The 144,179-nt window shown below is 38.4% G+C and overlaps 8 protein-coding genes across 11 annotated transcripts; 5 read left to right on the top strand and 3 right to left on the bottom strand.

Moving 5' to 3' along the window:
• The first annotated feature begins 18,249 nt into the window (after positions 1 to 18,249).
• On the top strand, positions 18,250 to 22,115 carry LOC122016854. 2 transcript variants are annotated; one of them, XR_006121207.1, is made up of 6 exons: positions 18,250 to 18,562; positions 18,698 to 20,005; positions 20,450 to 20,560; positions 20,712 to 20,785; positions 20,985 to 21,127; positions 21,215 to 22,115. XR_006121207.1 is itself a non-coding variant. In XM_042574279.1 (2 exons), the coding sequence occupies exons 1-2, from the start codon at positions 18,263 to 18,265 to the stop codon at positions 19,955 to 19,957; spliced, it is 1,560 nt and encodes a 519-aa protein (XP_042430213.1). In that variant the 5' UTR covers positions 18,250 to 18,262; the 3' UTR covers positions 19,958 to 20,309. The 2 variants fall into 2 exon arrangements, 1 of the variants encoding a protein (XP_042430213.1); XM_042574279.1 differs by lacking the exons at positions 20,450 to 20,560; positions 20,712 to 20,785; positions 20,985 to 21,127; positions 21,215 to 22,115 and having other exon boundaries at positions 18,698 to 20,309.
• LOC122014189 (poly [ADP-ribose] polymerase 2-like) lies at positions 20,435 to 21,442 on the top strand. Its single transcript, XM_042570367.1, has 6 exons — positions 20,435 to 20,591; positions 20,712 to 20,785; positions 20,880 to 20,883; positions 20,985 to 21,127; positions 21,215 to 21,288; positions 21,373 to 21,442. Exons 1-6 carry the CDS (start codon positions 20,435 to 20,437, stop codon positions 21,440 to 21,442), a joined length of 522 nt encoding a protein of 173 aa, XP_042426301.1.
• A 1,778-nt stretch (positions 22,116 to 23,893) lies between the features above and the next one.
• LOC122016213 (late embryogenesis abundant protein Lea5-like) lies at positions 23,894 to 24,510 on the bottom strand. The gene is made up of 2 exons (XM_042573445.1): positions 24,341 to 24,510; positions 23,894 to 24,245 (listed from the first exon to the last, which is right to left on the bottom strand). The coding sequence occupies exons 1-2, from the start codon at positions 24,391 to 24,393 to the stop codon at positions 24,035 to 24,037; spliced, it is 264 nt and encodes an 87-aa protein (XP_042429379.1). The 5' UTR covers positions 24,394 to 24,510; the 3' UTR covers positions 23,894 to 24,034.
• Positions 24,511 to 58,668: 34,158 nt separating this feature from the next.
• LOC122016575 (late embryogenesis abundant protein Lea5-D-like) lies at positions 58,669 to 59,283 on the bottom strand. Its single transcript, XM_042573926.1, has 2 exons — positions 59,113 to 59,283; positions 58,669 to 59,020 (listed from the first exon to the last, which is right to left on the bottom strand). The coding sequence occupies exons 1-2, from the start codon at positions 59,163 to 59,165 to the stop codon at positions 58,810 to 58,812; spliced, it is 264 nt and encodes an 87-aa protein (XP_042429860.1). The 5' UTR covers positions 59,166 to 59,283; the 3' UTR covers positions 58,669 to 58,809.
• Positions 59,284 to 80,431: 21,148 nt separating this feature from the next.
• On the bottom strand, positions 80,432 to 81,010 carry LOC122016732 (late embryogenesis abundant protein Lea5-D-like). The gene is made up of 2 exons (XM_042574119.1): positions 80,874 to 81,010; positions 80,432 to 80,778 (listed from the first exon to the last, which is right to left on the bottom strand). Exons 1-2 carry the CDS (start codon positions 80,924 to 80,926, stop codon positions 80,568 to 80,570), a joined length of 264 nt encoding a protein of 87 aa, XP_042430053.1. The 5' UTR covers positions 80,927 to 81,010; the 3' UTR covers positions 80,432 to 80,567.
• Positions 81,011 to 103,924: 22,914 nt separating this feature from the next.
• On the top strand, positions 103,925 to 119,117 carry LOC122014188 (glycine-rich domain-containing protein 2-like). Its single transcript, XM_042570366.1, has 4 exons — positions 103,925 to 104,273; positions 115,864 to 115,987; positions 116,066 to 116,392; positions 119,025 to 119,117. The coding sequence occupies exons 1-4, from the start codon at positions 104,044 to 104,046 to the stop codon at positions 119,115 to 119,117; spliced, it is 774 nt and encodes a 257-aa protein (XP_042426300.1). The 5' UTR covers positions 103,925 to 104,043.
• Positions 105,433 to 114,773, top strand: LOC122016847. Of its 3 annotated transcripts, XM_042574270.1 has the most exons (4): positions 105,433 to 105,902; positions 107,410 to 107,824; positions 107,943 to 109,005; positions 114,516 to 114,773. In XM_042574270.1, exons 2-4 carry the CDS (start codon positions 107,780 to 107,782, stop codon positions 114,560 to 114,562), a joined length of 1,155 nt encoding a protein of 384 aa, XP_042430204.1. In that variant the 5' UTR covers positions 105,433 to 105,902; positions 107,410 to 107,779; the 3' UTR covers positions 114,563 to 114,773. The 3 variants fall into 3 exon arrangements, with proteins under 3 accessions (XP_042430204.1, XP_042430205.1, XP_042430206.1); XM_042574271.1 differs by lacking the exon at positions 107,410 to 107,824 and having other exon boundaries at positions 105,434 to 105,838; XM_042574272.1 differs by lacking the exon at positions 105,433 to 105,902 and having other exon boundaries at positions 107,129 to 107,828.
• A 3,911-nt stretch (positions 119,118 to 123,028) lies between the features above and the next one.
• LOC122016846 (glycine-rich domain-containing protein 2-like) lies at positions 123,029 to 127,775 on the top strand. Its single transcript, XM_042574269.1, has 8 exons — positions 123,029 to 123,352; positions 123,441 to 123,564; positions 123,642 to 124,040; positions 124,131 to 124,394; positions 124,800 to 125,317; positions 125,398 to 125,522; positions 125,791 to 125,936; positions 127,168 to 127,775. The coding sequence occupies exons 1-8, from the start codon at positions 123,123 to 123,125 to the stop codon at positions 127,654 to 127,656; spliced, it is 2,295 nt and encodes a 764-aa protein (XP_042430203.1). The 5' UTR covers positions 123,029 to 123,122; the 3' UTR covers positions 127,657 to 127,775.
• Positions 127,776 to 144,179: the final 16,404 nt, after the last annotated feature.

Genomic DNA, 144,179 nt, shown 5'->3' with positions numbered 1-144,179 from the left:
CTTGAGGAGCTCATAAGGATTGTCATGTAAACCCTACAGGTGGACTTAGTCCGACATGACAATAAGGTTGAGTGGTACTACTCTTGGAGCTAGATATTAATTAAGTGAGTTGCCAGTAACTCATTTAATTAGTGGACATTCGATATCTTAAACACAGGGAGATTAACACACTCATGATAAGAAGGAGCCCATATTGTAATATGGGATTGGTACAGTAGTGCAATAATAACTCTTTAGTGGTATGAGTGATTATTGATGAACTTGAGTTGAGTGTTCGGGGTGAATATGGGAAGCTTAAGCTCATCGGGAGACCAAAATCAATTCCTCCTCTCAATCCCTGTTGTAGCCTCTTATTTATAAAGCCCAGCTTCTTACCCATCTTGATGTGGCCGACCAAGCCAAGCTTGGAGCCCAAACTAGGGCCAGCCAAGCCAAAGATTGGAGCCAAGTTGTGCCCGACCAAGCTTTGAGCCCAAGCTAGGTGACCGGCCACATAAAAATTAAAAGGGTATTTTAAATTTTAAAATATTTCCTTTTGTGGACGCCATGGTTTTAAAAGAGAGTTTTTAAATTTTAAAATATTTCCTTTTATAACTTTCTACAAAGGATTAAGAGAGAGGTTTGGTATCTTTCCTTATTTGTAGTTAAAAGAAATATTTTAATTTTTGATAAAACTTTCCTTTTGTAACCATCCATATGTTTTAAAAGATAGATTAATTTATAAAATTTTTCTTTTATAGCCAACAAGGGATTTAAAAGAGAAATTTTTTATTAAAAATTTCTTACCGGAAACAAATAAGGAAATTTTAATTTTATGTTTAAAACTTTCCTTATTTGGAGCACATGTGTAGGGTTGGCCATGACAAGTATTAAAAGGAAGTTTTAATTTTTTATTTTAAAACTTTCCTTTTTAGTCATTGGCAAGGAAAATAAGGAAGTTTTAATTATGTTTAAAACTTTCCTTTTTTGCCAAGACCAAGGATTATAAAAGAGATGGAGGGGTGCCTTATGAGATAACACATCTTCTATTCTTCTCTTCCAATCCATTGGTGGCCGACCCTCTTCTTTTTCTCTTCTCCTTTTGTTTTCTTCCTTGGAGGTCGATGACATCAAGTTTGGTGATTTCTTGGTGGTCGGTTGCTTGAAGGAGGAGAAGAAGAAAAGGAAGTTCTCTTGTCTAGCATCCCTTGGAGGTTTGTTGGTGGCCGAAACTTGGAAGCAAAGGAAAAAAGCTTGGGTGGATTTCATCTTGGAAGATCGTCGCCCACATGACGTCCAAGAGAAGGAAAAGAATATAGCAGAAGATCAAAAGGTCTATAAGCTACAAAAGGTATAACTAGTTATTAGTTTTCGCATCATAACTAGTTCATCTTTTGTATAGATCTTGTAAAACCAAACACAAAGAGGTTATCGTTTTGTTATCGATTTTATTTTTCTATTTCATGTTTCGATATTGTGCTTCTATTGAGATCTCTGTAGTTAAACCTAGTTTACTGTAAGAAGCTAAATATCCGATTTCTTTGAAAGACTTTGTCTAGGAAGTGGTGGATGATCCTATACCCAAGAAGGCCTAGTGTCTCACAATGTTTAACTTGGAAGTCGATCTTTGAAATAGATGTTTGATTAACTTTTGTAATATAGTTTAACTTAGAAAGTTCACATCGGTCAAACTTGGAGTAAAAATATTACGTATCATTTCCAATCCAAGTTTAACTTCTGAAGGACAATTTGGATTAATAATGTGAAGCATCGTTTGCAATCCGAATTTAACTTCAGTAGGGCATATGGGTAGCTAGGATAGTTCTATTCTTGTACAAAATTTTTGTACAGGGGAACTAGAACGGTATTCCGAGTAGCAACCAACACCAAACTTTTGCACACTCAGACATAAAGATCAAATGTAATAGAACCTAACTAAATTTGATTGACTATATCAAAATTATTTGGAGTACTTACAATGTGTATAATATTACAGGTTGATATTTAATAAAATAATTTGTATCTTAAACGAAAAAATAATTATGATTTGCAAGAAATACCCTGGTTGATAATTGATTTACAATGATTAATTAATACACAAACATTATGAGAGAGTGAAGGGTAACTATCTCAGTGCATTAAACGAATGGTAATATATATATATATATATATATAGAGTTTTGTTAAAATACGGACCTTGGCATGCGGATTCGTCCGCAACCACAGAATTTGAGTTTTTTTTTAATATTTTGTTTATTTTTTAAATACAACTTCTTCTCTGTTTTTTCTCTTCGTTCTCGCCGAAACAAATGTGCTCACCGCGCCTCCTCGCGCGCCCGCCACCCACCCTGCCCACTGGCCATCTGCCCACCGCCGGCGGCCTCCGGCCGCCTGGACCCACCCACACTATAGGCCAACGGGTGAACCCGTCGGGGATCGCGGCCGGACTCCGGGCGCTTTCGCGACTGGACGCGATCGTGCCAGATTCCGGCGAGATCACAGACGGAATCCGGCGCGGCCGCAATCGCGACCGGAATCCGGCTGCGATCGCGTCGGAATCCGGCTGCGATCGCGCGCCGGATTTCGGTCGCGACCGTCTCCGAAATCTGGCGTGATCGCGGCCGGATTCCGGACTCGTCACGACCAAACGCGAGGCTGTCGGGCCAGCAGCGGGGGCGATCGGTCGGCGACGGGGCGCGAGGCCAGCTGCGGGGCTGCTGGTCGGCGGCGGGGCGAGAGGAGGCGCGAGGATGGAGCCGCGGTGAGCTTCGGTTGCAAGAACGAAGGAAAGAAAAAGTTTCATTAAAAAAAAATGAAAAATAAAAAACGGTATTAAAAAAAATGACGTGGAGCTTAGTCCGTAGCAATCCGTAAAATAAGGTCCGTAGCATAACAATATTGTATATATATATATATATATATATATATATATATATATATATTGTTGAATAAGTGAATGGAGAATAAATGGAAGAGAAAAAAGGTTTCATTGTGAATGAGACTTTAGTCTCATATTGAAAGTTTCAAGATATTTTTGTTGGTTTATATAGATTCACATATATTGAGGATCTGAACAAATACATGGGGAGATGCTCTCTCTCACGCGTGGGTACGCAGGGGGTGCAAATCCAGGACCCGGATTGCACTGAACCAAGTTGACTCGTGTGCGAGTGCGACCTGCGCACACGAACGTCGGATTGCTCAAGGCAAAATTTGCCACGTAGATTTTTTGCTGCCGTGAAACGGATGCATTAAATTCGAGATTAATACATAATAAAACCAGTCGAGTGATAACGAGTGAAACGGTGGTCGTTTTAATGATCATTAAGATCATTAACTCTGACAATTGATTCGAGCTCTTATATAAGAAGGCTCCGATCATAGGCAGAGAGGAGACAGCGAGTAAAGCAAAGACTCTCCATTTTTCTTCCTCCTCCTCTGTCATGCATCTCCTGCTCAGCGAAGTGCCCGTGATAGCATTCGTGTACCACTCAACTCGCGCGTGACCACCAATGCTTGGTCGGATTCACGGTCGGTCGTTGTATCCTGAGAAATAGACGACCCTTGTAAGCCTCGAAGCACAGTCAGAGGTAGGTGAATTTGTTTCAAGGAAACTGCGACTCGCAGGCCTCAGTCAACTCGCCCAGTCGGTCTCTTTGTCAGACCGACAGACTTCTCTGCCCGCTCGAGATCTTCGCCTGGCCTGTCAGCTCGCCCGGTCGGCCAGTCTTTGACAGCCCGACCTGTTTGCTCTACCCGGCCGACCTCTCTGACAACCCGACCTGTCTGCTTCGACCGGTCTGTCTACTCGACCCGGTCGACATCTCTGACAGCCCGACCTGTCTACTTCGACCGGTCTGTCTGCTCAACCCAGCCGACCACTCTGATAGCTCGACCTGTCTGCCGCCCGGTTTGTTTGCTCGACCCGACCGGCTTCTCTTGCTAGACATGTCTGCCTCATCCGACCGACCTCTCCTGTTAGGCCTATCTGCCTCGTTCGACCGACCTCTTTGCTCGGACACTCTGCTCACTCTGAGGTTGACACTTGGATAAAAATCAACCCCTGCTGGCAGCCTGAGATCATCTGTTCAGGTCATCTCAACTGTAAGTTGAATTTAAATTCTGTGTAATTTTTAAATTCTACTAAGTCTCCTAAAATCTCCGACAATAAATTGTTTGTATTCCAATATATATATATATATTTGAGGGAGAAATCAGAAATAAAATAACAATAAGTTTCATTTTTATATTATCTCAAAATTAAACGGTTTAAATAGTTAGATATCTATATTAATTATGAATTTTGATTGACAAATATGTATAATTTTATTATTGATAAAGTTTTAATTCTTAGATAATTAAATTTATGAATCAAATGGTCAATCGTTTTTTAAATCAAATTAGATAAGTAGAACTATTAATTGGAAAAGATAAAGTAGTTTAATAGCATATTTTTAATTTAAAAGAAAAAATAAGTTAAATAATTTCATATTAAGAAATCCTTAGAATTTATTATGACAATATTTTTTATTTCAAATGATAAAAAATGATTTATATGTTTTAATTCAATAATATTTAATACTCAATACTTTATTAATTAAATAATAACAGAGTTACAATATTTTTTTTTAAGTTATTGTTTGATGGAGAAGGGGATAATGCAAGGCAAGGTGTTCAAAGTCAGGGACGTTGGCCCAAACACCTGTATTATACATATTTTTTAATCATCGGAATCGCTTCAAATATCTGTTTACTTAATCTATTTTTTTTTTTGAAAAAAAATATTAATACTAATAAAATATGATAAATTAGAGAAAATTAAATATTAATTTTTAATATATTATTAAGTCTGTTGGGACCGAAAAGTAGCTAGAGGGGGGGGGGGGGGGGAATAGCTCGTCGCGTGCTCGTGTGCTTCGTTGCTTGTTTCTTCATAGATGTGCAGCGAAAATACAAAGAAACAAATGCATACAATGCTAACAAATGAATTTTATTTGGTATCCACCTCACAAGAGGTGACTAGTCCAAGGATCCATGCACACACACACACCTCCACTAATAAACACTCATTTTCGGTAATTACCGAAGGCGGAGAAACCCTACAAGTTCACACTACAAGAAGAAAGGGAAAGGATACACAAATACAAGCAAAAGCTTACAATGAGTATAGAAAACCCTAACCCTAGCTTTCTTCTTCAGCTGTAGATCCGCCTCTTGACTTGGAAGACCTCCAAGAACCTTCAAGAGCTGGCGGTGAGAACCCTGTGGAGAAGAGCTGAAAGCGCAGAAAAGGATCGAAGATGAATCGTGTAGTCTCTACCGAAGGAATCGAACGCCTGCGGCTTTTATCGAAGCTAACGGTCGGATCCCGATCGATTGGATTGCTCCCAATCGATTGGGGAGGCTGTGGATCGATCGACTGATCGATAGTCGATCGATCCAGAGCGCCTCTGTGCTCACGGTAAATTGCCTAGATCGATCGGCTGATCGATCCAGGGCTTATCGTGCGAAATCGCAGCTCCCAATCGATCCACTGATCGATTGGGGTATCTGGATCGATCGACCGATTGATCCAGCGCTGTTCTGTGCGATCGCGCACTTGTCCTAATCGATCCACTGATCGATTGGGAGGAGGTTGTCGCGAAGACTCGCCCAATCGATCGACCGATCGATTGGGCATGAGCCAATCGATCGGCTGACCGATCCAGCTCATAATTTCTCCCTAAAATCAAGTCTAAAACCTCCTAACCCAATATCTGGTCAACCATGACTTGTTGGTTCATCGTGCCTAGCATCCGGTCACCCTTAACCTGCTAGAACTCGCTCACCAAGTGTCCGGTCAATCCCTTTGACCCACTTGGACTTTTCTCCTCTTGCCAAGTATTCGGTCAATCCCTTTGACCTACTTGGACTTTTCTCCTCGTGCCAAGTATCCGGTCAATCCCTTGACCTACTTGGACTTTCACCATATGTCTGGTCAACCTTGACCCATCTAGATTTTCCCCGTACCTGGCTTCACTTACTAGGACTTCTCATCTGCCTGGCTTCACTCACTAGGACTTCCACCTGGCTTCACTCACCAGGATTTCCTTCTGTCTAGCTTCACTCACTAGGTCTTTCACCTGGCTTCACTCACCAGGACTTCCACCTGCCTAGCTTCACTCACTAGGTCTTTCACCTATCTTCACTCACCAGGATTTCCATCTGCCTAGCTTCACTCACTAGGTCTTTCACCTGGCTTCACTCACCAGGATTTCCTTCTGCCTGGTTTCACTCACCAGGACTTTACAGTCAAGTATCCGGTCAATCCTGACCTACTTGGCTCTCCTTCACATCTCAACTGGTCAACCTTGACCAAACGAGAATTGTATCAACACTCTCCCCAAGTGAACAACTGCACCTGTATTGTCCATATCATCTAACCCCAATATATTGTCAAACATCGAAACCCAAACCAAAACTCAAGCTTGGTCAACCAGGTCAACCTTAACCTTAGGGATATTACACCAACAATCTCCCCCTTTTTGATGTTTTACAATACCTCATTTAAGTTAGGCTAATTTTCATAGCCTCAACTTCCTTCATGCCACTAGGTAATGAAGGCTTGAGTTACAACCTACATTCTCCCTCTAAGAAGGCAGACTCCCTCTTAGATAATGAAAGCCTAACTTAAATCCTACATTCTCCCCCTATTGGCACATATCAAACAAATTCACTTGTTGATGCCACTTCTTGTTGAAAACTCTCCCCTTTGAGACTCTCCCCTTGAAGAGTTGCTCATCATTGTTCACCACTTCACTCGTTGTGATCAACACGATAATGAAGGTCTTATACCCTTCATTTATCCTTAACCCTACATTCTCCCCCAATGTAGACAAATGGTCAACCTTGAGCATTTATAACTTAAACAATGAAGATATCCACTCTCCATCGTAATCCAATGCTCAACCTTGAGCATTTTTACTAAAGAAGGTTAACCACCTTCCAAGGTGTATGAAAAATAATTTTCATGTCCTTAAAGAATACCTCCCCCTAAAGACATGGTCGTACCTTCTGTCATTGCACCAACAATGACTTGGAATCCCTAATCCTTTAGGAAACCCTAAATTTAGAAGTTCAGAGGTTCAAATATTCAAAATTTGAAGCAAACCTCACTTAGACTTCTATTTAGTATTCCTTAACCAATCCATCCTTGTTTTCAACATGAAAACACCCTTTTTATGTACACAAATGTATTTTGAGGGGTTAGGAATGGTTACCTAGAGTAAAATAGATTCGAAATGCTGAAAATAAGCTTTCCCAGCCAAAATCAGCATCTTCAATCGATTGGAGTTGGGTTCCAATCGATTGAACCATCTTGAATCGATCCATTGATCGATTCAGAAGGGCTGGATCAATCGGTGGATCGATCCAGAAGGCTTCTGTTCGCGAGAAGCCTGCTCTCAATCGATCGCTCGATTGATTGAGACTCTTCAATCGATCGGGTGATCGATTGAGGTTTGATAGTTGCTGAAATTTCATTTCAGTCAACTTCAGAAACCCCTAGAAAATTCTACAAAATTCTAAAAAACATAAAAATTCGTGTAGACATTATTTAGGGTATACTTTATCATGGAAAAATAGTTTTCTATGAAAATACATCATATTTTCAAAGATCGACACAAACTTGAAAACTTACAAAAACTTTAGTGTTTTCTTCAAGTTTGTGTCTTACTATTCAATGGTGATTACTATCAAAAGATAGCCTTCACCAAGGTTTTCCAAAATCATTTTAAAAACATTTTCAAAACCAATATCCCACAATGTTCCTTGGGCTTAATGCACATGATTTGTACATTAGCTTTCCCAATGATGGGAAAACACATAACTATGTGTTTTGATGAACTTAATACTCAAAAGAATGCACTAAATCAACATCTTGAGTTTTTGTTCATCATCCTAACATCTCACTTGTATCTAATGTGCACTAAAACACATACAAGTCACCTTATGGGTTTTTGTGAGATGTAAAATTTGGTTTTGCCCTAATCTAGGAATCATGCATATCTATCTAGGTATTTTGTGGATATTGAACATCCACCTAGGATGTCATTTGTTGATACTTGTTGATAAATGTCATTTGTCCTTAATTTTAAGGAAATAAACATAATGCATGATAATGTTATGGCATACATCAAAATGAAATAGTTTTCAAAAGAAAGATTCCTATAACTACATGATGTATGTATGACATGACATGGTATTTTTGTATTTTTCATAGTAAGTCATGAATACAAAATACAAATAAATAAATATGATGTCATGGCATATCATGAGCAAACAATCATGGCAAGGTTTAGCATAAGTAAAATACCTATATTACCTACTTAAGTATCCTTAACCCTTAGCTAAGTTAAAAATTAAACCTAGATTGCCCTCTAAACGTTCCAAGAAAATGCCAAAACCTAAATTGGCATTTCTAGTTCTCTTGATTGACTTATGCCAATTGAAATTAAGTTTATTCCTCAAGTGTTGGCATATTTCGTTTTTCCACAAGAGTAACACTAAGAAAATACCAAAATCCCAACTTGGTATTTCCTTATGTTTTCCCAATAGGTGTCATTTTAAAATAAAATCAATACTTCTCTGGAATTAGGCACACTTTACTCTTTCAAAAAGTAAATCATAAATCCATTTCATTTATAAAGGTTAATAATAACCTTGAAAATGCTCCTCGAGTGTCAATTTCTTCAAAGTTGGGTTAACTACCCTCCTTCTTAGAGTTGACACTCTCTAACCCATCTATAGGGTAGAGAAGATGCTCCTAGGAACCCAAAACCTATTGGTGCTCCTTGGATGCTCTAGGTATTCACTAGGGATAACTTCCCTAGATACCTTCCTAGTGACCTTGTTTAGCTTCTTTGAATCCTTGGTCACATTTTCTAGGTCAACTCTAGGGATTGCTTCCCTTGTGACCTTCTTTGTAACTTTCTTAGACTTCTTAGAAGTCTTAGTCACATTTGTTGTAAAAATACTCTTAGGGATAACCTCCCTAGTATTTTTGACTTGCCCACTAGACCTAGGGTTTGTTCCATAACTATATGGAACTCTATGGTAAGAAATTATATCCTTCTTGCTTTTAGGTTTGTATCCCAAACCCTTATGACCATTGGATGACTTTGATACTTCTAGACCTAGGTTTTGACTCTTGGACCCTTGTGTCATATTTGTGATTTTTCTAAGAGCCCTCTCTAATTTATCAAGTCTTGACCTCAAGACTTGATTTTATTTCCATAATTCTTCAACCTTAGGTTTTTCACTAAAACCTTGATTTTTCTTTTTCTTAGGCAAATACCTAGAATCCTTAGAGTTCTTGCCTAAATTTCTATCTACCTTTCTAAACCTAGGTTGAGAGGTTTTAGCATGATAAGCTACATGATTTTTCTTAACTTTATCATGCCTCCTATTTTCATGGTAAATAACATTAAAGTGATATAAGTTAGAACTAGCATGCTTTTTACCATAATTTAAAGGGGTAGGCTCAATAAAAGTTACCTTTATTTTTACCTTGGAGGCTCCTCCTTGAATTGAGCTTCCTCCTTGAGCCTTGACCACCTTCTTCCCCTTAGGGCATTGACTTCGGTAATGCTCCTTTTGATTGCAAGAGAAGCACACAATGTGCTCCTTGCTCTTCTTTATTGTGGGGATGGTCTCCTTGTCCTTCTCCTTGCCCTTGGGTGCCACTTGACCCTTCTTTTTGGCCAATTTGGGACAATTGCTCTTGTAGTGCCCATTCTCCCTACACTCAAAACATATAATATGATTTTTATTTTTAATTGAAATGTTTATACCTTCACATGTAGGGATGACACTTGGTCTTCCATGTGATGTGGATGTAGAGGCTTCCTCTTGATCTGATAGTGATGCTCCTCCATTTGATTTAGCTTGACTTGTGGAGGTGGAAGCTTCTTCATCCTCTTCTCTTCTTGACCCGGATATGAAGACTTCTCCTTCTTCTTGATCCGGTGTCACCAAAAATTGCTCCCCCTCAATCCTAGAGGTGGAGGCTTCATCATCTTGTACATGGAACAAGGAGTATGCTCCCTCCTTGTTCCCTTCATTGCATTCCCTCGAAGATGAAGCTTCTTCTTGGACTTCTTCTTCGGAAGTTGAGCATCTCTCAACTTCGGAGTCCTCCTCTTGGTCTTGCTCCAATGAGTCACCCTCTTTGGATTCTTCTTGGATTGGTGCAGTGGAGGGGATCTCATGAATTGATGCCAATTTGCTCCATAGCTCATTGACATCCTTGAACTCTCCAATTTTGCATAGAATTGTGCTAGACAATAAATTAACCAATAATTTGGTTACCTTGTCATTTGCTTCGCACCTTTGAACTTGCTCCGGGCTCCATTTGCTCCTCTTGAGAACTTTTCCCTTTGAATTCGTTGGAGCTTCGAAGCCTTCCATAAGAGCAAACCATTGCTCTATCTCCACCATTAAGAAGTTTTCGATCCTTGATTTTCAAAGATCGAAACTTCTAGATGTGTACGGTGGAGCCACCCTTGTGTCAAATCCAAGTCCATCTTGGAATTGCATCTTGAAGTTGAGCTTCTTGAATTCTTTAACTTTGATAATTTTGCTCCAACTTCTTCACCCTCTAGCTCTTCTTGTTATGTTTGCCCCTTCCGGCGATGATTCCGGTGAAGAGCGACCTCACTCTGATACCACTTGTTGGGACCGAAAAGTAGCTAGAGGGGGGGTGAATAGCTCGTCGCGTGCTCGTGTGCTTCGTTGCTTGTTTCTTCAGAGATGTGCAGCGGAAATACAAAGAAACAAATGCATACAACGCTAACAAATGGATTTTACTTGGTATCCACCTCACAATAGGTGACTAGTCCAAGGATCCACGCACACACACACACCTCCACTAATAAACACTCCTTTTCGGTAACTACCGAAGGCGGAGAAGCCCTGCAAGTTCACACTACAAGAAGAAAGGGAAAGGATACACAAATACAAGCAAAATCTTACAATGAGTATAGAAAACCCTAACCCTAGCTTTCTTCTTCAGCTGTAGATCCGCCTATTGACTTGGAAGACCTCCAAGAACCTTCAAGAGCTGGCGGTGAGAACCCTGTGGAGAAGAGTTGAAAGCGCAGAAAAGGATCGGAGATGAATCGTGTAGTCTCTACCGAAGGAATCGAACGCCTGCGGCTTTTATCGACGCTAACGGTCGGATCCCGATCGATTGGATTGCTCCTAATCGATCGGGGAGGCTGTGGATCGATCGACTGATCGATCCAGGGTTTATCGTGCGAAATCGCAGCTCCCAATCGATCCACTGATCGATTGGGGTATCTGGATCGATCGACCGATCGATCCAGCGCTGTTCTGTGTGATCGTGCACTTGTCCCAATCGATCCACTGATCGATTGGGAGGAGGTTGTCGCGAAGACTCGCCCAATCGATCGGCCGGTCGATTGGGCATGAGCCAATTGATCGGCCGGTCGATTGGGCATGAGCCAATCGATCGGCTAATCGATCCAGCTCATGATTTCTCCCTAAAATCAAGTCTAAAGCCTCCTAAACCAATATCTGGTCAACCATGACCTGTTGGTTCATCGTGCCTAGCATCCGGTAACCCTTAATCTGCTAGAACTCGCTCACCAAGTGTCCGGTCAATCCCTTTGACCCACTTCGACTTTTCTCCTCTTGCCAAGTATCCGGTCAATCCTTTTGACCTACTTGGACTTTTCTCCTCGTGCCAAGTATCCGGTCAATCCCTTGACCTACTTGGACTTTCACCAGATGTCTGGTCAACCTTGACCCATCTAGATTTTCCCCGTGCCTGGCTTTACTTACCAGGACTTCTCATCTGCCTGGCTTCACTCACCAGGACTTCCACCTGGCTTCACTCACCATGATTTCCTTCTGCCTAGCTTCACTCACTAGGTCTTTCACCTGTCTTCACTCACTAGGACTTCCACCTGCCTAGCTTCACTCACTAGGTCTTTCACCTAGCTTCAATCACCAGGATTTCCATCTGTCTAGCTTCACTCACTAGGTTTTTCACCTGGCTTCACTCACCAGGATTTCCTTCTGTCTGGTTTCACTTACCAGGACTTTACAGTCAAGTATCCGGTCAATCCTGACCTACTTGGCTCTCCTTCACATCTCAACTGGTCAACCTTGACCAAACGAGAATTGTATCAACACTCTCCCCAAGTGAACAACTGTACCTGCATTGTCCATATCATCTAAACCCAATATATTGTCAGATATCGAAACTCAAACCAAGACTCAAGCTTGGTCAACCAGGTCAACCTTAACCAGGTCAACCTTGACCTTAGAGATATTGCACCAATAAAGTCAACTAAAAAATATCAATTAGAATTACTAAAGGGAACATACACAGCTTTAAATTACAATAATAGACATTACTATAAGTCTAATAAATTCGAATGATGGTTGAATACATACATAGCCGTAACTTTGATGAGGACATAGAGTCAACCGTCTGAGGGCCCAACTCAATGAAGGATCTATTTTTTTTTACTTATACTAAAAAAAAATGAGAGACATGGACCTTAAATGACCGTTAAACCTATTCTCACGATTCTGAAACACACACTAACGCATGACTCTTCTTTGCACGTAATTTCTTCTCTGGTATTGCTCTTTTTTGCACACGATTTTTTCTACGACGTTCTTTCTACCAAGGCACGAATCTATGGAACAAAAGGTAATCATAATCTTCTTCTTCGACCATCTTCTTCGTCTTGCAACATGTGACACTAATTTTAATATAATTGTGTAACAAGGATCATTTATGCGACCTAATCGCATCGATTCTCGCAATGGTTATCTCGCTCGATATGGGTTGACGGTTGACCTTTACTCATGTGATCTAATTACGTAGCACGAGGATGTCGCACACTACCTCAGTCGCTTGTGCGAACTGCGACCTAATTGCATGGTGGTCACTACTTATCACCTTGCTATTGTCTACGACCACGACATTGATCTCAGTGTTACAAGATATACTAAATGAACTATCAATATTATCGATCGAGAAAGAAAGAGTTCGACAATTGAATTATACAAATTTAATAAATATTTTTATCTCTAAAACAACTAGATGAGTAGTGTTTATATAATTATTTTAAATATTTATTAATTTTATATTGATGTAATATATTTATTTTTAATTTATTTATATATTTAATATATATATTATTTATAAATTAAAATTTATTACTAGTTATCATTGCAAAAGAGTCACTTTTATTATGCGCGCTCTGAATACATGGATCGTTTTTGGTTAAACTTTAGAGTCAATTAATGAATTCTGATAACAAATGGTATATGGTGAATAAAATCCGTAATTTATAAATTTAGTGTGTCATATTTACCTCAACATTCTAAACGAGGCCTTTGAGGATGCTTAGTTAAAAAAAGAAGGCAAAAACACTCATGCACCTTTCGCTGTTTATTTTTAATTTTTATCCTTGTTAAACGAGCAAATATTATAATAATGTAGAATTCTTAATGACCGGTTAAAGATGGATGAATAGTCTATATAAAAACAAGTAAATCTTTCTTGAACACTTGTATAAATAATAAAAAATTAATTAAAGAAAGAAAGAGACAACAGAGAATCAATTACAAGTATTCTTAAGTGTTGTTCTCAAGCGTTTCAACCAGGACTGTATTTATAGTCTTGGTCGGGATGTCTGGAAGGATTCCAGGTGCCTCTAGGGAGATAAAACTTTATCCCTATCGCAATGGATCGCGATTATCGCGATCCGGATAAAATTCATGGTTCGGGTGCTCGGACCAAGTTAACTTTGTGTTAACTTGTTTGGTCTGGGTTCTTGCTCCGACTCCGCTCGCTTGGGTCCAGATCTTCCGCTCTGACTCCGGTTTCACTTGCTTAGGTGATTTCGTCCATCCGGAATAGGGCTCACCCGAATCCAACTTTCAGTCTTCTCGAGCAAACTTCTGCTCAGGCTTTTCGTCCCTTAAAATCACCGCGTGCTTCCTTCTCGTCAGCCAGCGTACTCTTCCACAATGCCTCGTTCCTTGGACGCACCGAGCCTGTCGGCTCTCTTCCGTATCGTCCTTTTGGTTAGCCGCGTCTTTTGCTCATCTCCTCGAACAATTTTTCACTCCGGCTTCTCGTCCCTCGGAAACACCGCACGCTCCCTTCTCGTCCGTCTGCGTACTCTTTCGCAGCATCTCATCCCTCAGACGCACCAAACCCGTCGGCTCTCTCTCATGCTGTCATTCTCGCTAGCTGCGTCTTTTGCTCGACTTCCTGTGCTTCTAAATTCCTGCATACTTAAACACAAGGGTTAAATACCAACAGGATCTAACCTGACTTGGTTGATCACATCAAAACTACCTCGGGTACTTACAATCTCCGCCTTTTTTATGTGATCAAACCCAAGTTAAGTTAGGGTAAACCACAAAAATAAAAGTTATAAAATAACAGTTTAAAAAACAAATTACAAGTATAAAAATTAAAAAATTGTACTACCTTCCTCCAAGACTTATGTTTACTACTCCCTCTTTTGAACACATTAAAAGTGAGGTACGTTAAAAATATTACTTGGAAAGTCTTAAACAAAAGTTTAAGGAAAAATTCCAAATTAAAATTTAAGCTTTGAAAAATTTAGATTTATCAATGAAGTTTTTTTTTAAAATTTTTTTAACGTATATAAGGCAGATTAAAAATTTATAGAAAGTTGAAATTATCATTAAGCAAAAAAACTAAGGTCTTTTTCACATTAATATTAAAGTTATCTTTCTAAAAAAATTAATTTTTTCACAAAATTAAAAAATTTAAATTTTGATCATTAGTTCATAAAAAAATTTTCTAATGGAAAAAAATTTAAAAGATTATTGACAGAAAAATAACTTAAGTAAATTTTAATGATTAAACTTTATAAATTTTTCTAGTAAAAATTTAAAACATTACTTAAATGCTTCACAATAAATCAATTAAACATTCGACTTAGTAATTGACTTCTAAGTTTTGACGAGACATTAGGTCTTCTTGATTATTAGAGCATCAACCACTACTGGACAATACCTCTTAAAGAATTTAAATATTTAATTTTCTTTCTGAAAACCCTAAGTCTAGAAAAACAGTTAACCTAAATATAATTTTGGAATCCAGTACAAATTCCTACCTACAAGATTTATTAAAAATTTGAGAGAAACATAACTTCTGGAGACTTTTCTAATTTGTCCTTGGTGTTTTCTAATATACCAGTTTAGCCTATCATACTTTCTAAATTTTAGTTTTTGAAAGTTATTCAGTTTCAAACATATATGTTCATTTTTCAAACTTTCGATTTGTATTTTCAATTTATCGTTTTCTAATTTTAAATTATCAAACAAATCTATGGGCATACATTGGCTAATTGTTTTATCAAGTCTATATTTTTTTTTTCTAATTTTACTAAATTATTGGAAAGAAACTTAATAAATTTAAATGACTTCTCAAGAGATAAGGCACGTACCTGACTTAGCTCGTATTCTGATGCTCCCCCTTCATTATAGTTTTCCTCTGATGATCCTCCTTCTTCATCGATGCTCATCTCTTAATTGCTTTCGTCTTCTTTTTGATGGTCTGCCATTACGCCTAGTCAGACGTTGGCTTCGATTTTGGATCCGGATGATATGTCGTCCCAGGTCGCCTTTAGATTATGCTTGGATTTCATTGATCTTTTGCCCTATTCCTTTTTCTTTAGTTCTGGCCAGCCATCTTTGATTTGCCCTTCTCCTTGGTAGTTGTAACACCGGACCTTCCTTTTGCTCCGAGTTTGTTTCTTTGCCTGCAACTTATTAAATTTATTATATTTAATAAATTTATTAGAATTTTCTTACCATTAGGGCTGCTTCGTCTTCATCGATTGATGCTTCGGAGTTAGAATCTTCCTTCTTGGCTTTCAAGGCAAGATTGTTGTTCGACTTTTCAATTTCTTTAGAATCTACACATCAAGTTTCGTAAAGTTCAAAAGTAGAAATAAATTTTCTAATGTACTTACCTCGAAGTCCTTAGAGATGTAGTATGCATCTACTAAGAAAGACCATTCTAGAGTTCTCGGGAAGGCGTTGAACGCGTATAGGATTGAATCTCGGTTCGATACCGATTCTCCGAGATTGTTGAGCTAAGTAATGACTTTTTTGATCCATGCTTAGAGTTGCGCTCCCTTTTCTCCATTGTTCATCTGCAGGTTTATCAGCTGGGTTCGGAGGATGTCTCACCTTGCTAACTTTACTTCTGAAGTACCTTCGTGGAGTTCCAAGAATTTCTCCCAGAGCTCTTTGGCGGAGTCATAGCTGCCGATTCAATTGACCTTCTAGGGCGGAAGGACGCTCAGCAGATGTAACTCTGCTTTACCATTCGCCACGAAGTCGGCTTCTTCTTTCTTCGTCCATAAACACTCTTCCCTTCCAGCTCCATGTTGGTCCTTGGGGATTACAAAACCATATTTCATAATTAACAGAATCTCAAAATCCGTTTTAAAAAACACCTCCATCCGACGTTTCCATTGCGCGAAGTCTCCCTCGAACTTTGGTGGATGAATGCTTGCATCGACCATCGTCTCGTTGCTTCAGTCGACAGTTAGTCCCTCTGAGGTGAACTTGGCTCTGATACCAATTGTACGACCTTTGGTGGTCGGTTAGAGGGGGTGAATAGCCTGCACAAAAATAAGCAAACCTTTCTCAAACTTTTACGGCTTAATAAGTATCAACACTTGTATAAATAATAAAAGACTAATTAAAGAAAGGAAGAGGCACAACGAATTTACTTGGTTACAATCGGGGATGTTGTTAATCCAAGGAATTAAGTTGAAGCTCACTGTCAAATTCTCCTTCAGCCGGAGAATTCTCTTACAACGTTGATGACTCACAATAACAAAGCTGGAATCAAGTATAATCAATTACAAGTGTTCTCAAGTGTTGTTTTCAAGCATTTGGACCAGAATTGTATTTATAGCCCTGGTCGAGGTGTCTGGAAGGGTTCCAGGCGCCTCTAGGGGATAAAACTTTATCCCCGTCGCAATGAATCACGATTATCACAATCCGGATAAAATTCACGGTCCGGTCTCCCACACAAAGTTAACCTTGTGTTAACTTGTTTGGTCCGGGTTCTTGCTCCGGCTTCGCTTGCTTGGGTCCGGGTCCTCCTCTCTGGCTCCGTTTCCGCTTGTTTGGGTGATTTCGGTCATCCGGAATAGGGCTCACCCGAACTTAACTTCCGGCCTTCTCAAGCAAACTTCCAGTCCGACTTCTCGTCCCTCGAAATTGCCGCATGCTTCCTTCTCGTTTGCCGGCATACTCTTCCGTAGCGTCTCGTCTCTCGGACGCACCGAGCCCGTCGACTCTCTCTCGTGTCGTCCTTCTCGCTAGCTGTATCTTTTGCTCGTCTCCTTGAACAATCGTCCACTCTGGCTTCTTGTCCCTCGGAAACACGATACACTCCCTTCTGGTCCGTCCGCATACTCTTCCGCAGCATCTCATCCATCGGACGCACCGAACTCGTCAGCTTTCTCCCGTGACATCATTCTCGCTAATTATGTCTTTTGCTTAACTTCTTATGCTCCTAAATTCCTATACACTTAAACACAAGGATTAAATACTAACAAAATTTAATCTAACTTGATTAATCATATTAAAATTATCCTAAAATACTTACAAATAAGAGCTAAGGTTTTCGAAGTTATACTTATTGGTTCGAAGAATCAGCGGTGTGTTGTTGCGTTCCCTTCAGTATGCCCCTATTGTTTTTTCTTTCTTGTTTTTTTATGGATATGTTCTTATGCTTTTGATAAGCTTTATTATTTCTTGGGCAAAAATTAAAAGGACGCACTTTAATTTTTGGAATCGTCCAGATAGTATCCCCATTTCAATTTTTTTTAAAAAAATTACAATTATAGTAGCGGCAAAATGTACATCATACAAAATGAACGTGTGTAATGTGTAATTAACCCAAACAACGCTTGCTTGCCTATAAAATATTATTTGAGAAATGAATGGGATATTATAGAGCTGTGAGACGGGTGAACTCTCGTTTGAATCCGGATCTTCCTCTCCGATTCCGGTCGATCCGGCGAACCGAGTCAACGGATAATTAACTCATTGATCCGGTTACAGATTCGGGTCGGATCCGGACCAGACCCGCCCGGGTCAGGTCCACCCATATATCATCCGCTGAGTGGCCCAAAAAATTTAAATGCCTAATAATGAATTGGCTCAATAAAAGCCCAAATCATAGGAGCGTCTCGCGGAAATGGCAATCGTCTACCCTTCTATTGTGTCTCTACTGCTACCTCAAGCTACTCCACCTAATCCCGTCCACGGCGCAGCCTCACCCTGGTGCTCAGCTCTCAGAAACAACAACGCTCTCTTCCTTCTCAGGTTCCCTAATTTCCGCATTTGCGCCGTTCGGGATGGATTCGCCAAGGTCTCGCGGGCCCTAACGAAGGATAGCGAAGCAACGAAGCCTCTGGTGAGGATCACCGCGGTGGTTGGCGCCGGAAGCGTTAGCCCGCTCAAGGGAACGCCTTGGGAGCAGGTCATGCGGCACACGGTGAGTCGATCCAGGATCCATGCTAGCTATTATTCCCTTTCAAATCTTTATTTCCTCTGGTGAAGGTAACGGATGATAATTGGATCGCTTTCTTTTAAGATCTTTCTTCGTTTCCTCTGTTGAGTCTGCTTGCAGGCAACTCGGCTGAAGTGGGTGGATGAAGCAATCGAAATGACCGTCTTCAGCGAAAAGGCCACGCGCTCTAATGATTCTTGCAATGAACAGCTCACGGAGGAGATGTTACGTTCGGATATCTTGGTTAATATTGCAGTAAATGATTCAGAATCTGTGGAATGGCTTCAGAAAAACAGTAATAGCGTTCCGAACATCATATGCTTTGAATCTTCGACAAATCTTACCAACAAGCTTGGCGGATTACGTATCAGAAACAAAGAAAGAAACTTCTTCAACAGCTTAAACCGTGAAGCAACAGAAGTTCTCAGGACTGCATCAAATGCTTGGGAGAGACATAATTCAGATGACATTAGGTTTTGCCTCCTTGTCATCATCAACTCCTACATAAGACCCATTTCCATACTGAAAAATCTGAGGGCCAAGGGGCTCTCCACTGTCAACTGCATGCTGACAAATTGTGGATCGCAGGTGCTGAACTGCTTATTGGATCCTAACTGCAGAAAAGCCCTTCAGTGTTTGAACAGATGTTCGCCGATCGATCAAGTTTGTAACTATCGCTGCATTGCATCCTACGAGAGCCCATACCTGGAGGCATTTTCGCTGTGCGTGCTGCAAAAGAACAACTGTCTTGAGTTGAATGCAGTGATCCCCACCAAGCCTGTTGTATCTCCATTGACCATGTTCCGGGGAGAGCTGTTGAGCCATGAACTTGCAGAAGATCTCTTCATCGGCTGGTTGGGCAAGTTCGAATGGAGTTGGCGAGTCATAGCAGGCCAGAATCCTGCTTATGATCATTTTCCTTGTCAGTATCAGCTGTTCTACAGGGGAAAGGCTAGAGGATCATTTTGGTATGAACCTGTGTTTCAAGTTCGAACTCTTGGAGGTGACTTAATCTGGAGGAGGAGGAGGTATCGTGTCCGAAGAGCAAGCATTCCCGGCACATTCTACTTCAGTGTTCTTGATAATGGGGTGGTTTCTGAGGAATATTGGACAGTTGTAGACGTTTGTGAGGATCTCAGTTGGGGTCTGTTTCATTACAGCGGGGCAGCTTCGGCTGCGGGATTGTCATATACCGGGGCGGTGCTGGTCAGTCCAGACGGATACTATGAGCCAGAGTTGGGAGGGCACCGACTCAAGTCGGCATTGGAGAAATGCAGCATCATGGAGTGGGAGCTGCACATTGTAGATAACTGTTCTTGCACAAACCCTCCGCTGGGAATTCCACAGGGTTCACGTCTGCATTCTAACATTAATATTTAATACGAAGGATCATGGATGGGAGTCTGAGCAGATTGGAGAAGCTATCATGTAAAATAATTCAGAAGATTTAGTTTTAACTTCCAATTGGACACTGGTTAATGTTATCGAGAACGACAAGGGGCTGAATATTTTGCTGCATGTTATAAAATTGGCAGACATGATAAATTTAAAACCTCACTTCCACAATATTTCCAGGAAGAGCTGCTTTTGGTGGATGAGTAAAAGGGCTTGGATTACTAAAAGTCTAACTAAACCTTTACAATTTGTATGCATTATATAGTGCCATCATGTGTGTTTGTACCAATATAGAGAATTTTCTTTCTATAATAACTGCAGAATGATTATTTTACAAGATATAAATTTGAGATAGGATACTAATTTTTAATTTATACAATAAAGCTTGGTTGTCACTTTGATATTCTTCTTGTCAGATTTGTTATGGTAAGCTACCTCCCCATTTGTCAATTGTAACATTGGATGTTTTTTTACCAGATAAAGAAGTACTTCTTGAATGCGCATGCCAAAGCACATTTGGGCTATACCATTGATATTGTGCAGATATTTAAGGTTTCCAGGAAAGATGAACTTGAACGATTCAAAAAGGTCAAAATGGATCCTTTTGTCTCACATTTTTGTATGTTTTATTTATTGTTTTATTGTACTGTTTGACTATACAGAGTTAAAATTATTACACACTTATGCCAGAAATTCTTAGTGATTCCTTCTCATTAAAATGATTATTACTCTGTTACAGTACTCACACCAAGAATAGGATGCTTCTGTGGCATGGTTCTTGACTCACAAACTGGACCGGGATCCTTTCTCAAGGTGTCCCTTTGTCGATTGAATGTTGTTTATCATTGACATTTCATGTTTACTGAAATTAGTTCCATGGAAGTTTATTTTATATTTTCTCATTTAGGAAGGTTCTATTCATTGTTGAATTTCTTGAGATTGGATTTTTTTTTTAAACTGAAAAAATGTTAATAATTTCTCGAAGATTTTATTCATGATCCTTGAACATCAGGGTTGAGGATTGCACCTCCAGAAGCACCCGTTACTGGTTTCATGTTTGGAAAGGGAGTTTATTTTGCCGATTTGTTTTCAAAGAGTGCAAATTATTGTTATGCATCAATACAGTCCAGCAAAGGAGTGTTGCTCCTTTGTGAGGTAAATTCCATACTGTAACTAACAACATTTAATTATCTTCAATATTTTTTTTTTCTTTTGTTGATTGAGACCTACCTTTTCCCACAGGTTGCGCTTGGTGATATGGCTGAACAACTATCTGCTAATTATAATACTGATCAATTACCTGAGGGGAAATTAAGGTTTGCATCAACCTTTGCTAGATTCTCTATCATTGGAATTAGATTTTTTTGGCATATGATTATTGGAACATGAGACACTTTAAGGGAGATATCAACTGTATCACAGCTGGTTCTCTCTGGCAAATCTCTTCAGGTGGATATATTTTTGTCCTAGTTCTCTGAACTATGCCTACATTTCACATAAATTTTTTAAAGACAAATGTGGTTCAATATTTATGCTTGCCCGTTGACGTGATTTAAATAAAATGCAATCATTTTTGTTGATTTGAAAATATTATCATCCTTTAACTTGGATGTTTAGGACAATGAATTGCCCTTGATAAAGCTATTTTGGAGCATGCTTCCACATTTAATCACACTTGCCCCATTGACTTGCTAACTGGAGGAAAGAAAATTAAGGATCAATGTAATATGCCTTGAAGCTTTAGGTACTCACTTGTACAATTACACCATGAATATGACTGGTAAATTTTCATGTAATGCATATTATGAGATACCCAATTGGAAACCATGGTCTATGTTCCTTTGTCACCTATTATATAGAACGCAACACTTATGGAGTAGCCCTTCAAAGGATTTCCTATCAAGGACCTTCCAGATGTCTGATCTCAGTTAATAATGCACAACTATCAGTCAGTGGCTAGGAGTTGATCCAGACCAATGGAATGGCTAGGAGAGGGCCCTCTATATATTTGCATTCTATTTGGTGCCTTTTTTCTAAGTCTCATTTAGATGATCCCAAGTGATTCTAGAAATTGTGGTGGATCTGTGGCAAATGGAGCATCTGTTCATATAGTATAATAGTAAGACTTCTAAACCATGTAGATTTTGTGGAACTTGTTACTGTTGAAGTAATATATGCAATATATTGATTTTCTATATGATTTTACAGTACAAAAGGGGTTGGATTCACAATGCCTAACATGTCAAATTCCCAGATCCTAGAAGATGGTGTGATTGTTCCTCTGGGAACACCAAAAAAAAAAGAATGGTTTCGAGGTTATATTTAATGTTCTAAAGTATTTGGTTAACTCTCTAAGATCACAATATAAATGGTAAAAGGTGAATACGCTCGCGTCCTCGTCAATCTGTCCCAGGGTCAACACAAAGGAAGTAAATCACGGGCGGCTACTAGCTTTTGGAATAAGGACTAGGTATTTACCTCGACTTTGTCGAGATTTGAATCCCAGATCTTATGATGGCAACATACTAGTTACTAGACCATCTCGAGAGGACCAACCATCTCATGAATCATGCAGACTAGTTTGGTGTACAATGAATACATTGTGTACAACATAGAGTATGTCAGTCATATGGATTCAATTTCAAACATTAACTAACTGCTGCAGTCATTCACCTTCGGACATTTCGTTGTGATATCTCAAAACCTAGAGAATTTTGTTACATTTTGTACATCATTATGGTGCCCTAAGGTTGACAGTACAAGATCATTATGGTGCCCCAAGGTTGACTACAAGAATATCCTCGAACGACAAATTAGCGACGGAATTTAGTGATCACTTTTTTTTTTTTAATTTCGGTCACTATTTAACAGGGGAATATAATTCGGTCACTAATTAACAATTGAAATAAAATAGTTTAACAATCGAAATTATTTGCGACCTAAATATAATTTATGTCGCTAATTTAGCGACTAAAATAGTTTAATGATTGAAATATAATTTTCGTTGTAAAATTAGCGATTGAATTTATATTTCAGTCGCTAAGTCAAATTATGATAGAAAATTTTATGATTATTATTTTCTATCGCAAATCAGTCGCTAAAGATTTTTAGTTAAATATGTGTACTTACAACAACGACAAAAGGTAAAAGGTAGGTAGGTCGACAGTGAATTTTAGTTACGAACAATGCTAAAAGATAATTTGGTTAGTCAGAATATATTTTGTAAGTCGTTATTAAAGATATTTTAATAATATCATTTTTTTATATATTAATTACGTGTATGTATTACAATTTAATTCTCGTCAGATAAATTTAGTTACCTATATTTTCGAGGTCAGATCATCTAATCTAAAATTTTTTGGATTAGAAGAGGTCTTATTCATTTATTGGATAGGTAAATTGGATCTCACTTGTTAAATAGATGGGATTCAATCTATTCAATCAATGAATAAATAAGGACCAGGATTAATAAGGATCCGGGATCAGACGATCCCAGTCCCATATTTTCGTCCTTTTGTTTGCACTTAAAAGTCAGAAATATTTCTTCAAAAATCATCCAAGCAAGCAATGGAACAAACACATTAATATATTAATATGATATTAAAGGAGCTCCTCGAGATCGACTATGTATCCTCTTATTCATTTTAAATTACGTGAGACAGTTTTGGAGGAGCTGGACGAGACTAATCATTTTTTGCTGCTGCAATCATGCATGGTAGGTCAGCAGAAGAATTTTATTTTATTTTCAGTAGCTTATTCTCCACATGTGTCATTTACCGAGAGCTCTGTCCTAGATTCGTTTTCTTATTTCAAGCTCTCTGCTTCTTTTATTTTCCTCTTGAAAATTTTCTCGTTTGTTTGCTTCTCGTTCACATTCCTGCCCTGATTTATTAATCTTTTTTCCCCATTCTGCTAAAGATGTAAAATTCAAAAACTATAATATCTGATGATTCATTGAAATATATCTCGGGACAACCGACACCAGTTCTTCTCTCCTCTTTTCTGCTGAAATCAATTGGAAATATGAGGAAACAGAGTCTAGAATTGCAGAACTATGGTAGTTTATTCTCTCTTGGAGAGAAGCATCGCTCGGAGCTCCGCCGCGTCCACCTGCCTGCCTATATCACTGGGCCTGTAGTATCCGGTCTCCGGATCCGGCACCCAAGAATTTGATGAAGACGAAGAAGTGGAAGAAGCAACTGAAGAAGTGGTGGTCGAGGATTTCACGAGCACCGTCGTCCTCTTCTCTAAAGCTGCAGCAGAGTATGCCCTTCTGTATCCATCATTCATTAAGCTATCATTAGATTGCATATGAAAAGAGAGGCTGCTATATGAGCCTGAAAAATCAAAATGCAAGCTGCAGCGTACCTGTTAAGAAAGAGGGTGATTCCTCTGGCGAGGACGGAAAGAGAGCGAATCATTGCTAAATCGATGGGTCTGAAGAAAGGAAATGTTTTCTGATTTCCTTCCTCTCCTTCTCTCCTCTCGATCTGTCTGGCCTCTGCTGCTGCTTTAGTTAGGGATTAGCGAGAAAGAGAGGAAGATGGCAGTGGGGATTTTATAGATAGCGATGCAGAATTTGGTTGGAAAAAATAATAGGAAAAGTCGAGGCCAATTTGAACTCGTAGTCTGCGGTGCCTTCCTCTCGTGTTCCTCGTGCGATGACCAAGTTCTTTGTTTTTTCTGGTTTATTTTTCATTAATTTTATTTTTAATATTAATATATACATTTTTTATTATTTTTTAAAATTTTAAGTTACTTATTTCTATTAAATCTATTTATTTTATTCTATATATTACTTTTTTAAATATTATAAAATGTATTTTATATTTTATAGATATATTTCATTTAAATATATGATTTTTTTAATCTATATACTCTACTTTTTTCTATTTTATTTTTCTATAATTTTATATATATATATTAAGTTTTTTAATTTTTATTTATTTATTTTCTATTTTATCTATCTATTTTATTCTATATATTCATCCTTTTTTATATTATAAAAATATATTTTATATTTTATAGATATATTTCATTTCATTATATGATTTTTTTAATCTATATACTCTACTCTATTTTTTCTATTTTATTTTTTCTAGAATTTTAATTTTAATATTCATATATATTTGTATTTTTATTTTTTATTGTTTTTTTAAAAATTTTATTTATTTATTTTATATTTTATCTATTTATTTTATTCTATATATTACTCCTTTTTAAATATTATAAAAATGTATTTTTATATTTTATAGATATATTTCATTTCATTATATGATTTTTCTTAATCTATATACTTTATTTTTTTTCTATTTTATTTTTCTTTAATTTTACTTTTTATATTAATATATATTTGTATTTGTATTTTATTTGTATTAATTTTTTTAATTTAATTTATTTATTTTCTATAAAATTTATTTATTTTATTCTATATATTACTCCTTTTTAGGGTATTTGGATTTCTTCAAATTCACGTTCCCTAAGAAGATTTGAGAGAGACTAAGTTAGATATAGTGCCAAAATTTAATTTTAACTACTACCGATCAAGGTTTTATAACGTGCCAGTTGGTACAGAACAGTGCAATTGATTTGTATTCAATGAACAACAAACTCTATTGAATTTTATATTAAAAAACAATAAGAACCATTTTGTTTAACTCATAACTTCATTTTAGTTCAAATAAAATTACAAGACTGTTTTATATTTCCAAGTGTACATTATAGACTTGAATTCAATTATTAGAGCTAGCATATTTGAATTTTTGAAAAATATCTCAACTACTGGCAAGTTTTTGTTTACAAATATGAGATATGGTGTAAAATTTTAGATATCAAAATTATAATCTTAGTTGTGATCAATGAACAAAGTGGCCAAGGACGGATCATATAAGGCCCAACATGAGCTTGATATTATTCATATCAAATCCAAATTGGGTCTGATATAGGATCATATCAGGCGCCAGAAATTCATAAGGCCCAACATGGGCTTGATATTATTTTGCTGAAATTTATCGTCTCGTTGGAGCACCTCTGGAGAGCTTTAAATAAGTAATATATAACATCGTTAGAGTCTACACAACACCAGAAATTCACAAAACTTGGAATGAGTGCAATCGAACTTATCTACGTCCATCAGTGAATTTTGATCGAAATCTACTTATGAACCTATGATATTTGGATTTCTTCAAATTTACAATCACTCACTGGAAGGTTTAAGAGAGGAGAAGCTAGATATGATGTCAAAACTTAATTTTAACTACTACTGATGAAGTTCTTGTGGTGTGCCAGTTGGCACAGAACAATACACCTGATTTGTATTCAATGAACAGCAAATGCTATCCTATTATTTTTTTCAAACACAACAACACTCATTTTGTTTAAGTCATAACTTCATTTTAGTTCAAATCAATTTACAAGACTTTTATATTTCTAAGTGCACCCTACAAACTTGAATCCAACTGTTAGTGCTAGCCTATTTGAATTTCTGAAAAATATCTCAACTGCTAGCAAGTTTTTTGTTTATAAACCAGAGATATGGTGTGAAATTTTAGATATTGGAATCAAAATCTTGGTTGTGATCAATGAACAAAGCGGCCAAGGATGGATTATATAAGGCCCATGTTGGGTCTGATATGATCACATATCAGACCCATAATCATGTTGAAATTTATCGTCACATTGGAACATCTCTGGAGAGCTTTAAATAAGTAATATATAGTATCGTTGGAGTCCTCACGACACCAGAAACTCACAAAACTTAAAATGCGTACAATCAGACCTATGGTATTTAGATTTCATCAAATTCACGTTCCCTAGGAAGGTTTGAGAGAGGAGAAGCTAGATATAGTGTCAAAACTTAGTTTTAACTACTATCAATGAAGTTCTTGGGTCGTGCTTATTGGCACAGAATAGTGCACCTGATTTGTAATCAATGAATAACAACCGCTGACCTATTTTATTTTTCAAGTACAACAAAACTCATTTTGTTTAAGTCATAACTTAATTAGAGTTAAAAATAAATTTACAAGACTTTGAAATTTTTAACCCAACCTGTAGAGTTGATATGCACAGTTGGACTGAGTCTATTATATTTTTGAAATTCACAAATGCTAGTGAGTTTTTATTTTACAAAATAGAGATATAGTGTAAAGTATTAGTTTTGCCTTGTTGGGATTGGTTTACACTTCTTATATCATAGATAACACTGTATTAAAAAACAAATACTACATACAAAGATATAATAGTAATATCACTTTGCACAACTATTTTTCTTACAACACTATGGATATATTGCATACAAAATATATGAATCTACTCCTCCTGCTTACAAAATATATAAATCAAGCAGAATATTCCTATATACATATACAATTAAATCAATAACCAGGGGCTCACGACATTTTACAAGTCCTTCAATTATGACCTAGTTGTTTGCACTAGCTACATTTAATTTTTACATTCCCATTATGTTTCGACTTGATCCATGCCTTCTTTCACCTACCCAGCTGCACAAGGCTACAGGTGTTAGTACCCCAAGGTAGTTTGGATGTGATCAACTAAGTCAGGTTAGGTTCTGTTGGTATTTAACCCCTCTGTCTAAGTGTGCAGGAACTTAGGAGCACAGAAAATCGAACGAAAGACACAGCTAGCCAGAAGGACGGTATGAAAAAGAGCTGACGGGCTCGGTGCGTCTGAGGGACGAGGTGCTGCAGAAGAGTATGCGGACAGACGAGGAGGCGCATGATGTTTTTGAGGGACGAGAAGTCGGAGCGGAAGATTGCTCAAAGGCCGGAAGTTGAGTTTGGGTGAGTCTTATTCCAGATGACCGAGATCACTCAAGCGAGCCAAGCCGGAGCGGAAGACCCAAACCCAAGTGAGCGAAACCAAATCAAAAGACCCGAACCTGGTCTAGGTGCCTGGAGATGAAAACTTAGCCAAACTCTATGTGGTGTGAGCCGTCTCGACGGGGATAAAAGCTTATCCCCCTCTAGGCACTTGGAACCCTTCCAGGCGCCCCGAACAGGGCTATAAATATACCCCTAATCCAGTAATCTAGAACAACTAATATACGAGTTTCTTTAAGTGTTCTATTACTTTGTGTGCTTCCAACGCTTGTAAGAGGCTTCTCTACCTACGACGAAAGGAGAATTTGAGTAGTGCTTCAAAGTCTTGGATTAACAACCTTCCCTGTTGTAACTAAGTAAAAAAAATCGATAGCCTCTTATGTTTTTAGGTTTATTAATTTTGTTTATACAAGTATATTATTATTTCAAAAGATCAAGAAAGGTTTGTTTGTTATTATTGTGCAGGTAATTCACCTCCTTTTTCCGACCACACCGATCCTAACAATTAGTATCAGAGTCAGGCCTGCTTCAGAAGGACTAACCGGCATCTAAAGTAAAAGAAAAGGTCGGATCCATCATCTATCCGCCGAAGTTTGAGGGAGACTTCGCTACTTGGAAGAAGAGCATGGAAGTATTCTTCAAAACCGACTTCGAAATTCTCTTAAGTATAAAATACGTGTAGCACCTACAGATCAGCATAGAGCCGAGAAAGAAGAATGCACATGGACGAAGAAGAAGCAAGCCGACTCATGGCTAATGGAAAAGCATAGTTCCATCTACTCAACGTTATTCCGCCCCAGGAGGTCAGTCGGATCAGAAGCTATGATTCCGCCAAGGATCTCTGAGAGAAATTCCTGGAGCTTCACGAAGGTACCTCAGAATCCAAACTAGCTAAACGGGACATCCACTGAAGCCAACTGACGAACCTTCTGGTGAACAAGGGAGAGAATGTAGCCCAATTCCATGCAAGAATCAAAGACCTGATCACCCAGCTCAACAACTAGTTATATTTAGGTATTAAATCCATGACCAGATCCCTATGTAAACTAAAGACAAAAAATATTAATTTAAAAAAAAAGGAAGTTTTGGAATTAAGAACCATCCTAGCAAAAACATGCCCCCTAGAAATGTATGATAAATTAAAAGATGAAAATGAAATATTGAAGGACCAAATTAAAAAATCAAGAAACTTTGCATATGATAATCAAAATACCTAAAAAAAATTATAGAAACCTAAATTGGTATCTTAAATATCATAAGGGCTAAATTAGAAAAATATCATAGAACTATGTTCCTAGAAAGTTTTTTGATAAATTCAGTAGGAAGGAATCTATTTTGGGTTCCAAAATCAAGCTTAAATTAAAATTATCTTTTAATGCATGACCTGTTAGATATAGGGATTTCATAAAGAAAATTAAATATTTAAATTCTTTAAAAAACTTTGTCTAGAAGTGGTTGATGCTCCAATAACCAAGAAGGTCTAGTGCCTCGCCACGGTCTGGAAGCCAATTACTGAATTGAATATTTAATTGATTTACTGTGAAACATTTAACTAATGCTTTAAATTGCTTATCAAAGTTTTTGTTAGAAAATGTTCTATGAATTAGTTATCAAAATGCAAATTTATTTTTTTGTGAACTTTTTTCCTAAAATTAAAATTTTTACCCTTGTTAAGTCTATTTAACATTTAAATTTTTTTAAAAAATTTGTTAATAAAATCATAGTTTTTGAAGCTTAACCTTTCATTTTTTTTTGACTCTATATTTACCTTTTCCAAAGTCATCTTAAAAGTACACCATTTTTGATATGATCAAAAAGGAGAGTAGTGAAGATTAAATCTAAAGGGAGGGAAGTTAGTACATATTTATTTCAATTTTTTTTACTTGTAATTTTTTTCCTTTAAAAAATTATAACTATTATTTTGAGATTTACCCTAACTTAACTTGGGTTTGCTTACATAAAGAAAGGGGGAGATTGTTAGTATCCCAAGGTAGTTTTGATGTGATCAACCAAGTCAGGTTAGTTCCTGTTGGTATTTAACCCTTGTGTTTAAGTGTGTAGGAACTTAGGAGCACAGGAAGTTGAGCGAAAGACGCAGCTAGCGAGAAGGACGACACAGAAGAAAGCCGATGGGCTCGGTGCGTCTGAGAGACAAGATGCTGTGGAAGAGTACCCGGGCGGATGAGAAGGAGGCGCATGGCGTTCCTGAGGGACGAGAAGCCGGAGTGCAAGATTGCTCGAAGGCCGGAAGTTGTGTTCGGGTGAGCCCTATTCCGGATGATCGAGATCACCCAAGCGAGCGGAGCCAGAGCGGAAGACCCGGACCAAGCAAGCGGAATCGGATCAGAAGACCTGGACCAAAAAGTCAACAGAGGCTAACTCTTTGGTTTCAGGCGCCTGGACTTGGTCTGGGCGCCCGAAACCCCTCTTCTTAGCCAAATTCTTCGTAGCGCGAGCCGTCGCGATGGGGATAAAATCTTATCCCCCTCCAAGCGCCTAGAACCCTTCTAGGTGCCCCTAATAGGACTATAAATATAGCTTTGATCCCAGTAGTCTAGAAGAACCGATATATGAGTTTTTTAAGTGTTCTACTTCTTTGTGTGCTTCCGACGCTTGTAAGAGACTTCTCCGCCTACGACGAAAGGAGAATTTGAGTAGTGCTTCAAAGTCTTGGATTAACAGCCTTTCCTGTTGTAACAAAGAAAAAAAATCGGTAGTCTCTTTTTTTTTTGGTTTATTAATTCTGTTTATACAAATATATTATTATTTCAAATGATCGATAAAGGTTTGTTTGTTATTATTGTGCAGAAAATTCACCCACTTTTGCCGGCCACATCGATCCTAACAATGGGGACATAGAAATATAATATTATGTATGCCCCTAGGTCAAAATTCCTTGCTTCAATAGGGGTAAATACGATAGGAGTAAATATGATCCATGTATGTTTTATTCCAATTTTGTGAATGAAAATAATGCTCACAATATGAGAATGTATCCATGTTTCGGTGAATGATGACGGTAATAGCATTTGAGCAATGCAGTCCTAAAATTTGAAACTCCCCATAGTTACAATATTTTCTTTCCAAATCAATAATGAATGAAGCACCCCAGGTCTCTACTTTCATTTCTGATTGAGATTAGGGGAAGACTTTATATTCTCTAGCTTTCTCTCTCCTTGAATCCATTTCTTTAGTAGTATGAGGTGTCAAAGCAACATATCATTTCGAGGCTTCCTCCCTACGGTTAAAGAACCATTGAGCTACCTTTTTCCTGGTTAAAGAACCATTTCACGTGTATGCTTGAACAAAGTATTTAAATTCTCTACACAATTGGTGGTTAGCATTATGTACCTTCTCCCACTAAAGTGTGCATTAACCCATCTTTTAGGGTCAATGTTCTAAAGCCACTTATAGCATCTGGATGTCTTTCAAGCATGGACTGCATTATGAGATCATATTAGAGTATTGTATTTGCTAGTACTGCTATCCAAAATAAGCCTAAAGCTGACCTACTGCTAGTATCTGTTACTATATTACAAGACATGTGATGGCAATAGAAAGCATGATCAGTGATTGGGTAGACTTTCCTAACTGCTGATATAATATCGCGATGTCTATCTGATACTATGCTCATTGACCGTGCATCAATAGCAAAGAATCTCTTCATATGATCCAAAAATCATTCTCATGTAGACCCACATTCAACTTCAGCGATTCCAAAGGCTACGAGGAGGACATTGTCATTAGCATCAATTGATGCAACCATCAACACACCCAAATACTTTCCTCTTAGATGTGTCGCATCAATTCCGATCAATTTGCGGAGATAAGACCTGAATACTCTTCGGCAAGCTCCCAAACTCCAAAAACAACGCTGGAACTTATTATCACCATTCCTGTATAGTGCCACATAGGTTTCAAGATCCCTGACTCTTAACTTGCACAGATATAGTGGAATATTTTTATATGCTTGGTCAAAATCTCCAACGACCTTCTTCATCACTTTCTCCCGAGCTATGTATGCTTTTCTGTATGATATGGTCACTTCAAACCTAGCTTTTATATATGATATAATCAAACTTAGTTTGTACTATTCATTAGCTACAAATTGCTCTTCAACAAAAGATGCTATAAAGGAGGAAGAGCATGTTTAATTATTAGCACTTTTCCTATTTGTGTCACATTGGTGTTCTTTTACATATTTTATAATACTGAACTCTACATCCCCAGACAATTACTCTCCATGTACATGGTTGATTAAAGAAGATGACTTTTACTTTATTTTTCAATTGTCAATTGGGTTATAACTCATATGTTTAACTATGACATGTTTCACAAGTGCAATCTTGAACTCTTATCGAGATAAAAAAATTTGTCCAACACAAAATTCATGTTCATTTTTTGCCTCTTCAATTGGCCTTCGGAGCAATCGAGAATTTAGAATATATGGATCATTAGCTATTGGGAACTCCTCCTTTAAGTCACTTTACTGCTCTAGGGAAATTTTATATTGTTCAATTTGTATATCATCAGCTAAGAATTCTTGTACATTTATATTGCATTATAATTTCTCTCCAATTCGGGTATAATACCCTTCCTCCTCACTCCATGTAGGCTCAAAGTAATCACCAAGTGTTGTACAATGATTCAGAATCTCATCTTCTAGAATACTTGCTTTTTCATTTAGATCAAATGTCAAATTACTATTTGTATTTCTATTTGTGTTATGCACACCACTATACTCAGAAGACGATAGAATATTTGTTCTAGATAATTCTCCTGTTGGATTTTTCGGGCAGCGAAAACCGCTTTTCGCGTCGTGGAAATTCCGAAACCCCCAGCCACTGATCCGTGCGAAGTAAAAAACTTTCGAAAACAAAATTACGAGTACGAGTTTACCAACCTATAGATCTACACTAGAACTATATGTTAAGAGTTTACCCTTGATGCATGCCTTTCGCGAATCCCACTCGTCCAAGGTGTCGGATCTCAAGATTGTCAAAGTAGACAACCCTCTATAAGTATCCACACGAACACAAGAAGGAGATCACCAAACTAAAGTGTGCTAGCACCTTAGTAGGGTTCGGCAAGATGAGGAGAGGAAGAGCAAGAAGAGAGAGCACTAGGAGGAAGAAGATGATGTGAATTGCCTTGAATGAAAAATGAATTCCTCATTCACCACAAAAGTGGCCGGCCAAAACATTCAAGTGTAACCCCCATTTTGCATTAAGTGGCCATTAAAGAGGGAATTGTTGGTTGCTACTCGGAAAGCCTAGAGGTTACACTGTACAAAAATTTTGTACAAAGGTCTGAACCTTTTCCTAGCTACCATGTGTTCTTTTAAATTAAATTTTGGATCGCCTGCGGAACTTAACACGTTTGATCCAAAACTTAATCTATTTGTTCTTTTAGGTTTTGACTTGGATCTCCTGCGGAACTTAACACGTTCGACTCAAATCACCTTAAGTTATTAATTCCATTAAATATTAATTTCCATAATTGGTTCCCAGTACTGACGTGGCGAGGCACACGACCTTCTTGGATATGGGAGCAACCACCACCGACTAGACAAAACCTTTTATAGAAATCTAATATTTAATTTCCTAAAATAACTTTAGGTTAACCAAAAAGAACAATCAAATCACAAGGAAAAGAAGAAACAAAAGAACACAACATCGAAAACAAATTCGAAACACTAGAATCGTAAGCCTCTTGTATTTGGTATTATTTCCATAAATAACTAGTATGATGCGGAAAGAAAAATTACTAGTTATACCTTGTAGAAAAAACTCTTGATCTTCTACCGTATTCCTCTTCTAACCTCGGACGTTGTGTGGGCAACGATCTTCCGAGACGAGAAACCACCAATCACCTTCTTCTCCTCCTAGCTAGGTTCGGCCAACAAAGAGGAAGCTTCACCAAGGAAGAAAATCAAAACACTAACCAAGCTCCAAGAGATGCTAGCTTTCTCTCCTTCTTCTTCTTCTTCTCCGAGTAGTATCCGGCCACCACAAGAGCTCCAATGGAAGAGGGAGATTCGGCCACCACAAGAGGAAGAGAGGGAGAGGATGGCCGGCCACACCAAGGAACGAAAGAGGGAGAGAAAATAATAGAGGTTGTGTCTCATGAAGGCACCATCACCCCTTCTTTTATATTCCTTGGCCTAGGTAAATTAGGAAATTTAATTACAATAAAATTTCCTCAATTTCCTTGACATGATTTAATTGAGAAAAATAAAATAAAATTTCCAAATTAAATCTACATTGACCGGCCACATCATTGGAGAACAAATTGGACAAGTTTCAATCAACAATTAAAACTTCCTAATTTGTTTTCAGAAATTTTAAAATTAAAATTTCTCTTTAAAAATCTCTACATGGTTAATAAAAGAAATTTATATAATTTTAATTTTATCAACATGTGAATAATTTTTAAAGAGAAAATAAAATATCTCACCAATCTACAAATAAGGAAAGAGATCTAATCTCTTCCTTTAATCTTTTGTAAATTTTACAAGAGAGATAATTTAATTTTAATTCTCTTTAATAAATTATTTCTTCCACATAATAAAAAATTAAAATTAAAATTCTTTTTAATTTATTTTGGCCGGCCCCACTAGCTTGGGTTCAAGCTAGGGCCGGCCACCCAATCTTATACCTAGGCCTGCCCTAGCTTGTTTCCCAAGCTAGCTTGGTGGGTAGGTATAGAAGGTGGGTATAGGTGGGTATAGGTGGGTATAGAACTCTACAAATAAGAGGCTACGATAGGGACCGAGAGGAGGAATTGGTTTTGGTCTCCCGATAAAATTAAGCATCCCGTGTTCGCCCCGAATACACAACTTAATTTTATCAATGATAATTCATTCCACTAGAGAACTATCATTGAACTACCGCACCAATCCCAAATTATATTTTTGGGCTCCTTCTTATTATGAGCGTGTTAGTCTCCCTGTGTTTAAGATATCGAATGTCCACTAATTAAGTGAGTTACTGACAACTCATTTAATTAATATCTAAGTCCAAGAGTAGTACCACTCAACCTTATCGTCATGTCAGACTAAGTCCACCTGCAGGGTTTAACATGACAATCCTTATGAGCTCCTCTTGGGGACATTATCAACCTAGTATCTCTAGGACATAGTTTCCTTCTATAATTAACAGCACACACTATAAGTGATATCATTTCCCAACTTATTAGGCTTATTGATTCATCGAACAAAATCTCACCCATTGATAAATTAAAGAAATAAATATCAAATATATATGCTTGTTATTATATTAGGATTAAGAGCACACACTTCCATAATAACTGAGGTCTTTGTTCCTTTATAAAGTCAGTATAAAAGAAACGACCTCAAATGGTCCTACTCAATATTCTCTAAGTGTACTAGTGTAATTATACAGTCAAGATAAACTGATACCTAATTACACTACGACCTTCTAATGATTTGTTCCTTTCCATTTTGGTCGTGAGCTACTGTTTATAATTTATAAGGTACTGATAACATTATCTTCTGCATGTGTCACCACATGCTATGTTATCTTCAATATAAATTAATTGAACAACTACAAACAAATGTAGATAATTTGACCAAATGTGATTCTTTATTCAAAACAAATGTTTACAAAAGCTTAGGCTTTCAGTATACACTCCAACAGGAATATGTAACCTCCATGAGGTGGCACAAACATGTGCTAAACATGATGATGTGGCACATAATCATTGGCCACTTAATGCCAAGTCACAAATGATGTGGCATAAAGTCAAGTCAAACTTGACTCTTCCTCTTCCTCTCAATTTAAGTCAAACTTAACTTAATCTCTCGCATGTCCAACCATTTAATTCAAGCCAATTTAATATAATGAATCTAATTCATTTAATTAAATTGATTCAATGAGTCATAATCTAAATTAAACTCATTGAACACATGAATCAACTTGAGTCTAACTCAATTAGCCCAATTAGGATTACTCTTAATCTAATTTGATTCATCACATGAATATAATCCTCTAGGTTCATCATATGAACCTAATCTCCATCTAATTGTCCTTAGTGTGTGACCCTATAGGTTCTTATAACGTTGGCAATGCCCCTAAACCCATTTAGAAGCATAAGTAATGAGCGGTATATAGCAATACATCATTACTACCCAAGTTACAAGAATGTTGAGATCCAACATCACCTTGTGACTACTAATTGTGACTCCTCACAATATATGACAAGTGCTCTTCTATCCAAGACATCTAGATTGATCAATGTGAGGTATAGACAGTGTCATCCTCTGATCAATCTAAATCTTGAACTCCAAGTAGACTCACTAAATCAAATGAGCTCAATATCTCATATTGACTCATTTGGCATGGTCATGCACTTCGTGGTCTCACTCTATCAAGAATATCGATGTCGCTCCCGTCATATAGGAGGGATAGATCTCATCTACATCACTCACATACCTCTGCATAATTCGTTATATATCCAGTAGTCGCCTTTATAGTCCACCCAGTTACGGGTGACGTTTGACGAAACCAAAGTACATAACTCATTATGTAGGAAACCATGGTGACTTCAGGTCTAAGGACTAGTAGTCATACTAATAGCCACATGAGAAAGTATATGACACTCATATAACGATCCATGATACTTTCTCATGGCGGGTCATTCAGTATACATTCTCCAATGCATACCCATGTGTCAACTTGATATCTCTATATCCATGACTTGTGAGATCAAGTCATCGAGTTGACCTACATGCTAGTCTTATTGCATTAACATTGTCCCTGAATGTTAACACTCGACTAGGAATGATTAAGAGTAGTGTTCCCTATATCATCTCACTATCGGTTCAACTAACCGATTGATATAGGTGAGAACCTTCTACTCAAGGACGCTATTATACTTAGTTTATTTGGCACCAATACAAATAAGTATAATAACCAAAAAACAAATGCCTTTATTTATATAAGAATATGATACAACAAGTCCATAATACAATTATCAAATGATTGGCTTTAGGGCTCTAACTAACAATCTCCCACTAGCACTAGTGCCAATCAGTGTAGGCTCTAAGCCCCAATGACCTAGTGTGACCATCATGCTTCCTCTGTGCCAAAGCCTTGGTCAAGGGATCTGCGATGTTAGCCTCTGTAGGTACTTTGCAAATCTTCACATCTCCTCTCTCGATAATCTCTCGAATGAGATGGAAGCGCCGTAGTATGTGTTTGGTCCGCTGGTGTGAGCGAGGTTCCTTCGCCTGTGCTATAGCTCCATTGTTGTCACAAAAGAGCTCAATAGGGTCAGCGATACTGGGAACCACCCCAAGTTCAGTGATGAACTTGCGGATCCAAACTGCCTCCTTTGCTGCCTCTGATGCAACAATGTACTCGACCTCTGTTGTAGAATCAGCTACTGTGTCCTGCTTCGAACTCTTCCAGCTCACAGCACCACCATTTATGCAAAATACGAACCCTGACTGCGATCGATAATCATCCTGATCGGTCTAGAAGTTGGCATCACTGTAACCCTTTACAACTAGCTCATCATTGCCTCCATATATCAAGAAATATTCTTTAGTCCTTCTTAAGTACTTAAGAATATTCTTGACCGCTATCCAGTGACTTTCACCTGGATCTGACTGGAATCTGCTCATCATGCTCAAAGCATACGAGACATCAGGTCGAGTACATAGCATGGCATACATGATAGATCCTATGGCTGAGGCATAAGGGATCTGATCCATGCGGTCTCTCTCCTCTCTAGAAGAGGGACCCTGAGTCTTCGAAAGACTCACGCCATGTGACATCGGCAGAAATCCCTTCTTGGAGTTCTGCATGGCAAACCGAAGGAGTACCTTGTCAATATATGTACTCTGACTTAAGCCAAGCAATCTCTTAGATCTGTATCCCTAGAATGCAGGATGCTTCACCTAAGTCCTTCATTGAGAAGCAACTCCTTAGCCAGGTCTTGACAGACTGAAGCAAAGGGATGTCCTTCCCAATGAGTAGTATGTCATCCACATACAATATGAGGAAGACAACTATATCCCCTACAACCTTCTTGTAGACACAAGGCTTATCTTCGTTCTTGATGAAACTAAACTGTTTGATTGCATCATCGAATCGAAGATTCCAGCTCCGAGAAGCTTGCTTTAGTCCATAAATGGACCTATGCAGCTTGCATACTCTGCTAGTATGCTGTGGATCTACAAAACCCTCAGGTTATGTCATGTACATATCCTCGAGCAGGTTTCCATTCAGAAACGCGGTTTTGACATCCATCTGTCATATCTCATAGTCATGGTATGCTGCAATAGCAAGCATGATCCGAATGGACTTAAACATCGCTACTGGAGAAAATGTTTCATCATAGTCAATACCATGAATCTGCTTGAAACCTTTAGCTACCAAGCGACCCTTATAGATAAGTCCATCCATGTCAGTCTTTCTCTTAAAGACCCACTTACACCCAATTGGTTTTACCCCTTCAGGTGAATCAACCAAAGTCCATACTTGGTTGGTGTACATGGATTCCATCTCGGATCTCATGGCCTCTAGCCATTTCTCGGAATCTGGTCTCATCACAGCTTCCTGATAGGTGGTAGGCTCATCATCTATGAGCACAACGTCATCATGGGCAGACAAGAGAAATGAGTATCTCTCAGGCTGACGACGTACCCTATCAGACCTGCGAAGAGGTATGTCTACTTGAACTGGTTGTTGTTCCTCAACTCTTTGTGGAACAACATCATCCACAACACTTTGTGGTTCCAGTTCAACTTCCATCGAGGCTTCAGTGCTATTGTTCGCATCTTGAACTTCTTCAAGATCGAATGTGCTCCCACTAGTCTTTCTAGAAACAAAGTCCCTTTCTAGAAAGACCCCAGTCTTTGCCATAACTACCTTGTGATGACTGGGAATGAAGAAGTAATATCCTTTAGTTTCCTTGGGATATCCAATAAAGTAGCACTTGTCGGATTTGGATCCTAATTTGTCTGAGACTTGACGTCTAACGTAAGCCTCACAACCCCAAATCCCCATGAAAGACACCTGGGCATCTCTCCCAGTCCATATCCTATATGGTGTCTTTATCACGACCTTGGATGGAACTCGGTTGAGTATAAAAGCTGCCGTGTCTAGAGCATAGCCCCAAAGGTATATCGGAAGATCTGTGTGACTCATCATAGATCGTACCATATCGAATAGGGTACGATTCCTCCTTTCGGATACATCATTCCACTGTGGTGTTCCAGGAGGAGTGAGTTGGGATAGAATCTCACACTCAGCTAGGTAGTCACGAAACTCATGGCTAAGGTATTCTCCACCTCGATCTGATCGAAGTATCTTAATACTCTTGCCAAGCTGGTTCTGTACTTCATTCTTGAATTCTTTGAACTTTTCAAAGGATTCAGACTTATGTGTCATCAAGTACACATAACCATATCTACTGAAGTCATCAGTACATGTGATGAAGTACCTATAACCACCTCTAGCAGCGACATTGAAAGGGCCACATACATCACTATGTATAAGACCTAACAAGTCAGTCGCTCTCTCACTGTGCCCACTAAATGGAGTCTTGGTCATCTTGCCTAGTAGGCATGACTCGCACGTCTCATAAGATTCAAAATCAAATGAGTCCAGCAAACCATCCTTATGGAGCTGGGATAAGCGCTTGTCATTTATTTGACCTAAGCGACAGTGCCAGAGATAGGTTTGGTTCAGGTCATTTGACTTGAACCTCTTGGTATTTATGTTATAGATAAGGCTTTCAAGATCTAGAATGTAGAGTCTGTTCATCAGAGGTGCACTACAATAGAATATATCTTTTAAATAAACAGAACAACATTTGTCCTTTATAATAAAAGAGAAGTCTTTCTTGTCCAAACAAGAAACTGAAATTATGTTCTTAGTTAATGCAGACACATAACAACAATCATCCAACTCTAATACAAGCTCAGAGGACAGAGATAGAAAATAAGTCCCTACAGCAACAGCAGCAACCCGTGCTCCATTGCCTACGCGTAGATCCACCTCGCCCTTCGCCAATGCCCTGCTATTTCTCAGCGCCTGCACATTAGTACAAATGTGAGAAGCACATCCGGTATCTAATACCCATGATGAAGAAATAGATAGATTGACTTCTATAACATATATACTTGAAGTGGAAGTCTCACTTCGCTTCTTCTTAAGATCTTCCAGGTACACCTTGCAGTTCCTCTTCCAGTGCCCGGTCTGACCGCAGTGGAAGAAGGTAGCATCCTTGGCGACCCCTCTTTTAGGCTTCAGTGCCTTGCCTTTGCCCTTGGCTTGGGACTTTCCTTTGCCTTTAGGCTTGTCCTTGCCCTTGTGTTTCTGAACCATCAGAACAGAGTGGGGCTTTGCCTTCTTAAGGTTCAGCTCAGCAGTTCTTAACATGCTAAGCAGCTCGGGCAGTGGCTTGTCAATTTCGTTCATATTGTAGTTTAGAACGAACTGACTATAGCTATCCGGCAAGGATTGCAAGATCAGGTCAGTGGCCAGCTCTTGGACAAGAGGGAATCCCAATCTCTGTAGGTTTTCTATGTACCGAATCATTTTGAGTACATATGGGCCTACGGGAGCCCCATCTGACATCTTGCACTGAAATAGTGCCCCTGAGATCTCAAATCTCTCATGCATCGCTTGTCCTTGATACAGTTGACGAAGATGTTCAACCATATCGTAAGCGCCCATCAACTCGTGTTGCTTCTGAAGCTCAGAGTTCATGGTCGCGAGCATTAGACAGGACACATCTAATGCGTCATCTTGATACTTCTTGTAAGCATCTTTGTCAGCTCGCGGGGCATTGGCAGGAGGAGCCTCCGGAATGGGCTGCTCCAGAACGTATAGTTTATGTTCCTGGGTGAGAACTATTCTCAAGTTCCTGTACCAGTCCAGGAAATTTGCTCCGTTGAGCTTGTCCTTCTCAAGAACAGAACGCAGGGAGAAAGTGTTCGTATTTGACATCATGGTTATCTACAACAGAAAAATGCAGAAAATAAATATCATATTCTTTTAAATCATTTAATTAGGACTTTAACTAAATGATGCTCCCACTAAATTCTATAATTCATGTGGGACAAGATCCACATCAAACTATCCTTTGAGTTAGCTTTGGCTAATACGCCCAAGATTTAGTATGATCGGTAGGTAACGATTTACCATTACATCTCTATGCAACTCTTGTTTATAGGATCATTATCCGCAGTTATATTAAAACTTGAGTTAGCTTTGGCTAATACGCCCAAGAATTAATATAAATGTGATTTATGTCCTATCTTTCCAACCATTGGAAGAATGCCTATAGTTGTACTCGATCCAACCGAGTTAACTAGGAATACTCAATCTAATTGAGTTTGTATTCACCCATGCGTTGATAAGCGGGACTAAGATTGTCCCTCCGTACCCTACCAAGATAATATGTGTTGCTCTTCTTTTGCAGATTCAACAACACATGTGATCGAGGTAGTGATAGGTATCATGGCACGGTAGGTATTAGAGTTGACGTGATTTAGATCTAATCTAATCGTCGATGTGTATCAAATACGTGATAGATCTAATCTACTAGAAAGGATGCATCATGTACACGATTTAGATCTAATCTAATCGTTAAGCACTAATTAATTACTAATCATGCATCATATACACATAAGCAATTAACTAAATTAATTTGTGATTAGTCATGGCCCTACTACGATCTTCTCAAGCCAATGAGAAGATCGGATGGTCAACCTAGGGTCAACAGCTTCTCAAGCTCCTCCCTTTAACCACCTTGTGTTGCTCGCGCCCTCCACGTAACTCCATCTCAAGTGGACCTTCCACAGCTCCAATTTTGTACATTACAATTTTGAAACTCGAGTTACATTCGAGTATAAACTAATTTACAACAAGAATATATAATAGAGAAAGACACGACGCGCAGGTCGCGAATCAAATGTACAATACGCACAACACAAATGACGGCGCGCAGGCCATAATATGAATTACAACACAAATCCAATCAGATTGGGTCTTTTAGGCCATGACTATCACAAATTATACATAATTCTAAATTATGTAATTTCCATAATTTTCTGTAATTTTAATACTAATTTTTATAATTTTTACGAGTAAAATTTCCCGGCGGTCCCGTTTAGCGGTTTTCGGGCGCAATCGCGGAACGAATCCCCTTGCGGTGCCAGGGGCAGTGCCTCTACCCGCGATCTAACCATCGCGAGTGTCCCTAAGCGATCCTACAGCGCCTTAGTCCGCTGTCCCAAAAAGTTTTGGGGCGAAACCTTGCCGTTTCGGAAAAATCTTCTCGGTAGTCGAAGCCTACAAGTGTATAAACACTTGTGCTTCGCTTCTACGAGAAAATTACTCATAAAAATCCATAAAAACTTAAATTTACAGAAAATCATAGAAGCTATATTTTTCATAAAAATTAAACTAAACTCGTACAAGTCTTCGCACGTGGCTCTGATACCACTGTTGGGGTTTTCGGGCAGCGAAAACCGCTTTTCGCGTCGCGGAAACCTCGAAACCCCCAGCCACGGATTCGTGCGAAGTAAAAAACTTTCGAAAACAAAATTACGAGTACGAGTTTACCAACCTATAGATCTACACTAGAACTATATGTTAAGAGTTTACCCTTGATGCGTGCCTTTCGTGTTAGTTAGAGCCCTAGAGCCAATCATTTGATGATTGTATTATGAACTTATTGTATCATACTCTTATATAAATAAAGGCATTTGTTTTGGTTATTATACTTACTTGTATTAGTGTCAAATAAACTAAGTATAATAGCGTCCTTGAGTAGAAGGTTCTCACATATATCAATCGGTTAGTTGAACCGATAGTGAGATGATATAGGGAACACTACTCTTAATCATTCCTAGTCGAGTATTAACATTCAGGGATAATGTTAATGCAATAAGACTAGCATGAAGGTCAACTCGATGACTTGATCTCACAAGTCATGGATATAGAGATATTAAGTTGACACATGGGTATGCATTGGAGAATGTATACTGAATGACCCGCCATGATAAAGCATCATGGATCGTTATATGAGTGTCATATGCTTTCTCATGTGGCTATTAGTATGACTACTAGTCCTTAGACCTGAAGTTACCATGGTTCCCTACAAAAGGAGTTATGTACTTTGGTTTCGTCAAACGTCACCCGTAACTGGGTGGACTATAAATGTGATTACTGGGTATATAACGAATTATACAGAGGGATGTGAGTGATGTAGATGGGATCTATCCCTCCTATATGACGGGAGTGACATTGATATTCTTGATAGAGTGAGACCACGAAGTGCATGACCATACCCAAATGAGTCAATATGAGATATTGAGCTCGTTTGATTTAGTGAGTCTACTTGGAGTTCAAGATTTAGATTGGACAGAGGATAACACGGTCTATGCCTCACATTGATCAATCTAGATGTCTAGGATAGAAGGACACTTGCCATATATTGTGAGGAGTCACAATTAGTAGTCACAAAGGTGATGTTGGATCTCAACATTCTTGTAATTTGGGTAGTAATGATGTGTTGCTAGATACCGCTCATTACTTATGCTCCTAAATGGGTTTAGGGGCATTGCCAACGTTAAAAGAACCTATAGGGTCACACATTAAGTATAATTAGATGGAGATTAGGTTTATATGATGAACAAAGAGGATTAGATTCATTTGATGAATCAAATTGGATTAAGAGTAATCCTAATTGGGCTAATTGAGTTGGACTCAAGTTGATTCATGTGTTTAATGAGTCTAATTTAGATTATGACTCATTGAATCAATTTAATTAAATGAATTAGATTCATTATATTAAGTTGACTTGAATTAAATGGTTGGATTAGATCAACCATGAGAGAGATTAAGTCAAGTTTGACTTGACTTGAGAGGAAGAGGAAGAGTCAATTTTGACTTGACATTATGCCACATCATTAGTGAGTTGACAAGATGTGGACCAATGATGATGCTCCACATCATCATGGTTACTTAAGTGAGATGCCACCTCATGGAGGTTACAATTCTTCACTTTAATGGCCTCCACATTAATTGTGATTAATGTGAAGGGGGTTACACCTCCTAATGTGGCCGGCCACATCAAGGCAATTGAGGAGGAGTTTTCATTTTTGTGTGTATCTCTCTTTTCTTCTTCCTCTTCAAGCTCTTCCTTCTCTCCCTCTCCTCCTGTCTTGGCCGAACCATCCAAAGGTTCTAGCACACCTTTTGTGTGGTTTTTCTCCACCTACTTGTTCGTGTGGATACTTCTAAAGAAGTGTCTACTTTGACACTCTCGAGATCCGGCACCTTGGACTAGCGGGATTCGCGAAGGGCGCGCATCAAGGGTAAATCTCTTTAACATATAGTTCTAGTGTAGATCTATAGGTTAGTAAACTCGTACTCATATTTTTCGAAAGTTTTATTCTTCGCACAGATCCGTGGCTTGGGGTTTTAGGGTTTCCGCGAAGCGAAAAAACGGTTTTCGTGGCCCGAAAAACCCAACAGTGGTATCAGAGCCACGTGCGAAGACTTGTACGAGTTTAATTTGATTTTTTATGAAAAATATATGTTCTATGATATTCTGTAATTTTATGATTTTTATAGTTTTTATGGTTATTTTTCTCGTAGAAGCGAAGCACAAGTGTTTCGACACTTGTAGGCTTCGACTACCGAGAAGTTTTTCCCGAAACGGCAAGGTTTCGTCCCAAAACTTTTTGGGATAGCGGGCTAAGTGCTGTTGGATCGCTTAGGGACACTTGCGATGGTTAGATCACGGGTAGGGGCGCTGCCTCTGGCCCCGCAAGGGGATTCGTTCCACGATTGCGCCCGAAAATCGCTAAACGGGACCGCCGGGAATTTTTACTCGTAAAAATTGTAAAAATTGGTATTAAAATTATAGAAAATTATAGAAAATACATAATTTAGAATTATGTATAATTTGTGATAGTCATGGCCCAAAAAGACCCAATTGGATTGGTATATTTTGTGTTGTAATTCATAATACGGCCTGCGTGCCGTCATGTGATTGTGTGTGCTGTATTCTTGATACGCGACCTGCGCGTCGTGCCTTTCTACATTTATTCTTGTTGTAAATTAGTTTAGACTCGAATGTAACTCGAGTTTCAAAATTGTAATGTATAAAATTGAAGCCGTGGAAGGTCCACTCGAGACGGAGTTACGAGGAAGGCGCGAGCAACACAAGGTGGTCAAAGGGAGGAGCTTGAGAAGTTGTTGAACCTAGGTTGACCATCCGATCTTCTCATTAGCTTGAGAAGATCGTAGTAGGGTCATGAATAATCATAAATTAATTTAATTAATTGCTTGTGTATATGTGATGCATGATTAAGTAATTAATTAGTGCCTAACGATTAGATTAGATCTAAGTCGTGCACATGATGCACCCTTTCGATTAGATTAGATCTATCGAGTATATGATACGCATCATCGTTTAGATTAGATCTAAATCACGTCAACTCTAATGCCTACCGTGCCGTGATATCTATCACTACCTCGATCACATGTGTTGTTGAATCTGCCAAAGCAGATCAACACATATTATCTTGGTAGGGTACGGAGGGACAATCTTGGTCCCGCTTATCAACGCATGGGCGAATACAAACTCAATTAGATTGAGTATTCCTAGTTAACTCGGTTGGATCCAGTACAACTATAGACATTCTTCCAATGGTTGGAAAGATAGGACATAAATCACATTTATATTAATTCTTGGGCGTATTAGCCAAAGCTAACTCAAGTTTTAATATAACTGCGGATAATGATCCTATAAACAAGAGTTGCATAGAGATGTAATTGGTAATCGTTACCTACTGATCATACTAAGTCTTGGGCGTATTAGCCAAAGCTAACTCAAGGGTTAGTATGATGTGGATCTTGTCCCACATGAATTATAGAATTCAGTGGGAGCATAATTTAGTTAAAGATCTAATTAAATGATTAAGAATATGATATTTATTTTCTGCATTTTTCTATTGTAGAATTGCTATGACGTCAAACACGAACAACTTCTCTCTGTGTTCTGTCCTTAAGAAGGACAAGCTCAACGGAGCAAATTTCCTGGACTGGTATAGGAATTTGAGAAATGTTCTCACTCAAGAACGTAAACTGTACGTTCTGGAGCAGCCCATTCCGGAGGCACCTCCTGCCACTGCCACGCGAGCTGACCAAGATGCTTATAAGAAGCATCAAGAAGACGCATTAGATGTATCCTGTCTCATGCTCGCGAGCATGAACTCTGAGCTTCAGAAGCAACATGAGTTAATGACTGCTTACGATATGGTTGAACATCTTCGTCAACTGTATCAAGGACAAGCATGACACGAGAGATTTGAGATCTCTAAGGCACTGTTTCAATGCAAGATGCAAGCTGGGACTCGTGTAGGTCCACATGTGCTCAAGATACTTGGGTACATAGCAAACCTACAGAGATTGGGATTCCCATTTGATCAAGAGCTGACCACTGACTTGATCTTGCACTCCTTGCCCGAAAGTTATAGTCAACTTCGTTCATTTGGTAAGGGAAAGTCCCAAGCCAAAGGCAAAGGTAAGGCACTGAAGCATAAAGGAGGGGTCGCCAGGGATGCTACCTGCTTCCACTGCGGTCTGACCGGACACTGGAAGAGGAACTACAAGGTGTACCTGGAAGATCTTAAGAAGAAGCGAAGTGAGACTTCCACTTCAGGTATATATGTTATAGAAGTCAATCTATCTATTTCTTCATCATGGGTATTAGATACCGGATGTGCATCTCACATTTGTACTAATGTGCAGACGCTGAGGAATTGTAGGGCATTGGCGAAGGGAGAGGTGGACCTACGCGTAAGCAATGGAGCACGTGTTGCTGCTGTTGCTGTAGGGACTTATTTTCTATCTCTGCCCTCTGGGCTTGTATTAGAGTTGAATGATTGTTGTTATGTGCCTGCATTAACTAAGAACATAATTTCAGTTTCTTGTTTGGACAAGAAAGGTTTCTCTTTTATTATTAAGGACAAATGTTGTTCTGTTTATTTAAAAGATATGTTCTATTGTAGTGCACCTCTGATGAACGGACTCTACATTCTAGACCTTGAAAGCCCTATCTATAACATAAATACCAAGAGGTTCAAGTCAAATGACATGAACTAAACTTATCTCTGACACTGTCGCTTAGGTCATATAAATGACAAGTGCTTATCCCAGCTCCATAAGGATGGTTTGCTGGACTCATTTGATTTTGAATCTTATGAGACGTGCAAATCATGCCTACTAGGCAAGATGACCAAGACTCCCTTTAGTGGGCACATTGAGAGAGCGACTGACTTGTTAGGTCTTATACATAGTGATGTATGTGGTCCTTTCAATGTCGCTGCTAGAGGCGGTTATAGGTACTTCATCACATTTACTGATGACTTCAGTAGATATGGTTATGTGTACTTGATGACACATAAGTCAGAATCCTTTGAAAAATTTAAAGAATTCAAGAATGAAGTACAGAACCAGCTTGGCAAGAGTGTTAAGATACTTCGATCAGATCGAGGTGGAGAATACCTTAGCCATGAGTTTCGTGACTATCTAGCTGAGTGTGGGATTCTATCCCAACTCACTCCTCCTGGAACACCACAGTGGAATGGTGTATCCGAAAGGAGGAATCGTACCCTATTAAATATGGTACAATCTATGATGAGTCACACAGATCTTCCGACATTCCTTTGGGGCTATGCTCTAGACACGACAGCTTTTATACTCAATCGAGTTCCATCCAAGACCGTGATAAAGACACCATATAGGATATGGACTGGGAGAGATGCCCAGGTGTCTTTTATGAGGATTTGGGGTTGTGAGGCTTACGCTAGACGTCAAGTCTCAGACAAATTAGGACTCAAATTCGACAAGTGCTACTTTATTGAATATCCCAAGGAAACTAAGGGATATTACTTCTACATTCCTAGTCAGCATAAGGTAGTTGTGGCAAAGACTGGGGTCTTTCTAGAAAGACTAGTGGGAGCACATTCGATCTTGAAGAAGTTCAAGATGCGAACAATAGCACTGAAGCCTCGATGGAAGTTGAACTGGAACCACAAAGTGTTGTGGATGATGTTGTTCCACAAAGAGTTGAGGAACAACAACCAGTTCAAGTAGACATACCTCTTCGCAGGTCTGATAGGGTACGTCGTCAGCCTGAGAGATACTCATTTCTCTTGTCTGCCCATGATGACGTTGTGCTCATAGATGATGAGCCTACCACCTATCAGGAAGCTGTGATGAGACCAGATTCCGAGAAATGGCTAGAGGCCATGAGATCCGAGATGGAATCCATGTACACCAACCAAGTATGGACTTTGGTTGATTCACCTAAAGGGGTAAAACCAATTGGGTGTAAGTGGGTCTTTAAGATAAAGACTGACATGGATGGACTTATCTATAAGGGTCGCTTGGTAGCTAAAGGTTTCAAGCAGATTCATGGTATTGACTATGATGAAACCTTTTCTCCAGTAGCGATGTTTAAGTCCATTCGGATCATGCTTGCTATTGCAGCATACCATGACTATGAGATATGGCAAATGGATGTCAAAACCGCGTTTCTGAATGGAAACCTGCTCGAGGATGTGTACATGACATAACCTGAGGGTTTTGTAGATCCACAGCATACTAGCAGAGTATGCAAGCTGCATAGGTCCATTTATGGACTAAAGCAAGCTTCTCGGAGCTGGAATCTTCGATTCGATGATGCAATCAAACAGTTTAGTTTCATCAAGAACGAAGATAAGCCTTGTGTCTACAAGAAGGTTGTAGGGGATATAGTTGTCTTCCTCATATTGTATGTGGATGACATACTACTCATTGGGAAGGACATCCCTTTGCTTCAGTCTGTCAAGACCTGGCTAAGGAGTTGCTTCTCAATGAAGGACTTAGGTGAAGCATCCTGCATTCTAGGGATACAGATCTAAGAGATTGCTTGGCTTAAGTCAGAGTACATATATTGACAAGGTACTCCTTCGGTTTGCCATGCAGAACTCCAAGAAGGGATTTCTGCCGATGTCACATGGCGTGAGTCTTTCGAAGACTCAGGGTCCCTCTTCTAGAGAGGAGAGAGACCGCATGGATCAGATCCCTTATGCCTCAGCCATAGGATCTATCATGTATGCCATGCTATGTACTCGACCTGATGTCTCGTATGCTTTGAGCATGATGAGCAGATTCCAGTCAGATCCAGGTGAAAGTCACTGGATAGCGGTCAAGAATATTCTTAAGTACTTAAGAAGGACTAAAGAATATTTCTTGATATATGGAGGCAATGATGAGCTAGTTGTAAAGGGTTACAGTGATGCCAACTTCTAGACCGATCAGGATGATTATCGATCGCAGTCAGGGTTCGTATTTTGCATAAATGGTGGTGCTGTGAGCTGGAAGAGTTCGAAGCAGGACACAGTAGCTGATTCTACAACAGAGGTCGAGTACATTGTTGCATCAGAGGCAGCAAAGGAGGCAGTTTGGATCCGCAAGTTCATCACTGAACTTGGGGTGGTTCCCAGTATCGCTGACCCTATTGAGCTCTTTTGTGACAACAATGGAGCTATAGCGAAGGAACCTCGCTCACACCAGCGGACCAAACACATACTACGGCGCTTCCATCTCATTCGAGAGATTATCGAGAGAGGAGATGTGAAGATTTGCAAAGTACCTACAGAGGCTAACATCGCAGATCCCTTGACCAAGGCTTTGGCACAGAGGAAGCATAATGGTCACACTAGGTCATTGGGGCTTAGAGCCTACACTGATTGGCACTAGTGCTAGTGGGAGATTGTTAGTTAGAGCCCTAGAGCCAATCATTTGATGATTGTATTATGGACTTATTGTATCATATTCTTATATAAATAAAGGCATTTGTTTTGGTTATTATACTTACTTGTATTAGTGCCAAATAAACTAAGTATAATAGCGTCCTTGAGTAGAAGGTTCTCACCTATATCAATCGGTTAGTTGAACCGATAGTGAGATGATATAAGGAACACTACTCTTAATCATTCCTAGTCGAGTATTAACATTCAGGGACAATGTTAATGCAATAAGACTAGCATGTAGGTCAACTCGATGACTTGATCTCACAAGTCATGGATATAGAGATATCAAGTTGACACATGGGTATGCATTGGAGAATGTATACTGAATGACCCGCCATGAGAAAGTATCATGGATCGTTATATGAGTGTCATATACTTTCTCATGTGGCTATTAGTATGACTACTAGTCCTTAGACCTGAAGTCACCATGGTTCCCTACATAAGGAGTTATGTACTTTGGTTTCGTCAAACGTCACCCGTAACTGGGTGGACTATAAAGGCGATTACTGGGTGATCCTGTCCGAACCGGGAATCAGTGGACGCTGGGCACGTGGCGCTTCCTGCTAGATCCTCGAATGCTCCGGTGAACCTGCAACGAAACTGAGCTGGGAGGGGTATCCCGCGACGGCCCTCCGACGCTCAAATCAGGCGAGGAATAACAAAAAGGTGGCTTCAAAAATGAAGATTTTTTTTATACCTCCAGTGGAGAAATGGAAGCCTTATATAGATCTCTCAAAGAAGCCTGGGCGTGCCAATCAAAGCAACCACCTGCCTTTGACCATGCCCAGGTATGGGTCTGTCAGAAGAGCATATATGAGACCATACTGCTACTGTATCCACCTCTCCCTGATGTGACGGCGGGATCTTCCATCGTGCAATCTCGTGTACGGCCTTATCATCAGACGTGCCTTCTCTGACATCCCATATCTCGAGACAAGCGCATAGGCCGCTCGACTACCTTTGTACCCTCGCCCTTATCTTGGCCGAGCGGACCACCCGCTCGGCCCTTAGGTCCCAGCCGAGCGGACTCCTGCTCGGCCCTTAGATCCTCCTGCCTTGGCGTCAGAAACCCAAGCCCATGGATGGGTTATCTATAGCTCCGCTCGGACCATTATCCGTTGGGCCAGCCCTCCATTCTTACCGCCGGATCACTGGGTATGTAACAAATTATGCGGAGGGATGTGAGTGATGTAGATGGGATCTATCCCTCCTCTATGACGGGAGTGACATTGATATTCTTGATAGAGTGAGACCACGAAGTGCATGGCCACGCCCAAATGAGTCAATATGAGATATTGAGCTCGTTTGATTTAGTGAGTCTACTTGGAGTTCAAGATTTAGATTGGTCAGAGGATGACACGGTCTATGCCTCACATTGATCAATCTTGATGTCTAGGATAGAAGGACACTTGTCATATATTGTGAGGAGTCACAATTAGTAGTCACAAAGGTGATGTTGGATCTCAACATTCTTGTAACTTAGGTAGTAATGATGTGTTGCTAGATACCGCTCATTACTTATGCTCCTAAATGGGTTTAGGGGCATTGCCAATGTTACAAGAACCTATAGGATCACACACTAAGGACAATTAGATGGAGATTAGATTCATATGATGAACCAAGAGGATTAGATTCATTTGATGAATCAAATTGGATTAAGAGTAATCCTAATTGGGCTAATTGAGTTGGACTCAAGTTGATTCATGTGTTCAACGAGTCTAATTTAGATTATGACTCATTGAATCAATTTAATTAAATGAATTAGATTCATTATATTAAGTTGGCTTGAATTAAATGGTTGGATTAGATCAACCATGAGAGAGATTAAGTCAAGTTTGACTTGACTTGAGAGGAAGAGGAAGAGTCAAGTTTGACTTGACTTTATGTCACATCATTAGTGAGTTGGTAAGATGTGGACCAATGATGATGCTCCACATCATCATGGTTACTTAAGTGAGATGTCACCTCATAGAGGTTACAATTCTTCACTTTAATGACCTCCACATTAATTGTGATTAATGTGAAGGGGGTTACACCTCCTAATGTGGCCGGCCACATCAAGGCAATTGAGGAGGAGTTTTCATTTTTATGTGTATCTCTCTTTTCTTCTTCCTCTTCAAACTCTTCCTTCACTCCCTCTCCTCCTATCTTGGCCGAACCATCCAAAGGTGCTAGCACACCTTTTGTGTGGTTTTTCTCCACCTACTTGTTCGTGTGGATACTTCTAGAGGAGTGTCTGTTTTGACACTCTCGAGATCCGGCACCTTGGACGAGCGGGATTCACGAAGGGCGCGCATCAAGGGTAAATCTCTTTAACATATAGTTCTAGTGTAGATCTATAGGTTAGTAAACTCGTACTCGTATTTTTCGAAAGTTTTATTCTTCACACGGATTCGTGGATTGGGGTTTCGGGGTTTCCGCGACGCGAAAAAGCAGTTTTCGCGGCCCGAAAAACCCTACATTTCGCGAATCCCACTCGTCCAAGGTGCCGGATCTCAAGATTGTCAAAGTAGACAACCCTCTAGAAGTATCCACACGAACACAAGAAGGAGATCACCAAACTAAAGTGTGCTAGCACCTTAGTAGGGTTCGGCAAGATGAGCAGAGGAAGAGCAAGAAGAGAGAGCACTAGGAGGAAGAAGATGATGTGAATTGCCTTGAATGAAAAATGAATTCCTCATTCACCACAAAAGTTGTCGGCCAAAACATTCAAGTGTAACCCCCATTTTGCATTAAGTGGCCATTAAAGAGGGAATATGTAATCTCCATGAGGTGGCACAAACATGTGCTAAACATGATGATGTGGCACATCATCATTGGCCACTTAATGCCAAAGTCACAAATGATGTGGCATAAAGTCAAGTCAAACTTGACTCTTCCTCTTCCTCTCAAGTCAAGTCAAACTTGACTTAATCTCTCTTATGGTTGATCTAATCCAACCATTTAATTCAAGTCAATTTAATATAATGAATCTAATTCATTTAATTAAATTGATTTAATGAGTCATAATCTAAATTAGACTCATTGAACACATGAATCAACTTGAGTCTAACTCAATTAGGATTACTCTTAATCTAATTTGATTCATCACATGAATATAATCCTCTAGGTTCATCATATGAACCTAATCTCCATCTAATTGTCCTTAGTGTGTGACCCTATAGGTTCTTATAACGTTGGCAATGCCCCTAAACCCATTTAGGAGCATAAGTAATGAGTGGTATCTAGCAATACATCATTACTACCCAAGTTACAAGAATGTTGAGATCCAACATCACCTTGTGACTACTAATTGTGACTCCTCACAATATATGACAAGTGCTCTTCTATCCAAGACATCTAGATTGATCAATGTGAGGCATAGACAGTGTCATCCTCTGATCAATCTAAATCTTGAACTCCAAGTAGACTCACTAAATCAAATGAGCTCAATATCTCATATTGACTCATTTGGGCATGGTCATGCACTTCGTGGTCTCACTCTATCAAGAATATCGATGTCGCTCCCGTCATATAGGAGGGATAGATCCCATCTACATCGCTCACATACCTCTGCATAATTCGTTATATATCCAGTAGTCGCCTTTATAGTCCACCCAGTTACGGGTGAGGTTTCACGAAACCAAAGTACATAACTCATTATGTAGGGAACCATGGTGACTTCAGGTCTAAGGACTAGTAGTCATACTAATAGCCACATGAGAAAGTATATGACACTCATATAACGATCCATGATACTTTCTCATGGCGGGTCATTCAGTATACATTCTCCAATGCATACCCATGTGTCAACTTGATATCTCTATATCCATGACTTGTGAGATCAAGTCATCGAGTTGACCTACATGCTAGTCTTATTGCATTAACATTGTCCCTGAATGTTAACACTCGACTAGGAATGATTAAGAGTAGTGTTCCCTATATCATCTCACTATCGGTTCAACTAACCGTTTGATATAGGTGAGAACCTTCTACTCAAGGACACTATTATACTTAGTTTATTTGGCACCAATACAAGTAAGTATAATAACCAAAAAATAAATACCTTTATTTATATAAGAATATGATACAACAAGTTCATAGTACAATCATCAAATGATTGGCTCTAAGGCTCTAACTAACATCTCCTACATTTGCTCAATGTCTCATGCAAGAATTTACATCAAGTATATTTCATATCTCAGAGAGAATTTTTTCAGTAATATGATCGTCCTTGATAAATAAATTATAAACCAATTTAGCAAACTTACAATTACATAATCAAGTATTGTTGTACATATTAGATTTTCATAATTTAGCAAAGACCATGTAACGATATATAGATATGGTGTACATATTAGATTTTCATAATTTATCAGTGGTTGTGACACAATCTGACTGATAGACCTAGGGTTTTTATAATTTTACATAATTTCTATCACTAGGAAAGGTTGAGCGAGGAAAATGTATATATGGTGTAAATGTAAAGTTTTAATCAAAGATCACGTTGGATCTGATATGCTCCCATATTAGACCCGCATTGTAGCAGAAACTTCTTGTAACATTGGATCACCACTGAGAGCTCTAAATAAATAATGGAAAGCACAATTTAATTTCTTACAACAAAAAATTGACAACACGTTAAATGAGTGTAATCATACAAGTTTAGGTCCATCAGTGAATTTTGGTCAAAACACACTGATGGGCCTAGGGTAATTAGATTTATGCAAACTCCCAATTACTACGAAGGGTTGAGCGAGGAGAAGGTAGATATGGTATCAAACTAAAATTTTGATCAAGAAAGAAAGTGGGCCTGATATGATCGCATATCATGCCCAACGTGCTGATACATACTATATCAACCTAACATGCATCAGCAAAGTCTAGCTGAAATCTAGCATTACAGTGGAGTACCTTGCAAACTGATTAAATATTAGAGTATATCATATTGCAGGTGTTGTTGAATATTTATTCCCCACACATCCAATGACATCATAAATACGATTTTTGTCATCACTCTTTGCAACCAAACTATACTTTTTTTTTACATGGCAACTCTGTTTTACAGTACTAAATTTATACATACATAGCTAAATCTTTAATTGTCTTCTACTAATTTCACTCTAGCTTGTTAGAAATTTGTCCTTCGACGTCGAGATTACGTTCTTAATCGCTGTTGTCCTTTGAACTCATCTCTTGAAACTCTTACGACAATATCCCTAAATCATAAATAGTTTTTTGCAATCCCGCCAAACAACACGAGGAGGTATGACAAGCGGAGGAGGTTTATGATCGTTTCATGTTTAGAAGACCAAGAAGATGGATGGAGGGAGAGAGAGGGTGAGAGGACGTGTATCCGAACCATAAAATGATTTTCAATTAAAAATGTGGCTTGGATGCTTGGAAAATGGTGATTGAGATGAGGAGGTTGGCAGGAGGAGTAAAAGGGGAATTATAATTTTTTTTGTCCACCCTTTGGTATAAATAGAACTACCATACGTCTTTTGGTAAATACTATATTCAACATGTCTTTTGGTAAATTGCCGCTAGTAGAAACTTGTTAGTGTACTCTATCTGCCTTTGAAAAAACAAAGGTCCTCAAAAGTAGAAACTTGTTGGTGTACTTTGTCTATCTTAGGGGTGGCAATTTCTGACCCGACATGAAAATACGACCCGAACCGAACACGAAAAAATCATGTTAGGGTCAGGTCTTATTGAGTTCGGGTTGGATTTGGGTCAACTTGATTGACACGATTAATAAATGGGTCGGGTTCGGATCAATCTGAAAGCTCCAATTACAATCCGTGAACTCGTTTATAAATATTTTCAAGTATGGTTTGGGTCGGATTCTAGTTAAATTTGGGTTTAAGTAAGCATATTTTAATAAAATTGGTCTTTTCAGGTTAGGTTCGGGTTAAAATGAATATTTTTTATAAATGGGTCATTTCAGGTCAAGTCGGGTTCGAGTTGGATTCGGGTTGTGGGTCATTTCAGGTCAAAGACAGATAAACGGGTCGGGTTTAGGTTGAATAATTTGACTCGAAATATTAATCAGATCGGGTTCGGATTTGATATTCCAATCCGTCAATCTGTCAACCCAAATCTGTCAATCCGAATCCGACCTAAATTGCCACCCCTATTTTGCCTTTCAAAAAAAAAAAAAGGTCGTCAAAAGTCCACCTAGTTCTAATGCTTTGGGCAGTTTTACTAGTCAATTTTTTTTTTTTGAGTTTAAGTTGGTTCAAGATTCAAGTTTTTAGACATTATTGAGTTCTTAGTTTAGCTTATTAGAGCATCCATAATGCCCTAACGTTATAACACCCACCACCTCATCAAAAGACATGGAGTCCACTGTCACATATTCGTTATAACAATATCCTTCTTTTATCCACATTTCATTTAACGTTAATACTCATTATTCATGGACCCCACCATCCACTCACTCATCTTAAAACTATATCATATTAAATAAATATATTTAAATAACTAACCGTTATTTTAAAAAAAAATTAAAATCTTTCATATTAATCTTTCACGTTATTTAAAAACAAAAAAAAAAAGTTTTACACATGGGGTGGGCCCGCCCTGGCGCACCCCACGAACACTTGAACGCGTTCAAGCTTTTTAACGTCGCGTTGGCATCTGCAACGCGGTGTTAATGCACAGTAGATGCTCTTAGTGCTTAAATTTATTTAGTCAGTTATTAAATTTGATAATAAAAACTTATTTATTTATTTTAAATTTTTTTATTTATTTAGTATGTTAAGGGTTTTATTGATGCATCTTATTTATGAATATTATTTATGAATATTAGCTAGTTAAATACTCATTCATTCAGTTTAATTAATTGTTTGAGGATGCTCATTAATTAATTTAAATATTATTTATAAATATTAACGAGTTAAATACTCATTCATTCAGTTTAATGATTTGTTTGAGGATGCTCGTTAATTAATTTTATACATTTTCAATGAATATAATTAATTTTTTATTAAATTTAACATCAAATTTATTTATAGATATTTAATTTATGGATGACGTCCATGAATATTTGATTTATTGGTCCTGCTGGCGAGTGTTGTGCACATATTTTTTTTTTCCACTATAGGTCATTATCAGTAAGATTTTTTGGTCCGTAAATTGTGGATCAGGAGATGATCCACTGATAAGGATCTTTAATTTAAATGGATCCTATTTTAAAGTAGATAGGGTTCATCTAAATCAAAGATCCTTATATAATGAATTATCCGATCCATAATTTATGAACCAGAGAATCTACTCTCGATTATTACATATGTCGTATACGTGGCACTATCCATACAGATGAGGTCGGCAGTGGATTTTAGTTACCGATGTTTTCCTCATTTTGTTTGCACATAAATGTCGGGAACATTTATTCAAAAATCATCCAAGCAAGCAGGAGAACACCACACACGTCTGGTATGTCGTATACGTGTCACTATCCACACAATTAGGTCGGCGGTGAATTTTAGTTGCCCATGTTTTCTTCATTTTGTTTGCCCATAAAGTCAAGAACATGTATTCAAAAATCATCCACGCAAGCAAGAGAATAAAGACACGTTTTCGAGTGAGGTGTGATGGTTAAAATATAAGGTATTGTTATATAAAATTTTACTTATTTATATTAATAATTAATAATTAATAATTAATAATTATTCATAATTATAAATTGACAAGAGCACTGGACGACGAGCCTTTTCTCCACGTAATTGCATGATTCTTTGTCAGACTTAGGGCATCCATAATAATAAACTTTTTAAAAAGATTTATATTCTATCATATCATTGTCACATCAAAAATTAAAAATCTTACTTCTTTTAAAAATCATTCTTTATTATAATAAAACCTCTCTCTTTTAAAAACTCCACTTCTTTTAAAATCCTCTCTCTATTCTCTTTCCACTATTTTTTTTTTATAAACTGGTCCCAAGATTTTGATACAGATTTATAAAAAAAATTTATAAACCCCACTTATATAGTAGGGGAGAGGTTTATACTATAAATTGTATGCTATAAACCTCCCACTATAGAATAGGGATGGCAACGGGGCGGGGCGGGGGTGGGTTTGTCATTCCCATCCCCGCCCCGTTCTCATTTTTTTGGGTTCAGAGATTCCCTGAATCCGAACCCACGGGTTCGGGGATTCCCCATCCGCGCCCCATTTCTAAATTTAATTTATATTATTATTATTTAATAATAATTATTAATATTAATATCCATATCAATAATATTATTATTAATAATATTTTCAAAATTTTTAATATTAATATTAACACTATTATTAATATTTTTTAAAAAAATCATATTATTATTTATTAATATTAATAATAATAATATTCGGAGCGGGTTCAGGGATGGGGATAGTATTCCCATACCCGCCCCAAACCCGCCCCATCCCCATTTCGGGTTTTCCCCGCGGGGCCCCAAACCCGCGGGGAAAATTGTCATCCCCTACTATAGATGTCCTTAGAATATCCACAATAGCTTGAGATATTTCTCCACTTTCACATCATCTTTTAAAAATTTCACTATTCAAATATCTCAACTTTCATAATGAAATATCCCACCAACCAAATATGATGGAACCCACCAAATTAAATTAAAAAATAAAAAAAATAAAAATAATGACAGTCCACTTTTTGTGAGCCCTACATGAGAAAATCACTAGGCACACATCTGTGTCTAATGATTTCCATTAATCCCTTAAATATTCTCCATAATAGGAGGACATTTAAGAGAGGGATATTTGAAAAAATATCCATTCTAAATATTTCCTATTGGAGATGCCCTCAAAAAAAGTAAGTCAGCAAATCAATTTTATTTTATTTTCAGTAGCATATTCTCCACACGTGTCATTTCTTGATAGCACTGTCGTAGATTCGTTTTCTTATTTTAAGCTCTTTACTTCTTTTTTGTTCTCTTGAAAATTTTCTCGTTTGCTTGCTTCTCGTTCACATTGCTGCCCTGATTTATTAATCTTTTTTCCCCATTCTGCTAAAGATGTAAAATTCAAAAACTATAATATCTGATGATTCATTGAAATATATCTCGGGACAACCGACACCAGTTCTTCTCTCCTCTTTTCTGCTGAAATCAATTGGAAATATAAGGAAACAGAGTCTAGAATTGCAGAATTATGGTAGTTTATTCTCTCTTGGAGAGAAGCATCGCTCGGAGCTCCGCCGCGTCGACCTTCGCGCCTACATCACTGGGCCTGTAATATCCAGTCTCCGGATCCGGCACCCAAGAATTTGATGAAGACGAAGAAGTGGAAGAAGCAACCGAAGAAGTGGTGGTCGAGGATTTCACGAGCACCGTCGTCCTCTTCTCTAAAGCTGCAGCAGAGTATGCCCTTCTGTATCCATCATTCATTAAGTTAACATTGGATTGCATATGAAAAGAGAGGCTGCTATATGAGCCTCAAAATCAAAATGCTTGCAGCGTTACCTGTTAAGAAAGAGGGTGATTCCTCTGGAGAGGGCGGAGCGAGAGGGAATCATTGCTAAATCAATGGGTCTGAAGAAAGGAAATGTTTTCTGATCTCCTTCTTCTCTCCTCACGCTTTCTCTGGCCTCTGCTGCTTTAGTACGTTAGGGATCAGTGAGAAAGAGAGGAAGATGGCAGTGGGGATTTTATAGAAAGCGATGCAGAATTTGGTTGGAAAAAATAATAGGAAAAGTGGAGGCCAATTTGAACTCGTAGTCTGCGGTGCCTTCCTATCGTGTTCCTCGTGCGATGTGTTATCAGGACCAAGTTCTTTGTTTTTTCTGGTTTGTTTTTCATTAATTTTATTATTAATATTAATATATACATTTTTTTTATTATTTTTTAACATTTTAAGTTACTTATTTCTATTAAATCTATTTATTTTATTCTATATATTACTTTTTTTAAAATATTATAAAATGTATTTTATATTTTATAGATATATTTCATTTCAATATATGATTTTTTTAATCTATATACTCTACTTTTTTCTATTTTATTTTTCTATAATTATATATATATATATATTAAGTTTTTTAATTTTTATTTATTTATTTTCTATTTTATCTATCTATTTTATTCTATATATTAATCCTTTTTACATTATAAAAATATATTTTATATTTTATAGATATATTTCGTTTCATTATATGATTTTTTTTAATCTATATACTCTACTTTATTTTTTCTATTTTATTTTTCTAGAATTTTAATTTTAATATTCATATATATTTGTATTTTTATTTTATTTGTATTATTATTATTATTATTTAAAATTATTATTTATTTATTTTATATTTTATTTATTTATTTTATTCTATATATTACTCTTTTTTAATATTATAAAAATGTATTTTATATTTTATAGATATCTTTCATTTCATTATATGATTTTTCTTAATCTATATACTTTATTTTTTTCTATTTTATTTTTCTTTATTTTTATTTTTTATATTAATGTATATTTGTATTTGTATTAATTTTTTAAATTTAATTTATTTATTTTCTATAAAATTTATTTATTTTATTCTATATATTACTCCTTTTTAGGGTATTTGGATTTCTTCAAATTCACGTTCCCTAGGAAGATTTGAGAGAGACGAAGTTAGATATAGTGCCAAAATTTAGTTTTAACTACTATCGATCAAGGTCTTATAACGTGCCAGTTGGTACAGAACAGTGCACCTGATTTGTATTCAATGAACAACAAACTCTATCGAATTTTATATTAAAAAACAATAAGAACCATTTTGTTTAAGTCATAACTTCATTTTAGTTCAAATAAAATTACAAGACTATTTTATATTTCCAAGTATACATTATAGACTTGAATTCAATTGTTGGTGCTAGCATATTTGAATTTTTGAAAAATATCTCAACTACTAGCAAGTTTTTGTTTACAGATATGAGATATGGTGTAAAATTTTATATATCAAAATTATAATCTTAGTTGTGATCAATGAACAAAGCGGCCAAGGACGGATCATATAAGGCCCAACATGGGCTTGATATTATTCATATCAAACCCAAATTGGGTCTGATATAGGATCATATCAGGCGCATGTTGGGCCTGATATGATCCCATATCAGGACCACAATCATGCTGAAATTTATCATCATGTTGGAGCACCTCTGGAGAGCTTTAAATAAGTAATATATAGCATCGAACGGATCATATAAGGCCCAACATGAACTTGATATTATTCATATCAAACCCAAATTGGGTCTGATATAGGATCATATCAAGCGCATGTTGGGCCTGATATGATCCCATTGTTGGAGTGTATACTGAAAGCCTAAGCTTTGTAAACATTCATTATGAATAAAGAATCACATTTGGTCAAATTTTCTACATTTAGTTGTAGTTGTTCAATTAATTTATATTGTAGATAATATAGTATGTGGTGTCACATACAGAAGATGATATTATCAGTACCTTATAAATTATAAACAGTAGCTCACGACCAAAATGGAAAGGAACAAACCATTAGAAGGTCGTAGTGTAATTAGGTATCAGTTTATCTTGACTGTATAATTACACTAGTACACTCAGAGTGTATTGAGTAGGACCATTTGAGGTCGTTTCTTTTATACTGACTTTATAAAGAAACAAAGACCTCGGTTATTATGGAAGTGTGTGCTCTTAATCCTAATATAATAACAAGCACATATATTTGATATTTATTTCTTTAATTTATCAATGGGTGAGATTTAGTTCGATAAATCAATAAGCCCGATAAGTTGGGAAATGGTATCACTTATAGTGTGTGTTGTTGATTATAGAAGGAAACTGTGTCCTAGAGATACTAGGTTGAGAATGTCCTCAAGAGGAGCTCATAAAGATTGTCATGTTAAACCCTGCAGGTGGATTTAGTCCGACATGATAATAAGGTTGAGTGGTACTACTCTTGGACTTAGATATTAATTAAATGAGTTGTCAGTGACTCACTTAATTAGTGGACATTCGATATCTTAAACACAGGGAGACTAACACACTCATAATAAGAAGGAGCCCAAAAATGTAATTTGGGATTGGTGCGGTAGTTCAATGATAGTTCTCTAGTGGAATGAATTATCATTGGTAAAATTAAGTTGTGTGTTCGGGGCGAACACGGGATGCTTAATTTTATCGGGAGACCAAAATCAATTCCTCCTCTCGGTCCCTATCGTAGCCTCTTATTTATAGAGTTCTATACCCACCTATACCCACCTTCTAAACCAACCCAATAGGACCAGGCCAAGCCAGCTTGGGAACAAGCTAGGGCCGCCGACCCTAGCTTGAAACCAAGCTAGTAGGGCCGGCCAAAATAAATTAAAAAAGAAATTTAATTTTAATTTTTATTATGTGGTAGATATAATTTAAAGAGAATTAAAATTAAAATATCTCTCTTGTAAAAGATTTACAAAAGATTAAAGAAAGAGATTAGATCTCTTTCCTTATTTGTAGATTGGAGAGATTTTTTATTTTCTCTTTAAAATTATTCACATGTTAATAAAATTAAAATTATAGATATTTCCTTTATTAACCATGAAGAGATTTTAAAGAGAAATTTTATTTTTAAAATTTCCGAAACAAATAAGGAAAGTTTTAATTGTTGATTGAAACTTGTCCAATTTGCTTCCTCTTGATGTGGACCATTAGAGTTTATTTGGGAAATTTTAGTTTATTTTTCTCAAATAAATCATGTCAAGGAAATTAAGGAAATGGTAGTGTAAATAAGTTTCTTAATTTGCCTAGGCCAAGGAATATAAAAGAAGGGTTAGGGTGCCTTCATGAGATACAACCTCTATTGTTTTCTCTCCCTCTTTTGTTCCTTGGTGTGGCCGGCCATCCTCTCCCTCTCTTCCTCTTGTGGTGGCCGAATCTCTCTCTTCCCCTTGGAGTTCTTTTGGTGGCCGGATACTACTTGGAGAAGAAGAAGAAGAAGGAGAGAAAGCTAGCATCTCTTGGAGCTTGGTTAGTATTTTGATTTTCTTCTTTGGTAAAGTTCTTCCTTTGTGGCCGAACCTTGCTTGGAGGAGAAGAAGGTGGTTGGTGGTTTCTCATCTCGGTATATCGTTGCCCACACAACGTCCGAGGTTAGAAGAGGAATACGGTAGAAGATCAAGAGGTTTTTCTACAAGGTATAACTAGTAATTTCTATTTCCGCATCATGCTAGTTATTTATGGAAATAATACCAAATACAAGAGGCTTACGTTCTAAAATTTCGAATATGTTTTTTCGAAGTTGTGTTCTTTTGTTTTTTCTTTTCCTTGTAATTTGATTGTTCTCTTTGGTTAACCTAAAGTTATTTTAGGAAATTAAATATTAGTTTTCTATTAAAGGTTTTGTCTAGTCGGTGGTGGTTGCTCCCATATCCAAGAAGGTCATGTGCCTCGCCACGTCAGTACTGGGAACCTTTTATGGAAATTAATATTTAATGGAATTAATAACTTAAGGAGACTTGGGTCGAACGTGTTAAGTTCCGCAGGAGATCCAAGTCAAAACCTAAAAGAACAAATGGATTAAGTTTTGGATCAAACGTGTTAAGTTCCGCAGGCGATCCAAAATTTAATTTAAAAGAACACATGGTAGCTAGAAAAAGGTTCAGACCTTTGTACAAAATTTTTGTACAGTGGAACCTATAGGTTTTCCGAGTAGCAACCAACACCCATATCAAGACCACAATCATGCTGAAATTTATCGTCATGTTGGAGCACCTCTGGAGAGCTTTAAATAAGTAATATATAGCATCGTTAAAGTCTACACAACACCAGAAATTCACAAGACTTGAAATGAGTGCAATCGAACTTGTCTAAGTCTATCAGTGGATTTTGATCGAAATCTACTTATGAATGTAGGATCGAAAAGAATTTAGATATCTCCACAATAGCATGATATTGTCCACTTTGGGCCTAGACCCTCATGACTTTGCTCTTAGGCTCTCCCCAAAAGGCCTCATGCCAATGGAGATATATTTTCTCTTATAAACCCATGATCTTTTTCCATGTGTTTCCAATATGGGACTATGTTTGCAACCTTGCAACCCCAACAACCCCCCCCCCTCAAACAAAGGACCATAGGCTTCTCACGTCTGATCCTTGACCCACCAGGTCTTCCTGCCCCTCGGTCCACCCGACCTACTAGAACTTCCTGCCTGGTGTCTGGTCCTTTTGATCCGAACATAGGAGCCCCCACTTTCTTTGTTCGAGGTCAATATTGTACTCATATGGCTCAATCAGACTATAGCTCTTGTGCACAGCCGGTGGTTAAACCTTCTGGCAGTCCGGGCTCTGATATCAATTGTAGGATCGAAAAGAATTTAGATATCTCCACAATAGCATGATATTGTCCACTTTGGGTCTAGACCCTCATGGCTTTGCTCTTAGGCTCTCCCCAAAAGGCCTCATGCCAATGAATATATCTTTTCTCTTATAAACTCATGATCTTTTTCCATGTGTTTCCAATATGGGACTATGTTTGCAACCTTGCAACCCCAACAATGAACCTATGGTATTTGGATTTCTTCAAATTTACAATCACTCACTGGAAGGTCTAAGAGAGGAGAAGCTAGATATGATGTCAAAACTTAATTTTAACTACTACCGATGAAGTTCTTGTGGCGTGCTAGTTGGCACAGAACAATACACCTGATTTGTATTCAATGAACAGCAAATGCTATCCTATTATTTTTTTCAAGCACAACAACACTCATTTTGTTTATGTCATAACTTCATTTTAGTTCAAATCAATTTACAAGACTTTTATATTTCTAAGCGCACCCTACAGACTTGAATCCAACTGTTAGTGCTAGCCTATTTGAATTTCTGAAAAATATCTCAACTGCTAGCAAGTGTTTTGTTTATAAACCTGAGATATGGTGTGAAATTTTAGATATTGGAATCAAAATCTTGGTTATGATCAATGAACAAAGCGGCCAAGGATGGATCATATAAGGCCCATGTTGGGTCTGATATGATCCCATATCAGACCCATAATCATGTTGAAATTTATCGTCACATTGGAACATCTCTGGAGAGATTTAATAAGTAATATATAGTATCGTTGGAGTCCTCACAATACCAGAAACTCACAAAACTTAAAATGGGTACAATCAGACCTATGGTATTTAGATTTCATCAAATTCACGTTCCCTAGGAAGGTTTGAGAGAGGAGAAGCTAGATATGGTGTCAAAACTTAGTTTTAACTACTATCGATGAAGTTCTTGGGTTGTGCTTGTTGGCACAGAATAGTGCACCTGATTTGTAATCAATGAATAACAACCGCTGACCTATTTTATTTTTCATGTACAACAAAACTCATTTTGTTTAAGTCATAACTTAATTAGAGTTAAAAATAAATTTACAAGACTTTGAAATTTTTAACCCAACCTGTAGAGTTGATATGCACAGTTGGACTAAGTCTATTATATTTCTGAAAATTCACAACTACTAGTGAGTTTTTATTTTACAAAATAGAGATATGGTGTGAAGATTAGTTTTGCCTTGTTGGGATTGGTTTACACTTCTCATATCATAGATAACACCGTATTAAAAAACAAATACTACATACAAAGATATAATAGTAATACCACTTTGCAAAACCATTTTTCTTACAACACTATGGATGTATTGCATACAAAATATATGAATCTACTCCTCCCGCTTACAAAATATATAAATCATGTAGAATATTCCTATATACATATACAATTAAATCAATGACCAGGGGCTCACGACATTTTACAAGTCCTTCGATTATGACCTAGTTGTTTACACTAGCTACATTTAATTTTTACATTCCCATTATGTTTCGACTTGATCCATGCCTTCTTTCGCCTACCCAACTGCACAAGGCTACAGGTGTTAGTACCCCAAGGTAGTTTTGATGTGATCAACCAAGTCAGGTTAGGTTCTGTTGGTATTTAACCCCTCTGTCTAAGTGTGCAGGAACTTAGGAGCACAGAAAATCGAACGAAAGACACAGCTAGCCAGAAGGACGGTATGAAAAGAGCTGACGGGCTTGGTGTGTCTGAGGGACGAGGTGCTGCAGAAGAATACGCGGGCAGACGAGGAGGCGCATGATGTTTTTGAGGGACGAGAAGTCGGAGCGGAAGATTGCTCAAAGGCCGGAAGTTGAGTTTGGGTGAGTCTTATTCCAGATGACCGAGATCACTCAAGCGAGCCAAGCCGGAGCGGAAGACCCAAACCCAAGTGAGCGAAACCAAACCAAAAGACCTGAACCTGGTCTAGGTGCCTGGAGATGAAAACTTAGTCAAACTCTATGTGGTGTGAGCCGTCTCGACGGGGATAAAAGCTCCCCCTCTAGGCACCTGGAACCCTTCCAGGCGCCCCGAACAGGGCTATAAATATGCCCCTAATCCCAATAGTCTAGAACAACTAATATACGAGTTTCTTTAAGTGTTCTATTACTTTGTGTGCTTCCAACGCTTGTAAGAGGCTTCTCTACCTACGACGAAAGGAGAATTTGAGTAGTGCTTCAAAGTCTTGGATTAACAACCTTCCCGGTTGTAACCAAGTAAAAAAAATTGATAACCTCTTATGTTTTTTGGTTTATTAATTTTGTTTATACAAGTATATTATTATTTCAAAAGATCAAGAAAGGTTTGTTTGTTATTATTGTGCAGGTAATTCACCCCCTTTTTCGACCACACCGATCCTAACAATTGGTATCAGAGTCGGGCCTGCTTCAGAAGGACTAACCGCCATTTAAAGTAAAAGAAAAGGTCGGATCCATCATCTACCCGTCGAAGTTTGAGGGAGACTTCACAACTTGGAAGAAGAGCATGGAAGTATTCTTCAAAATAGACTTCGAAATTCTCTTAAGTATAAAATACGATTTTGTAACACCTACAGATCAGCATAGAGCCGAGAAAGAAGAATGCACATGGACGAAGAAGAAGCAAGCCGACTCATGGCTAATGGAAAAGCATAGTTCCATCTACTCAACGTTATTCCGCCTCTGGAGGTCAGTCGGATCAGAAGCTATGATTCCGCCAAGGATCTCTGAGAGAAATTGCTGGAGCTTCACGAAGGTACCTCGGAATCCAAACTAGCTAAACGGGACATCCACTGAAGCCAACTGATGAACCTTCTGGTGAACAAGGGAGAGAATGTAGCTCAATTCCATGCAAGAATCAAAGACCTGATGACCCAGCTCAACAACTAGTTATATTTAGGTATTAAATCCATGACCAGATCCCTATATAAACTAATGACAAAAAATATTAATTTAAAAAAAGGAAGTTTTGGAATTAAGAACCATCCTAGCAAAAACATGCTCCCTAGAAATGTATGATAAATTAAAAGATGAAAATGAAATATTGAAGGACCAAATTAAAAAATCAAGAAACTTTGCATATGATAATCAAAATACCTAAAAAAATTATAGAAACCTAAATTGGTATCTTAAATATCATAAGGGATAAATTAGAAAAATATCATAGAAGTATGTTCATAGAAAGTTTTTTGATAAATCCAGTAGGAAGGAATCTGTTTTGGGTTCCAAAATCAAGCTTAAATTAAAATTATCTTTTAATGCATGACCTGTTAGATATAGGGATTTCAGAAAGAAAATTAAATATTTAAATTCTTTAAAAAACTTTGTCTAGAAGTGGTTGATGCTCCAATAACCAAGAAAGTCTAGTGTCTCGCCACGGTCTGGAAGTCAATTACTGAATTGAATATTTAATTGATTTACTGTGAAGCATTTAACTAATGCTTTAAATTGCTTATCAAAATTTTTGTTAGAAAATTTTCTATGAATTAGTTATCAAAATGCAAGTTTATTTTTTTGTGAACTTTTTTCCTAAAATTAAAATTTTTACCCTTGTTAAGTCTTTTTAACATTTATTTTTTAAAAAAAAAATTGTTAATAAAATCAGAGTTTTTTAAGCTTAACCTTTCATTTTTTTTGACTCTATATTTACCTTTTCCAAAGTCATCTTAAAAGTACACCATTTTTTATATAATCAAAAGGGAGAGTAGTGAAGATTAAATCTAAAGGGAGGGTAGTTAGTACATATTTATTTCAATTTTTTTTCTTGCAATTTTTTTCTTTAAAAAATTATAACTATTATTTTGAGATTTACCCTAACTTAACTTGGGTTTGCTTACATAAAAAAAGGGGGAGATTGTTAGTGTTAGGATCTTCGGATCGCGCCTAGAGAGGGGGGGTGTGAATAGCCGACCCCAAATTCTCGTTTCTTCCTACAATTTGAGATAGCGCAGCGGAAATAAAAAGTAGAAACGAAAATAGAGAAGATCAAACCTCAAACATGACGATATAACGAGGTTCGGAGATGATACTCCTACTCCTCGGCGTGTCCGTAAGGTGGATGAATCCTATCAATCCGTCGGTGGATGAGAACCCGGAAAATCGGCTAGTGAAAACTCCTTCTGGGTGGAGAAACCTCGCCACAATTTCTCTTGCAACAGCAAGATCAGAGTACAAGAAATACAGCAAGAAGCCAAGAACAATATGAATGTAAAAACACTAGTTTGCTTGCCTTCTCGTCAACTGTTGATGAAGCAACAACTTCACGGATGCCAACCACAGCAACAACTGATCAGTTGGAGACCCAGCCGAGGGAAGCTCACACGAAGCTTCAGCAGTGGAGAGCTCAACAAAGCTCAGATCGCATGAGCAAGAAGAAGTCAGCTCTTTTTAGAGGCCCTCCACCTCTTGATTTATATGAACCTGCGAAGAAGAAGACACAGACACAGAAATCTAGCCGCCAGGACTAACGGCTAGACTGGACCGATCAGCTCCACCGATCCATCCAGATCGATTCGAGTCGGGGGGACCGATCAGCCTCTAGGCCGATCGGTCCTCAGACCGATCCCAAACTCACAGAGAGTTGGTTGCAGAGCCCCGATCGGTCTGCGGACCGATCAAAGATCAATGGATCGGTCCACGCACCGATCCCTCCTATTCCTTCTCCCAATCTGCTTGGTTACGATCGGTCATCGACCGATGATCCCACAAGGAGAATCAGGTATATCGATCGGTCAGCAGATCGATCCAGATACCCATAGTATCACTGGATCGGTCAGCAGACCGATCCAATTTCCCAGCCTTAAACCCAAAGCCTTCCTGATCTAGAGAACGAGCTACCGAGCCCTCTCTGACCTAGTCCGGAGAACGACCTACCGAGCCCTCTCTGACCTAGTCCGGAGAACGACCTACCGAGCCCTCTCTGACTTCGTCCAGTCCAGAGAACGAGCTACCGAGCCCTCTCTGACCTAGTTCGGAGAACGAGCTACCGAGCCCTCTCCGACCTCCCATGCCAAGCTTCCATACTTGGACTTTTCCCCGTGCCAAGCTCCCTGCTTGGACTTTTCCCGTGCCAAGCTCCCGGCTTGGACTTTTTCGTGCCAAGTCTCCATACTTGGACTTTTCTCGTGCCAAGCTCCCTGCTTGGACCTTTCCGTGCCAAGTCTCCATACTTGGACTTTTCCCGAATCAGGTCAACTCAAGTCGGGTCAACCAGGTCAATCTTGACCAAAGGTTGCACCCACAATTCCCCAAGTTCCTATTCTTGTCAAACATCAAAATACAACTTCTCTATTCTTGTCAAACATCAAAATATACCTCGAGTCAGGTCAACTCGAGTCGGGTCACCCAGGTCAACCTTGACCTAAGGTTGCACCAACAGTTAGTACCCCAAGATAGTTTTGATGTGATCAACCAAGTCAGGTTAGGTCCTTTTGGTATTTAACCCCTGTGTCTAAGTGTGCAGGAACTTAGGAGCATAGGAAGTTGAGCGAAAGACGCAGCTAGCGAGAAAGACGACACGGAAGAAAGCTGATGGGCTCGGTGCGTCTGAGAGACGAGGTGCTGTGGAAGAGTGTGCGGGCGGATGAGAAGGAGGTGCATGACGTTCCCGAGGGACGAGAAGTGGGAGCGCAAGATTGCTCGAAGGCCGGAAGTTGTGTTCGGGTGAGCCCTATTCCGGATGACCGAGATCACCCAAGCGAGCGGAGCCAGAGCGAAAGACCCGGCCCCAAGCGAGTCGAATCGGATCAGAAGACCTGGACCAAAAGGTCAACAGAGGCTGACTTTTTGGTTTCAGGCGCCTGGACCTGGTCTAGGCGCCCGGAACCCCTCCGAGCGCTCGGAGTTGAAAACTTAGCCAAACTCTTCGTATCACGAGCCGTCGCGATGGGGATAAAATCTTATCCCCCTCCAGGCGCCTGGAACCCTTCTAGGTTCCCTAACAGGGCTATAAATATAGCCTTGATCCCAGTAGTCTAGAAGAACCGATATATGAGTTTTTTAAGTGTTCTACTACTTTGTGTGCTTCCGACGCTTGTAAAAGACTTCTCCTCCTACGACGAAAGGAGAATTTGAGTAGTGCTTCAGAGTCTTGGATTACCAGCCTCCCCTGTCGTAATCAAGTAAAAAAATCGGTAGTCTCTTTTTTTTTTTTTTGGTTTATTAATTTTGTTTATATAAATATATTATTATTTCAAATGATTGATAAAGGTTTGTTTGTTATTATTGTGCAAAAAATTCACCCTCTTGTGTTGGCCACACCAATCCTAACAGTGGGAATATAGAAATATAATATTATGTATGCCCCTAGGCCAAAATTTCTTACTTCGATAGGGGTAAATATGATTCATGTATGTTTTATTCCAATTCTGTGAATGAAAATAATGCTCACAATGTGAGAATGTATCTATGTTTCGGTGAATGATGACGGTAATAGCATGTGAGCAATGCAGTCCTAAAATTTGAAACTCCCCATAGTTACAATATTTTCTTTTCAAATCAATAACGAATGAAGCACCCCAGGTCTCTACTTTCATTTCTGATTGAGAGTAGGGGAAGACTTTATATTCTCTAGCTTTCTGTCTCCTTGAATCCATTTCTTTAGTAGTATGAGGTGTCAAAGCAACATATCATTTCGAGGCTTCCTCCCTACGGTTAAAGAACCATTGAGCTACCTTTTTCCTGGTATTATCAATTAACTTGTTTATGGGAAGTTCACGTGTATGCTTGAACAAAGTATTTAAATTCTCTACACAATTGGTGGTTAGCATTATGTACCTTCTCCCACTAAAGTGTGCATTAGCCCATCTTTTAGGGTCAATATTCTGAAGCCACTTATAGCATCTGGATGTCTTTCAAGCATGGACTGCATTATGAGATCATATTAGAGAATTTGAGTAGTGCTTCAGAGTCTTGGATTAACATCCTTCCCTGTTGTAACAAAGAAAAAAAATCGGTAGTCTCTTTTTTTTTTTGGTTTATTAATTCTGTTTATACAAATATATTATTATTTCAAATGATCGATAAAGGTTTGTTTGTTATTATTGTGCAGAAAATTCACCCACTTTTGCCGGCCACATCGATCCTAACAATGGGGACATAGAAATATAATATTATGTATGCCCCTAGGTCAAAATTCCTTGCTTCAATAGGGGTAAATACGATAGGAGTAAATATGATCCATGTATGTTTTATTCCAATTTTGTGAATGAAAATAATGCTCACAATATGAGAATGTATCCATGTTTCGGTGAATGATGACGGTAATAGCATTTGAGCAATGCAGTCCTAAAATTTGAAACTCCCCATAGTTACAATATTTTCTTTCCAAATCAATAATGAATGAAGCACCCCAGGTCTCTACTTTCATTTCTGATTGAGAGTAGGGGAAGACTTTATATTCTCTAGCTTTCTCTCTCCTTGAATCCATTTCTTTAGTAGTATGAGGTGTCAAAGCAACATATCATTTCGAGGCTTCCTCCCTACGGTTAAAGAACCATTGAGCTACCTTTTTCCTGGTTAAAGAACCATTTCACGTGTATGCTTGAACAAAGTATTTAAATTCTCTACACAATTGGTGGTTAGCATTATGTACCTTCTCCCACTAAAGTGTGCATTAGCCCATCTTTTAGGGTCAATGTTCTGAAGCCACTTATAGCATCTGGATGTCTTTCAAGCATGGACTGCATTATGAGATCATATTAGAGTATTGTATTTGCTAGTACTGCTATCCAAAATAAGCCTAAAGCTGACCTACTGCTAGTATCTGTTACTATATTACAAGACATGTGATGGCAATAGAAAGCATGATCAGTGATTGGGTAGACTTTCCTAACTGCTGATATAATATCGCGATGTCTATATGATACTATGCTCATTGACCGTGCATCAATAGCAAAGAATCTCTTCATATGATCCAAAAATCATTCTCATGTAGACCCACATTCAACTTCAGCGATTCCAAAGGCTACGAGGAGGACATTGTCATTAGCATCAATTGATGCAACCATCAACACACCCAAATACTTTCCTCTTAGATGTGTCGCATCAATTCCGATCAATTTGCGGAGATAAGACCTGAATACTCTTCGGCAAGCTCCCAAACTCCAAAAACAACGCTGGAACTTATTATCACCATTCCTGTATAGTGCCACATAGGTTTCAAGATCCCTGACTCTTAACTTGCACAGATATAGTGGAATATTTTTATATGCTTGGTCAAAATCTCCAACGACCTTCTTCATCACTTTCTCCCGAGCTATGTATGCTTTTCTGTATGATATGGTCACTCCAAACATAGCTTTTATATGTGATATAATCAAACTTAGTTTGTACTATTCATTAGCTACAAATTGCTCTTCAACAAAAGATGCTATAAAAGAGGAAGAGCATGTTTAATTATTACCACTTTTCCTATTTGTGTCACATTAGTGTTCTTTTACATAATTTATAATAGTGAACTCTACATCCCCGGGCAACTACTCTCCATGTACATGGTTGATTAAAGAAGATGACTTTTACTTTATTTTTTGGTTGTCAATTGGGTTATAACTCATATGTTTAACTATGACATGTTTCACAAGTGCAATCTTGAACTCTTATTGAGATAAAAAATTTTGTCCAACACAAAATTCATGTTCATCTTTTGCCTCTTTAATTAGCCTTCGGAGCAATCGAGAATTTAGAATATATGGATCATTAGCTATTGAGAACTCCTCCTCTTAGTAACTATACTGCTCTAGGGAAATTTTATATTGTTCAATCCGTATATCATCAGCTAAGAATTCTTGTACATTTATATTTCTCTCTAATTTGGGTATAATACCCTTCCTCTTCACTCCATGTAGGCTCAAAGTAATCACCAAGTGTTGTACAATGATTCAGAACCCCATCTTCTAGAATACTTGCTTTTTCATTTAGATCATATGTCAAATTACTATTTGTATTTCTATTTGTGTTATGCACACCACTATACTCAGAAGACAATAGAATATTTGTTCTAGATAATTCTCCTACATTAGCTCAATGTCTCATGCAAGAATTTACATCAAGTATATTTCATATCTCAGAGAGAATTTCTTCAGTAATATGATCGTCCTTGATAAATAAATTATAAACTAATTTAGCAAACTTACAACTACATAATCAAGTATTGTTGTAGATACTAATTTAGCAAAGACCATGTAACGATATATAGATATGGTGCACATATTAGATTTTTCATAATTTATCAGTGGTTGTGACACAATCCGACTGATAGATCTAGGGTTTTTATAATTTTAAATAATTTCAACCACTAGGAAGGGTTGAGCGAGGAAAAGGTATATATGGTGTAAATGTAAAGTTTTAATAAAAGATCACGTTGGGTCTGATATGATCCCATATTAGACCCGCATTGTAGCAGAAACTTCTTGTAACATTGGATCACCACTGAGAGCCCTAAATAAATAATGGAAAGCACAATTTAATTTCTTACAACAAAAATTGACAACACGTTAAATAAGTGTAATCATACAAGTTTAGGTCCATCAGTGAATTTTGGTCAAAACACACTGATGGGCCTAGTGTAATTGGATTTATGCAAACTCCCAATTACTACGAAGGGTTGAGCGATGAGAAGGTAGATATGATATCAAACTAAAATTTTGATCAAGAATGAAAGTGGGCCTGATATGATCGCATATCATGCCCAACGTGCTAATACATACTATATCAACCTAACATGCATCAGCAAAGTCTAGCTGAAATCTAGCATTACAATGGAGTACCTTGCAAACTGATTAAGTATTAGAGTATATCATATTGCACGTGTTGTTGAATATTTATTCCCCACACATCCAATGACATCATAAATACGATTTTTGTCGTCCCCAAGGCGTAGCACAACTGGGGGCGCACAGTTTCGTGGTCGAAAGGTCTAGGGTTCGATCCTCGAGGTGTCATTGCCTGGGGTTAGCATCCCGGTTATGCGCTTTCAGTTGTGTACCTACATTTACCTCCCTCCATATCCGTGGGACTGGCTCTAGGGGGTCGCTGATGTGGCGGTTCCACATTTTTTATAAATACAATTTTTGTCATCACTCTTTGCTACCAAACTATACTTTTTTTTTTACATGACAACTCTATTTTACAGTACTAAATTTATACATACATAGCTAAATCTTTAATTGTCTTCCACTAATTTCACTCTAGCTTGTTAGAAATTTGTCCTTCGACGTCGAGATTATATTCTTAATCGCTGTTGTCCTTTGAACCCATCTCTTGAAACTCTTACGACAATATCCCTACATCATAAATAGTTTTTTGCAATCCCGCCAAACAACACGAGGAGATATGACAAGCGGAGGAGGTTCATGATCGTTTTATGTTTAGAAGACCAAGAAGATGGATGGAGGGAGAGAGAGGGTGAGAGGACGTGTATCCGAACTATAAAATGATTTTCAATTAAAAATGTGGCTTAGATACTTGGAAAATGATGATTGAGATGAGGAGGTTGGCAGGAGGAGTAAAAGGGGAATTATATTTTTTTTGTCCACTCTTTGGTATAAATAGAACTACCATACATCTTTTGGTAAATACTATATTCAACATATGTTTTTTGGTAAATTGCCGCTAGTAGAAACTTGTTAGTGTACTCTATCAACCTTTGAAAAAACAAAGGTCCTCAAAAGTAGAAACTTGTTGGTGTACTTTGTCTATCTTAGGGGTGACAATTTCTGACCCGACACGAAAATACGACCCGAACCGAACACGAAAAAATCATGTTAGGGTTAGGTCTTATTGGGTTCGGGTTGGATTTGGGTCAACCTGATTGACACGATTAATAAATGGGTCGGGTTCAGATCAATCTGAAAGCTCCAATTACAACATGTGAACTCGTTTATAAATATTTTCAAGCATGGTTTGGGTCAGATTCTAGTTAAATTTGGGTTTAAATAAGCATATTTTAATAAAATTGGTCTTTTCAGGTTGGGTTCGGGTTTAAATGAATATTTTTTATAAATGGGTCATTTCAGGTCAGGTCGGGTTCAGGTTGGATTCAGGTTGTGGGTCATTTCAGGTCAAAGACAGATAAACGGATCGGGTTTGGGTTGAACAATTTGACTCGAAATATTAATCAGATCGGGTTCGGATTTTAATATTTCAATCCGTCAATCTGTCAACCTAAATCTGTCAATTTGAATTCGACCTGAATTGCCACCCCTAGTCTGCCTTTTAAAAAAAAAAAAAAAAAAACCCGTCAAAAGTCCACCTAATTCTAACGCTTTGGGCAGTTTTACTAGTCAAGTTTTTTTTTTTTTTAGTTTAAGTTGGTTCAAGATTCAAGTTTTTAGACATTATTGAGTTCTTAGTTTAGCTTATTAGTGCTTAAATTTATTTAGTTAGTTATTAAATTTGATAATAAAAACTTATTTATTTATTTTAAAATTTTTTATTTATTTAGTATGTTAAGGGTTTTATTGATGCATCTGATTTATGAATATTATTTATAAATATTATTTATGAATATTATTTATAAATATTATTTATGAATATCAGCAAGTTAAATACTCATTCATTCAGTTTAATTAATTGTCTGAGGATGCTCATTAATTAATTTAAACATTATTTATAAATATTAACGAGTTAAATACTCATTCATTCAGTTTAATGATTTGTTTGAGGATGCTCGTTAATTAATTTTATACATTTTGAATGAATATAATTAAATTTTTATTAAATTTAACATCAAATTTATTTATTGATATTTAATTTATAGATGATGTCTATGAATATTTGATTTATTGGTCCTGCTAGCGAGTGTTGTGCACACATTTTTTTTTTTTCCACTGCAGGTCATTGCGTATGACGTATACGTGGCACCAGGGGATCTAGAGGGGTGGCATCAGCGATCAGCCCTCTTTACTGATAATAAAACTCCTAATAATATAAGATTTCATCGATAGAGATAAAAAATATTATTTTTGTTTCATGTAAAAATTATTTTTTTATTTTTAAATTTCTAAATCCGTCATTGTGTGGCACTATCCACACGGATAAGGTCGGCAGCGGATTTTAGTTACCGATGTTTTCCTCATGTTGTTTGCACATAAATGTCGGGAACATTTATTCAAAAAATCATCCAAGCAAGCAGGAGAACAAACACACGTCTTGCATGTCGTATACGTGTCACTATCCACACAATTAGGTCGGCGGTGAATTTTAGATGCCCATGTTTTCTCATTTTGTTTGCCCATAAAGTCAAGAACATGTATGCAAAAATCATCCACGCAAGCAAGAGAATAAAGACACGTTTTCTAGTGAGGTGTGATGGTTAAAATATAAAGTATTGTTATATAAAATTTTACTTATTTATATTAATGATTAATAATTAATAATTACTCATAATTATAAATTGACAAGAGCATGGACAACGAGCCTTTTCCCCACGTAATTGCATGATTCTTCGCCAGAGTTAGAAGGTAAGTCAGCAAACTAATTTCATTTTATTTTCATTAGCATATTCTCCACACGTGTCATTTCTTGATAGCACTGTTGTAGATTCGTTTTCTTATTTTAAGCTCTTTACTTCTTTTTTGTTCTCTTGAAAATTTTCTTGTTTGTTTGCTTCTCGTTCACATTCCTGCCCTGATTTATTAATCTTTTTTCCCATTTTACCATATATATATATATATATAGTCTTACTTTACTTTTTACAAGAAATTATTTTCAAAATTTTTAATTATATGGTAACAACTTTAATATAGTCAAGATTTTCTTTGTAGAAGAGAAATAATTAACATAAAAAATTTTTTGATAATTTTATTAATAAAGTACTTATTCATATAAATTGTCCAAAATAATAATGAAAGATTAAATAAGACATATAATCATAATAATTATAAACATAGTAATATAATAGATTTGGAAATATTATTTTTCCTATTTGATTAATGTCGATTTTGATTGTGTGCCAAATATAATAAATCTCAATTGATTGAAATCGATTAGAGATTATTTCCATTATTATTATTACCCTGACAAACTCAACGGGAGTATCTGAACGTTGAGTTTGAGTGCTAACTTGGTGAAACATTGTCTAGATAATGATTTAGTAAATATATCAGCAATTTGATCTTCCGTAGAGATATAAGAAACCGAAAAGCCAGGACTCTAGTGTTGCGTTAGTGATAGCTTTATATTCAGCTTCAGTACTCGAGCGAGAGACTGTAGGTTGCTTCTTTAAAAGCCAGGAAACAAGATTTCACCCAAGAAATATAGCATATCCACTAGTAGAACGTCTATCTTCGGGAGATCCAGCCCAATCTGCATCACTGTAGGCAATCAACTCTCGTGAAGACTGACGATATAAAAGAAGACCATGTAGAATAATGCCTTTGAGATATCGAAGAATTCTCTTAACATCATCCCAATAATGTTCAGTAGGAGCATGCATAAATTGATAGGCACAATTCACAGTGAAAGCAATATCGGGTCGTGTAATTGTGACATATTCTAGGACACCAACAATACTACGGTAGATCTGGGGGTCAAACATCGAAGAAGAGGATGAAGGTGCAGTGAAACCACTCTCAATGTTTGGTGTGGAGATAGGACGTGCACCATCCATTTTAGCTCGTTGTAGGAGCCCAATAATGTATTTGCTCTGAGAGAGAAGACAACCTTTAGAATGTGAGAGAAACTCTATATCAAGGAAAAAACGAGCATTGCCAAGATCTTGAATAGTAACTTTTGACGGAGAAGATGTAGTAAAGTAGTAATGCTGTTTTGATCACTACCAGTTATTAATATATCATCCACATAAATCAAAACAAATATTGAAAATTCTTCATTACATTTGTAGAATAGGGAAGATTCTATTTTTGAGTCAGAAAATCCCTGAGTATGAAGCCAGGTAGATAGACGATGAAACTATGCACAAGGTGCTTATCAAAGACCATATATAGACTTCTGAAGTTGACACACATGTGTTGAAAGTTATGGGTGGATGAATCCAGGATATTGCTCCATATATACAGTTTCTTCAAGGTATCAATGAAGGAAAGTATTGGAAACATCTAATTGGTGTATTGGCCAATTGAAGCTTGCAGCTATAGATAGTAGCAATCTGATAGTTATAATTTTGACGACTGGACTATAAGTATCATTGAAGTCAATACTTGGCTGTTGATTAAAATAATTAGAAACAAGGCGAGCTTTGTAATGTTCAATAGAACCATCTGCACGATACTTAATTTGGTAAATCCATTTAGAGCCCACAATATTCATAGATGGGGTACGAGGGACTAAGCTCGCATTACGAAGAAGAGCATCAAATTTTGCAGCCATCGCAACACGTCAATTTGGATCTTTGACTGCTTGTGTAAAACTAGAAGGTTCAACAAAATTTGAAGAAACAATAAGAACACGTGGAAGAGGATAACGAGTGGAGACTGGTTGACATCGTGCATAAATATCGCTTAGAGGAAGCATCCGCCGAGGAATATCATCATCAAAGCTACTCGGAGATGAGTTATCAGACGGATGAGAATCAGAACTAGAGCGTGGATCACAACTAGCCGCCGAGTCTACAGGAACTTGTAGAGATGGAGCAGGACCCAAGATATCATCCCCCCTTGTACTTTCAATATGTTCTGTTGAACCAATATGTGGGGCTTCTAGTATATTACTTGGTGATATTAGATAGTTGCCTTGATTATCTGAAGGAGGATCTGAGGTAGCAATTGCAAACGGTAATAGAGATTCATTAAAAGTAACATGTTGAGAAATATATATTCGGCCAGTCGAAATATAGAGGCAACGGTACCCATGATGCAAATTACTATAACCAAGGAAAACATATTGTAAAGAGCGAGGGTTTAACTTGTGCGTAAAGTAAGGTCAGTAGCCAAGGATAACATGCGCAACCAAAGATACGAAAGAATAAGTAATCTGGAAGACAATTATAAAGTCTTTCCAAGGGACACTTATTTTGAAGTAGTGGAGTGGGTAAACGATTGATAAGGTAGATTGCGGTTTGGACACCATCATCCTAAAATTTAAGTGGAACCGAGTCATGATTAAAAAGAGCTAAGGCAATTTCAACCACATGACGATGTTTTCTCTTGGCGGATCCATTTTGTTCAAGAGTGTGAGAACAAAAGACTCTATGGATGATGCCAGAGGAAGTAAGATGACGATGAAATGCTTGATACTCTCCACCCCAATCAAAATGAAGGAAGAGGATTTTACGATCAAAATAGCGCTCAACTTGTTTTTGAAAGCAACAAAAAATATCAAAGAGATCAGACTTTCTTTTCATAGGAAAAATCCAAGTAAAGTTGCTGAAATTGTCAATAAAAATAACATAATAAAGAAAACTTTGATTAGATAGAATAGGAGCAGGACCCCACACATCAGAGTATTTAATTTCTAAAGAAAAACTAGAAATGCGAGAAGAAGACACAAAAGGTAATTTATGAGATTTTGCTTTCATGTAAGCTTCACATAAATGGGAAGAGGAGACTAAAGAAATTGATAAATCATACGTGTCACTATCCACAAGATTAGATCGGCAGTGGATTTTAGAGTATCTGTTAAATTTTTTAAAATTCATAAACTAATAAAATATTAAATTAAATAAAGAAAAGTTAAAAAATACAAATAACTATAATTAAATTAAAATTCATAAATTAATAAAATATTAAATAAAAATTATAAATTAAATGAAATTATAAATTATAAATTAAATTAAATTAAAAATCATAAGGTCATTAATTTATTAATTAAAAATTTCAAATAAATTAAATTAAAGATGAGAATTAATTAAAATATTAAGTAAAAATTATATAGAGATATTAAATGAAAAAATAATAAATAAAGATATGTAATTTATAATGTAGGAGAAGGTTTTTTTATTGGGAAGACAATAGTAAATTTTCCGCTTTTGATATGATATTGATATAATATATTGAAAACTAAAAAAACAATTATGTAAGAAATTTAATTATTGAAGATACCCTTAGTTACTCATGTTTTCTTCATTTTATTGACACATAAAAGTTACGAACATGTATTCGAAAATCATCCAAGCAAGCAGGAGAATAAAGACACGTCTTCTAATAATAATGATTAAAATATAAAATATTATCATATAAAATTTAAATCATTATATTAATAACTAATAATTACTCATAATTTATTTCATTTATGTTGATCTAGAATAAATTAACGATTACTGGAACTAACGAATGGTCTTTTTCACCGCATAATTACATAATTCTTCGTCAGACTTAGAAGCTAAGTCAGCAAAGGAATTTTATTTTATTTGATTTTCAGTAGCTGATTCTTCACACGTGTCATTTCTTGATAGCTCTGTCGTAGATTCTTTTTTTCTCTCTTGAAAATTTTCTTGTTTGTTTGCTTCTCCTTCTTTTGAAAATTTTCTTGTTTGTTTGCTTCTCGTTCACATTCCTGCCCTGATTTATTAATCTTTTTTTCCCATTCTGCTAAAGATGTAAAATTCAAAAACTATAATATCTGATGATTCATTGAAATATTTCTCGGGACAACCGACACCAGTTCTTCTCTCCTCTTTTCTGCTGAAATCAATTGGAAATATAAGGAAACAGAGTCTAGAATCGCAGAATTATGGTAGTTTATTCTCTCTTGGAGAGAAGCATCGCTCGGAGCTCCGCCGCGTCGACCTGCGCGCCTATATCACTGGGCCTGTAATATCCAGTCTCCGGATCCGGCACCCAAGAATTTGATGAAGACGAAGAAGTGGAAGAAGCAACCGAAGAAGTGGCGGTCGAGGATTTCACGAGCACCGTCGTCCTCTTCTCTAAAGCTGCAGCAGAGTATGCCCTTCTGTATCCATCATTCATTAAGCTATCATTAGATTGCATATGAAAAGAGAGGCTGCCATATGAGCCTGAAAAATCAAAATGCAAGCTGCAGCGTACCTGTTAAGAAAGAGGGTGATTCCTCTGGAGAGGGCGGAGCGAGAGGGAATCATTGCTAAATCAATGGGTCTGAAGAAAGGAAATGCTTTCTGATCTCCTTCTTCTCTCCTCACGCTTTCTCTGGCCTCTGCTGCTTTAGTACGTTAGGGATCAGTGAGAAAGAGAGGAAGATGGCAGTGGGGATTTTATAGATAGCGATGCAGACTTTGGTTGGAAAAAATAATCGGAAAAGTCGAGGCCAATTTGAACTCGTAGTCTGCGGTGCCGTCCTCTAGTGTTCCTCGTGCGATGTGTCATCAGGACCAAGTTGTTTGTTTTTGGTTGGTGTATTGTATTGGGAGGCAAAGCTAAGAGGGTTCACTGATAAATAAATGAGCTGAGATTTAGCTTATTGTGTTATGTTTAAGATTGTTTATTAGTAAAAAAAAAAGGGAAAAAAAAAGTCTGCTCTACTTGTAATAATATACAATGAAATTTTATATTATTTTAACCTATTTCCAATCAAACATTCGATAGTTTACTGGATCGAATGACATTTAATTTTTATTTAAATTTTTACTAAAATGACATTGCCGTCTAGGAGCGACAGACCGTGCGTAAATATAAAGTGATAAAAAATAATAAAGACGATCCATCTAGTCCGGCCACAGTTCGTCGACAAAAAATAAAAAGGAGGATCATACACTAGGTAATTGATCAAGATTTGATATAGAGAAAATATGATAATCATATTAAGTCATTGGACTTTAGAGTCTACATTGATTGATATTAGTGTTAGTGGGAGATTGTTAGTTAGAACCCTAGAGCCAATCATATGATGATTGTTGTATGGACTCGTTGTATCATATTCCTATATACTTATAAAGACATTTCTTTATGGTTATTATACTTACTTGTATTGGTGCCAAATAACTAAGTATAATAACGTCCTTGAGTATAAGATTCTTATCTATATCAATTAATTGGTTGAATTGATAATGAGATGATATAGAGAACACTACTCTTAATCATTCATAGTCAAGTATTAACATTCAGTGACAATGTTAATGCGATGAGACTAGCATGTAGGTCAACTCGATTACTTAATCTCACAAGTCATGGATATAGAGATATCAAGTTGACACATGGGTATGCATTGGAGAATGTATACTGAATGACCCGCTATGAGAAAGTATCATGGATCGCTATATGAGTATCATATACTTTCTTATGTGACTATTAGTATGACTATCAGTCCTTGGACCTGAAGTCACCATGGTTCCCTACATAAGGAGTTGCATATTTTGGTTCCGTCAAACGTCACCCGTAACTGGGTAGACTATAAAGGCGATTACTGGGTATGTAACAAATTATGCAGAGGGATGTGAGTAATGTAGATGGGATCTATCCCTCATATATGACAGGAGTGACATCATGATTCTTGATAGAGTGAGACCACTAAGTACATGACCATGCTCAAATGAGTCAATATGAGATATTGAGCTCATTTGATTAGAGTGAGTCTACTTGGGGTTCAAGACATAGATTGATTAGAGGATGACACGGTCTATGCCTCAATTGATCAATCTAGATGTTAAGGATAGAAGGACATTGTCACATATTGTGAGAGTCACAATTAGTAGTCACAATGGTGATGTTGGATCTCAACATTCTTGTAACTTGGATAGTAATGATGTGTTGCTAGATACCGCTCATTACTTATGCTTCTAAATGGGTTTAGGAGCATTGCCAACGTTACAAGAACCTATAGGATCACACACAAAGGGCAATTAGATGAAGATTAGGTTCATATGATGAACCAAGAGGATTAGGTTCATATGATGAACCAAATTGGATTAAGTGTAATCCAAATTAGATTAATTGAGTAAAACTCGATTAAATTAGACTTGAGTTAGACTCAAGTGAGGCTAGACTTGAGTTAGATTCAAGTGAGGTTTAATGATGATATTCATTGAATTTTGAATTCAATGATAAATGGTGACATTCATTGAATTATGAATTCAATTTGAATATTAGATTCAAATTTCGATTATTATGAAGAGAAGAGGAGTTTCAAAATGACCATTTAATGAAGAATGAATATTCATTAAATACTCATTAAGACTCATTAATGAGGCTCATTAATGGAGTTAATGAGCATTAAGTATTTTCATTAGATGAAAATACTTAAGCCATTTTACTCTTATTTTTCATGAGGAATGAATCATCATTATTCTTCCTCTCTTCTAGCTCTCTCTCCCTCTCCTCCATTGCCGAGCCACCCAAGAGTGCTAGCACACTCTAAGTGGTTCTTCTCCACCTATTGTCCGTGTGGATACGTATAAAGGAGTGTACGCTTGACACTCTTGAGATCCGGCAACCTATTGGACGAGCGGGATAAGCGAAGGGCTTCGCAACAAGGGTAACGTTTCTTATTCATGTAGATCTAAGGTAGATCTAGGTTAGAAACTTGTACATGATTTATTTTTATATATCTTCGCACAGATCCGTGGCAAGACTTCGAGGTTTCCGCAATGCAAAAAGCGGTTTTGCGGATCGAAAGTCCCAACAAGTATAATGGATTGAAGGCTCTCATATTGAAGGAAAATTCATCTGCAAGGTATGCCCATTGTTTTGCTCACCAACTTCAACTAGTTGTTGTTGCAGTTGCTAAAAGCAATTGAATTGTGAGTGATTTCTTCCAATATGTTACTATGATTGTGAATATTACTGGTGCTTCATGCAAAAGAAAAGATAAGTTTAGACAACTTGAACATGATAGACTTGTAGAATGTTTAGAGAACGGAGATATTGTTAGTAACAAAGAAAAAAAAATCAAGAAATCAGTTTAAAACAACCAGAGGATACTCGTTGGGGTTCACATTACATGACTATTATCCGTTTGATGTCTACGTGGACTTATGTTTTATAAGTGCTTGAAAATGGGTATGATGATGGTACTAATGATGATAATAGTGGTATCACCACCAGTTTGATTGATAAGATGGAGAGTTATGAATTTGTGTTTGTGATGCATTTGATGAAATCTTTATTGTGAATCACAAATGAATTGTCACTTGCCTTACAACAAAAGGATCAAAACATTGTACTGGCTGTCAGTTTGATTAAGATAATGAAAGTTCGATTACAAAAATTGAGAGAGGAAGGATGGGAGAATTTTTTAGACGTCGTCAATAAATTTTGTAGTAACCATATGATCCCAGTACCGAATATGGAAGAAAATATAAGAACTCGTGATCGTAGCAGACGTAATGGACAAATGATTACTAATTTTCATCACTATCGTGTTGAAATTTTTTATCAGGTATTATTTTTAAATATTTTATTGAATTTTAATTTTCTAATAATGTTTTTTATTCATTTTTTATTGTTACAATATTAGGTTCTTGATATAATGGTTGAAGAGATGAATAATCGATTTTCAGAATCAAGTACGTTGGTACTTACTTGCATTGCTTGCTTAGATCCAAAGGGCTCCTTTTCTCAATTATTTGATATTGGTAAGCTACTCCACCTTGCTGAACTTTATCCGGAGGACTTTTCATTGACTGATCGTGTAATACTTGAGGACCAACTTGAGACTTAAATTCAAAATGTACGAGGTGAATTTTCTATGATTGAAGATTTGGGAAGTCTTGCTAAAAAGATGGTTAAAACGGGCAAGAATATAATTTTTTCATTGGTATATCGTTTGATCGAGTTAGCATTAGTTTTACCAGTTGCAACTGCTTCTATTAAAAGAGTTTTTTCTGCGATAAAAATTATCAAGACTGATTTGCGTAATAGGATGGGGGATGAGTGGATGAATGACAGTTTGGTAGTATACATTGAGAAAGATATTTTTACTATAATTGAAAATGAACAAATTTTACAATACTTTCAATAGATGAACACTCGTAGGATCCAGTTGCCTCCTCTTATTTGTATGTCTAGATCTAATGCTGGTGGTTCAAGTATCAAAAAATAATTACTTTATTGGTATGCACATATTTTTATGTCTGTATCATTATCATTATCAATTTAGTATTTTTATCTTTTAATATATTTATTTGATAGCAAGAAATATTTTTTTAGTCTTTTCTTTGAGCACCCCTCTAAATTTTGTCTAGATCTATCACTGTGCTCAGGTTTATCATCCGTAAAGTGGATTGACTATTCCTTGCCTTTTTGAGATTAAGATAATGAACCTCCTTCTTCCATTATAATTAGATAATTGAAGTTAAAAACGATCGAGATTTCAGAATTGAGAGATGAGAATAGAAAATATGATGTAGGAATGATGAAATGAACTTCTTATTTATAGAGTTTAGAGAATAATAGATACGGATAGTAGCTCTTGAAAAAAATGGTTAAATAATTACAATTGTTAAAAAAAAACTCTCTTTCTCTAATCATCGAATTTATTTTTACTCCTTCCTTATATCTTTTAAATCCACTATTATAAAAGAAATCTTATAAAGTTGAAAGAAATTATTTACTCTGGCTCTTCTTCCAATGATTAAGATTGTTGGATCGAAAAGAATTTAGATATCTCCACAATAGCATGATATTGTCCACTTTGGGTCTAGACCCTCATGACTTTGCTCTTGGGCTCTCCCCAAAAGGCCTCATGCCAATGGAGATATCTTTTCTCTTATAAACCCATGATCTTTTCCATGTGTTTCCAATATGGGACTATGTTATCCCCCCCCCCCCCTCAAACAAAGGACCATAGGCTTTCCACGTCCGATCCTCGACCCACCAGGTCTTCCTGCCCCTCGGTCCACCCGACCTACTAAGACTTCCTGCCTGGTGTCTGGTCCTCTTGATCCGAACATAGGAGCCCCCACTTTCTTTGTTCGAGGTCAATATTGTACTCACATGGCTCAATCAGACCATAGCTCTTGTGCACAGTCGGTGGTTAAACCTTCTGGTAGTCCGGGCTCTGATACCAATTGTTGGATCGAAAAGAATTTAGATATCTCCACAATAGCATGATATTGTCCACTTTGAGTCTAGACCCTCATGGCTTTGCTCTTGGGCTCTCCCCAAAGGGCCTCATGCCAATGGAGATATCTTTTCTCTTATAAACCCATGATCTTTTCCATGTGTTTCCAATATGGGACTATGTTTGCAACCTTGCAACCCCAACAAAGATAACAATATAACAAAAGAAAACTATTAAATAGTTTTTAAATAATTAACTAACCCATTAAAATATTAATAGTTGTAGTTTAGTTGGTTAAGATACTTGGTTTTCATCCGGGAGAATCAAGTTCGAGTCCCACCACTAATAAAATTCTTTTTAACATCCATAAAATAAAATCATTGTCAAACCACCTGTTCAGCCATTAAATGACCCCTAAACTGTAACTGGCCTAGCCAGGTTGTTTAATGATGATTTAAAAAAAAATAGACCTTTCAAATAATATCATTCATAAAACAGTAGTAATTAAACATTATTTAATTAAGTGAGATTAACTATATGGATTATTTATATTAGGTTTTATTCCCTATTATATCATCATTTATATTTAAATATATTTTATTTTATTGTTGCTAACCAATTTTTTTTTATCTTCCTCGTTTGATATGGACATTTGTCTTAGTTTCACATTAACTAACTGGAGCATTTATTGGTAATCTAAGTATATCTTTATACCATCTCAAATGTGTCTGCCGAGGTTTTCCCTTAATAAGTGCAACCCCAGACTTTCTCTAATATTTTCATTTCTTACTTTGTCCATCCTTGTATGTCCGTACATCCAACTTAATATTCTCATCTCTTAAGCTCTTATCTTCTATTTATATGCTTGCGTTATAGACCAATATTCAACTTCATATAACATAGCAGGTTGATCCTACTCGCGAATGTTGTGTTAGTTAGAGCCCTAGAGCCAATCATTTGATGATTGTATGGACTCATGTATATCATATTCATGTATATATATTAAGGCATTTGTTTTTTGGTTATTATGCTTATTTGTATTAGTGCCAGATAAAATAAGTATAATAACGTCCTAGAGTAGAAGGTTCATACCTATATCAATCGATTAGTTGAATCGATAGTGAGATGATATAGGGAACACTACTCTAAATCATTCCTAGTTGAGTATTAACATTCAGGGACAATGTTAATGCAATAAGACTAGCATGTAGGTCAGCTCGATGACTTGATCTCACAAGTCATGGATATAGAGATATCATGCTGACACATGGGTATACATTGGAGAATGTATACTGAATGACCCGCCATGAGAAAGTATCATGGATTGTTATATGAGTGTCATATACTTTCTCATGTGGCTATTAGTATGACTATTAGTCCTTAGACCTGAAGTCACCATGGATCCCTACATAAGGAGTTATGTACTTTGGTTTCGTCAAACGTCACCCGTAACTGAGTGGACTATAAAGGCGATTACTGGGTATATAACGAATTATGTAGAAGGATGTGAGTGATGTAGATGGGATCTATCTCTCCCATATGACGGGAGCGACATCAATATTCTTGATAGAGTTAGACCACGAAGTGCATGGCCATGCCCAAATGAGTCAACATGAGATGTTGAGCTCATTTGATCGAGTGAGTCTACTTGGAGTTCAAGATTTAGATTGATTAGAGGATGACACGGTCTATGCCTCACATTGATCAATCTAGATGTCAAGGATAGAAGGACATTTGACATATTTTGTGAGGAGTCACAATTGGTAGTCACAAGGTGATGTCGGATCTCGACATTCTTGTAACTTGGGTAGTAATGATGTGTTGCTAGATACCGCTCATTACTTATGCTCCTAAATGGGTTTAGGGCATTGCCAACGTTACAAGAACCTATAGGGTCACACACTAAGGACAATTAGATGGAGATTTGGTTCATATGATGAACCAAGAGGATTAGATTCATTTGATGAATCATATTGGATTAAGAGTAATCCAAATTGGGCTAATTGAGTTGGACTCAAGTTGATTCATGTATTCAATGAGTCTAATTTAGATTATCACTCATTAAATCAACTTAATTTAATGAATTAGATTCATTATATTAAGTTGGCTTGAATCATATGGTTGGATTAGATCAACCATGAGAGAGATTTGATCAAGTTTGACTTGATTTGAGAGGAAGAGAAAAAGTCATGTTTGACTTGACTTTTTGCCACATCACTAGTGAGTTGGCAAGATGTGGACCAATAGGATTGCTCCATATCATCAATGTGTGCCACCTCATGGAGGTTACAAGCCTCCATAGCATTTAATGTGGTCGGCCCACATTAAATGAGGAGGTTACACTTGTTGCCATGTCATTTAGTGAGGTGGCAAGATGTGGACCAATAGTGTTGATCCACATCATCCTAGAGTGCCACCTCATGGGGGTTACAACTCTTAATGGTCTCCACATTAATTGGAATTAATGTGGGGGTTACACCTCCTAGAGTGGCCGGCCACTTGATGGCTAAGGGGTTTTTTGAATTTCCTCTCATTGATTCATTCACTCTTCTTCTCCCTTGGGTGCTCTCTCTTCTCCTTCTCCCATTCCTTGGCCGAACACTCCATTGGTGCTAGCACACCTTGTGTTTTGGTCATCTCCTTCTACTTGTGTCCGTGTGGATACATATAGAGGTTGTCTACTTTGACAACTAGAGATCCGGCGACATCTTGGACAAGCGGGAACGCGAAGGGCTTCGCTACAAGGGTAATGATCTTAACTTTAGTGTAGATCTAAAGTTTTTACAAACTCGTACAAGAAAAGTTTTTTTCGAAAATTTTGTTTACGAATCTTTGCACGAGATCCATGGCTTTGGGTGACTCGGGGTTTCCGCGACGCGAAAAAGCGGTTTTCGCGGCCCGAAGAACCCAACATGTTGATGGGTGAATCACCGGTGAGTTAGCTCTGTTGCCAACTTAATCGCAAATTGCCAAATGACAAGGAAGATAATGATGTGGTTGAGAGCCTGAATGAAGACAAACAGGAAGAAGAAGAGGGTTAGAATGATGACCAAGGGTTCCTTAGCGCAACCACTTTGATGCTCAAGTTAGATGACAAAGAAGATGAGTGCTAGAGTTTTGATTTATGTAGGTGTGCATATATACTTGGATACCGGAAAGAACTACCTTTTATAAAGAGACCATCGACTTTTTCCATCCCATGTTGTCATTATTAATTCCTTAAATAATGTGAGACTTGTTCACATTATTGCTTATTTCCTAAAATAACCTGAGATTTGTGTGATAATTTATTCTTTTCATGAAATGGTCCTGCGTCTTGCATTGCCAAAGGACTAGGAAGGCAAGAAGGTAGTGGCCTGAGAGTCAAGAGCTGAGAGGCTCGAGAGACCGGGAATCCAATGAACCGAGAGACCCGAGAGGCCAGGAGACCAATGAGTTGGGCATTGACTTGAGTTTCCTTTGTTGGAATCATCTCAGTAGGTTTCACCAATCTTCTGTTATCTACGTGGCGTCCACTAATCATTCTCTGGATCATAAGTCTTTTCTTCAAATCTAGTCGAAGGATGTGAGAGTCTGATTGACTGGACAATTGTATAATCGGAATGATTCTAGTTGCCTTGACTACTTAAGCCACATGGCAGATCCACTGTGTAGTTCTAAAGAGATTACACATAAATGTCAGCATGGATCGGTCATCATGTCTTTATTGTTGGTGCAATCGACCTAGGTTTAATCGGTATTTTGATGTGTGTGTCAAGAGTTTAAGTTAGTCTTTCATATGCATTTGATATGTGTTTAAGTCATGCAGGACTTGGTAAAACACATGAGGAACTTGATGCGGCCAAGTGTGGGAAGCTCATCCAAGGGCTTGAATCCTTGAGTCAGTGAAGGATGACATTGGGAACGAGCCGTGAGTTTGAATGCATCCGAGGGACCGCCGGACGATGAGCAATGAGTGGAGCCGAGGGAAGTGGACTTCAAGGCAACGCGAAGGGTGCATGAAGAGGAGCTGTGGGCTTGGGTGGATATGAGGGGCGAAGGCCAAGGAAGAGGGCTTCAAAGGCGACTCCGGAGAGGATGAGTGTGAGTGAATGTAAGGTACCAGTTGACTGGTACTTGGACCAATCGATTGGTCTAAATTCATGAAAAGCACAGAATGCTTCTATGCTTGTTGGCTGCGAAGACCGGTCGACTAGTGTTAGCACAAGTTGACTGGTAGATGACCGTTGGCAGGGTCACAACCTCTGTAGAATGTTGTTGGTTGTGGCCAATGGCTACACCAGTCGACTGATGTCGGGTTGAGTTGATATAATGATCAACTCTCTCCTCTTATTTATAGGTAGCTTTGGGGCATGAAGGAGGTTACTTATTCTTGTTGAATAACTCCTAAGGTTCTACTTAAAGCTTCCAAGTCTTCTCTTCCTCTCCAAACCTAAGTTTTCATCTTGTAAAGAGGAAGAGACCTTTGTGAGAGGTTTGCTCCACCGAGAAGGAGTAAGATCTAGCTAGAGATTGCCAGGGACTAATCCACCGAAGGATTAAGGGTTCATCTATCTCAAGGACATACCGTGGAGTAGGAGCAAGCAATCTTCGAACCACATAAAAGAATCGTGTTAGCATTTGTGTTCTTACTTATTGCTTTCATTGTTTTAGTTTCATTTCCGCTTGCGCAAACTAACCGTGTAGAGAAGAAATTGAATTGAGGATGACCTAGCTATCCAACCCCCCTTCTAACTAGTCACTGATCTTCCACAAGTGGTATCAGAGCGAGGACGCCCTTCAACGGACTAATCGCCAAGAAGAGCAACATCATCAAATGACCGGCTCAAACATTCACCTACCAAAATTCAAAGGAGATTTCTCTTGGTGGAAGAAGAGAATGGAGGTATTTTTCGAAACCGATTTTGATATTATGCTAATCATGGAAAATGTTTCGAAATGCCTAGGGATCACAACAATGAGATACTCAAGAAAATAAGGTGGAGCAAGAAGCAAAGGGAAGAACATTTAGCAAATTGAAAAGCAATACATCATCTACTAAATGTTCTTCCCCAAGAAGAAGTAACAAGGGTTGGAAGCTACTCAAGCGCCAAGGAACTATGGGAAAAAGCTAGTGGAGCTTCATGAAGGGACATCAGAAGTGAAATTGGCAAGAAGAGATATCCTTCGAACTCAACTCACCAATATCAAGATTGAAAAAGGACAAAAGGTATCAATTTTACATTCTAGAATTAAGAAAATTTTAAATGGACTAACAAGTGTAGGTGAGACACTTACAAACCAAGACATCATAATGAAAGTCATCAATGCTTTCCAAATAACCTCGACATGGAACTCAATTGTAGACTCATTCTACATTTCAAAGGATCTAGAGAAATCTTCTCTAGATGAATTTTTCTCAACAATGGAGCTCAATGAGACTCGGATTGAAGGACTAGATGGAGAAGCTAATAGATCAAAAGGAGTAGCTCTTGTGGCAAACAAGGGAAAGGGTAAGAAGAAGAAGAAGAAGAAGTCTTCATCCTCACCATCCTCAGACTCTGAAGAATCAAGCGCTTCAATGGATAGCGATCAAGAGACATACATGGTAAGGAAGATAAGAAACACATTTAAAACTTTTTCTACTAACAAATCTCATGTTAGGAAGAGTTCAAGAGGCAAGAGTAGGACAAGGAGAGTCATTTGCTATAATTGTCAAGGAGAAGGACACATGAGGGATGAATGCCCTCTCTTGAAGAAGAAAGAAGAAAAGAAGAAGGAAGAGAAGAAGAAGACAAAAGAAAAGGGGAAGAAGGTCAAAACCCTAAAAGAAACATGGGACGATCCATCGTCATCGGAGGAAGAAGAGCACCACGTGTCCCATTTTGCTCTAATGACAATTGATAATGTTGCCTCCACCTTATCTGAAAAAGAAGAAGGAAGGAGCTCAAGTGAAGGTGAAGAAGGGAGCTCAAGTGAAGGGGGAGGACAAACTTCAGATTTGGACTTCTCGGTAAGTGAGGTATATAATCTTCCTCCCTATGTTTTAATTAAGATTATTAAAAGTACAAATGAGGATTTGTTCAAGGTAAAAAGGAAAAATAAGTCTTTGAAAAATGATATTATTTGCCTTGAAGAAAAATTAGAATTCATGACTATTAAGGACAATGATATGCATGCTTTTTCCTCAATTTTAAATGATTCATGTCTAGAAGAGGAAAATAGGAAACTAAGGGAAAAGGTAGAATACCTTAGCAAAGCCCTTAGAAAATTTAAAATTGGCTCAAATACCCTAAGCATGATTATTGGGATCCAAACGGCAAGCTTCAACAAAAAGAGTTTAGGGTTTAAGGAATCCAATAATGAAAAGTCATATCATTGCTTACTTGCTATGGGACAATAAAAAAATAAAGACCATAGATAGGAAATAGATCCCCATGGAGTATTTGGTTAACCCAATTAAGAAGAACCTCTATTGGGTAACAAAATCAATCCTCAAGGGTTAGAGGATTTTTGGGTCAAGTCAACCATGATAGTCATAATTTCAATTTTTTTTATATGGTTGACTTGAGGCCTTAAGGGGGAGAACTTAGCCTTGAATATAACTTCATGATAAAGAGGGCTAAGTAGAGGTTACCTTTATTTCATCTCACAATGACTTGCATTATTTTCTAAACATAGGTGTGAGATGATAGGATGATATTAATAATTCACTTATGCTTATGGCATTTTGATGAATTATGAAATGTATCAAATTTTTAGTAATCAAAGACCAACTATGGGGAAAGTAAATGTTTAATTAATGGACATCTTGCCCATAGATTATAGTTGGATATTTCAAATGTTTTGAAAATAATTCTATGTTTTATTTATAGTGAATAGTTATTTTGAAACATATGAATTCAAAACTAGGGTTTAATTTGATACAAACTTGTATGTTTTCGAGATTTGGTAGAAATTTTAAAAATACCTTGACTTTTTATGAAAACATATTTTACCTAGTTCAAGGACATTAAAAGAAATATGTTTTCAAAATTTCAAAATTTTTTGAATTTTATGGATTTTTTTATGTATTTCTGAAGTTGGTCTCAAAAGACTGAAATTCGGTTTCAGTGTGTACCAGTCGACTGTGTCAGCTACCAGTCGACTAGTACCAGCTTTTCAACATTCTGTTTACTTTTTGAAATCAAATTTTTGGTCAAAATTTGGTTAGACTTGATGCCATATAGTGTATGATTGTTTGATACAATCTTTTTGATGGTGTCAAACGGGGAGAAATGGGTAGGTTTAAGTTAGAAACCCACTTGTATACAAAACTTCAAAATTAAGGTTGAGAGCATATGTTAAGGGGGAGCTTGGGTTTTATGCTTCATGTTTACATATTACTTATGATTTTCAAAGTTATTATTTGTGCCTAACTTAAAACATATTGTCGCACATCAAAAAGGGGAAGATTGTTGATCAATCGACCTACGATTAATCGGTATTTTGATGTGTGTGTCAAGAGTTTAAGTTAGACTTTCATATGTGTTTGATATGTGTTTAAGTTGTGCATAATTTGGCGAAACACATGAGGAACTTAGTGCGACCAAGTGTAGGAAGCTCATCCAAGGTCTCGGATCCTTGAGTCAGTGAAGGATGACATTGAGAATGAGCCGCGGGCTTGAATGCATCCGAGAGACCGTCAGACGAGGAGCAATGGAGTGGAGCTGAGGGAAGCGGACTTCAAGGCAACGTGAAGGATGCATGAAGAGGAGTTGTGGGCTCGGGTGCATCCGAGGGATGAAGACCTAGGAAGAGGACTTCAAAGGCGACTCCGGAGAGGATGAGTGTGAGTGAATGTAAGGTACCAGTCGACTGGTACTTGGACCAGTCGACTAGTAGATGGTCGTTGGCAGGGTCGCAGCCTTTGCAGAATGTCGTTGGCTGTGGCCAATGGCTACACCAATCGACTGGTGCTTAGACCAGTCGACTGGTGTCAGGTTGAGTTGATATGATGATCAACTCTCTCCTCTTATTTATAGATAGCTTTGGGGCATGAAGGAGGTTACTCATGCTTGTTGAATAACTCCTAAGGCTCTACTTAAAGCTTCCAAGTCTTCTATTCCTCTCCAAACCTAAGTTTTCATCTTGTAAAGAGGAAGAGACCTTTGTGAGATGTTTGCTCCATCGAGAAGGAGTAAGATCTAGCCGGAGATTGCCGGAAACTAATCCACCGAAGGATTAAGGGTTCGTCCACCTCAAGGACACACCGTGGAGTAGAAGCAAGTAATCTCCGAACCACGTAAAGGAAACATGTTAGCGTTTGTGTTCTTACTTATTGCTTTCATTGTTTTGGTTTCATTTCTACTTGCGCAAACTAACCGTGTAGAGAAGAAATCAAATTGGGGGTGACCTAGCTATCCAACCTCTCTTCTAGTCGGTCACCGATCCCCCACACTTATATGTAGCCACTCCTTTTAAGCACGGTGCCTATATCATCTGCCTTGATTCTTGAGCCCAGAATGCACCAATGAACCTCTAAGGTTGCATCATATTAATGTGGTGGGACTCGCGACAAAAAAGATTGACTGTCTTTTAATATGTAAATATTAGTCTAGTTTTTTGTCCCATGTGCTTGATCCCACGATGAAAAATTCATCCCACTCTAGTAATAGTAGAGATCCACGGTGTAAAGATTTTCCGATACTTTAGTGGTTACCCAACGAAAGTGATCAACGATCGTGAGCCTTGGAGTATGAGTCGTCATACTCATAAGCTCCGAACCAAGTAAATCCTTGGTGTCCTTATTCTTTGTTTCTTACTTTCCGCTGCCTATTCTGTGTTTTACGAAAAATAAACATGAAAATCACGAGCGCTATTCACCCCCCCTCTGTCATAACGATCCTACATTTATTTCATTACAACCTGAGTGGTTGTTAATCCAAGACAATTAAAAACATTAACAAACTCCTTCTTCAACAATATCAGAGACAGAAAAGCCCCTTACAACAATTGAAAGCTTAAAACAAGATTACAAAAGTTAAGACAAACTGTGTTATCTTATAATTAGCTTTAGGACCCTATTTATAACCTCCTGATCGAAGTGGCCGTTTTGCTGATGTGGACATCCAGGGCGCCTCCAATGATCCATAGTGCCTCTAAGTGAATAAAATTTTATCCGCATCATAACGTTCGTTTTGCTGATCTAACTTGATTGAGGTGTCTGGATCCTTTTCAGGTGCCTTGGGTCATCTAGGGCACCTTAAGTCCGCAACGGGTCTTTAAATGACTATCCCTTTTTAGGCGCCTTAAGTCAACCAAGGTGCCTTGTGTTTTCCGGGTGCCTGGAAACATTCCAAGCGCATGGAATGGTCAACATTAGTCATTGACTATTCTTCGTTCTACTAGCTTGGATGATGCTATGGTAATCTAGAGTTAAGCTTATTTGAACCAAACTCTGACCTTCTCCTTGAGCAGACTTCTTCCTGGCTTCTCATCCCTCGGATGCATGACGTACGTCTTTCTCGCTCCACTCTTTTGTAACTCTTTGTTTCTCGGATGCACCGAGTCCATCGACTCACTCCCCGTGTCATTTTTCTCACTAGTTGTGTCTTTCGCTTAACTTCTTGTGTTCCTAAGTCCCTGCAGACTCAGACACAAGACATCAAACACATAAGGCATAATCTTAACTCGGTTGATCAACATCAAAACTAACTTGATGTACTTACAATCTTTTTTTTTTTTAATGTGCATCAACCTGAGTTAAAGTTAGAGATAATAAACAATAAATGATTTATGTTAAAATAATTTTATAAAATATGAATTTTGTAATAAAATTCTCCCCCTAAATTTAACATCTATTTATTCTCCCCCTTTAATTAAATCAAAAAATTATGAGTAAAATTTGATAATACAACAAAAAAAATTGAATTTTTTTTCTTAGGGGTTGTTCATATAGGATGCATGTTTGTATATTTTTTAAATAATTATTTTTCATATAAAAATAGTTTCTGACGGTTAAAATTTATATTGTCCAGACTAAATTTAAAAATTATTTTTAACTTTTAAAAATTATGAAAATTTTGTGAATGATTAAACAAAATCAATCTGACCATATTAAAATTTTGACGAGAAAAATGATTATATATTTAGTGACAAAATATTTTTCTGTATTGTTTAAGGTAAACACTTAAAAATAAATTTTGACTTTAAAAAATCTTTCTATTTTATTTAAATATTCAGAATCTAACTTATATTTTTAGAAAAATCAAAATTTTCAAACACTCAACTCCAAAAAATTTCTATTTTAAAATTTTAATTTTTAGTAAAAAATTCATAAAAATTTATTAAAATGTTAAAAAATATATAAAAGAAGTAAAAAAAACAACTGCATAAAGGTTGCGAAAACTAATTTTACCAATAATATTAATAAATAAATTAATTTCTAATAATTAAATTATTTTAGTAAAAGAAATGTAATGAGTCAAAATAGATTTTGGGATCCAAATAAATTTTTACTTATTAAATTTATCAATTATTTTTATGAAATATAATGTTTTGATATTTTTTTATAATTTAACCTCTATGATTTCTAACATATCAATTAAGTCCACTAAATAACAATTGAATTTGGACATATAGAATCTTTTCCTAATTTCAATATTTCTATTTCTTCTTTTAATTTTATATTTTCATCATTAAGTTTATCCAAATTTTCTAATAGGCATGCATAATCTTTCTTTTAATTTATATATTTAGTCCTAATTTTACATATTAATCTACTTAACATTTTAATAGCATGATATATTTTTTTAGAAGGTAAGAGTCTACCTTATTTATTGTATTAGATTCGTAGGTAGATGCTCTTCTTCATCGATGCTCTCTCTTAAAGTGTCTTTATGTTTTGGTAGTTTGTCATTAGTACTAGTCCGACGTATACTCTGTCTTAAACTTTTCTAAGTTTCACTTTACTTTGAGGTTCTTTGCTTGTACTTCTTGTCCTTTTCGTTTTCCTTACTTTTTTTAATTTATATAATCTTGAGGATGATGATCCATTTGGTGTCAACTTAGATCGTATTTGTTGATTATGATACTGACTAAATAAAGATAGGTAACATAAAATTATTAGATTTTCAATAAGTTGGTTATTACATTATTGGGTACCATACGTCCTGGTTATAAATTATGAGATATTACAATTTAAAAATCAAACTGCATAATTTTGTATTTTAAGCTTCTATATTATGCTTGGATACTCTCATGCTGTCGTCTATTTTCAATTTTTTTTTCTTATTCGTTCGAATATGTTGATGGTATTGATGAAGCTTTTGTGACAATTGATATACTCATGGCCAACTTAGTCTTTTATTATAGTATCTGTTTATAATTAGTTATTTGACATTTAGTTTCTTTTATCATTGTTGGATAATTTAATATTGTGCAAAATTCAATTCTTATCAATTATTTAATTTTTTTTTTTATATATATTTGTAAAAAAATGATTGGTAACTAGATAAAAATTGATTTAATATTTTTTTTAAAAAAAATTAGCAGTCAAATGCATTTTTGGCAGTCAAATGCATTTTTGGCAGCCAAATTAGCAGCCAAATGCATTTTTGCCTAATTTATTTTATGAGATGTGATGGACGTATTAATACCATGCATTGATAAATCTCCTTCATCCCAACAGCCTTAGACCATCCACATCACATCAGTATCTCATCCAAAATCTTAAATTTAAAATAAAAAAATTACTTTATTAAATTTAGATATCTATTTTTCACTACATATACATCAGCTTTCCTATAATTTATTATATATTTATTTTTCTATTATTTTTTCTCTTTCCTTCATATTTTTTATTATTAGATGGAGGAAAGAGATAGAGAGAAGAAAAAATTTTTATTAATAGAGGAAGGAGAGAGAAATTTTTTATTATTAGAGGGAGGAGAGAAAAATAGTATTTTAATATTTAGGTAATGGAATCCATTTCCTAAATTTAAAGAACTACTATTCATAAAATGTATATTTAGGGAATGAGTAGGGTACCTAATGCAGATATTTTTTTAATACAAAATATAAAATTGAAGATAAAAATTTAATTTAAGATAATTGATATGGATATTCTTAATGCGCTACTGTTCTTATCTCATACATTGATCTATCTTCATTCCTAGTCTATAGGAGACAAATAAGTCCAATTAATATCAAATGATATACTCGTAAAATATGCTTTACGATCTCAAATTAATGATTTGAAAAGTTTCTATTTATATTAAAAATCACGTCAAAAAACACAAAATCAAATCATCCGTTTAAAAGTGTAGATCTGGATAGACTTTCCCGGGCTCGACTTTCATTAATTAATTACTATATATTACCTAATAGATGGAAGGAATAGGACGGCCGCCCCAAGACTCATCTTAGTTGGTAGCTTTACAGCTGGGAGATGGGAGGAGCTCGTTGCAAAAGCAGAACCGAGATGAATTGCTTTGTAAGAAGCAGAACCGAGATGAATTGCTTTGTAAGAAGCAGAACCGAGATGAATTGCATTGCCTTACAAATCATTGACAACTCGACTGGTACAAGATATCCACTACCGCTCCATGCCACAATCAAAAAGCACTCAATAATGCTTCTCAGGACACGTTTGGTTGAGTGTTATATGGATCATATGGAGTGTTAAATGAGAACTTGACGTAGAAGGTGAAGTTAAGGTGAGATGGAGATTCAAGTTAAAGAAAGGTGATGGTCAAAAGATTATCTTGGGATAGAGTTCAGTCTTTCATTTAGTACTAAGACTAGGGTGGGCATAATTCGGTTAAAATCGGAAAAACCGATTGAACTGAAAAATTTTGATTTTTTTTATTCGATTTTTTCAGTGTTTCGGTCGGTTTCGGTTTAAGTTTTTTAAAATTCGATTATTCGGTTCGGTTTACGGTTTTGACTCCCAAAAAATCGAAAAAATCGAACCGACTGTATTATACTTAAAATATTATTTTTATGGATATTGGATCATACAAGTGAATTAGTTTCTAATCATTTATAATATAATAGCATAATCAAATTATATATTTATATTTACTTATTGTTACCGGATAACAAAATTTTAGTATTACTTTAAATTCATAATTATTTTAATAAATTGATACTTTTTCATTGTCTCTAAACTAATATTTGTAGTAGTACAAAATCAATTTAATTCATTGTATAAACCGTATATAATCGACCGTATAAACCGGACCGTATTATAATAAAAACCGGACCGAACCGTAATAAAATGATTTGGTTTTGGATCAAAAATCTTTAAAATCGAAATCGAAAAAATAAAATCGTAGTAGGGTAAAACCGGACCAAACCGGCCGATGTCCACCCCTAACTAAGACACCCAATTCAAGGATGACTAACCTAAGGGCTAGTTTTGTCTAAGGAACGAGCATCCCAGTCCTAGGTATAGTCACTAACCCGACTGGATCTAAACAGTCCGAGATACTACTTCAACGATTAAGGACCGATCCCTAATTGTGAGGACGCCCAACCTCTAGTCCCTGGGACTTAGTTTTCCTTTTTCTAAAAGACAAGCAGCCCTTCATATAACAAGACAACCATAAAGTCGTCTAGGCCCAAGTGACCTTAGGAACTAGACGATATTTCACTCAGATCTCCAAACTTCCAGTATACCCCGGACCAACGCTAAGAACCAAATGATATTTCACTCAAATTTCTAGATTCCCAACATACACCCAAGCGACCCTAAAAATCAGACGGTATTTTATTCAAATCTCCAGACTCCCAGTATACATTCGAGCGATCCTAAGAACAAGGCAGTATCTCACTCAAACCCCTAGCATTACCACACATGTATATCAGAGCAATACAAAGTAAAGGCTAGTCTTATAAAACTCAAGGTTCCATTCATTACTCGCTTGGGCAAGTCAACACCCAGCCGAAATGTGCTCAGGGAACAACATTGTCAGAGAATTCTAATAACTTGTTAGAGAATAACAACCGTCTGTTAGTAAATATTCTTCCTCGAACGCAATTATGCTTCCCCTCAACCGACACATTAAGAACGCATATTCCTTCAACCGTCTCATTAATGCCGTCAGTCACAAAAAGGGTGCACACTGACAGCGGAAGATTCCTCGGACTGGCTATACACCTTCCAGGATGCGTATACTCCATTATTCAACAACTTCTGACACCCGACATTCTTATCATCTCATGATTACAGAGGTTATAGAGGTGATATATAAATAGGGGTTATTGGCAAGGTACATACACTTGATACATTGTATTGCATGCATCCTGTTCTTCATTGCTACTGTTCTACTTTCCGCTCGGGCATACATTGACTTGAGCGTCGGAGGACCTTCACTAGGGACTCCTTCCCTGATTGTTGGTGCTGATATTCTGTTCGCTTATTTGAGTGTGTGTAGGGAGCTCAGCGCACTAGTCAAGTGTCTTTAACCCCATCCAGAGGTCTTCAGCTAGTCAATGCCATAGTTACCTACCCAGCGCACTATCTCCAGCTTTCAGACAAGATCAACGGATAATCTTGGTTATCTGTCTATATCTACAAAGACCTTGTTTGGTTCGAGATTTTTCTCAATTTCGAAATGTTGATAAACGTCATGAATCTCATCCAATCTGGAATCAGATTACCTTGGATTACTTTGATTTTTCGCAATTCCGGAGGTTAAGCAAAAAACTTTTGAAATTATCCTCAGAACAATTGGAGCACGATCGGAGCCGAGTACGATTGTCGAGCGCAAGCAGGGTGTCACCGCATTTCTTCACGCACGTAGGTTGCCGCCGAAGTTTTGTGCGTGTGCAGCAATGGCACGGCGACCGGAGATGACAGCAAGCAGCGACAATAGACATCATCGTTGTTCACGCATGAAGGCGGCAACGAACGACAGGCGAGTGAATATGCTCGAGAGCAGGAGGAAGAAGAAAAATGATTTTATTTTTTTAAACTTTATTATTTTGATTAAAACTTTAATAAATTAAATTAATCAATACCTAATTATAATTGAGAAAAATTAAATAAACTTAATCTAAAGCCTAATAAAATTATCTAAAAATATTCTAACAAAATAAAAAAATATTATCTAATTTTATTTATTTATATATAACTAATAATAATAATAATATTATATATATATATATATATATATATATATATATTAATTTTCATAAATTAAAATAAATATAGTTACAAATGGTCTATTTTAATTTTGAGATTTTAATTCTCTACACTTAAAGGGTCCGTACAAGCAAACAATATCATTATGTTTTTTTTTATTTTTAATTCGGACAAACATACAATATTATCGCGCTTAGATTGAACCAAGAATAATAGGATAAATTAATATTATATTAGGTTATACACTAAAATATCCAAATGAACAAAATTTTATTACATTATATAAATTGAACCAAGTAATATCACATTATATTTTATTCTCTATAATTAAGGTTATATGATTTTTTATAATCACGTTGAGATTATCCATGATAACTTCGGATCAAACATAAAGAATTTCTACCACGAGAAGAAGGAATACTTAGACATGCAACCCTACCGACCTTTTTAGTTGTTAGATGTCATGAAATCTAATGGGCCCAAAGGAGGTCTACACTTTAGTTTTTCTTTAGAGAACACGAATCCAATTTTGCATGGAATTTTCATATCACAAAGTGAGGTTCTTTTTCCACGCCCAATAGAGCAGCACATTATCCATCCTCTCGGCTTTCATTGTGTGATGCAAAGATGATTCGTTCGTCTCAGTATCCTTGTCAATTTATATTTAGATCAATATAGATAAAATAAATCATGAATGACTACTAACTATTAGTACAAATGGTCAAGATATAAAAAAAGGCATACTTAAACGTACTGATCAATTTCAACCATAAGAATTTATATGACAACATTTTATGTCTTAATTATCGTACCATCTCAAAAAGACTCTCGTGACTGTCATCGTGTGGCAAAAGGCGAAATCGCTCACCCCCAATACCCCCGCCGCACCCGATCCAAGACCATCACGAGAGAGGTAAATCACAACATTCTGAGCAAGCATGTGACAGGTGAAGTGAGTTGCATAGGGGCCGATAATTTATACCCCGATTATCCTAAATTTCGACTCCACGATCTCATGTGACAAGTCTCGTGACTGTCATCGTGATTCATGTAAATGGGGTTGATCCAATCACATCCGCCCTAAAATTGACAAATGCAGCATCATTGTCAAATACGCCATTATTCTAAATCATACTATCCTCGTTTCACCATTCTTATTCCCACCATCTTCTAGTTCGGGCCAGCGACAGATCATGCGCCGGTCATATTGTTGTTAGATAGTGGATTACTAATGGGGCAAAGGCAGAACGAGTTTAAAGTTTTCTTTTTAAAATATTTAAGAACCGAGCCCAGATTCAAATAATTTACGGATAATTTATTTTTAATGGATGATTTATCTAAAAAACATATTGACGGATTGACTATCCGCATTCACTATAAATACTTCTTGATTTAATAAATTTCTATTAAATGAGATTAATCAACCAATCAACCTCAAATTAATCAGTGTAAATTACGATGTCTACGTTACAAATAAATTAATAAATCCAGTTACTATTATTAATTATATTTAGGGTGATCAGATAGATTTCATAAAATTTTTCCACTTGCCATTAGTGTAAATCGAGAAACATATGTAGCCTGGCAGTCTAGAAGCCCAATATTTTTTTAGTTACGCACCTTAGTGAGAGAAAAAATTCCTACAAATATATCATAACTAGGGATTAAACTGCAGGTGCTTGTATAATAACTTGGATATCCTACTGTGACACTATAACCTCGAGGACATCTACCTTATAAAAAGAATGATAAACTCAATTAGTTTTTATTGAGTAGTTTTATAATTTTTCTAACGATCATGAGGGTAAATCAGGAAGTGTACACTATGGGTAGTTCAGAAGCCGAGCACCCTTTTGATTGCACGTTCCAATCTAAATATTCTACTACAATACCATGAGAAAACAAAATGATAATTTCAGTTAGTCTCATTGAGTATCTCTGGCGTAACCAACCCGATCCCATGGAAGTTTTCCATTGACCACAAAGGCAAATCGGGAAGCACAGCGGACAACCCAAGAGCCCAACATCCTTTGATTACGACCCCCATTTGGAGAAAAAATTCTTACAAATACACTATAGTTGAGGATCGAACCGTAAATGTCTGAGTGACAATTTGAATGTTCTACCATGACACTATAGCCTCAGGGACTACTACAGTATCATAAGAAAAAAATGATTAACCAGGCTAGGTAACGTCAAACCCGAGGTAACCGATCTGGCTCCACGGAAATTTTCCACCACCCACCAGGGTAAATCGGGAAGTGCTCGCAGTGGACAGCTCAGGAGCCTAACATCCTTTAGTTGCATGCTCCATTTGGAGGAAAAATTACTACAAATACACCATAACTGGGACTCGAACCGCGGGTACCTGAGTGATAATTTGAATATCCTATCGTTACACCATAGTCCCGGGGCTACTACAGTACCATAAGAAAAAAAATGATTAATTAGGCTGGGTAATGTCGAACCTGTGGTAACCGGCCTGACCCTACGGAGGTTTCCCACCGGTTACCAAGGTAAATCAGGAAGCGTACGTGGTGACCAACCCAGAAGTCCAATATTTTTTTTTTATTACGTCTTATATTTAGAGAAAAAATTTCTATAAATATGTCATAATTGAAGTTCGAACTGTGAATATATATATATATATATATATATATATATATATATATATATATATATATATATATATATATATATATGAGACAATTTGAATTTCTTATCACGAGACTATGATCCCAGGGACTACTACAGTAGCATAAGAAGCATCAACGGTTAGAATGCCACTTGTACGTAAACAAAAACATATTATTGATAGTTGGTGTAACCTGTTACTTCATCATTAACTCTTCTGAAGGGAATGAATGTAGACAGATACTGAACCCGCACAGGTCGCATTCCATCGACAAAATGTCGAGCAACCACCTTACCCGAGTCAAACTATGCTCCATTATTATTCTCACCACCCGCTACTTTACAAACGAAACATCCACTACCCACTTGTACGTAAACAAAACATTGATTATTGGCGTGACCTGTTCCTTCTTCATTAACCCACTTCTATGCTTTCCTTCCTACTCTTCCGAATGTAATGAATACAGACCTGACCAGAAGAGGTCCCGTTTCATCACCGAATGTCGAGCAACAACTCTGCTCGAGTCACCTCCGCCGACTCCTTCGTCGCTAGTAGCCGCCGCCGTCGCCCCTGCCACAGCGGCACCAGCAGCAGCCGCGACTTGGTCACGGCTCGCCGCCTCTCCCTTGACCTGGTCACTGCCTCCCGCCGCCACCTCTCCTTGCTCCGCTCCTTCGCCGCCTCTCCCGTCCTCCACCACGTCCCCACCATCGCCCGCGCCATCCGACGGTTGGAATCGGATTTCTCCTCCTATTTCTCCGGCGTCGCACCGATGACAGCTGAAGATTTAACCTTTTTCATAGTGAAAGAGTACCACGCTTTAGAAGCTTACGGGAAATTTATGAGGTAACTGAAAATCAAGATAATCTTACTCTATTTTGTCTCTTTACGGATTGCGAGCCTATAAATTTCCAAGAAGTTATAAAAAGCAAAAGGTGGAAAGATGCAATGGATAAAGAAATCAAGGTGATAGAGAAGAATGACACATGGGAGTTAACGTCACTTCCTAAAGGACATAAGGCGATTGGTGTGAAGTGGGTGTACAAAATAAAGAAGAATGCCAAAGGAGAAGTTGAAAGATATAAAACAAGATTGGTGGCAAAAGACTACAGTCAAAGATCTGGCATTGATTATGATGAGGTATTCGCTCCCGTTGCTCAATTAGAAACTATCAGACTAATCATTGCTTTAGCAGCTCAAAATAAGTGGAAAATACATCAAATGGATGTAAAATCTGCTTTTTTAAATGGAGTTCTTGAAGAAGAAGTCTATATTAAGCAACCATCAGGTTATGAAGTTAAAGGACAAGTAGACAGAGTTCTAAAATTGAAGAAGGCTCTCTACGGGCTGAAGCAAGCACCAAGGGCATGGAATAGCCGAATAGACAAGCACCTGCAAGAGAAAGGCTTCATCAAATGTCCTTATGAACATGCATTATACATTCAGAGTAAGGATAAAGATGTTTTAATTGTATGCCTATATGTCGATGACTTGATCTTCACAGGAAGCAATCCAAGTATGTTTGGAGAATTTAAAGAAGTGATGACTAAAGAGTTTGAAATGACTGATATTGGGCTCATGGCATACTATTTGGGCATTGAAGTGAATCAAAGGGAAGATGGAAGCTTCATCTCACAAGCAGGTTATGCAAGAGAGATATTAAAGAAGTTCAGGATGGATAATAGTAAGTCTATAAATACCCCAGTAGAATGTGGAGTCAAGCTATCAAAGCATGATGAAGAAGAAAAAGTTGATCCAACATTTTTTATGTAAGGTCTCCCTAAGCGTTGGTTAAGAAACTTGCTATAAATCATAATAATACCCAATTAGGCACTCGCAAATGAAAAAAAAAAAAAAAAAAAGAAAGGAGATTTTTTTTTAAATAGACTGTACTGGTATAGTCTAAGGGGGATTAGAATTGAACTAATATAGGGAAAATATACAATCCTCAATTTAAGAGGAGAGTTATTAATCCTAATCACCTTAGATTAGGATTAATTGTCAAGGGAGCATTGCAACCTAGGTATAAAGGGGTAAATACCTAGGGTAAAGCGGGCCGCAATAATCCCTCATCGTTATCACTGTGCATCGCCGAAACTTCTCATTTCAACCTCCCGGTTCGTCTCTGCGGGTTCCGAACAGACTCATCACCGAGCTGTGGGTCGCGATCTGGAGTCACACCATCTCGTCGAGCTTGCAGGGATCGGCGAGCGGGCGGGGAGGTCTTTCATCCAGACCAGCGGCGACTCGGTTGCGACGGGTGAGGGCTTCATCGGAGGAGCGCGAAAGGGCAGGCAAGTGTATCAACTGTGATAACTTGAGATCTGAGGGGTATAGGGGAATGGAAACCTAAAAGAGGTGAGAGCTGGAAGGGATTTGGACTGATTGTTTCTCTTGTAGATGTTCTGATGGGTTTTCCTTTGGAGATGCTCCGATTGGCACCTCTTGTGTATGCTTTCGACTGTTTTTCATCTTGTGGATGCATTCAATCGGTTTTCCCTCGTAGATGCTTTGGATTTGGTTCGCCTTTGTAGTGTTGGGTTTTGTTCGAGGTTTCTGCCGGAAGTGTTGTCTGGTTCGTACATGTTTACGAATTTTTATAGTGATTTTAGCTTTGATGGAGTTCGAATTTCACCGCATGTTCTTCTGGAGGTTTTGGGTGGTGTTTCCGTGATGACAAGTTCAATGGGATTGTGCGTTACCTGTTTGTCTAAATGTTAGATAGAGCTGCCTATTATGTTTTTTTTGTTCTTTGGGCGTTTTTGGATTCGGTTTGAGGAATTTCTATGAGAATTGAGAGTTGAAATTGTGACTCTGTGGGTATTTTTGTTTTGAAACCTTTGCGAATTTCATACGGTTTAATTCCTCTGCTGCATGATATGGTGTACAGGTTTCGATACAGTGAATTTTAGTTTAGAAGATCTGCACTACTACTGGTTCATGTTTTTTTTATAAAGTGGTAGGAAGATCTTCATTGGCCTATTTGAGGAGGTGTTCTGGTGTTGATTATGAGATTTAACAGCATTAATAACAAGTTTCTTTTCTTTCTTGAAGATTTATTATTGTTTGGATTTCTTGGTGTGGTTACGGTTTGATGCGAACCTTTAGAATGAATTGTTATTTCTGCAAATTTCACTTAGTGGATAAACTTGAATTGATTACAGGTAATTGATAATTTCTATGATTATTGACTTTCCTTTCCTTAAATATTTAGACTCGTACTGTAAGTTAGTTGTTAATTGTCTATTATTGCCATATATTTGTTCCCTCAATTTATATGGGTTTTATATACCTGCTTACCTCTTTATTTTGTTATATGCAGATTGAGTATGACAATTTGACATATTTATTAAAGATTAATGAAATCGGATTTATGTTACAAATATGTTGTGGTTACATATAAATATGGTAAACGGATCTGTTACAGAACTTGATGGAGTTAATGTTATGTCTCTGATATATATATAGGTAGATTAAGTTTTATGTGGCTAGATGGTTGAATATGTGCATATGGGGTAGCAGTACGGGATGGGTGACCCGGGATGAGCTCCGGGGAGGGCCCATCCAAATTTGACTGATGGAATTTATGTTAGCTTCGGCTATATGACTGCATGTTCTCTAGGAGGTACCTCTAGGATCATGGGACTGGATTGACTGGCTCTAATTGTGGTTACCGGATATGTGACATATTCATCTTATTGAGCTGTGTAGGAACTTTATTTACCGCATTTTCCTTCTCTATTATGCAACCCTTTTAAATATGTTTTTATCGTTTAACTCCTATCTCTACTACTTTTTGGATATCATGTTCCATCACATGAGATTATACTTGCTGGGTTGTAGACTCATGATGCCTACATTACAGGTGAGGACGTGTCTCCGGACACGGCGGAGGGCCTACGGACGGAGTAGGCGAGGAGGCGAGATGGACGCATGGCGTTGTCCGGATATTAGGAGTGCTGAGTTTAGGTGCTTCACGGGAAGGGTCCTTGATTCGGAGAGGTCAAGGGTTTTTGAACGGAATTTTATTTGTCATACTTTGTGAGAGATGTTGATTTTTACTTTCGATAAAACAGAATGTTTGATTTGGTATCGTGTCATAAGTATAAGCTTGGTTTGTGTTTGGTGGGTGATGCACTCTATAAAAAAAAAAAAAAAAAAAAAAAAAAAAAAAAATTGAGGGTTGGTTACGGGATGTTTCAGTTGGTATCAGAGCCACACTCCTAAGGGACATCATGCGTCAGCCATCTCGTCAGGAACTCGACTACTCCAGTCAACAAGTTTGTAAGATTTACGTTATTTAAGCTTTGTATTTAATGTGATAACTTAGTCACACTATGATTGATATACTGATATGTAATTATGGGATATAAATAAGATTAAATCGGAAATGTACAGGTTATGGCTGGGAGAAGGAACAACAATAACGGAGAGATGGGTGGTCAGAACAACCAGTTCCTAGAAGGACTTACAGCACTCCTACATGAGCAGAACCGTATTCATGGGGAACAAATTCAACAAATACTGCAGGCTAGGGAGCAGGGCAGCACGCCCAGACGTTCAGCACCTAGCACGCAACCGGTCTACAAGCAGTTTCGGGAGCTTGGACCGACGGAGTTTAAAGGCACCACGGACCCGATCGCTGCAGAGGGATGGATTCGGTCTTTAGAGACGATATTTGACTTCATGCAGCTCACAGATGCGGACAGAATCAGGTGTGCGATATTCATGCTCCGGGATGATGCTCGAGTATGGTGGGAGGGTGCGCGACTGACCGTAGATCTGGCTACTTTGACTTGGACTGATTTCAAGGAGGTATTCTATGGAAAGTATTTCACAGTTGACAATAGGACACGGCTGGCACGGGAATTCTTGGAGCTTCGCCAGGGAGATTTGTCAGTGGCGGAGTATGTCAGGAGGTTCGAGAGAGGACGCTATTTTGTACCTATGATTACTAGCCAACCAGTCGAAGAGCTGAAGCACTTTACAGAAGGTTTGAGGCCGGCTATTCGCCATGACGTCAGGCTGAGTCGGGTCACCACATTCCGAGAAGCCGTTGACCAAGCACTGATGTCCGAAAGAGACAGAAATGACATGATCAAGGAAGCTCAGAACAAGAGACTGAGTTATCAGGGACAGGATCAGCAGGAGCCGGGGAAGAAGAAGACAATTCCTGGTCAGAATTCAGGAAAGCAGCCGTTTAAGCAAGCACAGCCGCGTCAGCAAATCCAGAAGACACAAGCAGTTGAAGGCACTGGTTTCAGGGTCGAAAACAAGGTTCGTTGTTCCAAGTGCGAGAAGATTCATGCTGGGCAGTGCTTAACAGGTACAGATGCGTGCTTTATGTGTAAGAAGTCAGGACACTTCGCGAGGGAATGCCCACTGCTCAGGGAGCCAACCAAAGGGAGAGTATTTGCGATGACTCAAGAGCAGGTGGATCTGGACACGGCTATTATCACAGGTATGATTTATGTTGCCAATATTCCAGCCCATGCATTAATAGATTCTGGAGCTACACATTCCTTTATATCTGAGGCATATCTCACAAAACTGGGCATTATACCTGAACGAATGGTTGCGGGATATAGTGTATTATTACCATCGGGAGAGGAATTGCATAGCAACAGGATGGTAAAGAACTGTCAGATGATGATGCAAAACCATAAGGTGGGCGCAAGGTTCATCGTGTTGGAAATGACAGAATTTGATGTGATCCTTGGCATGGACTGGCTAGTTCAGCATGAGGCAGTCATAGATTGCAAACAACGGACGGTTAAGTTGAAGCTACCAAATGAAAAACTCCTCATTTTTCAAGCAGCTTCACAACTGGCCATTCCCCACATGATCTCCATGTGTAAAGCTCGAAGAATGCTAAGCAAGGGATGTAAGGGTCTTTTAGTCCACATCTCGGTTAAATCGGAGGCACGACGACCAAGTTTGGAGGAAGTGGATATAGCACGAGACTTCCCAGAGGTGTTTCCAGAGGATGTTATAGGACTCCCTCCGAATCGGGAGGTGGAGTTCGGAATTGAACTAGTACCGGGGACTATGCCGGTGTCAAAAGCACCATACCGATTGGCGCCTACCGAAATGAAAGAGTTGAAGGAACAGTTGCAGGAATTGCTGGACAAGGGTTTCATTCGACCAAGTGTGTCACCATGGGGAGCACCGGTGTTATTCGTACGAAAGAAAGATGGGACTATGCGTCTGTGCATTGATTATCGGGAGTTGAATCGAGTGACAATCAAAAACAAGTACCCATTGCCCAGGATCGATGACCTGTTTGACCAGTTACAAGGAGCAACAGTGTTTTCAAAAATCGACTTGCGTTCAGGGTATCACCAGATGAAGGTAAAGGAGAAGGATGTGCACAAAACAGCATTTAGAACCCGATACGGGCATTATGAGTTCCTAGTAATGCCATTTGGACTTACTAATGCCCCAGCAGCATTTATGGACTTGATGAATCGGGTATTTCACCCTTACTTGGACCAGTTTGTTATCGTCTTCATTGACGATATATTAATTTACTCTCGAAATTACCAAGAACATCGCTTGCATTTGATCACGGTGCTGCAGACATTGAAGGATCATCGGTTGTATGCCAAATTTAGCAAGTGTGACTTTTGGCTAAATCAGATTCCATTTCTAGGGCACATCGTTTCAGGGGACGGGATAGAAGTGGACCCTGCCAAGGTTGAAGCAATCCGGAATTGGGATACGCCAAAGACTGCTTCCGAGATACGAAGTTTCTTGGGTTTGGCAGGTTACTATCGGAGGTTCATCCAGAACTTCTCTCGTATTGCCTTGCCGCTGACCTCGCTGACTAAGAAGGGGGTAAGATATGAATGGACAGGTCAGTGCAAGAAAATCTTTGAGGAGTTGAAAGAAAGGTTGACGACGACACCAGTGCTTGCGTTACCGGACGGTTCTGGACGGTTTGTGGTGTTCACTGACGCATCCAAAACCGGACTAGGAGCTGTATTGATGCAGAATGGGAAGGTCATTGCGTATGCCTCACGTCAGTTGAAGGTGCACGAGCGAAACTATCCCACCCATGATCTAGAGCTAGCGGCAGTTATATTTGCATTAAAGATTTGGAGACATTACCTTTATGGAGAACGTTGTGAAATTTTTACAGACCATCAGAGTTTGAAATATTTCTTCACACAGAAGGAATTGAATATGAGACAAAGGCGGTGGCTGGAGCTGGTGAAGGATTATGATTGTAGTATCAGCTCTCATCCGGGCAAGGCTAACGTTGTGGCAGCCGCACTGAGTCGCAAATCTGCAATGTTGTCGAAACTAACCACCCAGCAGCAATTGATATCAGAATTTCAACGGTTGAGTCTAGAAGTGGTAGCGCCGAAGGAGCACCTTAAATTGTCAGCAATGACCATAAAATCAAATTTACTGGATCAAATTCGGGAAGGACAGATGATGGATCAACAGTTAGCGGAATGGAAGCGGAGGGACGAGGAAAAGGGGCAGGCTGTTTACACAACAATGGGTGGAGTGGTGCGTTACAAGGGCCGCATTTGGGTGCCTAGAACAGGGACTCTCCGCGAGGATCTCATGAAAGAAGCGCACAATACTCCATACTCCACCCATCCTGGAAGCACAAAAATGTACAAGGACATGCAATTACTGTATTGGTGGCCGGGTATGAAAAAAGACATAGTCAATGTAGTGCACGAATGTCTCACCTGTCAACAAGTAAAGACCGAGCATCAGAGACCGGCAGGATTGTTGGAGCCACTCCCGATCCCTGTCTGGAAATGGGAAGAGGTTGCCATGGATTTTGTGGTGGGGTTACCCACCACTCCTAGAGGATCAAACGCTGTGTGGGTGATTGTGGATCGATTGACCAAGTCGGCTCACTTTTTACCAGTAAAAACCACCTTCACAATGACACAGTATGCAGAACTATATATAAGGGAGATAGTACGACTACATGGGGTCCCCGTTCAGATTGTGTCAGACAGAGACCCAAAGTTTACCTCTGGATTCTGGGAAAGCTTGCATCGAGGATTGGGTACAAGACTCACTTTTAGCACCGCTTTTCATCCCCAGACAGATGGCCAGTCTGAACGGGTGATCCAAATTTTGGAGGATCTGTTGCGGGCATGTATGATGGACTTTAAAGGGAACTGGGAAGCAAAACTACCTTTAATAGAATTTACCTACAATAATAGTTATCAGGCCACGATCAGAATGGCTCCGTATGAAGCCTTATATGGAAGGAAGTGCCGAACACCCTTGCATTGGGACGAGGTCGGCGAGAGGGCAGTGCTGGGTCCGGATATAGTAAACCATACTGTGGATTTGGTGGTCAAGATTCGAGACAGAATGCAGGCAGCACAAAGCCGTCAAAAGAGTTATGCTGATCTGAGAAGAAGGGACCTGGAATTTGCAGTGGGGGACCATGTATTTCTCAGGGTGTCTCCACTGAAGGGGGTGCTGAGGTTCGGGAAGAAGGGGAAACTCAGTCCGAGATATATTGGACCATTTGAGGTATTGGATCGGGTTGGGACCCGAGCATACCGACTTGCCCTACCACCTAACCTGTCGGGGGTTCATAATGTGTTCCATGTATCCATGCTTAGAAGGTACCTCTCTAACCCTTCTCATATTATTAGGCATGAGACAGTGCAGTGGACGCCAGATCTATCCTACGAAGAACGACCAAAACAAATCCTGGATCGGCAAGTCCGGAATCTAAGGAACAAGGAGATCAAGATGGTGAAGGTTTTATGGGGAAATCAAACGATGGAGGAGGCCACCTGGGAAACCGAACCAGATATGCGTAATCGCTATCCAGAATTATTTGGTAAGTTAAATTTCGAGGACGAAATTTTTATAAGGGAGGGAGAATTGTAAGGTCTCCCTAAGCGTTGGTTAAGAAACTTGCTATAAATCATAATAATACCCAATTAGGCACTCGCAAATGAAAAAAAAAAAAAAAAAAAGGAGATTTTTTTTTAAATAGACTGTACTGGTATAGTCTAAGGGGGATTAGAATTGAACTAATATAGGGAAAATATACAATCCTCAATTTAAGAGGAGAGTTATTAATCCTAATCACCTTAGATTAGGATTAATTGTCAAGGGAGCATTGCAACCTAGGTATAAAGGGGTAAATACCTAGGGTAAAGCGGGCCGCAATAATCCCTCATCGTTATCACTGTGCATCGCCGAAACTTCTCATTTCAACCTCCCGGTTCGTCTCTGCGGGTTCCGAACAGACTCATCACCGAGCTGTGGGTCGCGATCTGGAGTCACACCATCTCGTCGAGCTTGCAGGGATCGGCGAGCGGGCGGGGAGGTCTTTCATCCAGACCAGCGGCGACTCGGTTGCGACGGGTGAGGGCTTCATCGGAGGAGCGCGAAAGGGCAGGCAAGTGTATCTACTGTGATAACTTGAGATCTGAGGGGTATAGGGGAATGGAAACCTAAAAGAGGTGAGAGCTGGAAGGGATTTGGACTGATTGTTTCTCTTGTAGATGTTCTGATGGGTTTTCCTTTGGAGATGCTCCGATTGGCACCTCTTGTGTATGCTTTCGACTGTTTTTCATCTTGTGGATGCATTCAATCGGTTTTCCCTCGTAGATGCTTTGGATTTGGTTCGCCTTTGTAGTGTTGGGTTTTGTTCGAGGTTTCTGCCGGAAGTGTTGTCTGGTTCGTACATGTTTACGAATTTTTATAGTGATTTTAGCTTTGATGGAGTTCGAATTTCACCGCATGTTCTTCTGGAGGTTTTGGGTGGTGTTTCCGTGATGACAAGTTCAATGGGATTGTGCGTTACCTGTTTGTCTAAATGTTAGATAGAGCTGCCTATTATGTTTTTTTTGTTCTTTGGGCGTTTTTGGATTCGGTTTGAGGAATTTCTATGAGAATTGAGAGTTGAAATTGTGACTCTGTGGGTATTTTTGTTTTGAAACCTTTGCGAATTTCATACGGTTTAATTCCTCTGCTGCATGATATGGTGTACAGGTTTCGATACAGTGAATTTTAGTTTAGAAGATCTGCACTACTACTGGTTCATGTTTTTTTTATAAAGTGGTAGGAAGATCTTCATTGGCCTATTTGAGGAGGTGTTCTGGTGTTGATTATGAGATTTAACAGCATTAATAACAAGTTTCTTTTCTTTCTTGAAGATTTATTATTGTTTGGATTTCTTGGTGTGGTTACGGTTTGATGCGAACCTTTAGAATGAATTGTTATTTCTGCAAATTTCACTTAGTGGATAAACTTGAATTGATTACAGGTAATTGATAATTTCTATGATTATTGACTTTCCTTTCCTTAAATATTTAGACTCGTACTGTAAGTTAGTTGTTAATTGTCTATTATTGCCATATATTTGTTCCCTCAATTTATATGGGTTTTATATACCTGCTTACCTCTTTATTTTGTTATATGCAGATTGAGTATGACAATTTGACATATTTATTAAAGATTAATGAAATCGGATTTATGTTACAAATATGTTGTGGTTACATATAAATATGGTAAACGGATCTGTTACAGAACTTGATGGAGTTAATGTTATGTCTCTGATATATATATAGGTAGATTAAGTTTTATGTGGCTAGATGGTTGAATATGTGCATATGGGGTAGCAGTACGGGATGGGTGACCCGGGATGAGCTCCGGGGAGGGCCCATCCAAATTTGACTGATACTGGAATTTATGTTAGCTTCGGCTATATGACTGCATGTTCTCTAGGAGGTACCTCTAGGATCATGGGACTGGATTGACTGGCTCTAATTGTGGTTACCGGATATGTGACATATTCATCTTATTGAGCTGTGTAGGAACTTTATTTACCGCATTTTCCTTCTCTATTATGCAACCCTTTTAAATATGTTTTTATCGTTTAACTCCTATCTCTACTACTTTTTGGATATCATGTTCCATCACATGAGATTATACTTGCTGGGTTGTAGACTCATGATGCCTACATTACAGGTGAGGACGTGTCTCCGGACACGGCGGAGGGCCTACGGACGGAGTAGGCGAGGAGGCGAGATGGACGCATGGCGTTGTCCGGATATTAGGAGTGCTGAGTTTAGGTGCTTCACGGGAAGGGTCCTTGCTTCGGAGAGGTCAAGGGTTTTTGAACGGAATTTTATTTGTCATACTTTGTGAGAGATGTTGATTTTTACTTTCGATAAAACAGAATGTTTGATTTGGTATCGTGTCATAAGTATAAGCTTGGTTTGTGTTTGGTGGGTGATGCACTCTATAAAAAAAAAAAAAAAAAAAAAAAAAAAAAAAAAAATTGAGGGTTGGTTACGGGATGTTTCATTTTAAGAGTTTGGTTGGAAGTTTACGATACTTGACGTGCACAAGGCCTGATATTCTTTATGTTGTTGGACTTGTTAGTCGCTACATGGAAGATCCAACTACTACCCACCTTAAGATCGCTAAGAGAATTTTGCGCTATATCAAAGGTACGATAGATTTTGGATTACTTTATTCAACATCTAACCACTTCAAACTTGAAGGATATAGTGACAGTGATTGGGGTGGAGATATAGATGATAGAAAGAACACTACAGGATTTGTGTTCTTTATGGGAGATACAACTTTCACTTGGATGTCGAAAAAACAGCCTATTGTCACACTTTCTACTTGTGAAGCAGAGTATGTGGTTGCGACTTCATGTGTTTGTCATGCTGTTTGGCTCAGAAATTTATTGAATGAGTTAAGTTTACCACAAGAAGAGGCAACCAAGATACGAGTTGATAACAAGTCTATAATAGCACTAGTAAAAAATCCAGTCTTCCATGATAGAAGCAAGCACATCGATACGTGCTTTCACTATATCAGAGAATGTATTACAAGAAAAGAGGTGCAAGTGGAATACATAAAGTCTCAAGATCAAGTTGCTGATATTTTTACCAAGCCACTCAAATTTGAAGACTACATCAAGATGCGATATTTGCTTGGAGTTACAAAATCAAGTTTAAGAGGGGGTGTTGAAAATTAAATTTGATTTTAGATGTTGATAAATTTTATGGAGATAGAATGGTGAGGTGGCAAGTTTTGACTAGAGATAGGATAAAGATAGAATTGATGAATTGATAATAGTTCGTGGAGATAGAATTTAAAATAAAAATAAAAAATGTCATGATTATCTCATATTAGTGCTTATCCAATAAGCCTATAAATATGTACTTCTTTTCACTGAATGAAATAAGTTGAGTTTTCTATTTTCTTCTACTCCTTTTCCACATAGAGTTATTTCTCCTCTTCCACATTTTTTCCTTCTATAATTCTTTTTTCTTCTCCCATAATTTCTGTTTCCAACAAGGTATAACCGGCTTTGGATGCCGCTGATTTCGGAGCTCACGCAGGCGGCACCGCCTTCGGCCCCTCCGATGCTCCTCCCTCCTTCATATGTTCACTGGGTGTGGCACTGCCACTGCCTAGACCCGGTTTGTTTTTTTGTTCCGCAAACTTCCCTTCTTTTCCTCTCTTCTCTGTTTCGATCGATGTGAATATTGCGGCCTCAGGCGGGGAGCTATCTCGAATACTGCATCTCAAGATTCGGGGCTTTGATTGATCGGTCGCTGATCATCGACGACGAAAATGAGGAGTACGCATACTACAGATGCCGGGAGATCTGGGCAGCACGGTATCCTTCTGAGCAATTCGATTTCGACGTCGACGAAGCTGCCGAATACGAGGAAGCAGTCGGCGCCGAAGAGAGCGGCAGTGACCTTTTTGCGGTGGTGCAGAGGTATCGCTTGCTCCCTTCCTTCTTCTCCGACCCCTTTGTTTCGGAGACCGTTTACCTAGTGGCAGCGCAGCGGAGATACTTCTGCTTGCCTGACTTGAGCGTCGGAGGGTCGTCGCCGGGAACCCCCTCCCGGCCCGACTTCCTTGCAGGTTCGCCGGAACGCCGTACGACCGGCCGGAGATCTACGTCAGCAACCAGGAGAGCGCCACGTGCCCAGCGTCTGTTGAATCAGCGATTTGGACAGGATCACCTTACTTATTATGTTAGATTCATAGGTAGATGCTCTCCTTCATTGATGCTCTCTCTTAAAATATCTTTGTCTTTTAATAGCTTATTATTAGTGTTAGTCCGACGTATTCTCTATTTAGGCTTAAACTTGTTCTAGTTCTTTTGTTTGAACCTTCTTGTCTTTTTCTTTTTCCTTACTTTTAAATTTGCGGCAGTTGCATTCAGTAGAGAGATTCCAATAACATAATTACAAGTCAATGAGATCGAGACTGAACATTCATATAATATTGAGGATGACGATCCATTTGGTGTCAACTTAGATCGTATTTGTTGATTATGAAACTGACTAAATAAAGGTAATTATAGTATCTGTTTATTAGTTATTTGACATTTAGTTTCTTTTATCATTGTTGGATAATTTAATATCGTGTAAAATTCAATTCTGATCAATTATTTAAATAGTTTTTTTTATTTTATATTTTGTAAAAAAATGATTGGTAAGTAGATTAAAATTGATTTAGTATTTTTTAAAAAAAAAAAATAGCAGCCAAAATGCATTTTTGGTAGGTAATAATTGAAAATATCGATTAAATATATATTGGCCAGTAATTTTTTTTTTTAAAAATACTAATTAAATATATTTTTGACCGGTATTTTATATATTTAGTAGATAATATTAAAAATAAATAACAACCAAAATAATGGCCGGAGAATAAAATTTATTGGTAATAGATTATTGTATGAAATTTTTTAATCAATAATCCATATTACCAGTCAAAAATAAGAATACTCGTCATTTTTATTGGCCGATAATCTTATTTTTTTCCCATAGTGATTATAGTGCTTAAATGTTGGACCTATTGCCTAATTTATTTTATGATATGTGATGGACATATTGATACCATGAATTGATAAATCTCCTACATCCCAATACCTATACAAATTAAATTACTAGTATGTGTGGGCTTTAATGCGCTACGGTTCTTATCTCATACATTGATCTATCTTCATTCCTAGTCTATAGGAGACAAATAAGTCCAATTAATATCAAATGATATACTCGTAATATATGCTTTACGATCTCAAATTAATGATTTGAAAAGTTTCTATTTATATTAAAAATCACGTCAAAAAACACAAAATGAAATCATCCTTTTTAAAGTGTAGATCTGGATAGACTTGCCCGGGCTCGACTTTCATTAATTAATAATTACTATATATTACCTAAGAGACGGAAGGAATAAGACCGCCGCCCCATACTTTAGTTGGTAGCTTTACAGTTGGGAGATGGGAGGAGCTCGTTGCAAAAGCAGAACCGAGATGAATTGCATTCCACGACTGCTACATGCAAGATACCCACTACCGCTCCATGCCACAATCAAAAAGCACTCGTCCCCAGGATGTAGCACAACTGTGGCGTATAATTTTGTGGTCGAAAGGTTCAGAGTTTGATTCTCAGGATGTCATTGTCTGAGATTAACGTCTCGACTATGCACTTTCAACTGTATACCTGCATTTACCTCCCTCCATAATCGTAAGACAGTCTATAGGGGACCACTAATGTGACAGTTCCATACAATCAAAAAGCACTCAATAATGCTTCTCAGGACACGTTTGGTTGAGATTTATCATGGGTGATATGGAGTATTAAATGAGTACTTAATGTAGAAGGTGAAGTACAGATGAGGTGGAGATCTAAGTTAAAAAAAAAAATGTTGGTCAAGGGTCATCTTAGGATATATAGAGTTCAATATCTCATCCGGTATTAAGATCTTCAATTCAAGGGTGGTCGGCTTAAGAGCAGATCCTATCTAAGAAATCAGCATCCCAATCTTAGGTATAGTCATTGATCCGACTAGATCTAAACAATTCGAGATATTACTTCAATGATTAAGGACTGGCCCTTAATTGTGAGGATTACCAATAGAAAGGTTGGTCTGGTCCCTAGAGACTTAGTTTTCCTTTCTCTAGAAGACAAGCAACCCTTCATATGGCAGGACCACCATAAAGTTGTCCAGGCCTAAGTGACCCTAAGAAAAGATGATATTTTACTTATATCTCCAGACTCCAAGCATACCCTCGACTGACCTTAAGAACCGGATGGTATTTCACTCATATTTCCAGATTCCCAGCATACACCCAAGTGACCCTAAAAATCGAGCTGTATTTTACTCAGATCTTCATACTCCTATCATACATTTGAGTGATCCTAAGAACAGGACGGTATCTCACTCAAACCTTTAGCATTACCACACATGTATATCAAAGCAAGACAGAGTGAAGACCAATCTTATAAAACTCAAAGCTCCATTCATTACTCGCTCGAGCAAGTCAACGCCCGGTCGAGATATGCTCAGGGAATAACATTATCATGAATTCTAATAACTTGTCAAAGAAGAACAACCGTCGGTTAGAAAATATTCTTCTTTGAAGGTGATTATGCTTCCCCTCAACCGACACATTAAGAACGCATATTCCTTCAACTGTCTCATTAATGGTGTCAGCCACAAAAAGAGTGTACACTGGCAACAGAAGATTCCTCGGACTGGCTGTACACCTTCCAGGTTGCATATACTCCATTGTTCAACAACTTCTGACACCCGACATTTTTTATCATCTCATGATTACGGAGGTTATAGAGATGATATATAAACAGGGGTCCTTGGCAATGTATGTACACTTGATACATTGTACTATGTGCATCCTATTCTTCATTGCTATTGTTCTACTTCCCACTCGAACATATATTGACTTGAGTGTCGGAGGACCTTCACTAGGGACCCTTTCCCTAATTGTTGACGTTGGCATTCTGTTGGCTCGTTTGAGTGTGTGTAGGGAGCTCAGCGCACTAGTCAAGTGTGTTCGACCCCATCCAGAGGTCTTCAGCTAGTCAATGCTGTAGCTACCTACCCAGCACGCCATCTCCAGCTTTCAGACAAGATCAGCGGATAATCTTGGTTATTTGTTTATATCTACGATGACCTTGTTTGGTTTAAGAATTTTCTCGATTTCGGAATGTCAGTAAACGTCATGCATCTCATCCAATCCAGAATTGGATTACCTTGGATTGCTTTGGTTTTTCTCAATTATGGAGGTTAAGTAAAAATTTTTTTGAAATTATCCTTAGAACAATTGGAGCACGATCGGAGCCGAGCACGATTGTCGAACGTAAGCAGGGTGGCATCGCATTTCTTCACGCACGTAGGTTTCTGCCGAAGTTTTGTGCGTGCAGCAATGACACGGTGCCTGGAGATGACAGCAAGTGGCAACATAGACGTCATCGTTGTTCACGCATGAAGGCGACAACGAACGACGGGCGAGTGACAGTGGGAGCAGGAGGAAAAAGAAAAATGATTTTATTTTTTTTAACTTTATTATTTTGATTAAAATTTTAATAAATTAAATTAATCAATTCTTAATTATAGTTGAGAAAAATTAAATAAACTTAATCTAAAACTTAATAAAATTATCTAAAAATATTCTAACAAAATAAATAAAATATTATTTAATTTTATTTATTTACATATATAACTATTAATAATATTAGTATTATTATATATATATATATACATATATATGTATATTTTAATTTTCATAAATTAAAATAAATACAATTACAAATGATCTATTTTTTATTTTGAGATTTTAATTCTCTACACTTAAAGGGTCCGTACAAGCAAACAATATCATTATGTTTTTTTTAAATTTTTAATTCGGACAAACATACAATATTATCGCGCTTAGAATTGAACCAAGAATAGTAGGATAAATTAATATTATACTAGATTATATATTAAAATTTCCATATGAACAAAATTTTATTGCATTATATAAATTGAACCAAGTAATATCACATTATATTTTATTCTCTATAATTAATGTTATATGATTTTTTATAATCACATTAAAATAATACATGATAACTTCGGATCCAACATAAAGAATTGTTACCACAAGAAGAAGGAATACTTAGACATGCAACCCTATGACCTTTTTAGTTGTTAGATGCCATGAAATCTAATGGGCCCAAAGGAGGTCTACACTTTAGGTTTTCTTTAGAGAACACGAATCTAATTTTGCATGGAATTTCCAGATCACAAAGCGAGGTTCTTTTACCACGCCCAATAGAGCAACACATTATCCATCCCCTCGGCTTTCATTGTGTGATGCAAAGATGATTCATTCATCTCAATATCTTTGTCAATCTATATCTAAATCAATATAGATAATATAAATCATAAATGACTACTAATTACTAATATAAGTGATCAAGATATAAAAAAAGACATACTTAAACGTAGGAAACATTTTATGTCTTAATTATCGTACCATCTCAAAAAGACTCTCGTGACTGTCATCGTGATTCATGTAAATGGGGTTGATCCAATCACATCCGCCCTAAAATTGACAAATGCAGCATCATTGTCAAATACGCCATTATTCTAAATCATACTATCCTCGTTTCACCATTCTTATTCCCACCATCTTCTAGTTCGGGCCAGCGACAGATCATGCGCCGGTCATATTGTTGTTGGATAGTGGATTACTAATGGGGCAACGACAGAACGTGTTTAAAGTTTTCTTTTTAAAATATTTAAGAACCGAGCCCAGATTCAAATAATTTACGGATAATTTATTTTTAATGGATGATTTATCTAAAAAAAACATTAACGGATTGACTATCCGCATTCACTATAAATACTTCTTGATTTAATAAATTTATATTAAATGAGATTAATCAACCAATCAACCTCAAATTAATCAGTGTAAATTACGATGTCTACGTTACAAATAAATTAATAAATTCAGTTGATGATAAAAAGTGAATACGTTCGTCCTCAGTATCTTCACCAATTAGTCCCAGGGTCAACACAGAGGAGATAAATCACGGACGACTTCTAGTCTTTGAAATAGTGACTAGCACATAAGGGAGGTATTTACCTCGGCTTTGCCGAGATTCCAACCCCAGACTTCATTGATGGCAACACCTTACATGCTAGCGACTAGACCCATCCGAGGGGACAACTATTATTAATTATATTTAGGATGGTCGGTTCGATTTTATAGAATTTTTTCACTGGTCACTAGTGTAAATCGAGAAGCATATGCAGCCGTCAGTCTAGAAGTCTAACATCTTTTGATTACGCACCTTATTTAGAGAAAAATTTCTACAAATATATCATAACTGGGGATTAAACTACATGTTCCTGTATAACAACCTGAATGTCTTACCGTGACACTATAACCTCGAGGACATCTATCTTATAAATAAAAAAAAGGACTCAATTAATTTTATCGACTAATCTTATGATTAGAATTTTTCTAACAGTCATAAGGGTAAATCAAGAAATGTACGCTATGGGTAGTTCAGAAGCCCAACACCCTTTTGATTGCACGTTCCAATCTAAATATTCTACTACAGTACCATAAGAAAATAAAATGATAATTTCAATTAGTCTCATTGACTATATCTGACGTAACCAACCTGATCCCATGGAATTTTTCCATCGACCACAAAGATAAATTGGGAAGCACAGCGGACAACCCAAGAGCCCAACATCCTTTGATTACGACCCCCATTTGGAGAAAAAATTCTTACAAATACACTATATTTGGGGATCTGAGTGACAATTTGAATGTTCTACCACGACACTATAGCCTTAGGGACTACTACAGTATCATAAGAAAAAAATGATTAATCAGGCTGGGTAACGTCAAACCCGGGGTAACCGATCTGGCTCCACGGAAATTTTCCACCGGCCATCAGGGTAAATCGGGAAGCGCTCGCAGTGGACAGCTCAGGAGCCTAGCATCCTTTAGTTGCGTGCTCCATTTGGAGGAAATATTACTGTAAATACACCATAGCTAGGACTCGAATCGCGAGTACCTGGGTGATAATTTGAATACCCTATCGTTGCACCATAGTCCCGGGGCTACTATAGTACCATAAAAAAAATGATTAATGATAACGTCGAGGCTGGGGTAACCGGCCTGACCGTACGGAGGTTTTCCACCGGTTACCAAGGTAAATCAGGAAGCGCACGTGGTGGCCATCCCAGAAGCCCAATATTTTTTTATTATGCTCCTCATTTGGAGAATTTTTTTTTATAAATATATTATAGTTAGGGTTCAAATATATTATAGCTGGGATTTAAATTGTGAATATATAGGAGACAATTTGAATATCGTATGACGAGATCATGATCCCAGGTACTACTACAGTATCATAAGAAGCATCAACTGTTAGAATGCCACTTGTACGTAAACAAAAACATATTATTGATAGTTGGTGTAACCTGTTACTTCTTCATTAACTCTTCTGGATGGCATGAATGTAGACAGATACTGAACCCGCACAGGTCTCATTCCATCGCCAAAATGTCGAGCAACCACCTTGCTCGAGTCAAACTATGCTCCATTATTATTCTCACCACCCGCTACTTTACAAACGAAACATCCACTAACCACTTGTACGTAAACAAAACATTGATTATTGGTGTGACCTGTTCCTTCTTCATTAACCCACTTCTAGGCCTTCCTTCCTACTCTTCCGAATGTAATGAATAGAGACTTGACCAGAAGAGGTCCCGTTTCATCACCGAATGTCGAGCAACAACTCTGCTCGAGTCACCTCCGCCGACTCCTTCGCCGCTAGTAGCCGCCGCCGCCGCCCCTGCCACAGCGGCACCAGCAGCAGCCGCGACTTGGCCACGGCTCGCCGCCTCTCCCTTGACCTGGTCACTGCCGCCCGCCGCCACCTCTCCTTGCTCCGCTCCTTCGCCGCCTCTCCCGTCCTCCACCACGTACCCACCATCGCCCGCGCCATCCGACGGTTGGAATCGGAATCGGATTTCTCCTCCTGTTTCCCCGGCGTCGCACTGATGACAGCTGAAGATTTAACCTTTTTTTTTATTGGTCAGGTATGAGCGGCTTTGGATGCCGCTGATTTCGGAGCTCACGCAGGCGGCACCGCCTTCGGCCCCTCCGATGCTCCTCCCTCCTTCAGATGTTCACTGGGTGTGGCACTGCCACTGCCTAGACCCGGTTTGTTTTTTGTTCCGCAAACTTGCCTTCTTTTCCTCTCTTCTCTGTTCCGATCGATGTGAATATTGCGGCCTCAGGCGGGGAGCTATCTCGAATACTGCATCTCAAGATTCGGGGCTTTGATTGATCGGCCGCTGATCATCGACGACGAAAACGAGGAGTACGCATACTACAGATGCCGGGAGATCTGGGCAGCCCGGTATCCTTCTGAGCAATTCGATTTCGACGTCGACGAAGCCGCTGGATACGAGGAAGCAGTCGGCGCCGAAGAGAGCGGCAGTGACCTTTTTGCGGTGGTGCAGAGGTATCGCTTGCTCCCTTCCTTCTTCTCCGACCCCTTTGTTTCGGAGACTGTCTACCTAGTGGCAGCGCAGCGGAGATACTTGAGCTTCCTCCACCTCTCTCGAGTGCTCGAAGACGGGCCATTCCGATTGGTTCCCACCTCCGATGTCCTTCTCATGCTGCTTAGCCATCAAGTACTTAAAAAAAATCGATTTTGACGCCGAAGAGATTTTATTGTGCATCCGCTCAATTCCTCTTTCCATGTGGGCTGAATTTTGATGCAGAGCTATCCCAGGAGCTACGCGAATGACAAGAAGGAGATGGGGGATCATGGTAGAGCAACACTGAGCTTCGGCGAGCGAGCAGCAGCGGAGGAAGTGGAGGAGACCCGCAAAGTGTGGGAGAAGACCTTCGACGAGCCGTACGAGAAGGCCGGAGTGGTGCTTGAGCCTGCGAGGTCACCCTCACGGGTCTACTTCAACTGGGCACCGCCGGAGGATGACGTGAACAGGATTTACAAAGGCCTACAACCAAGATTCCTGATGGAGGTAATGCTGCCATTGTTGTTTTGGATAACATATCGATTGTGCGGGCTTCCTTGGCAGCTAAATCATACACGTACAAATCTTGAAATGAATCTCTGCTTTACTACTCTAAGGTATCATCTATCAATCGTCACTCAACACACAGATTTAGGTATATTTTGAACTCCTTATGCCCAAGCCCTTAGGTACCACCATATTAGCAGATAGTAATAGTTTCGATTACCAATTAATTGGGAAAAGAATCTAGTGGCGGAAATCTATAAGGTTACTAGTATGAGCAAGTTGGAAACTAGATTATTTTGTTTTCACCAGTATTATGTCATGTATATGATCATTCTTAAACAAGTTTTTTTTGTTTCATTTACTTATATTTGGTTCATGTGAAGCTTTTGCAATCTATGGTCACAGGTCTCTATCTTCTTAAAAGGAACATGGGGGCAAATTGAAGACAAGTACTTAAGCGACAAGTTCCTCCGGCTACGTACAGGTCGATGTCATATGGGTATGAAGCTAAATGAGCCTCTTTTGAATCTGTCTTCTGAAACTTGGCAAAGGATATGGCATCTCTATTGTGAATTTGGAACCAAAGGCATTGTAATTGAGGTTCGGCAAAAAAGAAACAGTTGTTTGGCAAGTCACAAGTTGATCACAAAGCTAGTATTCTTGTGGAATGACTTGTTACGAACCACCACTCTCACGGTCAAGAAGCCGCTAGAAGTGCAAGTGAGTGCGTTGACATCAACCACTCCGCCTGTTCAAGCTCCATACTTATTAAAGTGTGTTCCTGACAGAGTAACTGATGATGGTGGCGCAATGATTTCTGATGTCGTACTACGAATGAATAGGTACCATCCACAACAAGGTCGTTGGTTATCTCGTACAGTTCTTGATCATGCCCGAAGGGAATGCTTTGTGATACGAATCCGGTAACAAATTTCAGCACTTCTCTTTGCTTCTAGCCACTAGAAAATTCCAAAAAGTAATTGTAATTTGAAAGATTATGTAGGGTAGGAAGAGGCATTTGGAGAAGAGGAGCTGAAACTCCTGAAGCAGTTAAATGGGAGGATAGAATCATAGAAATAAGGGAAGGACCATGGTCATACATTGCTGGAACAGTTGGTACTGCACCTGGTAAGAATTCTTGATTGGCTGATTACCATCGATTTCACATTATTTATAGAGAAGTAATCAGTTTGAATTACCAACATCTAGTAATTTATGAGATATGAAGCATGAATGAAAAGAACCTAAAAAAAGAATCAGAAATAAAAAAATCATGATACTGATATGAAGATTCACAAATACTGCAAGACCAAAAAAAGAAGAATCACAAATGAAAAAGATGACATTGATATGAAGTATGAATGATTTAAGGATACTAATTTCTCCCTCGTTATAGATAAAATAGTGGGAACTGCAGCGCCTAAGAAAGAAGAATCAGAAATAAAAAAGATGACATGGTGTCTATCGACAGGAGATGTACTGTCAATACAGTGGGAAAGTGCACTTGAGATTATACTTGAAAATGAAAATATTGGTGAACAGGTAATGCAAAGATCTTGGTTATATTTTACTCTCTCTCTCTCTCTCTTAAACTTTTTTTGCATCAGTTTAGTTAAGAGGATACACCCAAAGATGGTCAAAGTGTTTAGTTTATCATCTTATTGATTAAGGAAAGATTTTTTAGTTATGTTTGATAACAAAAGTTCATGCATGGGATTGTGTAAAATTCACCAAATAGTGCACTAGAGGTCCTAGAATCTTCAAAGTTTAATATCTAATTTTGATCCTTTGGGATGGAACAAACTGTGTTGGTGGTGCCAATGGCATACCAAAGTGCCGTTGGTTGGCATACAAAGGTGGAAGCCTTATGGTGTTCCCATGGAAGCCTCACAGAGTCCTTTACTGAAACCCAAGCTGATAGTGGGAGTGCAATTAGCCTTGGTCAGATTGACTAAGACTTGTTTTTGATACTTGAGCAATATATTTGTTAATTATGTCAAATTGACTGATTGACAGTCAAGGAAGATCAAGTGAGTTGAGGTTGTTACCAATTTTAGGGTGATGATGTTGTGTTCTTGAGTCTACCTTTAGGAAAACAAGCAACAAAGAAGCAAAAGTTAGTTTCATTCTTGTAATTAATTGTTGATTTAATTTTCAATTCACTTTTTTTTTCTTGTATTTTTTTATATTGCTTGTAAGAATAGTTTGTAAGAGGATTCTCCATCTCGGGAGAGATTCCTAGAAAAAAGGTAGAGGTGATTCTAAGAGTGATCCACGGTAAGAATCATAGGTCGTGAAATAGGAATCGGGGTTATAAATCATATAAACGATTTACATTCTTGTGTTTGTTTTCGTTTTGAGTTTTGCCTTGTATATTTGGCTCAAATCATTGCAGGCAAGAATGCAAAAATGAAATTGAAATATCTATTAACCCCGGCGATCCAACAGATAGAAGCTTTGACAAATTAATATTCTTGCTTATGGCAGCTTCAAGAGCCAACAACCCTCCCTATTGTTTGTATCAATGGACTTTATGTGTCAGTTGACAAGTGGAACTATACATTTTGTCTATACCAACTAGTATGGTGCAAAATTTCAAACCATATTTCAAAGTCACATCTTCTGGCCCAAGCGCATCAAGCTTCTTTATTGTGAATTTATTGTACTACCTTGAGTTTGATACATGAACTACCTCTCTTGCTTCTGCAATAGTTTATTTTTGTTAACCTGGATTCATTTTAAGGATTTCTAATATATGTTATGCACATTGCAGGCAAAATTTCTTAGCGGAAGAAAGTTGCAATATGAAATGAAGGGTGTCGACTCATCCAGCATATCCAACGAAGAGGAAGAGCAATACTTGACCCTAGTCAGGTTTGCCCCGGAATATCCAGATGGAAAGGCAACTGCACTCCTGAACTGGAAGCTGCTTGCCGTGGAATTCTCACCAGATGAAGACGCTGTGTTAATCTTGCTCCTATGCGTGGCTATTGCACGTACCCTTTCGGTAATTAGAAAGGAAGATTTGAGTGGTTTGTTAGTGCGTAGAAGAGTTAGAGAAGTTGCAGGAGGGCAGAGAGATTGGAGCTCTGTTCTTCTTCCACCACAATCTTCTTCATCTGTTCATTTGAAACCATGGTATTGGAATGCTAAAATGGTGTTGGCTTCGATGGAGACCGACGTTTCTAGCTTGCCAATCAATAAAAGTTTTCCTGCTGATGGTAAATGTTCAATGTATGAGCATGTAATTTTGTCTGGATGAGATATTACCATGATTTTACAGTGTAGAAAAGAAACCTTGAGATGGAAGTTTTTATTGTCTAGTATGTGATGGGATTTTTTTTTATACAGGTAAAATATATTGATTTCTTTAGAGATTTACATGGAAGATACTCAGAAATCTGAATACATGTTTTGTACTTTCCTAAACAATCTTTCAGTATCGGGTATCTCTCCTTCATATTGTTTTCTATTCCTAGTTTGCCAAATCAAATAAAGTATACAAGTGATTTATCTCTATGATATTTCCGTCCCAAGGTGTTCGTCAACTCCATATCCATACCAAATGTGTTATTCATACATAGTCATGTCCGCACTGGGTCTCATAAAGGCTTAATCACTTGACAATCAAAGAGAAGTGAGCCTTTGTTTCTTCGCTTACAGACTCAATGGACACATCTTGCATTCTACATAGGGCATCTTGTCCTTTCCTTTGTTCTGACTTTGTTGTTTGCAAGTTGTCAAGTGAAAAATTGATGCTTGGTAAGATATACGCCTCTTAGACTAACTAGAGCCTAATTCTTTTAGTGTTTTATTTTTTATAAGGAATGTAATTCATATTATTATAAAATGATAAAAATATTTTAGACGGTGACTGATGGTGGTCGATAATGACAGCAACGTCGACGATCAATTGGTGTAGAAAATGGATTAAGAGTATATTTGACATTTAAATTTTAATTAAATATTGAATTCGAAATGTAATTAAATCAATATTGTAATATAAGCTTTAGAAAGGTAACCATAATGTGTTGGAATGTTTTTTCCCCCTCAAAACGATTGAACAACTTCTCAAATAATTAAAGGACATATTGTGAGCATTATAAATTCATTATAAACACTCTTCCTATTATATTAAATAGTAGGCTATTACTTTAATCCATCCAATTTAAGATGTATCAATTTTATAGAAAAAGGAGAAAAAAAGCTAAAGACTTCTTCTATCATTTTTCTTGTCTATTATAATAAACAAGATTCTTACCTGCAACATTTGATCTCTTCCTCCAAATACACACCTTCAAGATTTGATTCACTTAGTTCATTTAGAAATCTTTGGCGTACAATCAAATAGCAGTGGAACAAAAATATCTACTAGAAATAACAACTAAAAGTGAATGTTAGAAAGCGTTCGAAGTATCTCAACATCCTTGCCTGCAATTGTTGAACATTTAATTACATGTTACATGGAAGAATCAATGAGGAAAGTCGAGTATTCGCTGCATGTGTTTCTTGCTTTTCTTCTAAGTGAGATTGAATCTAACTACATTATTTCTATCTAAGAAAGAAAATGACAACAATCAAATAGTAGAAAGTAAAATAATCTTTACTTTTTTCAATTTATGAGAAATCAAAGTAATAGCTTATATCACAAGGACAACAGACATCAAGATTACTAGGACAAAGTAAGGACACGCAAATTAAAAACTTAAGTCAAATAACTCAATATAAAGTACTAGAAGGAAAAGAAGGGATACACAATTTGGTTACAATTTCACACATGCAATGATTTAAGCCATGCAATGATTTAATCAGAGAAGGGATATAAGCCAAATTAGTGTTACAATTTCACACCTGTCGCTTTGTATAGGAACATGCAATGATTTAATCAGAGAAGGAAAAGAAAAAAAAAGGCATTCAATTTGGTTTGAAAAATAGTATAAAAATGATGAAAATTAAATTTATCCATTTTCTTCGAACAAAATAAAAATTAATTATTTAATTTCTATTTTTTGGGGCCCTACTGTGACTGTGTCTAAGTAAATACAGCACAAGAGAAGGGATACACAAATACTTTAAAAGCAAAAGCAATATGGAACAAAGTGTTCATTTTAAAGTGCCTCTGCTAGAGTTTGTGACCCGAATACTATTTGGATTGAGTTTGTGATCCGAATATCATTTGGATCCGATATATATATAGATATATTATAATGTAGGGTTTAGAGAAGTGTGTGGTGTTTTTGAAGATTGCCGTCTCTATTTTTCGGCCACTCTTGTACCAATTTCGATATAGTAAAATTTTCTTCTTTTCCCGTGATTTTTTACCGACAAAGGTTTTCCATGTAAAATCTTGGTATTCTATTCGCTCTATATTTCATTAAATTTTTGGTTGGATTCTATCAAATTGGTATCAGAGTCTGATTTATTTTGTTTTCTTTCGAATTAATAGCAACCATGAAGTACAATATTCCGTTGTTAGATCGAAACACTAGATTCTTGTTGTGGTAGGTGAAGATGAGAGTTGTTCTGACACAGAGAGATTTAGATGATGCTCTGTTAGGGATTGATAATATGCCATCATCATGGACCGCTGAGGAGAAGAGTCGCAAAGCTCTCTCTCAGATTTATCTGAATCTATCGAACTAGATTCTTTAGGACTGCTTGAAAGAAGTGTCGACTGTGGCACTGTGGAGAAAATTGGAGCAATTGTGTATGAGGAAAAGTCTCACCAACAAGTTGCATCTGAAGCAACGTCTCTACTCACATCAAATGTCAGAAGTTACAATTCTAGAAGACCACTTGACAATGTTTAAGGAAATCATCTCTGATTTGGAATCCATAGAAGTAAAGTATGATAGAGAGGACTTAGCCTTGATTTTACTGTGTTCACTACCTACTTCATATGCGATTTTCAGAGATACAATTTTATACACTCGTGATTCCTTAACACTGGATGAGATGTATGATGCTTTGTTGTCTAAGGAGAAGATGGATAAGTTCGTAGGTGGATCAGAGGTAAAGAGCGAGAGTCTAGTTACTTAAGGGAGACCTCATGAGAGAAGTTCATGTGGTGATTCCTAGGGCAGGTCGAAGTCCAGGAACAACAAGGACAAGACATGCCGATATTGCAAGAAGAAGGGTCGCATTAAGTGAGAGTGTTACAAGCTGCAAAATAAGAACAACAGATCTGAGCAGAAGGGAAAATAGCCAAAGAAATCTACTGAGGACTATAGTGATGGAGAACTTCTAGTTGCATCTGATAGCCACCCTAGATCCAGTGAGGAATGGATTCTAGATTCCGGCTGTATGTTTCACATGTGTCCCAATCGGGACTGGTTTGCTACATATGAAACCATCTCAAAAGGCATTGTGTTGATGGGAAACAATTTCTCTTGTAAGATTGCTAGTATTGGATCAGTCAGGACTCAGGGTGAAGATGTTTGACGGAGCCATTTGAATCTTGGCTGATGTAAGGTACGTTCCAGATATGAAGAGAAATCTGATCTCTTTGAGGACCCTTGATTCTAAAGGGTATAAGTACATTGGTGAAGGTGGAGTTCTAAAGGTCATCAAAGGATCTCTTGTAGTGATGAAGGGGATCAGAAGAGCTACCAGTTTATACGTTCTTCATGGCTGCACAGTTACAGGTGATGCTGCTGTCGCTAGTTCATCTATGTCTGATTCTAAGGTCACGAGACTTTGGCACATGCATCTCAATCACATGAGTGAGAATGGAATGATCGAATTGAGCAAAATAGGACTTCTTGACGGACATAGTATTACGACCCTAAAGTTCTGTGAGCAGTGTGTGTTCTTGGGAAGCATAATAGAGTCAAGTTTTCAGCGGGCATCCACAATACAAAGGGGACACTTGACTACATTATGATCTTTGGGGCCATTGAGAGTGCCATCTAAGGGTGGCGCGTTCTACATGTTGACGATTATTGATGATTTCTCTAGAAGGTTTGGGCATTTTTCTTGAAAAAGAAGAGTGACGTTTTTATTACTTTCAAGGAGTGGAAGATCATGATTGAGAAGCAGACAAGGAGACAAGTGAAGCATCTTCAAACTGATAATGGCTTGGAGTTTTGTTCTGATGAGTTTAATGCCTTATGTAGAGTCAAGGGAATTGTAAGGCACAACACAGTTTGTAGGAATCCTCAACAGAACGGCGTAGCAGAGAAGATGAATAGAACTTTGATGGAAAAGGTGTGTTGTATGCGTCTCAATGTTGGTTTACCAAAGACTTTCTGGGCCGAGACAACTACCTATGTGTGTCATCTTGTTAACCGCTCTCCCTCAACTGCGTTCAACAAGAAAACTCCACAAGTGGTATGGTCCAATTCTCCTTCAAGTTATTCTGACTTGAAGATTTTTGAATGTCCAACGTATGCTCATGTTGATAATGGAAAGTTGGAGCCTCGTTCGGTGAAGTGTGTGCTCATTGGCTTCAAGCAAGGAGTGAAGGGATACAAGCTTTGGTGTCCAGAGACTGGAAAGGTCGTCATTAGTAGAGATGTCATTTTTGATGAGATTAGTATGCTTCATGATTCTCCATCCAAAACTCTGTCAAAAACAAGCAAGCTTCAGTCGAGCATGCAGGTGGAGCTTGAGGTTGAATCAGAATATGCAATAGAGCCTACCTCAGATTCTATGGATGTTGCTAGTTCCTCCTCACAAGCACCTCCACCATATTCCATTGCAAGAGATAGACCGTGAAGGGAAAATATCAAGGCTCCACAAAGATTTGCAGAAGCTGATTTGGTAGCTTACGCTTTGAATGTGGCTAAAGAAATCAATTCTAGTGAAGAACCTGCAATGTATTCAGAGGCAGCTAACAACAACAACTCTGATAAGTAGATGATTGCTATGTAGGAAGAAATAAAATCACTTCACAAGAATGATACATGGGATCTAGTAAAACTACCCAAGGACAAGAATGTTGTGAGAAGCAAGTGGGTGTTTAAGATGAAAGAAGCCACACCGGGTGTTGAAGATGAGAGGTACAAGGCGAGACTTGTTGCGAAAGGTTACAACCAGATTCTAGGTTGACTTCACTGACGTGTTCTCCCCTGTTACGAAGCACAGTTCAATCCCTGCTTTACTTGGTATCGTGGCGCTACACGATCTTGAGTTTGAACAGTTGGATGTGAAAACTATGTTTTTACACGGAGAACTCGAGGAAGACATCTACATGCTTGCAACCGGAGGGTTTCATAGTTTCAGGAAAGGAAGATTGTGTTTGTCGGCTGAAGAAGTCCCTTTACGGCTTGAAATAGTCACCGAGGCAGTGGTACAAGAGGTTCGATGCTTTTATAACTAGTCATGATTTCACGAGGAGCAGTTTTGATAGTTGTGTTTCTTTCAGAAGGAGTCGAGATGGGTCTCCTATTTATCTACTCTTGTACATGGATGATATGTTGATTGTAGCCAAGGATCAGAGAGAGGTCAGAAAGGTGAAGGCACAACTCAATAAAGAGTTTGAGATGAAATATTTAGGTGTAGCAAAGAAGATACTTGGTATGGAGATTAGAAGAGATAGAGCAGTAGGGAAATTGTATCTAAGTCAGAAAGGGTACATTGAAAAGGTTCTTTGCCGTTTCAATATGTAGAGTGCAAAACCTGTGAGCACTCCTCTAGCTGTTCATTTTAGACTCTTGTCTTCTTTGTTGCCAAAGTTAGATGCAGATGATGAGTACATGTCCAGAGTTCTATATTCTAGCGCGGTCGGTTCCCTTATGTATGCCATGGTCTATTCATGTCCTGATTTAGCTCATGCAATGAGTTTCATTAGCAGATATATGGTAAATCCTAGTAAGGAGCATTGAAGGCAGTTCAGTGGATTTTCAGATACTTGCAAGGTTCTGCTAATGTGTGTCTGCTTTTGGGAGGACTAGAGATGGAGTGATTGGATATGTCAATTATGATTTCGTCGGAGATCTAGATAAGAGAAGATTGCTTACGAGTTATGTTTTTAGTGTTGCTGGTTGTGCTGTTAGTTGGAAGGCAATGTTACAAGCTACAGTTGCGTTGTCAACCATAGAGGCCGAATGCATGGCGATTACAGAAGCTTGCAAAGGAGCTATTTGGTTAAAGGGATTATTTGGTGAACTTAGTAAAGACCTGTAGATCACTACGGTCCTTTGCGATAGTCAGAGTGCTATTTTTGTCGCAAAGGGTTAGATATTTCATGAGAGGACCAAATACATTGATGTGTTATATCACTTTGTGCGTGATGTGATTGCTCATGGAGATATTTTGTTGAGCAAAGTCAATACACATAAAAATCCTGCAGATATGATGACCAAGTCATTTCCTCATCTCAAGTTTGAGCATTGCTTGAACTTGATTGGTCTTCATTGTCGAGTGATACCCCTAAAGGGGTTTTGAGGAAGATATGGAGTTTCTTTTGCTTTTCTATGCTATCGAAGCTTGGAATTCATGTTAAGGTGGAGATTGTTAAAGTTTGTGACTCGAATACCATTTGGATCGAGTTTGTGACCCGAATACCATTTGGATCTAACCCGATTGGTTACCCTATATATATATTGTAATGTAGGGTTTAGAGAAGTGTGTGGTGTTTTTGAAGATTTTGTTGTCTTTGTTTTTCGGCCACCATTGTACCAATTTCGATATAGTGAAATTTTCTCCTCTCCCATGGGTTTTTTCCTTCAAGGGCTTTCCACGTAAAATCTTGGTGTTCTATTTGCTCTATATTTCGTTAAGTTTTGGGTTGGATTCTATCAACCTCCATTTTCACCAGTGCTCCAAATTCAAAGAGGCATGTCTATTGACACCGAGTAATATAATGATTATCCTACGAGCTAACAAGAAGGAGGAATTAAAAAGGCATGAATAGAATCCAAAGAAAACAAAGAGAAAATACACCGTTTACTAAAAAGAAAACTTTATTAATAATAGAGCTAGGATAAATTCTTATACAACTAAATAGTTGTTTATATAGACTCTAGACCTCAATTTCTATAAAAAAATATCTTTCTAGAAAAAAATCACTTAATAAATCAAAATTAATAGAACATGACACTAATATAAACAAACCCTAATTCATATGTATCAAAAATATTCTAAATACCTTAAAAATCAAAATTACTAAAAATAATAAAAAGATATTTGGAGGCTCAAAAAAAGACCTAAACGTTGTTTTTTATTTGAAATTTAACAGTTACAAGTGCCTAATAATAAATATAGATCTCTAAATTTTATACACGCGAGTATTGATAGAGTCAAATTCAGAGTCCCGAGTAAAAAACTATGATTTTTTAAAGTTCAAAGATCATATTGAATTGGTCATCATCACATATTTTATATGAAAAATCAAATACATCATTTTTCCAATATGAATATAACACACTAAAGAAATAACAAACATGTGTTTGAAGAAAGGTCAGATTATAGCAAAGCATTTCCTTTTTCCCAAAAAAGCCAAAAAAAATATATACAATTTTAATGAAAACTAAGACAGATTAACAATTAAAATTTAGTAGGATGTAATGCAGAAAATGGTCTAGATAGATTGTAAGTTCTGAAATACTTGCAATAGCCATTAAACACTTGATGCACGCTATGTAAATTCTTACATATTCAACCCAGCAACAGTAGGATGAAACTTTTCAGAAAAGCATATCGATTGATAGATCCAAATAGAGAAAAGGAGAAAAGGTGTGCGTGTTTTACTTGTAGTGTGTAAATTTGCCTTTTTATTCAATGGAGATATATCGATGACGCCGACTGATCTTGTCTAAAAGTTGAGAAAATGAAATGATTCGAATAATATGGCTGGAATGTTAATCGAGTTGTCATGATCCAGAGGAGAGGGTATGATGAGTTATCTTCTATATTAACCAAGTTGTCAGAAGGCCCATTGTCAAAGCTAACTCAATCTCTAATACCCCGATGCTCGAGGCAAACTTCAAAAAGATATAAGGAGCGAAATAAATAGAAGAATAACAAAGTGCGTGAAGAATAAAAATGAAAAATATACTTTGACCCAAAGGGCACCCTTTAGTAACTGATCATGATGTTGATTGAGTCGTCGTGGTCCAAAAAAAAAGATGAATGGGAGTCGAATAAGGAATTGGATTTGACGAAATGGAGCCGGACACAACATGGGATCTAAAAAGCAGCACACAGTTGAAATATAGCAGTGGCACGCGGACCAGAATATGATAGCAGCACAAAGGCCGAAACACGACACACAGGCCGGAATATGAGAGTAGCTCGCATAGGTCGGAATATGAGAGTAGCTCGCAGGCCGAGATATAACAACGGCTCACAGGCTGGACGACTCGAAGGATGAATGTAGTGAAACACAAGAAACTGAACGAAGTAGGCGGCGCGGGGTTGCGGAGGCAGCCGACAGGGGGTTGTCGGTGCAAGAGAGATGGCGGGTTGACCTGCAAGGAGTGAGGGTTGTGTCGGCTGATTGTAGCACGAGGACATTGGTAGGGGGGAGACTACTCCAGCGACAGAAACTGAGAGCGCCGACAGCGATTGGGGTCTGCTCGACGAAGGCTATAGAGCGGCACTAGCAATTGCTGCAAGAGCCCCAGAGGTGGCTGGTGTGCACCGGGGAATGGAGGTGAGTGGCAGCACGAGCCGACCATGGCCGACGGCGTGAGTGGCTGTAACTCGAAGGCGAGTTAAAGGGTTGAAGCAATTCTATAGTATGATATAGAAGCCTGTAAAAACTTACAGCGATCCCCTTGTAGTTCCTGTGTCACTATAGATGGATGCTTGACGTCGGAAGGTTCGTACTCGTCGTCGGAAGAATAATTATAAATACGAAAAGCCCTTCACAAATCCATAAACCAAATCTCAACCTGTTCTTGGATGTTTTTGTCACTGATACAAAATCAGGCTCCTCTCTCTCTTCACTTGGACGCTAGAACATAAATAGACAAGGGCTACTCTTAGTAGCCAGTAGTGGGCAAAACTAAGTGTGCAGTTGCTTTGCAATTACCCACCTCGTGCATGTCCTGTGCACGCCCCACTACTAACATCTCCCACTCGTCTAAGTCAAGCCACAGACCAAATTAGAATCAAGTCACAAAGACTAAATAATTCACATAGACTATATAAGAGTTTAATCACAAAGACCATATCAGAATATTCAACACATACTTAGAGAAAATGGTTCGTGCGACAACAAGTACACTGAGCGATAGCTGCTAAGAAGATTATTACACCTTACATAGTCACTCTCTGAGAGATCAATGCTAACAAAGTTGTTACACTTTCCTTAGTCGCTCCTCCAAATGAATCAAAGACACTTTACTTAGTCAATCGTTGAGCGGCGACGTTAAACTCGAGTCTCCACCAATGGTCGAGCGGTGACCTTAAACCTTTGTCTCCACTAAATCATCGGGCGGCGACGTTAAACGCGTGTCTCTATCAATCGTCAAGCGGCAACGTTAAACTCGAGTTTCCACCAACGGTTGAGCGACAACCTTAAACCCTTGTCTCTACCAAATCGTCGAGCGGTGACATTATGTAACGACCACCCTTCTCACTACCCTCTAAAGGTGCCCGTTACACAATTACTATAGAATCTTGCTTAACTAGTATGACAAACTGTACTTAAATTTTCCAGAAACTTAAAATTTCGGCAGAGTATATGCAGTTCAGCAGGACTAAAATACAATACAATACTCCAAATTCAGAACATGCACATATAACTCGTAATAGCAAAAACATATGAAACTATATCTCAATGCAAGCACAAAAGTATCTACTTGCTAAACAGAACTCATCTTAGCATGCGATCTAAAATAAGAATAATTTCAAATGACATGGAATATAAAATACAATCTCAAATGTTTCTTATCCACTAAAACATGAAAACTTAATAACGCCCCAAGTCTCTCCCATAGTCCTGGCATCACACACATCATCGAACACCTCCTTGTCGCCTTCCTTTGCTATAGCTTTTCCTTTCTTTTATCTGCAGTAAGAGGAAATGCAAACTATAAGCGAATGCTTAGTAAGCGCTGTCTAACTCACAAAAACTCGAATGTGCATATAAATACAAAAAGAATCTAGCAACTGAATGCTTAAAAAAGGAAACTGCTCATGTTATTCCAATAGCAAATGGAAAACTAGAAAATCTACTCATGTAATTCTAATAGCAAGGAATCTAGGAAAATCTACTCATGTAATTCTAATAGCAAAGAAATCTAGAAATCTGCTCATGTACATTTAATAGCAAGGAAACTAGAAATAAAGGCTACACATACTCATTCCATATCATGCTTACTAAATAACGAAGAGGCTGAATTTGCAATGCTATTAAACAGGGCTGATCATATTTATTAAATAGCAAAGAAAACTAACACTATGAACTTAGATTAAGAGTTGTTCGTGCCACTACATAGCACAAAAAGGTCTAAACAGAAATGCTAAATATAGGGCTGTTCTTGCCCAATGCAAAGCATAAAAAGACCTAACCAGCAAGCTTAAGGCAAGGTTGTTCCAACTAATTGAGAAAGCATAAGAAACTAAATCTGAAACTGAAATCTTATACGTATACTTCAAAATATTAATCAACTTTTCTTTTAGGACCTAGGCGTAGTACCAATCGTGCTCCCTAAATAGAGACTGAGGTAGCGAGCCACCAATCCTACGAGGGTAAAGACCTTGGTCTTACCAGGGCCGAGACCTCAGAAACGGTCACCTAAATTTGTTTAACGACAACCTCGGAAGTCGGGTACTAGCCTCTCAAAAATAAAATACTTGTTATCTTTTATTACTTCTAATATATAATGCCTCGGCATTTCTTCAAGCACTAAGCGTGCCTTTGATCCTCAACTTCTGGAACTTGGGATCAAATCAAGACCTTGGTCTTTTCTTACTTATAATTACTCATAAATGCATATGTGCAAAAGTCCGAAAACATGGTAAGAAACTATTCATATGACCATTTATTCTAATCAACAAGAAATCTATCTATATACTCGGAATAAGAGGGCAGTTCAGGTTCTGCACAGCAGGAAAGAAAACAAAAGAAAACTCAAATATAATCTGCACTTGCTAAAGCACGAGTTACTTAAAGAAACTGCACTAAAATTCCGCAGTACAAGGAGATTTATACTGTACTAAAATTCTGCACTACAAGAGATCTAAACTGCACTAAACTGCATGTTCCGAATTAAACCATTTCATGCTCCAAACTTAAACCAAAACTACAAGGCCAATTACAGTAACAATAAGATGCTACAACTGAGATGTTGCGGATCTAAAACTGAGAATTCGGAATGTTGATTACATATACATATCAGTAACAATGAGATGCTAAAACTGAAATCAGAAGAAAGAAATCAAAGCACGCATGCTACTCTTAACCTCTAACAAATCCTAATTCTGTACACAACACCCTTCTTTATACCCACCGATCCTAGGGTTTTCATAGAGCATCAAAATCTTCAAACATGCTACAATGGAAACAAAAGAAAGAAATCTAATCTCGGAACTACTCTTACTGCAGGTGAGTAAGCAACTTACTTGTGTTCTTGAACTTACAACCGAATCAACTTCAAGGGCTTCGGAAATGTGCTTCCTCAACGATCTCTTTGTATCTACTTGCTCTTCTCGACAAGGGGATCACGAAGGTGTGAAGACCTCACGGAGAAAGGTGCTCGCCGGCCGCTGGAGACGAAGCCCTAGCTTCGTCTTCTTTTTGCCCGAACACGCCGACGCCGCGCGAGAGAGGGGAGGTGAGGAAATTAGGTCACGGGAATAAACTAAGCTCTCCCTTAATAACTCTCATATCTTGTTACCACCTACTTCTTAAATAAAAGTCGCTCCTTCCTTAATCAGCAACGCCCACTTGGGCACTTGGTCAGTAGGATTCGCTTAAGGTTCAGGTCAGGTCGGAGGTCACGGGTTCGAACCTCGGCCGAACCTATTTATTTTTTGAAACTTCCTCCTTTTGGTAAAAATGTCAAACGAACTCTAAAAATTGCATAAAAATACTCTAAAACTTCCTAAAAATCTCTAGAATATTTCTAAGGCATTTCTAAATATTCTTAACCACTATTAGAACTCGAAATGAAAAAATTAGGTTGTTACACATTAAACGCATGCCTCCATCAACCGTCGAGCGACAACGTTAAACTTGAATCTCCACCAACTGTCGAGCGGCAACGTTAAACTTGAGTCTTCACCAAATCGTCGAGTGGTGACGTTAAATGCGGGCCCACTTCTAATCATCGAGTGACGACGTTAAACTCGGGACTTCGTCAAATAGCCGAGTAGCAACGACAGACTTGAGTCTACGCGGACGGTCGAACGGATGACTGCGGATAAGAGTTGTCCAAAACCCCCCAAATTTATAGATGAACGACCTGTTCGGTATAGTGTGCTAAAATACTTCAAGCTCCGCAACTTGGAAAGAAAGGCGAATCGAGTAGGCATGCACATAGGATATGGCCGATCGAAAACATTACAAGATTACCATACCGAGGAGAGGAGACCAGACAACAAAAAAAAAAAAAAAGGGAAAGCTTGGCCGAATGGCCTGACATGCATTAATACTTGAAAAGGTTTACAAAAAAGGATGGATTACAAAAGATCGAGCTCTCAACCTTACTCTAAGTAATCTAGCATGTCGTCTGGCAGAGCGGCGGTCATCTTGTCCCGACTTATGACCTTACTAGTCATAGCGGTTGATCCGGTGGTCAAGGCAGGGGACCCCATTGCGAGGGGTCAGCGCCACGTGAAGATCAAAGGGCTGGGGGGTCCACCGGAGAAGGGTGAGCCGACCGGACTTGGGAGAAAAGGATACACCGATTGGCTGATCGATGAGCATCCAACAGTAAAAGGTGCCCTGACAGGGGTCGGGGTTCCGACGCTCAGTTGAAACAATAGCTAAGAGCCGAGCGGAAGGCCTAAGAGAAGGTGACATACTGCTAACAGTCCTTACGTAGCACCCGCCCGGAAGTCTCCCCAGCATATCAATGCAAACAACAGGCGGGACGTGATGGGCGTGCCGCCCGGCCGGCGCAGGGGATAAGGGTCGTCCGGACGACGCTCTTCATCCAGCCGGTCGGACGGACGTCCCGGCCTGTGGTGTATAGAGAAGGACGAACATTTCCTGACAGCTGTCACGTCCTATGGCTAGGCCATACTCCGAGTCTGACAATGAGGTGTTCTGTTGTCCCATCAAAGACGTGATTGGACCGTAGCAGTATGGCGTCAGGTAAGCTTTCTGACAGACACATACCGAGGTATGGGCTACGGACACGTACGCGCCTCGGTGGACGTCTAGGAACTCTTTCGCCGCTCTATATAAAGAGCCGCATACTTCACCGGAGGTACGCGTGGAACTCCTTTTGAGCTACTTTTTCCACCACTTGCTTACCTGACTTGAGCGTCGGAGGGTCGCCGCCGGGAACCCCTTCCCGACCCGACTTCTATGCAGGTTCGCCGGAGCTTCGTACTACCAGTCGAAGATCCACGTCAATAGTCGGAGAGTGCCCCGTGCCCAGCGTCCGTTGGTTCATCATTCGGACAGGATCAATTTGGCGCCGTCTGTGGGAACGCTCTTGCATCCGAACGAAAACAATGGACGAGGCTGGACGACAACACACAGTGACGCTTTCGACGGAGGAACTCGATGCTTTGATCGAGATAAGGGCCGCCAAGCTTGTGGAGCAAAAACAGAAAGCCACAGCCGAGCGGCCGGAGCAGCAAGCAGCGTCAGCGTCTGGTGGTTGAGCGGAAGCACCGCCGGCCACCGTTGCATTTCATCGAGCTCTATTCCGTACCCCTGAAGCCGCAGCAGCTCATAGAGATCGGGGATCTTCTTCGAACGAAATGCCTAGACGAGACGACAGAAAAGGGAAAGCCCCCCGAGCGGACGCATCGCCCGAGCGGACGCATCTCCCGAGCGGATCAATCGCCAATTTTCAGAGGCTATTCTACGAGACCCTTTGCCCAAGCATTACGTACCTCCGACGATCGGCGAATACAACGGGACCACCGATCCGGATGATCATTTGGGCAAGTTTGATAACACGGCCACCCTGCATCAGTACACAGATGGGGTGAAGTGTCGGGTTTTCCTCACCACTCTCTCAGGATCGGCTCAACGGTGGTTTCGAAGGCTACCGGACGGATCCATCACAAGCTTCAAGGACTTCCGAACGGCCTTCCTCCATCATTTTGCAAGCAGTCGGCGCTATCAAAAAACCAGCGTTAGTCTGTTCGCCATCAAACAAGAAGCCCGCGAATCGCTCCAAGCTTACATCCAGCGGTTCAACAAAGTGGCCATGGATATTCCAACGGCCACCTCGGAGACCATGATGAATGCCTTCACACAAGGCCTAGTGGATGGGGATTTCTTCCGATCGCTCATCCGAAAGCCGCCCCGAGATTATGATCACATGCTACACCGGGCTAACGAATACATCAACGTGGAAGAAGCGCAAGCGGCCAGGAAAAAAGAAACTCCAACCGAGCGGGCTCCTCCTGTCGAGCGGAAACAGCACGCCACTCATCAACCGCCAAGAGGACCGAGGGCCAAAGCAATCCGCTCCCCTCATGTGAGGTCCCAAGTGCAAGAAGTAGGAGCCGAACGGCCCAAGCCAAAAAAGAAATGGACTCCCATGTTCTGCTCAATCCACCGCACGGACACGCATAACACCAGAGATTGTCGGAGCCTTCCGTTGATTGCTCATCCTGTGCCTCGAAGTGGCGGGCGTAGATCACCGTCCTCTGACAGGCGACAAAGGCCTCATGAAGCCGATCGGACTCGAACCGATAGGCGACAGCAACAGACGCCCGATCGGCACCGCTCTCCAAGGCAGGAGAATCGCCGAAAGTCACGAGAACGGTCTCGACCATCCGCTCGGGAAGAAGAGAATAGAAGCAATACTTCCCGAGGCGAGATCAACATTATTGCTGGCGGGCCGACCGGAGGAGACTCCAACCGAGCAAGAAAGGCGAGCGTCCGGCAGCTCCAAATCCATGCAGTCGGCTGCAGCCAAGAGCGAGCGAGCGGACCCGAAATCAGTTTCGGTCCCGGGGACTTGGAAGGAGTGGAAGTACCCCACGACGACGCTCTGCTCATCAAGGCGGTAATAGCCAATTATACTATTCACTGCGTATTTGTTGACATAGGAAGCTCAGTCAACATCATATTTAAGAAGGCGTTCGATCAGCTACAAATCGATCAAGCCGAGCTGCTACCCATGACAATCCCCCTATACGGGTTTACGGGTAACGAAGTTCAGCCGGTCGGACAGATCCGGCTGGCTATCTCGCTGGGAGAAGAGCCGCTCAGGAGGACGAGGACAGCAAACTTTGTGGTGGTCGAGCGGCAGATTATAGGTTCGAGTGAGGCGCAAAGCGTCCTCCTCGTCGAACAGACTTTCCATGGTCGAATACCAAAGACCAGGAGCACCGCCGGTCGGCTGTGAGGTACTGGTCATGGTATAGGACCGGGAATAAACGCGGAATGGATGGAAAAAGAAATAAAACTAGGGAAGATGGCAAGATGATGAAAAAGATACCTAATAGAGAGAAAAAAAAAAAAGAAGAGAGGCAGCAAGGGAAAGGAAGGCTTACGGGCAAAGGAGATGATAGAAAGGAGTTGTGGAGTCGTCGGAGAGCTGAAACGCAAGGTCGCCGGCGAAAAGAGGAGCAGCGGGATGTCTGGAAACGAGGAGGTCGAAATGCGGCGAAGAGCAGGGGTCGGGAGATTTATAAGGGAGGCAGCGATCAATTTCCACCGTCCGATCCAGGTCATCGATAACGAGGTCATCATCCAGCCGTTCCTTTCAAACGGCGGCTGTCCCATCAGATGTGATGCCACCGCTATACCCTGACAAAAGAAAGGTATCCACGTGTCAACAAGTTACGGGTTAACGCACGTGGTTAACAGAAGCTTCGGCATAAATTCCAAGGCACGGGCGAGATATCGCCGAACGGCTGAGCATCCATTAGCCAGTCCGAGCGGACTAAGGTATCAGTCGTCACTCGATCAGATCAGCAGTCCAGTCAGTCGGACTTCGCCTCCTTCAACTAGACTTGAGGGGAAGGCAAGTGATCCGGTGGTCAAGGCAGGGGACCCCATTGCGAGGGGTCAGCGCCACGTGAAGATCAAAGGGCTGGGGGGTCCACCGGAGAAGGGTGAGCCGACCGGACTTGGGAGAAAAGGATAGACCGATTGGCCGACCGATGAGCATCCAACAGTAAAAGGTGCCCTGACAGGGGTCGGGGTTCCGACGCTCAGTTGGAACAATAGCTAAGAGCCGAGCAGAAGGCCTAAGAGAAGGTGACATACTGCTAACAGTCCTTACGTAGCACCCGCCCGGAAGTCTCCCCAGCATATCAATGCAAACAACAGGCGGGACGTGATGGGTGTGCCGCCCGGCCGGCGCAGGGGATGAGGGCCGTCCGGACGACGCTCTTCATCCAGCCGGCCGGACGGACGTCCCGGCCTGTGGTGTATAGAGAAGGATGAACATTTCCTGACAGCTGTCACGTCCTATGGCTAGGCCATACTCCGAGTCTGACAACGAGGCGTTCTGTTGTCCCATCGAAGACGTGATTGGACCGTAGCAGTATGGCGTCAGGTAAGCTTTCTGACAGACACATACCGAGGTATGGGCTGCGGACACGTACGCGCCTCGGTGGACGTGTAGGAACTCTTTCGCCGCTCTATATAAAGAGCCGCATACTTCGCCGGAGGTACGCGTGGAACTCCTTTTGAGCTACTTTTTCCACCACTTGCTTACCTGACTTGAGCGTCGGAGGGTCGCCGCCGGGAAC

Source organism: Zingiber officinale, chromosome 8B (genome assembly GCF_018446385.1).
Source record: "Zingiber officinale cultivar Zhangliang chromosome 8B, Zo_v1.1, whole genome shotgun sequence".
Classification (NCBI taxonomy): domain Eukaryota; kingdom Viridiplantae; phylum Streptophyta; class Magnoliopsida; order Zingiberales; family Zingiberaceae; genus Zingiber; species Zingiber officinale.
Note: the sequence above shows the minus strand (reverse complement) of the source record. Positions and strands in the feature narration are given on the sequence as shown.

Bases quoted from the DNA above. Each gene is read 5' to 3' on its own strand.
- LOC122016575 (XM_042573926.1), bottom strand. From the start codon at position 59,165: ATGATTCCCTCTCGCTCCGCCCTCTCCAGAGGAATCACCCTCTTTCTT. The intron at 59,021-59,112 runs GTAACGCTGCAA...TGATGGATACAG, and splicing joins ATCACCCTCTTTCTTAACAG to AAGGGCATACTCTGCTGCAG.
- LOC122016213 (XM_042573445.1), bottom strand. From the start codon at position 24,393: ATGATTCGCTCTCTTTCCGTCCTCGCCAGAGGAATCACCCTCTTTCTT. The intron at 24,246-24,340 runs GTACGCTGCAGC...TGATGGATACAG, and splicing joins ATCACCCTCTTTCTTAACAG to AAGGGCATACTCTGCTGCAG.
- LOC122016732 (XM_042574119.1), bottom strand. From the start codon at position 80,926: ATGATTCCCTCTCGCTCCGCCCTCTCCAGAGGAATCACCCTCTTTCTT. The intron at 80,779-80,873 runs GTACGCTGCAGC...TGATGGATACAG, and splicing joins ATCACCCTCTTTCTTAACAG to AAGGGCATACTCTGCTGCAG.
- LOC122014189 (XM_042570367.1), top strand. From the start codon at position 20,435: ATGTTTTTTTACCAGATAAAGAAGTACTTCTTGAATGCGCATGCCAAA. The intron at 20,592-20,711 runs GTATGTTTTATT...ACTCTGTTACAG, and splicing joins TCCTTTTGTCTCACATTTTT to TACTCACACCAAGAATAGGA. The intron at 21,128-21,214 runs GTAAATTCCATA...CTTTTCCCACAG, and splicing joins GAGTGTTGCTCCTTTGTGAG to GTTGCGCTTGGTGATATGGC.
- LOC122016854 (XM_042574279.1), top strand. From the start codon at position 18,263: ATGGCAATCGTCTACCCTTCTATTGTGTCTCTACTGCTACCTCAAGCT. The intron at 18,563-18,697 runs GTGAGTCGATCC...GTCTGCTTGCAG, and splicing joins AGCAGGTCATGCGGCACACG to GCAACTCGGCTGAAGTGGGT.
- LOC122016846 (XM_042574269.1), top strand. From the start codon at position 123,123: ATGTCGAGCAACAACTCTGCTCGAGTCACCTCCGCCGACTCCTTCGCC. The intron at 125,523-125,790 runs GTAAGAATTCTT...CCCTCGTTATAG, and splicing joins AACAGTTGGTACTGCACCTG to ATAAAATAGTGGGAACTGCA. The intron at 125,937-127,167 runs GTAATGCAAAGA...TGCACATTGCAG, and splicing joins ATGAAAATATTGGTGAACAG to GCAAAATTTCTTAGCGGAAG.
- LOC122016847 (XM_042574270.1), top strand. From the start codon at position 107,780: ATGCGTCAGCCATCTCGTCAGGAACTCGACTACTCCAGTCAACAA. The intron at 107,825-107,942 runs GTTTGTAAGATT...GGAAATGTACAG, and splicing joins TCGACTACTCCAGTCAACAA to GTTATGGCTGGGAGAAGGAA. The intron at 109,006-114,515 runs GTATGATTTATG...CCTACATTACAG, and splicing joins GGACACGGCTATTATCACAG to GTGAGGACGTGTCTCCGGAC.
- LOC122014188 (XM_042570366.1), top strand. From the start codon at position 104,044: ATGTCGAGCAACAACTCTGCTCGAGTCACCTCCGCCGACTCCTTCGTC. The intron at 115,988-116,065 runs GTTTGTTTTTTT...TTGCGGCCTCAG, and splicing joins ACTGCCACTGCCTAGACCCG to GCGGGGAGCTATCTCGAATA. The intron at 116,393-119,024 runs GTCGGAGGGTCG...TAATGGTGTCAG, and splicing joins TCTGCTTGCCTGACTTGAGC to CCACAAAAAGAGTGTACACT.